This window comes from Channa argus, chromosome 17, assembly GCF_033026475.1.
Source record: "Channa argus isolate prfri chromosome 17, Channa argus male v1.0, whole genome shotgun sequence".
In the NCBI taxonomy this organism is placed as follows: domain Eukaryota; kingdom Metazoa; phylum Chordata; class Actinopteri; order Anabantiformes; family Channidae; genus Channa; species Channa argus.
The window spans coordinates 7,259,349-7,380,389 of record NC_090213.1 but is presented as its reverse complement, the minus strand read 5'-3'; the positions used below and the strand labels follow the sequence as shown (position 1 = coordinate 7,380,389).

The 121,041-nt window shown below is 40.6% G+C and overlaps 7 protein-coding genes across 21 annotated transcripts; 3 read left to right on the top strand and 4 right to left on the bottom strand.

The window, feature by feature from the left end:
- Positions 1-5,734: 5,734 nt before the first annotated feature.
- On the bottom strand, positions 5,735-35,743 carry slc24a4b (solute carrier family 24 member 4b). Of its 5 annotated transcripts, none has more exons than XM_067482419.1 (17): positions 34,700-35,743; positions 29,322-29,429; positions 20,204-20,280; positions 18,892-18,966; positions 18,725-18,809; positions 18,528-18,631; positions 18,117-18,191; positions 17,988-18,013; positions 16,999-17,052; positions 13,868-14,019; positions 10,926-11,095; positions 10,541-10,676; positions 9,478-9,644; positions 9,130-9,244; positions 8,328-8,440; positions 8,132-8,197; positions 5,735-7,649 (listed from the first exon to the last, which is right to left on the bottom strand). In XM_067482419.1, exons 1-17 carry the CDS (start codon positions 34,860-34,862, stop codon positions 7,500-7,502), a joined length of 1,836 nt encoding a protein of 611 aa, XP_067338520.1. In that variant the 5' UTR covers positions 34,863-35,743; the 3' UTR covers positions 5,735-7,499. The 5 variants fall into 5 exon arrangements, with proteins under 5 accessions (XP_067338520.1, XP_067338519.1, XP_067338521.1 ...); XM_067482418.1 differs by having other exon boundaries at positions 10,541-10,682; positions 34,700-35,739; XM_067482420.1 differs by having other exon boundaries at positions 10,541-10,682; positions 13,928-14,019; positions 34,700-35,735.
- Positions 35,744-47,813: 12,070 nt separating this feature from the next.
- On the bottom strand, positions 47,814-57,482 carry cpsf2 (cleavage and polyadenylation specific factor 2). Its single transcript, XM_067482202.1, has 15 exons — positions 57,335-57,482; positions 56,027-56,193; positions 54,319-54,478; positions 54,106-54,211; positions 53,882-54,011; positions 53,683-53,798; positions 53,226-53,413; positions 52,807-53,097; positions 52,563-52,663; positions 52,062-52,265; positions 51,813-51,965; positions 51,283-51,505; positions 50,801-51,115; positions 49,686-49,820; positions 47,814-48,284 (listed from the first exon to the last, which is right to left on the bottom strand). The coding sequence occupies exons 2-15, from the start codon at positions 56,173-56,175 to the stop codon at positions 48,192-48,194; spliced, it is 2,364 nt and encodes a 787-aa protein (XP_067338303.1). The 5' UTR covers positions 56,176-56,193; positions 57,335-57,482; the 3' UTR covers positions 47,814-48,191.
- A 167-nt stretch (positions 57,483-57,649) lies between these two features.
- LOC137102564 (NADH dehydrogenase [ubiquinone] 1 beta subcomplex subunit 1-like) lies at positions 57,650-59,314 on the top strand. Of its 2 annotated transcripts, none has more exons than XM_067482206.1 (3): positions 57,650-57,758; positions 58,741-58,885; positions 59,150-59,314. In XM_067482206.1, exons 2-3 carry the CDS (start codon positions 58,746-58,748, stop codon positions 59,184-59,186), a joined length of 177 nt encoding a protein of 58 aa, XP_067338307.1. In that variant the 5' UTR covers positions 57,650-57,758; positions 58,741-58,745; the 3' UTR covers positions 59,187-59,314. The 2 variants fall into 2 exon arrangements, with proteins under 2 accessions (XP_067338307.1, XP_067338308.1); XM_067482207.1 differs by lacking the exon at positions 57,650-57,758 and adding an exon at positions 58,397-58,509.
- A 46-nt stretch (positions 59,315-59,360) lies between these two features.
- Positions 59,361-64,688, bottom strand: riox1 (ribosomal oxygenase 1). Of its 2 annotated transcripts, none has more exons than XM_067482204.1 (15): positions 64,542-64,688; positions 64,160-64,312; positions 63,864-64,006; positions 63,537-63,636; positions 62,774-62,887; positions 62,328-62,434; positions 62,111-62,218; positions 61,848-61,882; positions 61,542-61,720; positions 60,640-60,744; positions 60,426-60,567; positions 60,157-60,277; positions 59,929-60,028; positions 59,750-59,836; positions 59,361-59,594 (listed from the first exon to the last, which is right to left on the bottom strand). In XM_067482204.1, exons 1-15 carry the CDS (start codon positions 64,644-64,646, stop codon positions 59,535-59,537), a joined length of 1,659 nt encoding a protein of 552 aa, XP_067338305.1. In that variant the 5' UTR covers positions 64,647-64,688; the 3' UTR covers positions 59,361-59,534. The 2 variants fall into 2 exon arrangements, with proteins under 2 accessions (XP_067338305.1, XP_067338306.1); XM_067482205.1 differs by having other exon boundaries at positions 63,864-64,003.
- Positions 64,689-65,697: 1,009 nt separating this feature from the next.
- Positions 65,698-92,489, top strand: extl3 (exostosin-like glycosyltransferase 3). Of its 2 annotated transcripts, none has more exons than XM_067481789.1 (6): positions 65,698-65,924; positions 81,146-83,754; positions 84,767-84,894; positions 86,897-87,041; positions 87,141-87,269; positions 88,327-88,882. In XM_067481789.1, exons 2-6 carry the CDS (start codon positions 81,616-81,618, stop codon positions 88,420-88,422), a joined length of 2,637 nt encoding a protein of 878 aa, XP_067337890.1. In that variant the 5' UTR covers positions 65,698-65,924; positions 81,146-81,615; the 3' UTR covers positions 88,423-88,882. The 2 variants fall into 2 exon arrangements, with proteins under 2 accessions (XP_067337890.1, XP_067337889.1); XM_067481788.1 differs by lacking the exon at positions 88,327-88,882 and adding an exon at positions 88,892-92,489 and having other exon boundaries at positions 65,699-65,924.
- A 56-nt stretch (positions 92,490-92,545) lies between these two features.
- Positions 92,546-108,047, bottom strand: syt14b (synaptotagmin XIVb). Of its 8 annotated transcripts, XM_067481791.1 has the most exons (10): positions 107,573-107,967; positions 106,071-106,118; positions 102,982-103,128; positions 100,915-101,900; positions 100,576-100,713; positions 99,781-100,043; positions 96,771-97,208; positions 96,232-96,412; positions 95,782-95,838; positions 92,546-94,577 (listed from the first exon to the last, which is right to left on the bottom strand). In XM_067481791.1, exons 4-10 carry the CDS (start codon positions 101,840-101,842, stop codon positions 94,261-94,263), a joined length of 2,322 nt encoding a protein of 773 aa, XP_067337892.1. In that variant the 5' UTR covers positions 101,843-101,900; positions 102,982-103,128; positions 106,071-106,118; positions 107,573-107,967; the 3' UTR covers positions 92,546-94,260. The 8 variants fall into 8 exon arrangements, with proteins under 8 accessions (XP_067337892.1, XP_067337899.1, XP_067337896.1 ...); XM_067481798.1 differs by lacking the exons at positions 100,915-101,900; positions 107,573-107,967 and adding an exon at positions 107,974-107,995; XM_067481795.1 differs by lacking the exons at positions 106,071-106,118; positions 107,573-107,967 and adding an exon at positions 104,734-105,464 and having other exon boundaries at positions 99,781-99,932.
- Positions 108,048-109,298: 1,251 nt separating this feature from the next.
- On the top strand, positions 109,299-114,643 carry nt5c1bb (5'-nucleotidase, cytosolic IB b). The gene is made up of 6 exons (XM_067482602.1): positions 109,299-109,523; positions 109,621-109,788; positions 110,954-111,083; positions 111,230-111,352; positions 111,817-112,001; positions 112,768-114,643. Exons 1-6 carry the CDS (start codon positions 109,410-109,412, stop codon positions 113,131-113,133), a joined length of 1,086 nt encoding a protein of 361 aa, XP_067338703.1. The 5' UTR covers positions 109,299-109,409; the 3' UTR covers positions 113,134-114,643.
- Positions 114,644-121,041: the final 6,398 nt, after the last annotated feature.

The window sequence follows — 121,041 nt, the reverse complement described above, 5'->3', positions numbered from 1 at the left end:
TGTTTCCCAAAGTCCAACAAAACATCATTCACTAATAAAGGACGGTGCATCTCATTCTAATTATGGGTGACATTATGCTGAAACATGACTGTGGCTGAGTCAGCTTTACTGTTCATTTAAAATAAGATTAGATTAAATCTGAGTGTTAAATATTTATTTCAGGCTACAATAAATGCAAACCTTGGATTCTTTCCAGCTCTAACGTCTTCTTGTAACAGATGTGTGTCTGAGGACTATCCTGACAATCAGTGTGGAACACTACACATCCTAACTCTAGTCCTGAATAAAGAGCTCAGGGCATGTCTCACCTTTAGTTGATTGTTCCAGAGAGTTTCATCAGAGGTATCAGTCTCCGGGAGCGACTATTTAACACTCATACATATATAAATAAGAAGCTACTGTGTTGCAGTCATGACCTGCCCGGTGTGTGCAGACGGATTAATCACTGCACCATTCACAAGGGAACCAACTGTTGGAGTTGTCATAAACAGATACACATAAATGAAATGTGAGCAGCCACACTGTGTTAGAGGCTGAATGTCCTCTGAGTTTATGGCTTTGGTTTTGATGTTATCTTTGCATTGTCTTCTCATCCACATCACTAAAAACCACCCAAGCAGCCTCGGGACCACAGGTTGCAGCTCTGATAATGTCACTGTCCTCGTTCACTTTATTTTTATTTTGTCTAGTTTTAAAGTTTGCGGAAGGTTTAAATACCAGAGAAAGGTCACTGAGTGTGTAGCATAGCGATATAGCTCTTTAGGATTGTGGACTGTTCGCTTAGAGACTTTAAAGGCACTCAACCAGTGAGCTTTTTGTTTTTTACTGTGAAAGACGCACAGGGGGAGACACAGATTTAAGAAGAGGGTGTGGGCGACCATAACAAGAAAACAAATACAAATGAACTGCAGCTTCTGGTTTCTCCTTCAAAAGTGAGACCATTGAATTCAAGATGACATAAATCAATCCTGGCAACATTCTGCAACCCAATTAATACTTCTTGAAAATCCAACCTGAAAGTTTTCACTCCCTTAAAAAAAGTGTCCTTCACATCTAAATCTATGGGCTTTTTGTCTGGATGCCTGAAATGGGGCCTGTGGTTAACACAAAGTCTAACAAGATTCATCAGTAAATATCTCACTTGGTATTAGTGCAAGATGGATGATGTGCTGCATGTGATGCACAGATGAGCAATGACAGTAATGATCATTGATAAAGTGATAAGCAGCTGTGCATTTCTGTCTAGAAGATACAGCTTCGTTTTTAAAGGGGCCCAAGCTAGAAACTGGCTTAACAAACGCAGTTTTTAGCAGAGAGTTGTTAAGTAGAAAGTATTTCCAGAAGAAAAAATAAATCACAGCACAGTCTGTGGAATAGTGAATAACTAGGCCGATGTTTCTGGAAAGAGAAGTTGCTGCTGAATTTTTAAATGTTTTTTTTTTTTTCCTTTCTGTGTGCACCACCACAACATTTCATTCCCCTCCATCCTACACTGGTGGAAGCAGAAATTTTAGAGATGGTATCTTCAAATCAAACCTCTCCACTTTGAAAACACAACTAGAGGTAAATGAGAAACTCCTCATTCATTGTGGGGGAACTAATGTGAGGAGGACAAAGCAAACAGAGGCGACACACAGCACCTTGTGTTCAGAAGCACAGGATGCCTTCGTGAGGGACTGCAGCAAGCAGCAGCAACCCAGTTTGCTCACCATCCATCACTGCAGCACAGCAATTTACCCAAACAGCAGAGTGGTGTCAAAAACACTGGCAAGGCACAAACAAGGAAAGAAAATGTCCCCAAACTGTAACTGCGGGGGCGGAGGGTGAACAGATAAACAACTTTTCAAAGCAAGATTATGGTGCAGTAGATGTCAAGGCCAGAATGCGTGGGCCTTGTCTCTAAATGTGGCACTACAAACAGTGGAGGGGAGCTAAGCCGCCGTTCATGGGAGACGTGAAGTAGCTGCCCAAACTGGCTTGTTAGGGGGCACAGAGGGAACTCATCAGCTTACAAGATCACGGCTGACGGAGAAGCTTGTTAACTGCGGCACAGTAGCCAAGAGGGTGGCTCATTAGAGAGAAGCGCTAGTAGCCTGCGCAGGCCATGCTGGTCTCACCAGATGGTTGCTTGTCTTGCTGGCGGAGGAAGGATACGGACATCCATCACTGACAAATTATGTGCTGTATGTGTTCAATACATGAGAACACGGAGCACACATGCATTCCAGTTTGACTTTGTCACAGTTTGACGTTTGAAACTTTGTCTCAGAAAGTGCCACAGTTTGATTCACTTTGGTGAGGGAGCTCAGTTTGAGTTCGTCTCTGACACCGAGACAAGAATCCTGCTCCAATATTGCCCCCTACTGGTGCTGCCACCTGAAGATGCTTATTGATGGGGCCAAGATGCTACCAGAACATGAATTTTCACATCCTTCACACCTCAGTGGACTCCTCACATGCTGCCAGGCATCACTATAAATACCAAACTGTTTGCAATCACCCTGTCTGGATAAGTACAGAGCTCTTCAGCTTGATTATCACGCAAGACAAGTCTCTAGTAAGGACCAATAAATCATTTTTCATCATATTCACGCAGGGAGACACCCATGCTGTTACAGCCAAATCGCAAGTGGGACTTCTTCATTTGGATTTTTTTTTCTTCAGGGCTTCAATAAAATAGGAGACGAAATATCTGCCTTCCAATCTCACACATATCCCAAAATTGAAAGTATTGTTGCATGGTATTACTTGGAGTGTTGATTGGGTGTGAATTTATCCACAGCGGATGCGATAAGACGACCCTGGAACTTCAATTAAAAGTCTGTGAATTTTGCAGTGAAGAATTGTACAGCTGGAAAGAATGAAACAAATCGATACAATCGAGACAGAGCGAAGTAGCCTGAATATATTAAAGAGTTTTTAAGAGGACTTTTCTTGAAAAGTGTATTAATCAGCAATGGTGGAACAGAGTGGCCATAAGGGGAAGATCAAAGTCATTAACTTTATCTGAAGGGTCATTTCAGCAACAAAAGATTTATTACACATCTTTAATTGCTCATATCTAAACCATGTAAGCTGCACTGCTTTGTCTTCTTGTTCAAGTTTAAAGAAACTTTGAATCGCGAGTCTAAAATTCTTCTCCAGTGTTGTCACATCGAATCTCCTATTAATAAATTGGAATGAATTACACACACACACACACAAAACAAATTCTGTAGATGTCATCACAATGATGTAAAAATATATATATTCAGTTGCAAGTTAAAGGGGCACTACACTAAAGAGAATTTACTTGCGTGTACTACAGCCTGTGAACGGTTTTCCAGCACGTGAAGCTGGAAAATTGCATTATGGGAAATGTTGGATTCAGTGGTTTGTGAGGGATTTAGAGTCTGGACATTAAGGCTTCTGTCAAACCTTTTAAGGAAGCGTAACACTAAGTAACTTGAGTACCGCTTTAAATAAAAGTAGGTAAGTATTATCGGCTGAATGTACTTCAAGTATGAAAAGGAAAAAAGGTACTTGTTCTGGAGAAAAATGCCCCCCGACGTATTTTAAGTGACATTTACAAGGCTTAATATTGTTCAAAATAAATCTTATGGGTTGGAAGTTGGTCATAGTGATGGAATTTAATTAAAAAAGAATAAGAGTTTTTGTTCACATTTTTAATTTTGGGGGTCTTTTGTGAATATTACATCATTTAAACTCTTTAAATATCGTCACAATCCAAAAAGCTTTGGAGTGAGAGACGAATGACTAGTAATTATGGGTAGGAATCTCACAAATATGTCAAAATGTACATTATTTGCTTCTGAAAAGTGGTGAACAAGGATCAAGCAGCATTGTAATATCCGGCTTTTCCCACTGCAGATTTAATTTATAATTCGGGTTAATAATGGTCAATGTGCCCCCTTTTTAAAATATCACCACTACACAGAGGAGAAAGAAGCATTGAGATCATCTTAAGTGAATGTAACTTCACAGAAAGTAGTGCCAAAAATATTCCAAAATATTCTTTATGATTAGCTTAAAATGGTTTAACACCAATTTGGCAATGGAGCCCATTTTACTTTTTACACAGTTTCGGATAAACCTTTGTTTTGTGTAATCTGAGTGACTTTACATGTTGCTGAGCAATTTGAGTTTCAAGTCATCAATTACATCTACGAATGTAATTTCTGTATTTCTTCTTATTAAACTGTAAAAATAAAGAGACTCAAGTAAATGCAATGGAATAAAAGTATTTGCCTCTAAAATGTACTGAGCATTTCCATTTTCTGCTACTTTATACTTCAAGTAAAAAAAATAAAAAATACCTCACAATTGTACTACAGTAATTGTAACGTTCCACTGTACATGCTGTGAAAAAACAAAACAGCACAACCAATTTATACATGTACAAATGGCTTCATTTAATTTATGCATTTCACAAACAGTCCAAGAACTTATCAGACAAATGTACAGGAATTATTTTGCCATTTTACTTTTTTTTCCTTCATGTTATTGCTTTACAGTAAAACGCATTGGTTGGATATGTCCAGTATAGCAAGACAATACATTCATATAATTTATACAGATGTCCTCAGTAATGTTTTATAGTAACTAACTTTACATTAAATATATTTTTTAATCATCTATTATTCTTGACAAACAACTCCCACATCACATTGAGCTCACAGTGCATCAGGTCGCATTCAATCATGAAATACTCACCAGTCCTCTTGTGTTCAGTTGCCATTACTAACGTCTGTGTTATAAAGTGTGTGCATTTATTTTGTACACAGGACTTCCACACAACCTGATTTTATGCAGAGCTACAATTAGTATGTCATCTAATGTACCTTCCCCCCCCCTCCTCATTCAAAAAAAGTCACTTAGTAAGAAAGTTGTGATTTGGACAACCAAAGGGTATGTCCAGTACTGTACCGTTGTGTGTTGAGATGAAGGACAAAAGGAGGAGTCATGTTTTTTCCCCTGCTGTTTTACCAAACAAATCTGGCAACCAGGATATGACCACACAGAGCCAAACACAGCACATTCTGAATCAAGTCAAGTGCAGTACAAATGTGCCTTCCCTGCAGAAAGCATAAGAAAATAGGTCCCTTATGTACAGAAGACCCGCTGAAAAGGTAGAAGAGGGAAAAAGGGAGGTGTACAGGGATCTCAGTGGGTGCGTGGCTGAGTCTGTCAGCCCTGTGTGGTCACCTCCATCCAGTAAACGCAGCTACTCAAACTCTGCTTGAGTAGTTCAAGTTTGCCCCTCCAAGGTTCATGGAGTCCCAAAGGCGGCAAAGGAAGGTCATCCATCCCCATCTGCACTCCCTGCTGTCCCTCTGCTCCTTCTGTTAGGCTTGGTGGAGAGTTAATGCCCTTTGTGCAAGAGGGGATGATGGGGAGAGAGAGAGAGAGAGAGCAGAAAAAGAAGTGTGTGTGTAGGAGGGGGAAATTAGACGTCCCACAAAGCCACTGTTCCAAAAACATCTGCCATTTTGGTTAATTCTCCAGCTGTCGAACACACACACACACCTGTGAGCTCACACAAATACTACTAGACAAACTTCACCATCTCCACGAGATCCCCCACCTTTATATGGCAATCTTGCAGGGGCTTTACATTGAAATTGCATATACAAGTGCCTGCTGCCAACAGTGTGGCAGAGGAATATTTTCAACACTTAAAACACTCCCCACACGCTCTAGTTTTTTTTTTTTTTTTTTTTTTTTTTTAAGTCTCTGCACCTCATGTGTGGACTGTCAGGCATTTTTGAATGATGTCAAAATGTCTGGATTGCAGTGTAGCTCGTAGCTGCCGATTTTTGTAAAGTGGGTCCGTCGGTTTCCATGGAGACACTGGGAAGCCCTCAGCCTTTTTTTCCTGTGCTGTGGAGGAGGTGCATTTAATGTCCCAGCATGCACTGCAGACAGAGCCACGTGTGCTCATGGTGTTAACAAGGTTCGAGCCTGTTTTCAGGGTTGAGAGCCCAGAGAGAAATGTAGCATGGACCCGTACTAAGCACATACTCTCACTCACACACACACACACACACACACAATGAGAAAACACACACACACGCACACACACAGGAGGAAGCACTGGTTGATTCAGAATGAGAGGGCGGCTGTTAAAGTGCAGTATCTACATGTAACTCAAAAATCAAGACTCCATCACCATTGCCTCCTCTTGGAGTAGTCCATTTCCTAGTTTCCCTGATAACAGACAGCTGTGGTTGGCACCACTGCCCTAAGTAGAAGGGCTGCAGTGCCCCCTACTGGCCAAAGAGTGTTGTAGCAGACAGTGTTGAGAATTTGTTGGTTTCTTTGCATTTTTTTTTTTTTTAAAAACAACCAACTCCATGCAGCCGCTGTTTCAGAATGAAAACAAGTCACATGGTGTTGAAAAAAGATGTATCCCACAGATTTGAAGCCTTTTTTTTTTAAAGTTGTGCAGAGGGAAAATGAAACGACCCATCACTGAATGAAAAGTGGAGTCGCTGCCACTTAGCGCGCCCCTCCGAGAGGTCAAATCTCACAGCACAAAAACAACAAAAAGCTTTTCCATGTGCAATTTCCTTGAGTGAAAAACAGGCAATGTCCTACATTTGCAAGAAGCTCTTTTCCATATTTTATATGAGTCCTGAAAAAAAACTGTTTAAAGTTCCGATTGTGCAGTGTTGCATATGCAGAACACCTTCACAGTCAAGTGATCTGGACTGTGACTTGAAAAAAATGTCTTGACAAAATGTCTGTTCTTTTAAGAAGATAAAGCAGATGGGCTGAGAAGAAGAGTTGCACACAGGGTGAGTGAAGTGAAGAACTAGCAGTATCTGCTCCCTGATGCCAAAACCCATGCCAGGGGGAGGCAGGTCCAGGCTGGAGGTGGGAAGCTGCCAAGGACAAGGGCCTCCTCCTTCAGGTCAGGAGGCAAAAAGGAAAAAAAACGGGGAAAAAAGTGCACTTTTTTCCTTGTGAGTGCTGGAGTAAATTTAAGAATTTATTCTAGGAGACTTTGTTCTAAATGGGGAATCAGGGCTTGTGATCGGAGACACAGGTTTGGTTTGACGAAAGGTGTTGAAAGTGTGTGGAAATCTACAATGTGAACAGCGAAAATACACACCATCAATCAACAGGGGCACTTATGATTCTGGAGGCCCCCAACATCTAAAGGCATGCTAGATGGGTAGAAAGCTAACAGGTGCACAGAGGAACTAAAGACTTTACTGCAGTAACAGGCGATGCCTGAAATAATGGGCACTAAGGACTGGCACTGTGTGACAAGAGGACAAATTAGAGACAAAGAATGGAGTCCACTCTTACAGTGCACTGCCTCTTGAGGAAATTAAGAGTCATTTTTGGAATCAAAAGGAAAATCAGAGAAAGCCCAAGGGAGGAAAAAATAAATATTCTGCAGATAGGTCCATTATTATTAATGAAAAAAAAAAAAATTCATTTGGGTTGCTATGAGTGCTGAGGTTTTGGTATCCGAGGCATGCTGCTGTGCTCTACTCCTCCATGCACATGGGCAGGTTGACAAAAGTGAAGACGTTGTACTCAATCATGATGGAGAAGCAGAGGAAGATGGCATAAAGGACCAGGACATAGATGCCGAGCTTCACATCCAGCCGCCACTTATTCAGGTGGATCCCCAAAATCTGCACACATATAAACACATAAGTAAGAAAAACAAAAAGCATTTTTAATACGTGGAGTAGTTTTAGTTAGAAAAACCCTGTAGCTGTGTAAATCTAAACTTCTAAGGCCTCATTTCCAGTCTAATAATTCATTCAGGTACTGCACTACATTTACACACTTCAAAGTGAGAACAAGAAAAAAAAAATACCTTTGAAAACAATTAAAAAATACTACTCAAACACATTTTCTGAAACTCTCACTTCACGGGGTTTTTCCAGAGTAAATGTTTATGAAGCAGTTACATTACCTGGTTCAGTGAGCACAAGAGTGCAGCAGCAGTCGGTGAGCAGTGACAGTAGCCAAACAGAGAGGTCATTTATTTACACTGTGGATTTTTACTTTAAACAAACACGCTGCACTACGGCGTGAAAGCAGGTCGGCTTCCTGGAAGCGCTCGACTTGTGGCAGTACTGTAAAGTCGACACCATTAATTATTGCTTACCGTGAGGGCCACAGAGCCCAGAAGAAGCACCACCGAGTACACCAGTCCCCGACTGTTAATCATCACCTGTAACAGACATGACGAAGAGCTGCAAGTTATCCGATACATTTAATTATCATCATTATCCACCATGAGATACAAGAATCGAGTGGATTCCCCACAGTCTGAGATGTTACAAAGCAAACCAGCCGCTTACCTCTGACCCGTAGCTGACGAACATGGTCTGTATTGCCCAGGGAACCCCCAGTCCCACTAGAATATCAAACACGTTACTGCCTATTGTGTTGGACACGGCCATGTCTCCAAGACCTGCAACAACACAGAGAGCAAATGAAGCTGGACTCTGCAGTCAAACTGAAAATTTACATGTTGTTCCTGTACACTGTTGCACGTTTTTTTTTTTCGACATCATGTTCCCGTGGAAAAGCCGACCTTTTCGTGCGCCTTGATTGATTGATTCACGTTTTAGCAGTCCCAGCTAAACTGCACACGCGCCTGCCAGCTCCGACGGCACGTGAACTCCCGACAGTAAATTATTTACATCCTAATACACATTTCGACAGAGTTCCTCCATCTATCCACTTGAAGAGAGGAAAACCAGGGAAAGTACTTTAACTTCAAACTATTAGAAGCCATACATAAAAGACACTGCTTCTACCGTGCAGTTACTTCAGAAACTATTCAGACTTTTTTGCACACTGCTTTAAATTGATTCTGAATACATATTGCACATTTTCCCATAAATCTACTCCAAGGCTCCCACAGCAAACATTTTTAGGTAACGCTTTTTAAATTTCAATCAAACTTTCCTTTTGGCTGTTCCACAAGTTTAATACATTTAGAATCTTTAATAAAAATGAGGGGGGGGGGGGGGGGGTCTCGGTGGACTATAGGGATACAAAATGCGTGACATGCAACATCTGTGCCTCTTCTCAAATGGACAATCGTCCGTGATAAAATAGCAACCGGAAGTGCTTCCGCGGGAAAGAATACAGTACCTTGTCGGGCCACGATGAGACTGGCTATGCAGTCAGGGACGCTGGTGCCCGCTGCAAGGAATGTGATGCCCATGATGACGTCAGGGATTCCCAGAGTGTAACCAATTACAGTGACCTGAGAGAATCCGTGTAAATACTTACAAACAGTATTATCTGTTTACAGTACGAGTGTATTTAAGAAACAGAACACAATGCTTAACAGTTTGTATATTTTATCATTATCATGAACATTAAATCGATCCAGTCACCACTGCTGGACTCAAGTAAAAGTGAACAAAGGGGTCTTGTTGAGAACGCCCTTATTTTTGCATTCCACACAAAAGAGCTCTCACACAGTATTATACTCACCATCCAGACCATAAAGTAGGAGAAGACTGCAATCCAGATAGTTGACAGGATGAAGGACAGCATGAAGTATTTCTCCCAGCGAGGCTTGGCGCAGTTTGGGATGGTGAAGAACAGCAGCAGGAGCAGAGGCCATGAGATCAGCCACTTCACTTTGCTGCCTGCACTTCCTGCGGCAGAAACATAACGTGATAAATGTGTTTTCTCATTACATTTCTTCCCTAAAACTTTACATTATTAAAATAGATTAGGATTATATATTATATATGGTTTTTCTACCTTAAAAATGTAATTTAGTGTTTTGCCTTGGATTCTTATATATACACACCTAGATTTAATTTTCTGTGTTGTTCGAACTGGCAAATTAATAAAGTTTTACTGAAAGGATTTCCTCTTCGTAACACACGGACGATACCCCTGCGTGTGTCCAATTGTCCAAATTGCTCCATTTGGCTTTAGTGAAAAGGATAAACATGTCCCTCCATCTGTCACATACCACAAGCACTGAACATTTTTTTCAAAAGCAGCACCCTCTTACCGTTTTGTGGCAAAAGACTTCGGCAGACAACCGCACACAGTCCCTCAAATACCACATATTAAAAATGCCTTCTAGCCTGATATAACACCACTTCCACCCACTTAGATGAATCGGGCTGTTTCATGCTAAATCTGATTAATCAGATCCATATTCTTTATACATCAGCAGCCACAGACTGATAAAAGGGCAGAGCTGTCAAACAGGATGATCATTAGTCAGAATATATTTAGTCACTGACTAATTTGAGCGAGGACGTCAATATCTACTCAAGCAGAGGGAAATACTCAAGCAGATCGAGCGGAGCTGTCCAACTAAAGACTCCTTTCAACACTAATAACACCTCAACTTTTCAAAACAAGCAAAACAGGAAGATATAATGGGCACATAAATATGTTTGAAACGTCAACGATGTGACCTTTTAAAAAAAAGTCATAGTATTCCTGTATCTTTTTGCTCCACGTGTATCCATGAGTATCCACCCACGTATGTCAAAATATATACATTTGAATAAGTATTTGAAATACATACTGGGAATGTGAAATGGGGAGATCGTGTCGTTTTCCTCCGCCTCAGTGGGTTTGTCCTCTGGCACATTTCCATTCTCGATCTCGACCTTGCCATCAGCCACTTGCGTCTCTACACCATTTGCAGCTTGAACCAACTTCTGGCGCTTTCAGAAAAAAGAAACTAAGTTAAAGAGCACACACACAGACGCACTGCAGCTTCGATTGCTGAAGTTTTTTACTCTAAAATGCATTTTGGAGTGATGGCTGCAAAATAAACAACTTAATACACATTGTGTTAGGGAGGTGAAAGGGCTGTTCATGTGCTTGTAAACATCTTTCAAACTAAATGCAGGCAAACAGCAGTAGGATATGAGTCTACACATCGGAGCAACAACGTCCAGCTGTACCTCTGTAATGATGAGGCGACTCGCCATGCGTAGACGCGTCTTGGGTCCAAAATGGCTCGTGACCATGACACGGAGACCAGCTTCTGGAAACCTGAACTTTGACGGGCTGGCGTTGATGATCTCGTCCACCATCACCACGGAGCCACGGCTGTAAGCTTTGGTGGGCTTGACTGAGGAGTTGAGGGATACATTGCAAAAACTTTGGATTTTGTGCATCAAATTATCAAATCAGTGCTTCATTCAAGTGCATTGACTCAATACGTCCAATGAAGTATGTTACACTGTTTTGTAAAAGTGATACTAAAAATTATTATTCAATTGCAGCTCATTTGATTATCTTAACACGTGAATTTAAACCTAAGACGATCAACTAGATATTGTTTTAAAAGGAGTAACGGATGTAATTTATTATAGACAGTAGTGTTATTTTCAACCTGTGGCACTTCAGCATCCTGGGCCAATTTACTGAGGAATAATAAAGGATGCTGAAGCAGAATTTTCTTTTTTAAACTATGAGTGAAAGCTACACCAGGCAGATTTTATTTGTAAAAACACACGTAACCCCAAATATCATGAAGAGTAGACAAAAGATTCAGTAGGATGTTTTCCAAAGCCCTCAAAAAACGGAAAGAAAGAACGACGAAGCTCTTTCTAATCCCTCATCGTCACCTTTGTGGACATTGATGTTGGTGCCTTCATGTTGATTATTGTCCCAACAGAGACTAAGAAAGTGATTCTTGGTAGTATTGTTTGAAAGAAGACAAAGAAGTGTTGTCTTTCCATGAAACGAACTGTAAGGGATCATCATATGTAGGTTTGCAGCATTTTAATCTAGTTCTTACAGTCAGTCAAATTTGCTGAGATCAGGCAAACAGTATGTAATGTGTTGACACTGGCCTGTACAAAACTTGCATCAAACTATGTATTACCAACTTCGAGGGAATTAGGAATAAGCTTGTGTAAATGCATGAGTGGTTGCAAAGATGTATCAGGGATATACACTGCTCACAAAAAGTTCAAACTTTCGTGTGAAATTTATGGAAAATGTAATAAGTTCATGCAACGGAGATATTATATCATGAAAATGGGACATTTAAGTAGAAGCATGCAATGGTAATTTCTTCATCTTAAACAATTTATTGGAAGAAAAGCTAATAGTGGTGCGTGTACCACAACCAAAAAAGTCAGAGTCTCAATTATTAATTGTGAGGCGTCGCCTTGCACCAGTGTGATGAAGAGGACTGTTTAAATACGAAGTGTCACTGAACCAGAACATTTACTGCTTGATTCATTGATCAGACATCATCCATGAATCGCGTTGTGATTTTTGCAGTTAACTTGCCTTGTTGAACAGCATGTTCTTCAATAAGTACTGAAACATTGAACAGTCTGACATGTGCATTCACAAGTTTAGAGAAGGTCAAATTAAGTTCACCTGTAAAGGTTCTAGTGCATTTTAGGTGCAATAAGAAACTTCGCCTGAAACTCGAATATCCCTAACTTTTTATGAGCACTGTATGCAGCTATGAATGTAACACTCATAGATCTGCACACAAGCCTCACTTGACTTAAGTCTCTAGAGTTAAAGCCTTTACCCGCCTCGTCCCTTTGGTGACCGGCTGTGTAGGCCACCATCAGGGTGTCGTGCAGAGTTCACTTGATTGGTGGGTGCTGCACTTCAAATAGCTTTCCCAAATTGCCTGGTGCAGCTTTGAAGTTTGAGAACAGTTGTGAATATTTATGGGCCAACCATGGTTGATTTCAAAATCTGAGAGACTTAGAGGATGCAACCTCTGGCAGCTTTGAGCTGACAATCTCAGACTGCAGTGCAAGTAGCTGGCACATCAGGGCACATGGCCAGTGAAATGCAGACATCATCTTATATTGTTTAACTGGAATTTTATAACTCCTCATATACTTTAGCTCACAATTAGCTTTACCATGCAGAGTATGGGGATTTAAAAAAGTTCTACAGTAGTCTTATTATTTTTACCCAGCCTTAATTTGTCTAATTATGCATGCAAGAAAGCACATAAATTACCAGTGTAAACAGAACCGGCATAAACATTTGCTCTTGTGAAATTCATTACCACTTCAGGAGTGAGTGGTCTACGCCCCAGAGACCGGCAGAGGAAAAGTAGTATGTAAGCAGAAAGAACTGGCACACAGCAGCACAATACTGTTGACAATAAGCAAGAATAAGTTTAGTAAGGCTAAACAGACAGGCATGTTAACGCTAATGCAGCCAAAGTGGGAAGGGTTAAAACCTCTCAGACGGGTTAAATGTCACTCATTAAAAGCTGATGGAAAAAAGAAGAAGAAAGGAAGAAGTGGAGAACTGTGGCTAATCTCACCCAACGATGATTACGTTGATCAGAAAGGTTGATTTTTCTGAAAGTGTTTAATAAGTTTAGGACCCTGGACAACAAAGTCCCCTGACACTGAGCTACAATAACTGAAGGAAGATTACAGAATCCTTTTTTTTTTTTTTTTAAACAGGAAGAGAATAATTAAACACTTTGTGCTCCTGTATGTTAAGATTAACGTCAGTTGCTTATCACCCAAAAAAGGACTTAGTGAGCAGGGGAAATTAATGGAAGCCCACGTGTACTTTTAAAGAGGGGCTTCTGCAGAATCATATTTAAAAAGGAGAAGTATGACATTTTGGGAATTTTTTTTATCTTTATACTAAATAGGGAATGTGAAGCCAAATACCAAAATGCAGTATATATGGTGGATCTATAGAGCTAAAGTGTTAGTTGAAGAAATTCATGTTAGTTAAGCAGGAAGGTGCAAAGTTTAAAGCCACAGAAAGGAATCACCCACAGTCTTCCATTTAATGGTCATTATTTTCTTTCCATAGCCCAGAAACCTTTATCTTATTTCAGCCTACAATATCTGACTTCCTGATGGAGAGTACCAGCCTGTCTGATTAACCTTACCTGCGGAGAGTAAAGGTGATGATGGGTCGTCATCCCAAACATATTCATAATTAGCATTACCATCCTCCATCTCACTGCTGGCTGCAGCGTTACCATTGGCCACGTTCTTGTTTGACTTCCCCATGAAGAATTTCTGAATGCTGAAGTTGAATCTAATAAAACAGATGGGACATAATCCCTAAATTAGAGATGCTGAAATACTTCAGCCCAGAGTCCAAAAAAAAAGGAGAAAAACAACAACACCACCACCACAAGTCACTCACAATCATAATTAGCATTTTCAAATATGGTTTATGAGCTTCACATAAAAGGCTCCAAACTGTTTGAAATACAGTGTGTTAAACTAATGTGTTTACGCTGCTGTAGAAGGAATTTACAGTGGTCTACTTACTGAAATGCAGCATCTGCACTATACTAAAAAAAAAAAAAAAAAAAAAAAAAAGGACTAAAAAGTGATGTTTTTAGGATGAAAAAGGAAAAGAAAGTCAGAAATGTTCCCAGAAGCCAATCACAAGGCTTTCATCAGCCACACAGGCCTGTAATAAGACCAACTGAGCGCCATTATATAAAATGGATCAAAATACTGAACAGCTCTCATGCCTTTGAACAGACATTGCAGATGCAACACTGGCAACATCCACCCAACATTAAAACGGAGAAGATTATTCTGTGCTCCCATTTTAACCCATCGTTTTACTTTTAAACTGGAAAACACTGTTTTTCCCTCAACCGATGTATAGTCTATGTAGGCCAAAGTGCACTTTTCATCACAGCGACATGCTCTTTATTGGTTGACATACACGACACTTTTCCCAACATCTTCTTCCCGCGTGACACAGCTGCACCTTCTCATCCTGGCTCGGCAAATGAACGACTAAGACAGGACACACGGAAACTAGATCAGGCCCACAGTTTTAGATTCCTGGGTTTCACCATTCATTGGCTGAGAAACACTGGCAGCTAAGTCTGTTAGATAACAGGTAAAATCTAAATTAAGAATCAATTAAAACAAAAAATAAGCTAGAACTTTTAAACCTAATTTAATACAAATACAACTTAATATTTAAATTGAGACATTTGTTTTATTTCAATCATCATTTTAAATGTGATGCAGTCTTAAAACATTTATCATTGTGTGGCATCACCACTTCATTAAACACCACACCAAGTGTTTGGGAACTGAAGACAAAAATGGATTTACCTTTTTTAAAAACTAGCACCTGGACTCTTACTATGGAGTCATGCTTTTGTAATGTGTGAAAATGTGGTTTGGCATCATCTTGCTGAAATAAGCACGGATTTGTCTGAAAAAGATGTGTGCGTGGCAGCGTATGTGGCTCCAAAAACTCATACACATGTGTCAGCATTAATGGTGCCTCCACAGATATGAAACCTACGTCTGTTTCTCCAGGAAATTGAAATTAATCTGTGTGTTGACAAAACAGCCTGAAGGTTGTGGGGTCCATAATTTACAACTTTTGACTCGTCAGACCACAGGACAGTTTTCTTTTCCACCTCAGTCCATTTTCAATTGAGTTCAGGATCAGAGAAAGTGATTTCACTGGGTTTTCTGAATGCAATATAATTCAGCATCGTTGATGATGTTTTACATTGAGGCAACTCTCTCCCCGTACTTACCTCTGAGAGACTCAGCTTGTCTTTTTATGCCGAAGCATGATACTGACTTTTTGCCAATTGATCTCATGAGACCCCAGTCCCACCAAAAGTTCTTACACAGCCTTTCTAGATGCATGTTACTGCTGTCCCATTACTTTGAAACAATTTGGATAATATGTTAGTTCCAACATTTGATGTGTTGCCTTTGTACGGTTTACAATTTGCAATTGGGGAAGTTTCACATTTCACTGTCAACCTCACATTATGTTAGAAAAAGAATATGGTACTGAGATTACCAAAAAGCACTGGTAGCTAAACACAGGGTGCAGCAGCACTTTGAGTTGAGCTGAATCCAACTCTTCATCCATAGCACAGTGCGTGTAAAATTGTTCAGCGTGTTCTGCTGCATCATATCACTTTATAATCTTTTGTAACAGCAATGACTTTATTCAGCTACCAAATGCTACTTGGACGTTTTTAGTTTGCTTTGACCTCAACCTCCTGACAAAGACAATAAATATGCACTTAAAAAGATGATGTTTCCAAATATAGTTGATCCAGTTGCCCTCGGTGCACATTTTGTGTTAGACCCGTGCAAACGGATCACTACTAATTTCATTTGAAATCTTCGTACCTTTTATGTGGTCACATTTCTCTCTGTACCGGGCTGTTATTTGTTTTTCAAGTGGCAGCACGTGTGCTATTCGAAGAGAAGCGGTGCCCTGCAAGGTCACCCCGCAGCACTAATTGTGCTAAATAAAACTCACTCTACCCCCATTTTGACTAGAGCTGCCCAGAATGGTCAGCGGATATTTTGAGAGAGGGGAGACATATGACAGCACATCCTACATTAAGCACTTCTTTCCTCCAAATGAGAAGGGAGAGGAGTGATCCCACTAAGCCTGTGCTCTTAGCCGCTGCAGAGGGAAAAAGATTAAACTCTTATGGCAGGGAGAGAGCAGGCTGCTACTGCTGAGTCTAACACAGATTACCAGCTGGACAGAGACAGCGACACAGGACGCTGCGGTTGGTTTTAAGCAGTTTGGGCTACGAAGACATAAACATGGTGTAACAAAGGAGTCTGTATATTCTCACACAAGCTGAATCCTTACTAAGCTACAAATATTTCAAGCAATTACCAATAAAGACACTTCTGAAGTTTAAAAGAAAATCTATAATATTTAAAGATGAAAGATTCACATGGACACTCACATGACGGGGTCAATTTTCTGTTGAGTTGACTAAAAAAAGTCAGAGGCATCAGAAAAAAAAAAAAAAAAAAAGATGTAGCTTAATTTAATAGCAACAAAATTCTCCTGAGCTAAATCTGCAGCTAACATCTGGGCAGGGGACATAAAAGAGACATTCCCCTCCAGCTGGAAACCCACTCTTCCCTGTGTGAAACCAGACCACGGTTTTATCCTCTGCACCTCACATGTATTAGTGTTTAACAGTGTGGCGCCTCGTTTTTAAGTGTTATTCAACCAAACAAGATACCGTTTACCAGAACTCACTTCATGATGAGGATGTATACGACGTACATGATCACCAGAACCAAACTTTCCCACCTGAGAGAAGGAAGATGAAGGTTAAAATAAACTCAGATTGCCACATACATTAATATCCAACTATCTTTTACATAACAGTCGTATCTGAAACTGGTCAAACTTATAGCAAAACTTGTTACTTCATTAAAATAAGAAATTGTTCGTTTCTTCAAGCCACTGGAAACATTTACAAATGTGAGTCTCAATAAGCTATATACATATGAAGTGTATTGCCATCTCAGAAATGAGCCAATCCAGTGTCCAGGGGCAGTTTGGATCCGGTCCCTGTCACAGATAGGGGCCCACTCTACCAACTGTGCCACTGCTGCCCCAAAGCAGATCTTTAAATAAATGTTTGTTTCCCTCATTGTCTCTAACCCGGTGACTGGCAGTGCCTGTACACAATACAAGGAGGACTTTTATTCAAGTAGTTTCTGTCCAGCTACACCACCATAAGGTCCTGACTGATGGAGAGCTGCTGGGACAGAGGTCCTTCCAGTTAGTTAATCGATCAGAGAGACTTCCTGGTTTTTGGACACCTCCCTCCTTGCCTGGTTAACCAGTTTTGCTGGATGCATCCTTGTGGTTCCCAATTTCCTTTCCACTATTATTGTGTCCATTGTGCTCCTAAGAAATAGTTTTATGCCCAATTCCCGCTTCACAATTGTCACTGTAAACGATTATTAAAAATTCACTTTTTGATGCAAAATGCAAAGACTGAAGGGCTCTGATCACCTAAACCTACTACGACCACGATTTGCTCTCAGTAACAGCTACACAAAGCAAATTAGAGAGTTAAATCCTTAACTTTCAGAAACTTTTTCAGAATTGGCCTGAAATAATTGGACGTGTCTTTGAGAGTTTAAAGCTGTGAAACCGCAGGGAAACAAACCCTTGATTAAAAATTCGGCTTCTCAACATGGAAAGAAAAATAAAAAACTGGATGAGTGACTTACCAAACGATCTTGTCATCGTAGATGAACTGAAAACAAGGCAAAGCATTTATTTTAAGTTACAAAGAAGACAATAACAGCTGGTGTTCATTTGCAAAGGTATGTGGTAAACTTGTAATACGTTGAACATACTGCAATCAAAGCCACGACAGACAGGATGTAGAAAGAGGAATCCCTGAAAACAGCCCACCAGGTCAACATCACCACCTAAAATTCACAGGTAAATCATATTTTAGAGTTTTCTGTAGTTTTGTGTTTATTACTTATCAACAGAAGAACTTAATCTATACAGTGTCCTGACTAAGTACTTGGAGAGAATTCATATTATTTAGGAACTGTTTATGCCTTCAGCATTTAGTTCTCAATATCCAATAAAACCAGTTCTGAGAAAACTAACTGAAGCAGATGGCTTTGTTTCCCCTCAGCGAAAAAAAAAAAAACAAACAAAAAAAAAAAACTTCTGCCACACATGTGTTGCTCTGCAGTCTATAAATAAACAAAATCATGCAGCGGCAGCAGTAAGTGACTCCCTCACACACGCACCTGTCCAGCGAAGATGCCGCACACACCAATGATGCAAAGGATGTTGAAGACAGCTGAGCCAACGATGGTTCCCACCCCCACATCACCGTGGGTGATGAAGACACCTGCACACAGGGAGTCAGCAAATCAGAATCAGCGGTGTCACTGACCATCTGGGAACGTTTAAATGCATCCACATAATGTAAGTGTATATGTACCAATAATAGATGCAAAAAGTTCTGGGGCAGAACTACCAGCTGCCATGAAAGTGGCTCCAGCAACATCTTCACTCAAATCTAGTTTCTGAAGAAATAAAGCAAAGAGTGATGCTTCATACAAACAAATCAATAACACTGAAGGATGTAAAACTAGAAGGTCCAAGTACCTCACAGATCTTTTCCAGCGAGGTTACAAAATACTCATCACATGTTACAGCAAGGGCCAGAAACATGTACAGAGCCTAAGGACAGAACCAACAGAGCTGAGTTTAGAAAGTGCGAGTGTGACAAGTCCAAGGTACAATTGAGAACATACACTTCTAGATGCATCCATCAGCAGAATTTAGCTGAGTTAATAGAGCCTTGGCAGTGCAAGATATTCTCCTACTAAAGGAAGGACGAAGGGGAATCTCGCAGCCCAGCACCCAATTAAAATTGAAGCGCCTTAAATTCAAATGTCAGTTTAGAGACAAGCACTTTTCCCTTACAATGAGACAAATCTACGAGTTCTGCATACACTCTGCTGTGTAGGAGAGGGAGGTGGTGGTGTGGGTCAGCCTATTTCAGTAGCTGAAGCAAAATCTATAAATTATAGATCAGGTGTGACATCATCGTGGCCCGGCAGCTGTGGCAGCTGTGCTCTGCTCTATGCTATCCACAGGGGGCAGTGCAGCACTGAAGTATGATCAGAAATTCCCCATTAAACTCCGTGTCACACACACACTCACACACAATAATAATAATAATAATATTTAAAGTAAAAACATATACTCTGGTCATAAAAGTTTCAATCTGGGAGGGAAAGTCTATAATCTCTATAAAAAGGGAAATCAAAAATTGGTAGACCACAAAACTCAGATTACATACAATAACAAGGTTGCTGAGATTCAGCTCAGATGACTTTTAGAAAATAAAACTGCTTAATCTAACAGCATATTTGAGATTAGACCCTTTCCTAATGCAGTCCCACTTCAGGGGTCAAAAACCATATTGTTCTGTGCGAAATACAGAGGCTGAGCCAGATTTACCAAGTGTCCATTTTCCTTTGGAATCATGTTTACATTTAAACTGCAGCTAAATATACCTTAGCCTCAGAGTAGTATTACCATCTTCAGAAAGCTATCGGCACACAGTCAGTCAATGAGTAAAACTTCTCCGTGGAGAGACAGCCATAAAATTAATGACTTCTAGTTTCTCCGTTACAATACATTCATAAGACCACAAGGTTGAGCTGCAGTGTAAACCATTTCACATTTCATCTTAGCTTCAGCAGTGCTGTTTAGCCTGTAAGCCTTCTTTGTTTATATTATATGTACTATTAAATGTTAATGTTTCTCAAAAACTATCATATTTTCTGCTCTCATATCACCACATGACTAACATATCTAGAGTGCCAAGGTTTTTCCCCATTTAACCAATTTCTTTCGCCAACAGAGGCGAATATTGATGTAGGTGTAACATACAGTAACATCCTCTTACCGCCACAATGTGCAGCATAATGGCTCCACTCTTTCGTTCATCGTTGGTGAAAAGGTCACTGGGGAACTCGTGTATGGCTGAGGAGAGAGGAAATGTCAGAGTCACCACATCAGCAGTATGACAGAAAGGTACATACACCCAGTTTCAACCTGAAAGGACTGGGACTTCAGGATGGGGGTCACTTTTCAAGATCAAGGACTGTGATGCTCTGTCAGTTCAGTGGCCTCACACTGAACTCAATTGGCTGTGGTGCTTATGTCAGGGTTACACTTTGTCTCCCATGTCTTACTAGATAAACTCATACAATAAAAATAAATAAATAAAACAAACATACAACACACACACCCCCGACACTCAAACCTCAAGTGCTGTGATTTTTCTAAAGCAACTGAAATTTATTTATTTATTTATTTATCTATCTTCAGTGTGTCACACTATAGAAAATCCAGTGACTTTGTACCTGTTCATGGATTTAAAAGCCTAAATGAATAAATACATTTAAAAAAAAAAAACCATTAAAAAACAAAAAAAAAAACAACAAACCACACGCAACAACCCAAGACCTACCAACCAACATATCCAACGATGATGTAAAAGCTTGGGCTATATTCAGAGGCTGAAGTCATAGAAAATAAAAGCATGCAGGCAGAAAAGCCTCACATGCTGAGGACTAGTCATCTAGATCTCATGCTAGAGCACAGTGTGATCATTGTACAACCATACTGCTCAGGTCTCTGGCTATACAGCCACTCCACAGTGCACCTGGCACGGGACAGAAGCTGAGCGTCTCCCAAATAGGACCCAGCATCTATTTGGGGGGTGGGGGGGGGGGAGCGGCCTCAGTCTGACCTGTCCCTGTCAGGCTCTGTCTGCAGGCTCACATCTTGTCTTGCTTGTAACAAGCCTGCAACAATACCAGCATATTGCTTACACAAGCTACAGGATAAACAAGACAATACAGACATGCTTGTGGTTCCACAATACTGTTTATCGGTACACAGCTGAGCAATCAGCATGTTACGGACAACGCTATGATGGCGTTTTAAGAAAAGCATCAAAGTGATTACAAATCATCACAGGTCATGAGTGTCTTTGCCAAATGTTCAAGCAATCCATGGGATAGTTGTCAAGATTCTTCAAAGACATGTGAAAGTATCTGTAAAATGTTGTGCCAAGACCTTTTGTAGATGTTGGGATAGATCACTGGATATGTTAAAACTTGAGTTTTTAATGACACAAGAAGTCATGGGATAACCAAAGTCATTACAATTTATACTAATGAGAGTTGAGCCCATTATATTTCAAAAAAAAAAAAAGACTGACTGACCAAACCTGCCATCACTAGAGCCACGAAACTAAAAGGGGGAAAAAAATAAAAAATAAATAACTTATACACTTTGACATTTTTAATTTCACAAATGCAGCTACAATTTACAACAAAATGCAGTAGTTCACATCAGTAAAACAATGCTTTTTACTATAGAAGAAAAGCAGGATCCTTGTCACATACGGACTCGTGAAGTGGAACAGAGCTCACCTGAGACTCCAGACTGCATCTGGCCCAAACGCAGAGTCTGCTGTAAGGACATTTAATCGTGCGCATATGACTGAATCAGCACAGCATTTGGAACAATTCAAAGGCAACTCAAACCCTCCGCAGGATGTAGTTTAGGCCTCATGGATTTAATTTGATTACAGGGGGCGGCTATAGCTCAGGGGGCGGCTATAGCTCAGGGGGCGGCTATAGCTCAGGGGGCGGCTATAGCTCAGGGGGCGGCTATAGCTCAGTTGGTAAAGGCAGTTGCTTACGGACCACAGGGTGAGTGGTTCGATCCCCGGCCCTGGCTATATGTCGAAGTGTCCCTGGGCAAGACCCTGAACCCCTAACAGCCCATTCCCCCTCCCCAGCGATGCAGTGCTGGTCCAAGCCCGGTAGAAATTGGGGAGGGTTGCGTCAGGAAGGGCATCCGGCGTAAAAACTGTGCCAAATCAATATGCGGACAATGATCCGCTGTGGCGACCCCGAACTCACGGGATAAGCCGAAAGGAGAGCGAGCGGATTTAATTTGATTACATCACATATATAGAAACGTGGGAAATTTTGTATCTTGACAGAATACAGAGCCTTGATTCAAAGAGAACACGCCATTTCTGGCAGTGGGAAACCAGTTTCAAGTTTTTAAGAGTTAATGAATTCAATTTAATTTGATTACTCAGAACCAGGTTTGGTCTCACAGTCAACACTGAAGCACGTGATTAGATTAGGGCACATAAGAAGCTGAATAAATGAATAATGTGAGAACCCAGAGAACACCTGGCTGACGTTGGAAACGTCCAGCAACATCGACTGTGGCAGGATTTAGCTCGTTTCATTCGAGAGGTCTAGGCCCTGAATGCAACGTGTGGGAAAGCCAACAGCCTCAAGCAAAGGCGCAATCAATTACAGGATTTGTCAGCTGTGCCCTCAGAGGTGAAAACATACGGATGCTAATACAGAGGGCTCAACTCTGACTGATACGTCACGGAAAAACAACCGCATGACCATACTTTCCTGCTGCAGAAGGTTGCCTGTTAATCTTCTAAAACACATCAAAAGCTAAATAACATGGAAAAAGTGTCATGTGAAATTCCTGATGTCTAAGCCTTTTCTAAGCCTCCTGTCTGAGTCTGAAAGAGGGTTGGAAAGAAGTGACCACACACACAAAAAAAAAAAAAAAAAAAAAAAATGTGTTAAAAGGGTGCAAGGACTGCCACAGCAGAGAGATCACAAACAGGCAGGGGTCAGTTCACAGTCTACGTCCCCTCAAAGTAGAGGTCAAACAGGACACGAGCAGCTTCCAGACTCATGTCCCACACAGGACGGGACATTTAATACATCCAGGAACACGACAGACAAAGTGATGCCTCACAAATGAGGTCCATTAATAGAGTAATAAATAATATGCAGAGGAGCGGAATGAAATGTCGTTACACAGAAAGTGAAGAAATCAATTTGGGGGGGAAATGTTATGATGTATTGAGGAAGAACAGTATACTGCAGAAATATTCAGCTGATGGTAAACCAAATCCAATATTTACTTTCAAATCATTTAATAATGTCTCAAAATTGACTAAAAGTGTGCAGATTACAGATTCATGAAGGCAAAGCTTTTAAGGCTAGAACATCAGTTTTCATTATTCATTTGACAAGTTCATTCTTAGTCTGGAAAATGTTGAACACAGAAAACGGTTTGTCACAATCTTCTAATTGCAGTCTTGAAATGCGTGTTTATTATTCGGTTTACTGCCACGTACCCCAACAGAGCCGCAAATGTTCACAAGGGACACACTGGTGGGGAATAAACAAAAATGAAATGCATATCAAATTAGTCAATTTGTCCACAATTTATTACTCCATTGTATTACTTACAAAACACTGGATTTTGACCATTTTAGAATTGTGAGGCGAACTTGTCATGTGATAGGTCAAATTAAATATGTATTGTATTTAAATATGTATGTATTTAAGTTTTCCTGCAAATATTTCAAGCATTATAAAACTACAGATATCTAATTATTTGGCATCTTGAGCCACATTTTGTGCTCTTGCTGCACCCGTGTTTTGTCTCTTGGAGAAAACTGGGAGGAAAAAAGGAACTGAGGAAGGTCTGGACTGGCATGGTGTGCAGGAGGCAACAAACAAAAAGAAAACCTAAACCTTCCACTAAACAGTTTTATTGTGCACAGTGGGTGATTAATGAAAAATGATCAGACATGTGCATAAGACTGCAATCCCATCTGTCTATCAGTTGTGGAGAAGGTGGGAAAAACCTGAATGTTTTCTAATGTACAATTACTAGCCGTGAGAAAATTTTTTTGTATGACCCTTTAAATCAAAACAGACTTTGGCATTTCTGTTTTTGTTTTTTTTTCCCACTCAAACAGAAGGTGTAATGGAATTAACTTTGGCAGGGACCCTGTGAGTTCTCACCTTCACAAACTAGGCAGCGTGGCATAAAGGCATACACAGAAGAGCCGACATTATCAAACTGTGTGGGCTGCTAAATCTGAATCGCTCATTTTGCTAAGGAAAAACAATGTCGTCAAGCATTAAAACCGCTGAATAAAAACACGATGACACGAGCAAGATCCTTTGGCAAAGTGCCTGGTGCTACCCTTCTGTCACAGCTCACGCACTGACCCACAAACCAGCCAGGTCATTAACAGATGACAATTGCAGAGTGATTCAAGAGACCCTTCAGAGGAGTACGATTCCTCTGGGCCATTATTAGCCCATTAGATAATTAGCTTGCTCCAGTGGACATCAGTGAGCAGCGTGACTCGACTGTGATGATCAGCCACTCTTGTAAACATGACTGCCACATCACAAGTCGCCTGACGGGGAAAAAAATAAAATAAATAAATCTCTGTCACGCAGAAATAATAGGATGTAAAAAGGTGCAGACACTAACCCAACACACGCCACCACTGCTTTCACATGTTTAAGCATCACGTACAGCTGCTCTCACATGGTCATGTGCACATTTTAACACGTGTACTTTGGCCCTGCACCAACCCTCACATACCATACTTTAGCATGAAAGCCAAGCAGCCCGGACATGACCCGAGTCAGGCTTTTGGTGGACCAGATGACTCCTGCTTCAATAACCTAAAGGGGACTCTGCTGTGAAACACATGCATTCAGCTGTGAACAGGAGAAATAAGTAAACAACTCCTGTAGGGTGATGCAGGGATCTGCAACAACAGAGGAAACAACAACCTTGTTGCTGTAAGTGCACACTTTGAACATGATGTCCTTTCCAGTCCCATTTTAAATAGAAGAGAACTCCTGAAGTTAACTAGCTGAAAGCAAGGAAGAATGAAAACTCATGAGTAAAAAAGAAAAAGAGGCAGCAAATCTGAAGCAGAACGGGATGTGAATGAATAAACACATAAAGAGGTCAGCTGCCTTTGAACTGCACAGCATAGAAACTGCTCTGCGCAGGTACTCGTACGCCCCTCTCTGCTGCATTGTTCCACCACTGGCATGCAAGCGAGAAGCAAAGCGAGGTCACTTTCCATTATGCACAGCAGCATAATCCCCGTTTTTTGTAATTCCCTTCTAAAAAGCCTCCTTCTGGTGTTTCCCTGGAGCTGATGAACCTGCATTCCAACGTGGACTGGCTGGTACCCACTGGCAGCTTTATTCCTCATGCCACTGCCAGTTTTCTTGCCTGCCTGCTGCCCCCCCCCCAAAAAAAACTCTGTAAACTGTATCGGCCCTCCGTCTTTTACACTCAAATCCTACCTTTTCTTTGAGACACTGGCTGAACTCACTCACACCCACCAACAGTAATTAACCAGTTACCCCCGACTTCCTCTTCCCCTATGCTGTCTCTCATGGCTAATGCACCATTTCTAAAACCACTATAATAAAATCCTGTTAGATTAATACAGCCAAGTCATACGGAAATCCTGGCTTCTTTGTTGCTCACGTCTGCTCTCTCCACCATCGTCTACTTCCACCGGGCCAATTACGCCACTCAAGTGGGAGTTTTTAATACGTGGCATTAGCATCTTTAAAAGCAAAACATTCCTCAGATCATCATCTATGGGGTTCAAAGGTAGTGGGAGGGGGCATACTGTTTAGTATAGTCTGCTATGGTGTGTATTCATATCAGACATGTCTGATGTGAATCACACAGCCTAGAAAAAGCTCAGAACAAAACAGCCATTACTTTTCTTCCAGAGATGCTGCAGCATGACATATTTAGGTGAAAGGGAAAGTGCAAGTGCATTTGTTTCATTCCTCGTGGGATTGTTAGATCTCAAGGGGTGACATGACTCACCGTCTGCATGTGATGGTTAAATAAAGAGTATTCAGAAATTGTGTCAGCCTCTTGTAGCGTGATTAGTAGATGATAAGCATGCGCTGCAAAGCACAGCAGTACGGACTGCACCATGTGTTTCCAGGAGTCATTACTTAATGGCCAATAAAAGAGGCATTTATTACGAATGGCTGCCTTAGCACCAGCACAGGACTCAAGACAAACAGCAGCAGCCTAATTAAACTGGTATCAAGACAAACAGAGGTTTGTGACCTAAACATGTGTCCTGCTTACTGCCCTGTGGTCTGTGAACAAACGGGTTAATCATCTCAGAACGATTGGGCTTTTACACCAAGACCATGAACAGCCATTCTGATTCATACGTCGTGTCTCTTATGAGATTTTCGAAAGATTCCCACAGACAAGAGCAACATGAATTACATAGTAACTGCAGTCAAAGCCTACCAGTTGTTAGCCACTTATTTTAATCATTATGGCGCATCCACCGTTAGAAAACAATACAACTTTATGGTTTGTTACAGATTGGAAGCCTGTTGTATGTTTTGCATCTTCTTGCTGACCAGTAAGCAGATGAATAACTAATCCAAGACAGACATTTAGTCAGATTTCAGGACAGGCTTTTTTTGTTGTTGTTGTTGTTGTTAATTCTTTTTGTAAGAGTTTTACATTTATATGAACAGTGCTGGGACACAAAATAGGTTTCAATTTTCCTGACCCAAAAGTTAACAAATGTTCTTTCAATAAAAGCCAAATAAAATACATTATATCAAATATTTTACTAAAGGATACCATTTCTTTCCTGAAGCCAGAAAAAAAAAGTGCAAAACGATTCCATTTAAACTAAAAGTAGACACGTTGCAAGTGTGCTATAAAAGAAAGCTGCATTTATAGCATTTGTACACTTGAATCACTGATTTGTGAGATTTTTTACATTATATAGAGCCATGTGATCCATTGTTGACATAAAAATATTAAGGAATTCGTTTTAACATCTAAGGTACTGGGATAAAGTAGGAGGCACGTTTCATGATAACTAACACTAGACTTAGAATGCTGCTCAGTATAAATTGTTAAAAGAAAAAAAGCTATATTAAAGTGATAAAACCTGTTTTGATACATGGTGTAAAAGTTTGGTCCTAAACAACTACGTTTAGAGCCACTCATGTCAAACTGGGCAAAACAGAGCAACCCGTCACCTGAGGCGCCTGAAGCCTATGATGAGGGGATTCACTAGATCCAAGAAAGGAGTCATATTGATTGAGTGGTGGTCCAATAAGAGGGAGGAGGAGTAGAGCTGATGACAAATGTGCGGAATGTCAAGTATGACGTGGTGGCTCTGGTCCAGAAAACATCTGAATGGGGAAAAAAAAAAAAAAAACAAAAAAGATAATCCTGGGGGGCTCGATGAAAGTACATTCTGGTGCCTCCAGCGGGGGGGGGGGGGGGGGGGGGCGTGAATGGAAAAAGTGTAATCCTGGAGGGATTAGGATGAAATTTTCCAGTGCATGATCATGTCACTTTGTGCCCATTTCAAAAAAATGGGCCTAAGGTTCATATTTAAATGGTCACAAGAATGAATCCATACATGTGAGTAATATAATAATGATTGTTTTGCTTGTTCGTGCACTTTACAAAATAGCAAATCGACTAGGTTCCCTGGGATCTTCTGCCTGCTGTGACCAGTACTGAGCCAGTTGGCACTCACTGAGTCACTTGTGATGGCAAAAAAACAAAACAAAAAAAAAACTGTAAATTTAACACTTCAAATTGCCTGTGCCCTGGTGTCAGCATCTCTGTGCTTTCCAAATATAAATAGTACTACAAATCACAATACTGAGTTGCCCTGTTTTTAGCCAAAATAAATATTGGTGGGATTTAAAAAATGTCCACAGTTTCATATCCAAAGTACGTGCAGCTAATCAGGGAATGGCCAAATGCTGCCACTACCATGTTCAGTCATTTCATGTAAAATGAAACAGTCCACGGCTACTAATTATACAGAAAGCTACTACCTTAAAGTGTGAGGTAACAGAGGTCTTTCAACTCTTGTCTATCACTTAACCTGCTGTTTAAAGAAAGCATGACTCACAACAACTGCTGGTGAACTTCTACAGGTCAGTCATCGAGTCTGTCATCACCTACCGCATCACAGTACGGTAATCTGGTTGTACCCTAGATAACAGGAGGTCTCTCCAGCAAATTATTAAGACTGCAGAGGGGATCACAGGCTCCCAGCTTCCCAGGTTAGAGGACATCTTCAGAGCATCATTGATCATTCATGCATGAGGAGGTGCCCCAACAGAATTTCATTGTACAAGTACAAAGACAATAAAGATCTTATCTTTTCTAAAAATGGTGTCCTTCCAGCTTCTGAGTCACTGAACATACCTGATCCAGTTAATCCGCAGTGCATGGGATAAGGATAGTTGGGAAAAACAAGCAGGGTAGGGGGTCCTTGAGGACCAGAATTGAGAATCCCTGCTGAGGTATAATCAATATTTCAACCTATATATAGACTTGTCTACTGCTTATTACAGCACAAGTGATGTAAACAGGCTCAGAACAACACACAGAACAACCAAAGCAGCACATCAGCTCTGAATTAATATTTATGTGTTACTGTGTTCTTAAAATCCAATCCTTTCCCCATTTACATTAAGTGGTGGATGATGAGCTACTGCATGAAGATCATTAACGGTCTTGAAAAATATAAATTTGTACATTTAGGAATAATTTATATAGATTTATGGGCCATGATAAAGGCCTAATACAATATTGATTTTACTTAATGTAAATTGCTTGAATATGCCATTAGCAGAAATTGTTTTCTTTTTGGGGGGGTGGACATACAGATACAACACACACACACACAGAGCAACATTAGGGTTCATTTGCAGGTGTGCACTTGTTCACCGGGCAAAGAAAAAGTCTAGGATTCGGTCTCCATTAACTCTGCTGTGGTGTCCACAAACTATTGAGACAAGTCTGTCTATTAAACTGTTAAAATGTTCCACTTAGATCAGCAGCTATTACCAAAGAGTCTTTGTGGTGCTGGATTTATAAAAAAATGTTTTCCACCTTCAGAAAGCAGACATCTGCTGCTGAAGGACAAAAAATTAAAAGCCTAAGTTGAAAGACTAGAAATTGCTAACTGCAGATGAAGAAAGGTGCAGTCAAGTGACAATTCTGTTTTAGAAAATTTGCATTATATTAAAAATGTGCATGTAGAGTCATTTAAACAAAGAAAAAATAAATCTTAGTGATTAGTGCAGATCAACTCAGAAGTGTACCTGGCGCTGAACAGTTCTTCGCTTCTGTTTCGTTGTCTGGTTCTGAAGCCATTAGCCGCCTTCCCCAGTGTTCAAGGTCTGGATGTCCCTCCACTATCATCCCATGACCTGAAACAGAATCCAAACAGATATGATTATTGAACAGTCACACAAATACAACTTGTAGGCAAAGTGGGCAGAAAATGTGGGCCGTCTCTAAAAACCCTTTACAAAATATAACTCAGAATATTTATAATATTACAGAATAACTTAGTTAAAACTAATGTTGCTGCTCTTGCAAAAAGTAAGTCTCATGTCCCAAAATGTCTATGATCATCAACCCAAATAAGGTCGCTTCTTTTAATCCTTTAAAAAGTTCTCATTTATGTTTATGACATTTTCATCTGGCAGCAGCAGCATCATTAAAACACATCTGCTCTGCCATTATGTTTTAGAGTAGGAGAGTGGGAGGACCAGCATACAAGTTTCATTTTTCATTAAACTGCTCTTAAGCCTCTGTAATGAGGACTTAAAAAAAAAGAAATAAGGAGCCTAAATCTATTATATGCAATTGTGCCAACGAGTAAAACAGTTTTAAGCTTGTTATTTTCATAAAATACCATGACAAAAACAAAACTTTGTAGTGAAGAAACAGTAACGTCCTGCAGGATAATTAAAGCGTACTGATGTACACAACTATGAGCAGATCACTCGGGAATGTCCATTGAAGAAAGGCACAGATTCATTCATATACAAGTCTGTGTTCGAGTTGTAGGTTACACAATGGTTATGAAAGGCTTTGCTGTGTAGCGGCTGAATCACATGACCTCAGGGTTTGTAAATGTCTCCAAGATCATGTGAATGTCTCCTTATGATCGCTCTGTCTTAGGAGGCCAAGTCAGAGTTTCTTTTTGTCACGTGACTTGCACTGAACCCTGGGAAAAAGAAAAAAAAAAAAAAAGGAAGAAGAAAAACCTCCACAGAACTGCAGAACCACCTGAATTTTCCATCTATTCTAGGCCACAAATATTCAGATCGGCTTCATGTATGAATCATTTTGTGGCTGCTTGATGGAAACTCGTTTGTCCGCAAGTAGCTGCCCAAACATTTAGCAGCACATTCAGTTTCTGTTCAGCCAACAAATCTCCATCCAGTATTTACTCTTCTTTACCTCTGCTTTGGTCGCCATCGTCTCCCTGACTACTACTCTTCTGCTGTGCCACTGTGTTTAGTTGCTAACTGTTGTACGGCAGCGGGGGGCTGGGTGGGTAGTGTCACAAACAAAACAGTGAAGTTGTTGGTCGAAAGATTCTCAAATATAAGCCGCAGCTTTCACATTGCACATTTGAGAGAATTATGTCAAATATCGATTAAGACAGGTATAAATAGGACACTACATGAGCCCCAGCCCTTATGGTTACACCTCAAGTATTTAAAAATGAGAAGCGCAATAGTTGTCCATTTATAAATCAACCTGCCATCCAAAAATATGCCATTGGCTTCACTGACATCCCACCAATAACAGTCTCCAAAATCAGGTCACAGTTTGAGAGGGGCCAGAGGATTCGACGTAATTCTTCTACCTGGGCCTGATGACATTTATAGCGTACACAAAAATGTCTTCACTAAAAAGGTGTTCAGTCCAGTAATGGACAGACTGAAGACCAGCAGGCACTGGACAAACAGATTGTACACAGGGCGGCCGCAGCTGCTTCCCACAGCTCTCCAAACCTAAAGTGCAGTCCCTCCAGTCATAGCTCCAACCTGTTCCTCCTCACCAACACGCTCAGTGCCACTCCTGCCATCTCTGGTCAGATCTGGGATTCATTTTACCATAGCAACGCTCACAGTAAAACACTGTCCAAATTGATGTCAGGGGGAAGGACATGGACGTCAGTTTGGACCACACACTGACCCTGTGCCAAGACAGCATTGATTTTGTCATACTTAACAACTATGGCTGATATTTCACATCTACACAACAAACTGTTGTGGACTTTAATTATATGGGACAATGCTTTAAATTGTAAGGACAACTGTGCTTGACAGTCCATTAAAATGCAATTTTTCCAGGAAGTTATATGTGGAATCACTTCACAACTATGAAACCTTATGCTTTTTAAAAACAGAATCTATGACATTTCCTGGAAGACTACACAAGGCATGACAACAGTGTGTGTGTGTGTGTGTGTGTGTGTGTGTGTGTGTGTGTGTGTGTGTGTGTGTGTGTGTGTGTTAACAGGGGACGTTCTGTGTACTGCGCTCTCGCTGCCAAGCCTCTGAAAAGGAAAAACAATGAAGATGAGAGTCTGCCAGTACTTTTAGGCAGGCTGGGGGTAAAATAAGGGCCCTAGTCTGTTGTGGTCATAGAGTTTCTGGCTCAGACTGTGTCCGCCTTCGTCTCCCGGCTGACTCGTTTTGATTAATCATTTTGATCTTTACGAACAGTTATGCTTGAAGCCTCGTTAGTCTGAAGTTTGACGTTTCCCGCTAAGAGTTTAGGTTTAATTTGGTAAACAGGAGACCTTGAGCCAACAAATTTGATTTTGTGGTTGAATTACCAACTGATTTGATGTTCGGTAGGATTGTAAACTCAGTATTTTTTGAGATGTTTCAGTTTTTGAAAGGCTCAATAATACATTAAAAATACAGATGACCTTACCGTTTCCTTTCCTTGTTTTCCGATATAAGTCGAGTAAGTTGGTCATGCAGAGGAGTTTCTACGTAAAACTTTGGGCTCTGCCAACTAATAACACACATTTTATTAGTCGGTTTGAAACATTGCAGATTAAATTAAACATTAGTTTTAGTGGCACCACCTGAGAAGGGGGCTGCAGCTACTATTCACTAACCTGTTATTCTCTTGATTCATTGCCTTTAAAATGTTAAAATACTTAGAGGCTATCACATGTTGCAGGAGCATCAGGTGATTTCTTCAAATAAATTCTGTAACAGTTAATCAATAAATGGAATAGGAGGAGAATTACCTCCACACATCTACAAGCTGTAACAAAGCTGGTTTACATTTGGTGTTTTTACTTGAAAAGTGACTGGAAAAACACTTATTAATTTTCTGTCGATCAATCGACACAGCTCTAGATTCCAATTTGGTCTATGCTATCACGAGGTCAAGAGGCCACAACTCATCTTTAGTGGCTGATGAGATGTAGCCACAGGGTTTTACCTTTGCTCAGCACTGGTGGGGTTTCATTTTCTGTGTGCCTTCAAGTTGCTTTATACACAGTAAACCCAGCTTTGTTCAGTCAGTTCAGGACATGGACTGACGACAGCCGTGCATCAACCTTACTGTGCTATGCTCCTTTTTTTGGTAACTATTTACCTCCCTGTTGGCACAAACCATCATCACCATGGTCTACCTCCCCTCCGCTTCATCCTCTACCTGCTGAACTTGTCCGAGCTCATTCCCGACCTGCTTATAAAAAGCACCTGTTCTGGTTTCCCAGTGTGGAGCGTACATCACACATGAAACACCCACACACGGCCGATCAGCATACCCGACATCATGTAGTGCCACACCCCTCTTTATGGAGATGTAACCCAGGACTGGTACTGTAAATCCCCTCCATATGGGCCAGACAGCACATGAACGCTCCAACACACTACCATCAATCATTCTGGTTGCAAACACAGAGCACAGGTTTGATTTTTATTTATTTTTTTTGACATGACAAATGAATGTTCCTGTTGTGATGACTGACAGATGGAAAGGCCTGCAGCTAACAATTAGATGTGTTTATAGTGAGCTCTGGGCCTCACAGGTTCAGAGGGGATTTCTGTTTCGCGTCAAAACACTTTGTGCACGTCACCTTACAATTCCACCATCACCACCACTGCTGCAGCTGCTGGTCAAACAGTCTGCTGAAAGTCACCAGAGAGGCGTTTTCTTGTCAAAAACCTCCACGTGACAGTGTGTTGGTCAGCCTACCTCCATTAAACGGGGAATAAAAAAAGCCAAGCCATTAGTGACAGGAGGGCTTACTTTGGCTCCCTTAGCCTGCCTTTGGAGGTAGGAGATTTGTATCATCTGTACCATATCATTCCAGAATAATCTTTTAAGCCTCTTGTTGTTTTTAATGTAATTAAGAAAAACTCCTAAAAAATGCCTTAGGTCCACAGCCAGGCAGAATTTGAGAAGAATCTACGACTGCTTTCAGCCCTGGGGCCTATAGACTGATGTGAAGGGGGCTGAAGGGTCAGAAGCACCTAAAACAGGAAACCAAACCCAATTCCTTTGATGCCTAACTTGTCAATTTAAATTCAGCAGTAGGCTTCCTAGTGTTGTGGCTCTGCTAAAATCTTAACATTCATCTCGACACCGAGCACAATCTTTTTCTTCCCTTTATGTGAACAGTGCTGTCCTTGGGGGTGTCTCACCAGTGACATGTCAAGATTGGTGCTTAGATCCCTCTGCGTTGCTGTGTGTGCACGTCCTGAGATAGGAGTCTTGACATGTATCCAGGAGATTGCATGTTGTGTGTAGCGTGCGTGCGTGCGTGTGTGTGTGTGTCCCGCACGTGGGAATCACGCGCATCACGCATGATTAGCTATCATTTGCTCAGCGCACACCTTGGACAGCTGCTATCCAGCCACAGAAAACAAATTACCGTCTACCCCTCTCCTAAATGATCCCGAGTGGCCTTTGCGTAAAGATCGGCATCTCTCGGTCGCCGTGCGGACCCTGGCAGCGTGACAATGCTCGAGTGTGATTGAGGTGATCCGGTGTGTGCAGTGATGTGTGAAACTCCGGGACAGACATGATGATGCCGGCATTAACCATGATCCTGAGCTCCAGTGTAGTGTGACTGATGCGCCCATAGCACCAAAAACATTTACTAAATAAAATAAAAAGACAGATTTTGGAGGAAAGGGCAACAAGCCAAACCTCACTGTGTTCGTTCTGTGGCCCCTGTGTGCATGTGTGCTGTGATTATGAGCCCGCTTTCCAAATTAAAAATGTGCAGCTGCCACGGCGCGCACACTGCGGCATATACGGACACACGGCCATACGTCTACTCCAGCAGTGAGATAAAAAATACATTGAAGAAAAAAAAAAAAACGCCAAACGCCTCCTATGCATTGTAATGCCAACAACACGCTTCACCTAAATGTCTGGAAAACCACAATCCGGTGCAATCCCAGACGCATTTTAATACGGACTGCTCCTGTTAGGAAAACCCAAACGAATGTGATGTTTGGATCCCGTGTCCTTGACACTAAAGCCCATCGGTTTGATTGTGTGATTAATACGAGACACGTCTATAATCAAAAATAAGTGATGGACATGTGGGTGCATAGTTACACTGCAGATTTCGGAGCCGATCCGCTCCGTCCTCAGCTCTCCGTGCCCCAGTGCATCTCAGCAGTCTGTCCTCACTCACCTGTCTTGGTCAACAGCGCCGACATGGTCCACGCCACGAAGAGGACACTGCAGATAAAGCACACCTGCACGAAAAGCATCTCCCTCCTCTTCCGAACTTTAAATATTTTCGCAATTATTGTCTTTTTGGACGCGCTCATGGCGTTGGTGTCGTCCCGCTCCATGCTCCGCAGCTCGGCCGGCGGCCACTTTTTTGCGTCCTTGAGGGCCGAAGAAACTGCCGTCCCGCTCGCCTCTTTACACGGAGCAGAGCCGGGATGTGGTCTTCATTTCAAGCTGCCCGGATGGAGAGTCGTAAAACGGACAGGTTTCTTCCCCTTTTCTTGTCTCCGACGGTGAGATGATGGTTTTCAGCTGCTGGGACTGGCAGACTGGGCAATGACACGGCGGTCAAATTCCGACACAGTGTTTCCAAATCAATTCAGCGGTGCTGTTAAATTCGCATTCTGCAGAAAGGCGCGTATCGGACGGGCTCTCATTGCACCGTGCATCCTGTCCCGTGAAGAAAAAAAATGTCAGTTTTGATGTCCGCTATGTCAGTAGTTTCTGTTTTCGGCATAAAATGCGTCAGTGTCCAGCCATCAACGCGGACTCGCTGGCGCTCGAAGCACCTGTGCCGGTTAAGTGAAACCAATCTGCGTTCATCAAGGTTAATTGTCAAAATCGGGCAGCGTCGTGCCGCTGGCCTCGTTCGGGCGCCTCCCCCTCCACATGAATTCCTCCTCAGTGCAGAAATGCCGTGCTGATGAGAGAGGACCATCGGCTCTCCGCGCCCCCGGCTGCCCTCCTACTCTGCGCCCTTCATCCTCTTCAATGAAACTGGGCTCTTTTAACTGTCCTGAAGACTGCAGGTGCAAACGCCCGGTCCTCTGTCTGTCGACTGTCCCACTTGAACTCTGCAGACAGCTGCCCATCGATCACTCGGGCGATCTGTAACGTTATTTGCGCGTAGTGGTGAGATCGCACTAAGGTGATATAGTAGCTTGGATTTCATACTACTCTTAAAAAATATATATCCACCGCTGATTTATTACGGAACCAAATCAACTATCTTTATGATTCCACAGCCCCAGATATCAAGCTGAATAATTGAGGGTCTACTGTAGATTTTGCAGCTCTGCTGCTCCTCAAAATGTACAACCATGAAATAATTTCTCAATGCCTAAAGGTTTTACTGCCCAGATTATAAGAACTTATGCATTTTACTCTTCAGAAAATTGATTGGGCCATTGAGACTGGAATAATGCACTGTGCACCTTGTCTAAATTAAATTGGGTAAAACAATTATAAGAAAACATGCTTCAAATCCAGGAATATTAGAAAACTAAAATATCTTATGTCCCTTTGAACGTCATATGAATCTTCCACCAATGCAGCTTCAAATGCACAGTTGAACTGGTATTATTCTCCACCACTGCACCGCTAATTAGTGCTTGAAAGTTGGCAGCCATGCAAGTGTGTCACCCATGCATTGACCACCGAGGACTGTAGAGACCTACAGGCACTATGTGAATGATTAACTGGACACTCACTGGACACCTATTATTTGGTTTTAGTTGTTACCTGACACATTGTGTTTTTAAAAATGCTTGAACAATTTTATCCCCTTGACTCCAGAATATGTTAATATAAATATGTGGAACATGGAGACCAATGCTCTGATGCAGGAATCTGTGTAATACAGCAAAATGCACCACAAATTACATTTACAATACATTTTACAGATATTTTTGTAATTTATTTTTGTTAACTCCTCAAACTTTCAACATTATTTGAAACTCTAACAGATCCCACTTTGCTGCAGTTCCACTGTTTACTCTAATGCAGCTCTATTTGTAGACTGGAATAATTGAGTCTCTTCTCATTGTTAAACTTTTAATAGTTTGGCCCCTTCAATTAAAACACGGTGGTGTTTCCACTTATGGAAACTTTTGAGGTCTGATTCCACCTTTTGGTATTTTCTTTGTTTCTGAGAGATGATAAAATGTGTGTTTTGTTCAGTTGGCTTGGCACAGCTACTGGCTATAGCCTGGCTCTAACGTTCACTCAAGTTATAGCGTCTATCTTCTTTGTTTAAAATGTACAAAATTTAAGCTGTAAAATTGACACAATGGAGTTTTGCGCAGGAATCCAGAACAATCTAGTGCACAACAAACATGATAAAACATGCCTGTTGGAGATTTGGGAAGATCCAGGCTAGCGGTTTACCCCCATATTAAGTCTTTGTGCTAAGATAACGAAAGCCGCTGATGGCAGCTTCAAATTTAATGTGTAAATATGACAGTCGTATTCATTTTCTCATCTAATTCACTGTGGGAAACCAAATTAGAGTATTTCCCCCAAAATATCCCTGTAACGCTTGAGTTCGACCCTGTCTTGCAATTACAAACAGCTCAAATGTGGTAGGGGGCTTCTGAGACTCCAGAGTGCAAATGCTCTTTCTACCTCTAGGCCTGCTGTGGGTCAACTAGCTGCCGAGATAAAAGACAGTAAAGCTCCTCTTACGTCGTAGCCATCTCCACAAATGGGTTGACGAGACTGAAACTGCATGTCAACTTTTACTGCCACCACTTTAGCAAAAACTGAGCAGCTTGTAAGGGTCAAAGGCCTCACACTGCGGTGCAATCTCCTGCAGAGTAAGATTATGTAAGATCAGGATAGTCCATGCTTGTGCAGCATGAGGCAGATTCAAAAGCATTTACCTTGTCGTCTCCAAGAAGCACTGGAGACGATGTGCGAGGATGGAGGTCATAGTTAAGCACCAAAAGCGTCGTATGTTATTGGTCAAGGCTTTCTGAATCTGTCACCGGGTCTCGTCTTTATCCCGCAGCTTGGGTCTTCTGCATGCACACACGAACACATCAACATGTGTGACCCCGTGCCCAAGGGATTAGTCCCCTCCAGGCCCCTGCCCACACAGCATGCAGGCAATTGGGGAGCGGTGCCAGGGCCTGCTTACAGAGGTTTAGCCACTGCTTTACACTCCCTGGCTGGGTTAAACATACACACATGGGTTTCTTTGCCTTCTGCAGGACCCATTAAATGGCTGCTGATTTGCAGCAGAGATAATGATGTGTGTGAACTGTGGTTTTAGCTGCAGGGAGACCGTTGTAGATTTACTTTGTAGGAGTGTTTTAATGTGGGCAGATGTCAAAAGGAGCAGTCAGTGTAATGTTTGTGTTGTTTGATATAAATGCCAAACATGTGTCATGTCCTTGCGCTGCTGATAACTAATAACTTAATGTGAAGGGTGTCAACAATGAACTTTGACTGCAGAAATGGCTGTTTGCCTCAGCGCTGTTCACTTCAGCTTGCAACTCCATCATTGGTGTTGCGATGATTCATTTGGCTTATTCACTGTAATCAAACGCCCGCTTTTAGAAATCTGTAAGAAAACTGCCACAGCTTACCTCATGTTTCTGTAACTCAGTAATTTATTAACTTTTTAATGTGAAATTTACAGCATTAAGCACAGATGATACGCCAAACCACTGCACTGTAAATATGCAGTCTTAGAGTCCATGTATATATGAATGGCATTAAATGTCCTGTAAAATACCCTGCTCAGGCATAACATTATGACCTCCTGTGCAATTTAATGCAATCCAATATAGTGGCTTTGTCATGAATTCTGCTTTTACAAGGTTACGAAAGAGGTGGCTCCAATGTTTTGGCCACCTCCATTCATTTGAAATAGGGTGACCAAAACACTGGAACCACCTCTTCTTGTAATGCACATCAGTACGACTCCACTACCCACATTGACTTCAATAATAAAAAGAGAGTAGAATTATCACCTTTCTGAACGCTGATCGGCATATAGCTCTAATTCTAGCTAAACAGCTACTCGTGATGAAGTCATCTGTTTCTCAGTTCAGATGATTTCATCTGAAGGAGTTCTGGAGGAGCAGATTGAATAAGACTACAACCTGCACAGTAGGAGTAACCAGTTAGTTGTGATCAGCATAAGCAGAGGGATATTTTGCACCACATATTGCACTGAATACTTTAAACCACACACCACCTTCTGATAAAACAGCTAAGCGAGTAACAACGGCTCGTGGCAGCAGAGATGTTAAATAAGGCTGTACACTGTGGCTCCACAGGTAGCAAGGACCCATGTGTGTGTGTGTGTGTGTGTCCACAAACATCAACTGCAGCAACGGGTTAAACTTAAGAGCTTATAAGCCCTTTGACACAATTAACGTTGGCATTAAAATGCATCCTGGTTTTTTCCTGCCACACAGGCTGAAGGTACAGTCACTCCTTATGTTATTATGTTAGTACTACTAGCATGTATGAAAATCCCGCTCTTCCCCTCAAAATATACCAGACACTGGATATACGCCAGATGTGCTACATTAATGCAGAAACTCACATTAGATTTTAGGCATTGTAACTAATATTCTACTAATTATCTGAAGCAAGTAAACAGATGGCGGGATAATATCCACTGCTCTGAAGCTTCTTTTTTTTCCCTTCAACCTGCCAACTACTGCCGAGCCCACTTTAGCCAACGGCTGGTACTAACATTACAGTACAAGCTTGGTAACACACAGCAAACGTCTCTCTCTGGAGACCTGCTGATTTTTACTCTGTGCAAAAGCTCCTCAGTCAGCTGCAGGAAAAATAAAATATTCATCATGAGTGTTAAGCATTCTGTGGCAGCACCGCAGGTTTATTTGTATGCCTGCTCAGGTGTGAAGAGTAAACAGGGCAGAGAGGAGCAGCAGAGGGTCTAATCTGTGTATTCTGGAGGCAGCAGTCATCTCCTGTACCGCTCTCTTCATCTCTCACGACATTAAAACTCACCCGTGCAGCTGTCAACAACATAGGGCAACTCAGCCGACCCAAAAGAGGCAACATCAGTTGGCAACAACGAGTCCCACAGTTTTATTGTATGAACTGTATGTTATACACGATGCCTGCTGACTATGACGTATTTCTTTATATCTCAAAAAGATACTTTTTTATTCCTGAGAGGGTCGCCACAACGGATTATCTGTCTGCACGTTGATTGGGAACAGGTTTTACGCCGGACGTAACCCTCCCCAATTTATACCGGGCTTGGGACCGGCACTGCGCAGCTCTTAATAAAAGTGGGAGTCGATAAATGTCAGTGCAAATTTAAACAGCCTTGAGGTGATGCCAGCAAGACAGCGGTTTCCCCTCGGCTCTTCTCACTGTATTCAAACAGCTCCACCTTCAATCACCGCCCTCTGCAGAGACACGGGAGATCAACCACCTGGTGACCCGCTGCAGCCAATACAACCTAAATCTCAATGTTTGTGAATTTCAGAGAGAAGTGGCATCACTGGCTCCACATCCTTGCCACCATAATCACGGGACTGCAGGGTATCATTTACTTGGCCGAGAGGGTGATAGATTTCGATCTGCTGTCACCTAAGGAGACACGTGGCTCCAAGAGCATGTGGGACAGATTATGTCTCACCCCTGACCCCTTCCAATCCAAGCTCCCATTCTAAATGCAGAAAACATGTTACTAGTTAGTGCTAGCAAAGCCCTAGCTTGCCATTAATGAGAAACACCAGTATCCTCTTCAAGTGTCTTTCATTAAAGTCAAAACCACATTTATTGTTGAGCACTTCAACGATTTATATTTAAGCCCAAGCTCAAAATAAAAATCTATGATGGCGAATCAATGTATTTGCCATCGTTGTTATGTCCATGGTGACCAACTGACCCGGAAGTCTATTTCTAATGAAAACATTCGTCCCAAAACCATGTCCCTTCCCGCGCCCCATAGACTAGAGCACCAGATGAAGTAAAAAACAACTTTTTCTTTATTGTGCTGCTGCTGTACTGGATCTAAACACCACATCAGAAACAGACGTTACCCCTGTTAAGCTTTGTACAGTCACTGAATAAAAAACAACTTCTAAATATTTAAACACTCTTTTCACATGACTGATTATTTTGGACCCGTCAACATTAAATAAGTTTTTCCTCCGATACCGTCTCACTTCAGTGTGAACTGTTCCCTAAGCTGTTACCTGTTTCTCATTACCAAGTGCTGAACTCAACCAAAGCTTCCTTGTTTTCATTTTTTCTATTCCCCCTCATATCAACTGCAGTTCACTTCGTCACCCACGCAGCAATCATCACCCTCCTCCTCTGATCAAAGACATCAATTCAACATTTTGGCACAGTTTATTCATTTGAGCATGAAGATCAGTACTGTGTGAAACTGGATAAAGGTTTCACAGTTTGGGGCACCCTACTCCTGTACAAGTGGACGGAGGCTAGAAGAAAAAAGGTTTATCTGAGAGATACTTGGCCTTTTGTAAAGAGCTGAACACGTATAAGTGTATTATTCCTTTGTCAGCAGAGCAGAAAGAAAAAGAAGGCAGGCAAAGACCAACCTTTCTACCCTTTCAAATAACAGTGGAGAGCCCCATTCACACCAACCACAGAGATTATGGCAGCAGAAACATGCAGCCCATTCATTCTAGGGAGATAGCATCAGAGTCAAGGAGACAGGCTACAGAGTCTATATTAATGCAGCCAGCAGTTACCCTGAACAGAGGACGACTAAGGGTGAGTTTTTTTTTTTTTACCTCATTCACATAGAGCCGAGGAGAGGAGAGGTGTGCAATAAAGTGTTTGAGCCAGTAGATTTCCCTGCTGGGTGATTTTATCACCCTGCACACCTCCATACTGGATGGAAAAGTTACACACACTGTGTAGTAGGAGGATGGAGTAGGAGTTGTTAATGTCACAGTCTTATTATTCATAAGCAGGCACAAGGACTGCAGTATGCTTTTATTGTCTAAAACTTCTCTAACAGGTTTTTCAATGGGGTACATAAGCAAATTCAAAGAGAACTTCAACTTGTCGCCACCTTTGTCGCCACCACATTCACAGTCTTATAGGAATGTCCTCAACTGTTTCCCCCAGACTCTTCACAAACAGCTGCACCTCCTGTCACCACCCTCTCTCACCTCTGATGCTGCATAGACTTGGGAGATTGAGCAACTTGGATCTCAACACTCAGAAAACAGAGATGCTTGTGGATTTCAGACATGGCCTAGAACCACCCATGGGACTGTCTGCACAGTATGGGGGGCCCTATGTCGGGCTTCCCAGGGCCTGGATTCAAGTTGAAGGTCTAGATGTCTGGGAATGGTCTTGGGCATTGACAGCATAGCTTTAGGTGCTTTAGGGATGTTATGTAACTCTAACCCTGGAGATGTGGAGGTCCATCTCAAAGGAGTACCAGAACCACGGGGTTCCCTCCCGACTGATTACTGTGTAGTTTCTTTCTGCTTTCTGGCCACCAGAATCACAAAGAACCTCTAACACATAAGCCACAGCAAAGGATGCACATGCTGCACCACCTGCAAAGCATCAACCTGCACAAAGACCAGTAATCACGTACTTTGGTGCGTTGGCTCCACTGCTAAAGACAAAGAGCCTGAGTTACTAAGCATGGACTACAAAGGCCGTGGGCATTGTCCGAGCAGGTAGGCTCTCAAGCAAGAGTTGGGCTTCAACTCAATGGAGACAGGTTATAGCGGCAGGCTTACTCGTGTCCAGTGGTCCAGCACTTACCCACTCCAGAGGTTGTTGTAAAACAAACACTGAACATTTATTGAATTTCACGTTCCACAGTTGAGCTGATAACAAAGCTATCCTGCAGAAAATGTTGAGATGATAACCAAAAAAGTCCACAAACCACATTTCCCAAAATGAATTCCACTGAGCACAGTAAGAAACAGTGTACATCCACAGCTACACACTTACCTTCCCCCACTGCCTTGTAGTCCACATCCATCCATTAGCTGCAATAGCTGTAAAATGAAACAAACTTTAAAGGCAGTTATGTGATGTAATTGACGACATCATCTGTATGCTTATACATGCACTTCTTAATTTACCTAACCTTTCAAGACACAGCGACTACAAAAAATCAATGCAGAACCAACACAGAGAAAACTCCCGTTGGCTCATACACAGGTCTTAAGTGAAGTCTCAAACAGTAAAGTCCACATCAAATCACAAATCTTTATAAGTGCTATTCAGTTGCAAATGTCTTCTATCCCTGAATAATTAAGATAATATTGCACTGAAACACAAATGGCAATATCAGCTCAAAGGTCAACATACTATTTTCTTTCCTGAGATCACAGTCTTTAACAGCAAACACAGCTGGTTCATGCAGGTGCCATCCCATCACATGAGAAAGAAACATTGACACTGCATGTTGTTGGAACAATGCCGCACATCACATTTTGATTCAAATGTCCTTTGCAGTGAGAAAAACATAGAAAAAGATATCTCTTATTTTAAACCAGGAGCTTATACAAATACTGTCTTTAAAAATGGTTGTTACACGTCAGAGATGAAATCCTTAAAAAACGACTAACAAGTTTTTACTGTATCAGATATTACTAAATATTCAAAGACTCTTATTATATCGCAAGGCTTAGATAGTCAAGTCTAACAGCAATGAAAACCAACTCAGCTCTCCAATCCCCATTTTTGTTACTTAACTCTGGCTCAAAGCTCAAATCTTCAGCTCAGAAACCTATTTATTCTGCATTTGGCAACAGATGATTAGAGTTTGTCTCAAAACAGCATGTGAGTGATAAAGTATTAGGCATTGTTTTCTGCGATTAGACACTATCTAGTTGTTTTTTTTTTAAGGCAGCAAAACCTCACGCTTTGCCACAAGTTAAAGCAAGCAAGAATAATTTGGACGTGCCGTTTGGCCGAGGTTTGCGGGCCACCACTCAGAGTGCTGGCACATAAACTGAGCTGCACAAAGATAAATTGTTGTAGTGCTGAATCACTTCTCTGGGTTCACTCCTCAGTCGGGCCTTTACTCCTTTTTGCATCAACATTATTCACTACAGATGATTCAGCCTTATTACACAGCCTAGTGTCATACCAGAGAGTCGCACGGAGTTTAGATTTCTTCAGGGGTAAACACAGAGAGCTAATCCTGATCACGTTTTCTGAGCTTGAATTAATCATCAGCAGGGTCTCCTCAAAGCTTTCAAGGTGGTGTCAGCCATGTCACATCAGATAGACCCGCTTCCCTCTGATTTGCTGAACAGAAAGAGCAGGCCAGCCAGCTTGTATTCTGCTGACTGGCTAGAACCACATGTCAGGCTGAATGCAGTTTGCTAAGAGGCTGCCCTCATCCAAGAGCGTGTTCTTTTTGCCTGCATCGCTTCAAGTTACAGACAACCAACTGGTCAGGTTTGTTTTGCTCCAGGAGGAGAAGAATGCGCTGTTTGTACCCAAGCCAAGCAAAACAATCTCATGTGATCTGTCCTAAATATCCAGTCACATACCCATGATCAGTAAGTCATCCTCATGTCTCTGCCAGAGAGGCAGCCGGGATCAGTCTCAGCCATGAATACATCCTAACAAAAGCACTGTTTCATCACACAGGCATCATGGCAGCCGCGCTATTGTGAATTGTAGATAATCTGGTACCAAGTGCCTTCATGGATTTGTGCTCATGAACATTTGCAGAAGGGTGTGATGAGCAGGTTGCATCCTTAGCGCTTAGATCCTTAGTGCTGGAGTAATTCAGAATTCCTGCTCAGTGCAGCTCATGTGTATCTTAAAGAGTGGGTGGGCATGAAGAATAATAACAACAACAAGAACAACAATAATGAGTGGTTCCTTTAATGGGACCATTCTCACTGGAAGATGCTGAAACACAGGAATTATCAACAGAGGCAAAATTCCAAGTCATGGCCTAGAGGGTTATTAAGAAGTGCAGAGTTTGGAAAATGAAAAGAAAGCAAAAAACGGGAAGAGAAATCCACAGAAACCAGTAATAACCAGACATTTAGAGCATATTCACTTTCCAGCTGAGATTTGTATTATTGTTAGAAGTTAATATCACAATATCCGGATGATAACTATAAAAACCAGAGTCAAAAGCTCAGCTAAACCCTGGAAACAGCTGGAAACCGCTGGTTCTCTGCTCACCAACCCCTCTGCAACTGATTGTGTCACATTTTGTGATTCAACAAAAACCTGGCAAGTTGTAGTTTTACTGTGTGTTACATGCTATAATTATTTTATCCTCATATGAATACGTTGTTGGGCAGGAGATGCTCTTTCTTTTAAGTCCCTCAGTTTATTTCCTTTCTCTCTCTGCAGGTTAATCCATAAAATCAGCTTCACTGCTGTCATCATTACGCTGAGCTATTGAAGCAAATTTCCATCTAATTGTGTCTTTTCCTTGACTTGTATGAAATGGTGCCACCTTGAAAATTTGCCTCCACATAGTGTCATTTGTCATCTTCACATCTGGGTGTGAATTAAATGAAGCACATGTTGGTAGGCACTTTTTAAAACTTCTTAAGCTGTTTTCCCATGCTTAAGGTCTTTATGCCAAGATGATAAAAAAAAAATGGCTGTAGTTATCATGCATCACTACTACTGCCAAATTTTCCAATCAATCAGAAGCTGGGAGATACTATCTTAGATTAGGGTGGGGAAGACAAAGCAAATTGGTATCCTCCAACTTTTAATTGACTGTACATACCTGAAGCAGGTAATCAGCAGTGGCTAGAGCACTAACTGGGTGGGGATTGTTGCAGAACAGGGGCAGGGGGCTCCCTGAGGACCAGCATTGGGAGCCACTACTTTACAGACCAGTTTGTTACCAAGTGAAACCAAACAATGCAGGCTTTCTTTTAATTAGTACTGTATTTTACTGAGATGTCAATGCTAACAACTGTGGCCTTTTTAAGCTTGCTGGGAGTGTTTGCTCTTAGATATTGTAAATTCTGCATTACAAATAAGAGGTTCCCATAAAGGCTTTTGAGATTTGTCTGCTTGTCTGCTCAAATTAATTTTTAAAACAAAATTCACATTCTTCCTTTTGACGTTTAAAATAAAATGTTAAAATTTATAATAAAACGTTTACAATTTAGTCTTATAAAAATGTTGTGTAAAAACAAAACAGCAATATTTAAGAAAGTGTATAGATGTGACTTCATTTTTCTAGCATTTTATCAAAGAACTGCTTTGTATTCATTTAGTAATACTGTTGTAAAACAACAGTAATAAAGCGCAGAATTTTTCAATGCAAGGTCCATTTGGGCACAGTGACAAGATCAAGTTCCATTTTTAGATCTGGGTATCATGGGATTTTTGTGCCTTATGCTATGTTTGAACATTGTGAGGTTTCATAGAAATTTGTCCTCTTTTCACATTATTACATTGATGTCATTGGCATTAAGTGGTCTGCTTAGTGAGGAGACTGGGAATGCAAAAGGGATTAAATTCATTCATCCTCCAATCCACACAGATGAATTGATATATATACCACCAAGAGTTTCCTTTCTGATTACAGCTTCGTGCCAATAAGCACAGTATGGAGGGCAGGGGGCTGGACACCCTGGAGTCAGGTATAGATTTATGATTTGACATATTCTGACAGATTGGCAGGGCACTTGTTAAGAGGAGGGCAGATTTCATGTTGGCCTCCAGAGGGCAGAGCTGCCTCTGTTCCTCAGGGCTCCTCTGCCCTATGCTCTAGGCTTAGCTGCTCGTTACATTAAAACAGGGGCTTCTGTGACAGAGTCAGCATTATGAAAGCTAAGAGGATTAGCTGATGGACATTTCTGGCGTTGCTGGTCAATTATCAAAATGAAAAGCAGTGACTGGGCATGGCTGGTATGCTGTGTGGCACAGCCGAGCTCCCCTCTCTCCCCTCCATCTCCACTCAAGCTCTCTATCTCTCACTCAGTTTCTGCCTGTCGCAGGTTACTGAGGTTCAGGGGAGGTGGGTGGGGGGGAGATATAAAGGCGGCATTGGTGCGCTTCTGAACGGAAAAGTTTTGTGTGTCTGTGAGCAAGGGATTAAAAAAGAGCATTTAAATTTTAATGTTTTTAAAGGCAAAACTGTATGTTATGCAAGTGTTTAAAAACAAGGCTGCACGCAAGGCAGCCATTCCTCCAACTCCTCCGACCATGTGCATGAGCAGCCCCTCTCCATCCACACACACACGACACTGCTCACTTTGACTGTTCTACGTGTTTTGCTATCAGTGTAGGAGGAGTCTCCAGCATGTAGTATGTCATCCCACTGTGGTCACATGTGAAGCTGGAAGTAGTGGGAGATGAGGGGGAGGAGGGATTGTTTTGATATGTCCTAAAAGTGGCATCCTGCAGCTGCCTGTGTTAAAAGATCTACCCCTGGGATTCACACAGCGATGCAAACGTAATGAGCCGAGTCAATGTGCCACCACGGCTGCAGTGGACACGACGCTCCGGCAATGACACCCTGCCTCCCATCCATCCCCAATGCCAGCACTGCCTCTTATCACCCAACTTTCTAATACACCGGCTACACCTCACTGGGCCACAGCGGAGGTGAGGCCCTATATCCATGTGTCTGAAAAAGATAAGAAAACACACTGCTGAAGCGTTTCATTATTTTTTACCCTGTCACAAACAGCGAGGGAGGTAAACGGTTTTCCTTTTGCTTCAGGAGACAGTTGCCTAAAACATAAAGATGTACAGTAATCCTAGCTCAGTACATAGCAGGCAGAATTATACTCAATCCCCAATTATCACTTCGGGGACAATGTCATCTCACCCCCTATATTACAGATGGGGCTGCAGCATGGGCAGATTTGATAGGGATATTCCAAAGACCAGTTAAATACAGCTGAAAAATGTCTCCATCTGGTGTTACTGTAGTAACTAGCTGACCTATTAAAGCTTGTGTGATGATATTACAAACAGCAGATGCAAAACCTTCCACTGAATATGGGAGGACTGGTTAGACTGGCTTTGGCACAGGGATATAGCGTCTGTGGCTTTGTAAATATACTATACACTTGGTCAGATACGTCCCATTCTCCATTAAACAAATTCCATGACATTTAAAGCAGATTTTCATTCACATGAATCCCAAGATTACTTTGCTTTTCATGATCAGTTTACTATTCAGCTAAAATATAAGTTTTTATGTTTAAAGCTCGTTCTGGTGAGAACATTTATCCGATTATCTTATTCTCCTTATCTCCATTTACTGCTTACTATGAATGATTTATTATTCCTGCTGAGGTTACATTATTCATTCTAAACTATTGATATCGAAGACAAACCTTTCATAGAAACAGATTTTTGGGAAAACAAGTGTTTAATAACAGAACAGTATCTGGTGCAGTAGGATGTTACTGTACAGTGAGGGGCGGGTGATTTAACACTATGTGAATCTCAGCATTGTTCACACAGGGAGGTCGGTCCAGTGAAAGCATCTGCCTCTCACATTGTGGAGGTAAACTAACAATTAAAAAAAAAACATTACCTGGAAAAACAAAAATATAAAAGGAAAAATGTACGACAATGATTGCAGTGGAGCAGCTGGGAATGGGGCACAGGTAACCCCAGTGTGGTACACTCTTGTCCCATGGGCAAAGTCCTCGTGAAGGATTGTCTCTGTATTGCCATGGTATGCTCTTCTGCTGCGTGACTTCCTCCTGCTGTTGTTGCTATACCACGGCGTACTGCTGATACAGCAGCTCTCGAATCTTATAGTAGTCGTCACACAGGCAGCCTTCCAGGCCGATGCGCCCGGCCTCCGTCTAGATAAAAAACACGCACAGGTCACCTAGGTCCTCACAAAACATCTATTTGCATTTTCATTTTATCTTTAGATATTGATGTACAACACACTAATGACCTCTGAAATGTTACATATTCCTTTTTTACAGACTTGGGATTAAAGTGTCTAATAAATCCACATTAAGATTTCCCTGTGAAACAGCACACACAGAAACACTCTTTTACTCTTTTAACTCTGCTCTCTTTGATTTCACTGTCTGGGTTACATCTATTTTAGGTTCTTGTCAATTATGCATTTTGTTGTTGGTATCCTGGCTCGCTCCCACTTCTCCTTGTACTGTAGTTAAGCCTGTGATTCTTTCTCTGTGGTGAAGCGTTTCTATATGCATTTGAGGATTTTTAGCCTACTTATGCAGACTGTATTTTTTATCTTTAATGTTATACTTTCAGTGCTAAACAACTTTTTATCCTAAAAGGTTAAAATAGTTAGTTAGTTGGTAAGCCTCTATTTATCACGGTCATCACAATAACAAGGTCAGTATATCCCATCATAACCACTACCACTTATCTACAATGCCAAAAATGTGATTTTAGTTTCTGGTAATGCACATAAAAACATTCACATACAGTATATACAGCTTTCTGCTTCTACACATTAAGCTGCTGTATTTCTCCTAACATCTAAAAACAACTTGCCCACTGCTTAGTAAAATGCTGCTTGCTCGACGTGCACAATCCATCATCAAACAAAGGGAGAAGCTCAATGTCTCATACTGCTTTACAGCAACATTAGTATGTCTTACTATTCTCAGTTGTGCATCACTACATCTAATAGCCCATAAAATCTAAACCAATAAAAACTTGTGTCAAAGGAAATGTATCTGTCCTGCAGTGACTAACAGGTACAGCAAGCAATCTATGCAAGTAGGGTAAATGTGGCTCAAGAGGTACAGTAGTCGTTCACCAATCCCAGAGTTGTTGGTCTGATTTTCCTACCTTCTATTGCAGCACCTTAATCAAGACACTGAACCCGAAACTAGTTACTCCCAGGCCAGCTATATAGCAGCTCCCCTATTAGTGTGTGAGTGTGATTGTGAGCACAAATGTGTGACTGAGCAGCAGCCTAAAGTGCTTTAGGTACAGATAAGCAGCCCACGAGTGTGATGAACCAAATTCCTTTAATATTTAAAATTCTTTGTTTTTGTCCATTTATTCCTCAAAACACTTTGTATATCAACTCTAACCCCTTTCTATATGGAAACAAATATGGAAAAGATTTTCATTGCATGGTTGTGGGGGAAAATAAATAAATAAAAACACAAGCTTGTGCCATGTGTCTTCTAGTCTGTCCAGTGTCCCTGCTGAGAGCTAGTAGTGCTGATGGATATCGTGTTCAGTGAGCCAGGGGGAAGGATACTCACCCTGCGGACGGCCACCATGTTGTTGCATACCAGCACTCCTCCCACAAACTCGGCCTGGATGCCCTCTCTCAGCAGGACCTGCTTGAAGTCAGACAAGCGGGGCTCGTTGATGAACACCGACTGATGCCCAGAAACCTGGAGGGTCAACGAAAGAGGGCGACCATTAGGCTGTTTCTCTAAGGGCTGTCCGAACTGCTTATACACCCTTTTGAACACACGCACAATTACATTATCATCCTCTTATCATCCATTAGTATCTTTTCCGGTATAAACCTCTCTTATACTCATCGTGGGTAACTTGAGCCTGTATAGTGAAACTTTAAAACTTAAATATGTTACATTTAATTTAAATGTTTATGCATTTAAGACAGCAGCCAGTTTCCGTCCTAGGTGGCTGTAGTACACAGAGGTGAGCACACCGCCTGATGCATTTCTTGGAATGACTGAAAAAACTACATTTAAATTGGGTTTTTAGTGCGTTTAAGTGTAGGTTCTAGTCATATGATAAATATGGCCCGGTTTCCCCACAGTCACACACTCTCTAACCACTAAATAACAGAATGTCAAACCAAACCTTTTAATATTTAAAGTTCTCTTCCACTCAAAAGCTTTTTTTCCCTCTTCACTTGGGTCTTTGAGCTTCACTGAGCTTCACATTATTATAGCACTAGAAGACAGTTTCCATATTTAGCTGCTGATTGGGGAATGTGTGGGCTCACCTTAAATCTTCATTTGTGTGTTTGCACAAACACGATTTTGCGAGATCACGACTAGTTGGGAACCCAATTGTGGTCCGACATGAACGTTACACAAGTGTGTTGTGGAAAGTTACCTCCTGCCACACTGAGACACTGATAATGGCCTAATAATACACGAGGGGACATCTTCTGTTCAGTAGTTTATTTCTTGTTGGTATAGTCACAGATTATTTGCATATCTGAACTTCCAGACTTTTAGAAGTTATAACAGTTTATAGGTTTTTCAGCAAAGAAACAAACAAACAAATATCAGGTACAAATATTCATTGTAAACATTTGAGGTCTTAGGCTTACTAGCTGTACATGTGGACATTTAATTTTGAGACTCGAATAAAAAGTCTGTATGCGTTGCCTCACCTCATGTGGAGGAAGTGGCTCCAGTGTGGGAATAACATCGCTCTCCTCAGACTGTTCCTTCTCGTCCTCCCCAAACAAGTTCTTCATGGCACGCTGGGCTGCTGCCGCCGTAGCACTGTGATCGATGACGGGATCGGGAGCGATGTCCATAGCTAGATCGCCATCCTCAACCTCCTCTTTCATACCCTCCTCAAGCATCACGCCGGTGTCCACTTTGACCACACGCATGTCCAGTACGCCATCGATCCATGCCAGCTCTGTGTCTTTGGCTTTGCAGAACTGCAGTGAGCTCACCAATGAGTCTTTTAACCGGACCTTTAGCACAATAAAAAAAAACCAAGAGCAATGAAGACACTGTTAGTTTTTGCAGTTAATGTCTCTGACTGTGAAATATTAAATAATTACCTATTAGATATTACACTCTGTGCAACACTTTTGTACACCCAGTCAAGCAAATTAAATCTAATGGAGCTGAGGCTGACCTGGTAGATTTGTGTCTCGCTGGTGGCGTCTACAGTCTCCTGCAGTTTGGGTGTGTAGACTTTGATGTCCTTGCTGAAAGCCTTGCAGGACTCAGCAAGGTCCAGGCTGGCTTCTGGTGGCCCATGGACAATCACCAGCTGTCTTGGCTTCATCTGATTAATAATTTTCTTTATAGAGTCGCCATCGGAGCGACCTTCATAGTCTATGTACGTTACCCTCGCTCTGTAGAGAAATAGAGGCAGAACAAAGGCTTTTCATAACCCTGATTGTCAAACATTGTTGCACAATGGCACGGATCAGATTTCGTCATAGACTTGCACTTTATATAGAGGTTTGCTGACTAGACATAACATTTTCAGCATCACGTAGCTTCCCATTCATATAGTTACACTTGTTCACTTCAGCAGGTCATCCAAGATACAACTCTGTACTGTACAGTTGGCCACTGACAGGCTGCAAGGGCAGTTTAAAAGAACATACAGGGAAGTTCTATTCCCCAACCCAATTTCAGTTAATTATGATCACTGACCTAATTTCCAGGTTTTCCACACTGGAGATGCATTTGGTGGGAACAACAGAGAGATCCTGGTCCATAGGCTCATCACCGTTGGTCAATCCAGATTCCAATTTACTTTTCTCCTCCTCTGTGGCTTGTAGTTCAGGTACCAGAAACTCTTCGAGTCTGTGAAAAAGCAATAAATATGTTACTGGCAGTGGTAAAAGGTGTATATATTTGGAGATTTTCTGTAATCACAAGTTTAAATGAAAAATATAGTACCTGATTATTTCCCCATACTCATCCCATTTGATTCTCTCCTCATGTGTGGGAAACATTGGGTAGGACTTTTTTGCTTGTTTGAAGAAACTGCCTTTGCGGCTCCCCTCTGCCTTCATCATCAAATCGTGGTGTTTGCTTTTTGCTACAACTGCTTGATCCAGATCATCGTCCATGTCACTCTCGTCACTGGAGTCAACATCCACCCTACATCAAGCGTATCAAATATACATTAACTGTGTACACATACTCTAGCTTGCATTTATCAGAGTCTTAACAGTGTTGTGACTAACATTTTACATTTAAATGTTTCCATTGAAACACTGTTTTACATTTGGAATCGTTTGCATTTTTGCTGGGGGTAACACAATACACTCTTTTAGTTTGTTTAGTCATCAGATTGTATAAGGATATGACGACAACAACAACAGGCAGAAAGCATCATCAACAAAAGTCATGTAACCTTTAACACACAGTGAAAGAGGCATCTCTAATGGGACTTACTCTTTTTCTTGTTCAAGTTTTTTAGCTGCTTCTTTCTTTATTTTCTCCCGTTCAAGGTATTCTTCTAGCTCCTTGCCTTCAAGCTTCACTCTTTTCCTCACCTGTCATAATGGGAAGAGCGCAAAATGGATATGGTACAAATGATAGACACCTTTTGTCATTTCCTCAGCTCAGGATGAACGTGAGACAGGAGCTTCCCGTGGGGCAAACGCTGCCTGTCATAGTAAATCAGCATCAGCCTCACCTCCAGATCCAGCATCTTCTCTCCAGGGTTGTCAATGAGGTAGCGGGCCAGGGTTCCAGGTGTAGTGCGGTAGGTCAGGATGATTGAATTTTTAGCATCCTGGCACCAATGGATGAAAAGTTCCCTGGAAAAGCCGGACTCGAGATCAGGCTGGCTGCAAAGCACAACCTTGGGGCTGGGCACCCGGGCCAGGTCTGCTAGACTGTGGCACAGGTTCAAGTGGCGAAACTGAAAGGGGTTGTTTCTCTTGTCCTCAAAACACCTCATGAGCTTATCACTCATCCACTCCACCTATAGACAAACAGAAGATTATTGATTCTGGCTTTGAACATACAGTGTAATATGTATCATAAATCATGCTAAACAACCAATAAAAAATAAACAACATAATCTCAAATCTAAAAAGCAGGGACTGATACCTGGGACTTTGAGAACTCCACCACATTGTAGCTGACATTGTTTAGCAGAGCTAGTGGGTAAGCTCCCAGCCCAGCATCCTTTGTCCTCCATATCTGGTCCAGGAGCTGAGCTAGCTCCAACACACGGCCAGCCGTATCAACAGCAATAAGGACATTACCATCACCACGAAGAGTCTCCATTACATTGGCTGTGGAGTATGGAAAAATATTCATGAGGATAAAGGATTTTTCAAGCAAAAAAGTCACCAACAACACTACAAACTATATTTGTTTTTCAAACAATATCAATAGTGTCCAAAGACATGTATGTAATGTCAATTTGGACAACTCCAGCAGGAATCAAAACAGGAGCAACAATGACATTAGTCACTATAAATGTTTTTGAAGTAATATAAATTTATTTAATATGCTGTTTCAATACAGCACTACTCTGACAAGACCTGCGAAGTTTACTTACTAAGGAGCTGCTCGTCTCTTTGTTTGCGACGAGGCTGTACATATGTAGCATTGAAGGAGTCTGTGATAAGTAAGGAAGGACGACTGATGCTCTCCAATGTGCAGCCGTTCAAGTGGCTAGAGGAGAAAAACATGGATTTAACGAGCAGGCGCACTCAAAACCAAAGTCAATTTTATATTGATGTTTTGTTTGTGCTCACATCTCTCTTTTGTGATTGAAATCCACAGCGTAAACAATCTCCTCCTCACCGTCCTTCACGATTTTCCAAATAGTCCCTCCAATCATATGACCAGCTGGAAGCGGCATGATGGAGAGGCCATGTCCCTTCCCTGTTGAGTAAAGCGAAGATATAAAAACACTTGAGCATTTTTGATACACAAACCAGTGTGACTCCTGTCTTATTAGAATCTTCAACTAACTCACCTTTCAGGTTTACAATTTGAGAGTACTTCAACTGCTGGATTTTATCAAAAGCAGAGTCCACGTCATCCAAAGTGAAAAGTGTAAAATCTTCACTGTTGTTTCGAGACTAAATTGAAAGAAGGAAATAATTGAGAAAGCAACAGTGGTCATTTGTTGAAGCTCTGTTAACCCTTTGAGTTTACATGCGTGTAATTTCTCATTTCCCCTTTTTACCTGATAAAGATCATACATAAACATCTGACCCATCTTATAGACAGGAATTGTCGCATAGATAGTACAGTTCAGACCCAGTTTGCCCACAGCATATGGCAGGGCTCCCAGGTGTATGGGGTCAGGGTGGGATAGGAGCACGGCATCGACCTGGTGAACATATCTAAGGACGACAAAGGAAATTTGTATTTATACATTTTACAGAACAATTCAGAACAAATAAGGTACAGGCACAACAGATTAAAGAAAAGACTTTGACACAAGTGACTGAAGGACACAAAATTGGTCTTCAAAAGAGATTGACGCATTATAGTGAAGCCCAGAAGACAGTTTTCGAGCTTGTACTATACAAAGTCATAATATGGGGGGCCTGGTGGCTCAATGGGTAGAGCATTGGGTTGGGATACAGAAGGCCGCGGGACCCCATTCCACTCCACCAGGTGTGGTACCACGCCTGGATAAAAATGGGAAGGTTGTGGCAGGAAGGGCATCTGGTGTAAAAATACATGCCAAATCAACGTGTGGAACGGTAACACTGAACCTTCACTACACCAATAATGCACATTCTTATTTAATGTGAGTATCACTAACATTTAATGAAGCGAAACTGAACTAAAGTAATAAAGATTTACTATTAACATGCAGGCTCCATGGACACAGACACACACAACAAAAGCAATCACTGACTGATAATCACTGACGTGTCATAGTGCCTCAACCCCTACTGTTAATTTTACATACCACCAGATGTCTCTGCACTTGTTTTGTTGAATCCCCAAAGCTTCAAATTATTTTTCACAGTGAAAACAAAGCCTTTAAGCTTCACTAGGCTTCGTCAGCCCATCAGTAGCCTTCAAGCAATTCCAAAAGTCCATCTACTTCTGAGGTGACACAAAAGAGACAAGCCTGGATTGTGGGTTCTGCCTTGCAGTTATAGTAGGACTAGCAGGCTCATAAAAAAGAAAGAGGTAGTTCAGCTTTTGAATTTTTAAAGGGCAGCACCACAAAAGGTGTAGTGACAATGGCTGTTGAACCCAGAAGTGCTACTGCATCTTGAACCATTTGCACAAGTTTTACTGTACATGCATATGGGCAAGTTGTCAAAGTGAGTATCAGTGCTTGTAAAAAGCAGCACACTTGGTCAGATAGGACCTGATTTTGTGGTAATAGTAGTGACAGATGCAACATTCCCAGTAAAAGCCAGCTGGCCACCAGTTTCATCCAGCTGAATGTTACACACTTGATAACTGCTAAAATCAATCAAATCAATTCAAACTGCAGGACACAGCTCAAAAATGGAATCCACAGAACACACACACAAGCAGAGAGAGTACATCACCAACAGTTCCACACTTACACAACAACCTGGTTTGATTTAGCATATGTTTGATGTCGGATGCCCTTCCTGACACAACTCTCTGGATTTATCCAGACTAGGGACTGGCACAAGAAGACGCTGGATTTTGCCCCCTTGTGGCTGCATTTAGCTTTGCAACAAAGATGGGATGGACTTTATATACTTAGAGACAAACTTGGAAAATTGTGAACCCAGCTTTTAGTAAGCTAAAATAATTCTGTTTGCAGATACGGACAACCTGCAAAGACATCCAGCTATATTCAGGGTGTAATGTGACAGTTGAGCAAGGGGGAGCCTTTTCTGAAGCAAAGCCACAGTATGTGAGAGGCTATAAGGAATGGATACTATAATTACCTTTTCATCGCATCAATGATGTCCAATGAGAAGTTCTCATCCCAGCCACAATCCAAGAGGAAGCGGAATTCATCCACCTGCAGCAGGTAACAAAGGGCAGACTCCTCCTGAACCCCTGAAACCGCTGTCAGCTTGATAATGGATGTCATTTTCTTTCAGTTGTTGTGCTGAAATTACAAGTAGATTTAGATTAGATTGAGCTGATTATAACTAAAAAATAAAGTGAAGTTACTTAAAGCATCAATAAGACCTGTGTAAAGTGTTGAGGCTCAAACTTATTCGTTACTCAATTCAGTCATATGAATCTTATGGAGCCCCAACAGTGACATCCGGGAGAAAATTCCATCAGATTTCAGTGCTTTATCTCTGAATACAATGGGAAGGGATAGGAGCAATTTGTTGTACATCCCTAAGTTGTATTGATACAGTCTTATATGACTTTCATAAAAGACAAACTCTTGATAAAAATGGGCCATATCCCATTTTGCACATCCACAAGACACCCAGGCAGAACCTAACTCAGTCTTCTTACATGACACTGTCGTACACTGTAGTTTTCATACACTGCCTCACTCTGATCGTACAAATATATGGTGGACTGTACCTACTAGGAAGTTTTTGATATACTCTCTCTCTTTAATACTGCCATGTCAATTTGATTATTACTGCGAAATATTACTTTTGCTGCATGAATGCAATGATGAAGAGAGTGAACATAAGAGTGTGGGTGAGATATCCTTTAAGTGTTTTTAATTGTCATTAATAACACTGCAGTGGATGATGAATGGTAGGCTGCTGTACTGAACAACGGATTGCTTGTTGGAAATTGCTGGTCTAAGTTCAAAACCATCAGTTACTGAACACAGGGGAAAAAAGAACAAGGAATATTAGCTGTGAACAAAAAAAACAAGCACAAAAATACATGAATGGTATAACCCTTCCAATGATCATTATTGTCAGAAGACAGGTGATCCCACTCCAACTTCATCGCAGCAAAACCACAACCATCCAGTCTTAAAAAAAACATGAATTATCAAATTCACGCGCGTTTTGAAGCCGTGGCCACATTATATTATCTCGATCGAACCTGTGAATAACTTCAAGTCGTAGCAACTACATGGTTGTTGATCAGATGAACAACCTGAATGTGGCCGATCTGTCGAACGGTACGATAACAGTGAATGGTTTGATTGCTAGCCACAGCTAGCTCACGCAAATTACCCTGTAAAGTAATCTAATTAGCATGCTAGCAATATTTTAGCTTGTGGCTGCAAGCGACTTAATTCGACAAAGAAATGTGCAACATACCATCAAATTTGAGATCATATAAATCTTCGCAGGTAGGAATGGATGTATGATATTAGTTATATAATTAATTGTACTTCCTATATTCCCAAAAGTAAGACATTTTGGCTAGCGTTTTTGAATACACACTTGTCTGGCCGACATGTTTGCCGCTGCATCATGTGTGAAAGGGCAAAAGCGCGTACCAACTATGTGTCAATACAAAAACAAAACTAAATACTAATCTTATCACGCTACAACAGAAACCATCGGCTTTAATATTTTGATTAATATAACATTTAATAACATCAACTATATTCAAATACTAGAGATATTGTTTTTTTTTTTGTTATTGAAGGGACCTCAACGTAGATAAGAGTTGGTAGAGTCCAATGTCCTCTGCCCGGTGAGTGAGGAGCTGAAGGCCGTGACTTGTTGTAAACAGAAGGTAATGGTTTGACATGTCAATGTCTTGTCGCTTTATTGTTTGATTCATTGTACTGTAAACGATTTACTGTACTACAGGCAACGGAACTATTTTATCTGAGAAACTATTCTCAACGAAAACCGGACATCTTTTGCCAACACTAGCCGATTAGCTAACGTTAACTAGCCGAGCGCGGACTGATGGCTTTGGTCAGGCTGTGGCTGGCGATCGTTTGGTGCTTAAAAAGTATTTTAGGTCGCCACGTGTCAAGCATTTAAGTTGCTATAAAATAATGCACAAGGTTACAAATGATAGCTACCGTATATATTGCTAAAACAGGTTGTCGAAATGCCTTCCTTCGGTGAAAATAGTAACGTGTAAAAATAATAATAATAATAATAATAATAATAATAAGTTAAGATTCCTGCTTTCCAAATAAAAGTATGTATTCGCAGACAGACATACTCGTAATGCAGAGTGGCCCATTTGGGTGTTAAATTATAGGAGTTTTATGTTATAGTGTACTGTGATGTTGTTGCCCAATTTACTTCATATGTTGGGCATCACGTAGCTAATATTGCTTCCTGTTTTACAAAAGATTTACATTGTAATAAGTCGTTTTGTTCATATCATACAATAACGCGCGTTACAATTATCTTTCATAGAGCAAGGTGACGTCATAAGCTGCGCTGTTTGGTTTGACCAAAAATCCAGAGGTTCTCGGTTTACTGTCACGTGTGTCGAAGACAACCACCAAATAATCATATTACCGGTACAAACTTAATGTTTTCGCTTTAAAATGTACTATTTGTTTATCAAAATAGTCGCTGATTTAGAGTATTGACCTTCAGTATCAGTAGATATTTCCTTACAGTGAAAATCTCTATTGATGTCATGCGCTTACATAAACATAAGCGTGTGTGTGTGTGAGAGTGAGGGTAATGTTTCAGGCACTCAAGTGTATTTGATAAGAGTAAAATGTTGATACATCTTCTGCTTATAGGAACAATGGTCAACTTTATAGCAGTTGCTCGTGAGCACTGGGCGAACATATTGGTGCCCATGGGGTTTGTGATTGGATGGTACCTCGACAAACAACAGGACCAGAAGTTGACAGCATTCAGGAACAAAAGTGCTTTATTCAGCAGGTGAGAAAATATCATTGTTCACCTAGTCTGGAAAGCAAAACAGGCCACTAACATAAGGATCTGGAGCTATTAAAATCTGTTATGTGCTCATCTCAGTTATAAGGCAAAATCCATTCAGTGTTTGGACCTAAAACTTTGCTCTGTTTTGATATGACCAACATGCTCTCAGTAATTTGGAGTTTTTAAAGTCAAAGCATAAGCATTTATTCTTAAATCACCTGCCTGGCTGATTGTTAAGCCACTTTTTGACTTTCTCTTATGTAGGGAGCTAAAGCCAGGTGAGGAGGTGACCTGGAAGTAAAGTACACCTGCCTGGAATGTGTCCTGTGAATGACTGATGGATGCCTCTAATCAGAATATTTAATGAGTCCCAATATGTCTGCTTTGAGTTGTATAAGTCAATAATAAACATGCCCTTTATAAAAATCATTTATTACTCAGTGGTTATTTTGGTTGCATAACACACACATCAATGTCAGTTTGTCAAAAATCGGGTTTATTTGATGCTGAACAGGAAACAAATTCACCTCTATCCAAGCAAAGCTAATGAAGTCTACCTAGGACAATACCTCTTTGGTATTGGAGAGTTTATTTTGTATAAAGGCAATTTTAATCTGCTCATGCATTCAGCGTGGGTGAAGACCGGTCACTATAGAGGCTCTGCAGTGTGAATAATCCCCTTCTCAAAAAGCAGCTCAGCTAGAGCAACCTGGACGGGAAAAGAAACATTACCAGCATGTGACCAACTCAAACTTCAGGAAAACACATGTTCATACATGGACGTCTTAAAAAGGTGTTTACAGCTAGAGGTTTTCTCCAAACTGCTAACACAAATGGCCACTAAACGACAACAAAAAAACCTACCCTGTCCTCTGCAGCATCACACGGTAAACTTTCTACAGTCACAAATTTGGGATATGAATGGATCAGAAACTCAATTGCATCTGTGTGCTGGAATAACAACAACAAAAAAAACATTAGGTGCTGACAACATTAGTACACTACACCAAAAATGAAATTTACACAGGTCTTTTGGTCTTTACCTCTGGTTTTATTTCAACACTCTTAAGCTCCTCTTTGTGGTAAACTCTGGAGTTGTCTATTGTGTAGTATAGATGAACAGCTTCTCCATCACTGCATAACCTGGCAAGAGATATCAGCTTAGTCTACCATCAAGGCAGGTGGTGTTCTCCAATTCCACACTTTGCATCATTCATTCCAATTCTGCCTGGGATCAACAACATACTTTGAAATGTAATAAGTTGTATTACCTTGCGCATCCAGCACGTAGGACTCTGACTTGTGTTTTGCTGTTAATCTGTGCACCCACATCCATTACTTGCCCATGCTCCCACCTAGTGGGTGCTCCTTGAACACTGCTGGCCATTTCCTCTGTAGAAGATGGAATAAATATATTAAATCTATCATAATTTGTATATATTCACACTTTTATGCCCTAGAAATTTCCAAGTCAAGCTGCACTTTTGAAATGAGTGAACTAAAAATGAAGTAGTCACAGACGGATTCATTCATCACATACCTGGAGTTAACATGGGAGGCAGGCAGTCATGAAGGAAGTCCCTGGCTTTCTGATCCACAGCAGCATCAACTGGGGCATAATTTGGTAGTTTCTTCATCAGGCTCTCAATTCGTGATAAGAATTTAGTCCTGCGTGGGTCATCCTACATGAGAACTTGTGTTGTCAGTGGGTAACTGGAGACATGGACTTAAAAATAACGAACTCAGCAAATTACCTTATCAGAATTCTGTACTCCCATGTATGTGAGGTAGTCCAGAGGTAATCCCTGTCTGAACTCCACATCCTCCTCCATTGCTACTTCTAATGCTGCTGGAACAAGCTGCAAAAAGGAAAACAAATCGTCTAAGACTTTTGGGTGATCCATTGCATTAGTTTTAGTACTTATTGCTGTGCTGGTCAGAATTACACAGTCTGGAGACAACTAAACAGTAACACAATGTGAGTACAACTCACATTTTGTCTTTAGATAATCATTTTGCAAAGTTTCAATAAACTTCTGCATTCCCAAAAAAAACTGCTGCTTTTGCAAATGCAAAGGTATGATTTATTTGTGCAGCTATCTATTTTCCCCTAAGAGCAAACTGTGCAAAGATCAGCAAATGTAAAACATTCATAAAGTGGCTGCAGGTTACAGAACATATAAAGTACGGGAACGGCGGATAAAAGAAAAAGGCTTTAACACAATTGACTGAAGGACACAACGTTGGTCTTCAATAGAGATGGACGGATGATAGCGAAACTGAAAAGACTGTTTTTGAGCTTGTACTGTACAAAATCATATGGGGGGGCAGTGGTCGAGCATTGGGTTGAGATGCAGAAGGCCGTGGGTTCGAATCCCACCCTGGGCCCCGGCCCAGATAAAAATGTGAGGGTTGCGGCAGGAAACTGATGTCAAAATCATGCCAAATGAATGTGTGGAACACGTTCTGCCATGGCGACCCCTGAAGGGACAAGCCGAAAGCAGCTGATCTTTTGAACGTGGCTGTAGGTGAAATAACTTTTACTTCATCCAAATCAAACCTCAAGTATCAAATGGAAAGTGCTGTGGGTTAATTCACAACCACAGCCTCTGTTTTCATCTTTAAAGCTATCACTTTACAGATCATACAATTTTACCTTCTGTAGCAGATCCCCCCAGCTGTTTTTCTGGTAAGATGAGATGGTGATGTGCAGGGAGTGAGCATCTGGCAGGCAATCGCCCTGATGGATGAATCCTCTGGGAAAGTAGAGAAGGTCTCCAGCTTCTAGCACCACTTCCATGATTGGATCACCAATGTCTGCTTGATCATAGTTAGCTAGAGAAGAAAAACAAGGGAAATAACAATTATCTGTTTAAAGCCAATAGCATCAATACAAGTGATTTCTCTACAAGACGCTAAGTATACATTATAAAGTATAAGTATTTTTTTTTATTTTACTCACGGCTTGATAACACAGGCAAGACCTCATCCATTGTCCTAAAAAGTTAGAACAACTTCAATTTGTTTACCAGTATGAATCACTCACATATTAAATAAAAGTACTTGTGCACAAAAAGTCCACCAAATGCTGAAATATCAACTAATTTAACACCAAACTAGTAGAATATGTCACAGATGTGACATACTTCTATAAATCCACAAGTTTAAAAACTACACATAAAAGATACTTCTCTGGACATATTAACTTTCCTGACTGTCTTTTACCTTGGGTTGTATACTCTCCAGTGTTTCTTCCCCTCCAGCTGAACCACAAATGCCTCAATGTCATCATAATGTGGAGCAAAACCTTGTGTTCCAGGGGGTGTCAGGTATCTGGTGGAGGAAACCACACATTGAACACCCACACAAAACTGAAATAGTATACCTAAACAATGCTAACAGCAGGTTTCTGTCTAAAAAAAAATAAAAAATAAAAACCTACACGTTGGCTCCTGCCATGCTGCCAAACTGCTCTTGAAGGATGGACAGCACATTCCACACTGTGGAGGAGAAAGCCTGGGGATTCAGCAATCGTATGGAGCAGCCACTCTGGAAAAGGAAGAGACAATGATGTTTGTGGCTAATCTGCAATGAGAGTGCTTTGCAGATGGTGCACGGATGTGGATAGTGCACTGAGTGCAAAATTATTTTTAGCTCGCAGCTCAGAAATTATGAAACGGCTTGATAATGAAGGTGGGCCTGGTAATTCTGGAAGAAAGAAGAAGCCCTAATGACTGTCTAAGAGAAAGCTAGTGCAGCTAGCTTGCTGATTATTAGCAATGTTTTCAGAAGCAAATAAAAACCTTTAATTACTGGTGTCTTGAATTAGAAATAATTAAATATAGTGTGTATACAAATCAAATGCATCCATGACTCTTTCCTGTTTACCTCATAGAAGTCCCACACAGTGAACGGCAGAGCTCTCCCGGGAGGATTGTGCGTCTGCCTCTTGCCATTAGTGTAGCTCGTGACATCTAGGTTTACTCCATACTGCACATCCTCCTTAAAATATACATTTAAAACATGTAGTTCAGTACAAACCTTTTTCTGGTTTCATCGCAGTTTCCAATTTCCAATACAAAATTTTAACAGATTGTTGGAACAACAACAAACAACAAAATGGACCTAATAGTAGCTATGATAACTAAAATAAAACAAAATCAATCCAAACAGAAAAGCTCAAATAAAATACTACATCGAAAAATAAAGGGCAGCAAATTTCCTACAATAAAAACAGTTCATGTACTTATAGATATAAAACAGGCAGTATATGTAATCATTGTAAAGCGAAATTTTGAAGCTTCTAATGACGAGAATGATCCCTGAAGTGCCAATAAAGATTGTAAAAGTAAGTCTAATTCCATTTTATGAAATACTCTACCCTTAAAAAGGAGAGAGCACTTTCCTAATAAACCACAAGTAGGAAATTATGTTTATGTAACCTTTTACCACTTGTTTTGATTACTCATTTTCAAAGAGAAATTAATTCCCATATAACCTGCTTCAGAAATATTAATCTGTGAAACCGTTTTGAAAACAAATTCAATGGGAATAATATAATATGTTTTACTGCGTTATGAAACAACGCACAGGTAGAAAAGCTGCTGATAAATGCAGAATGGTAACGTGTTGAAATGTTTTTGATTTTTACCTCTCGTAACATGCGGTCAAACTCTGCTGTGGAGAACAGACCCTTGTAGTAATCTGGACTATTACGTTGGACAACTATGGGCTTCTTTTCCCATGTGTCCCTACAGTAGGAAAGAAAAACATATTATTCACTAAAAGACAAAATGTCCGAAGGATGTAAATTTGAAAATGTAGGGAGAATGAAAGAGGAGGACGGTAAAAAATAAAAAAATAAATTGTGCCACAAATTAGAGGTTTTTTTAAACATGAAATTTCTCAGTGTGGTAATTTATCTTCACCAATGTTGAATCTTATATACCCGAAAAGAAGAAGTATATATATTATTTACCGGAAGAAGGATTTGGCAGGAATGGGGCTGATGAGCCACTGGAACAGTTTGCTTGCTCTCTCTCTGCTGTTGTTGACTTTTGCCAGATCAGACAGCAAAGTATCTAGAGCTTCACCATCTCCATTGACACATTCCTCCTTCTGCTTTTGAAACATAAAGACTCCATGAACTTTTGCACAAGAGTACAAGTATCTCATGGACACAAAGAATAACAAAACCACTGACACCGTCATTACTCTTAAACTCCACATGCGTGTGATCATGACCATATAGCTCTGCAGCAGGTTCAATCCTACCTCTGTAATTCCCTGCAAGCTCTCTTCTCCTTGTGCAAGCTTCAGAGCCTTCTTACGCATCTTCTTCTTCACAGACTTAATTTGAGATTTAGCCGTGTTAACCTTACTGTCTGCAACTCCATTCTGCTTTTTCTTTTTCTTCTTAGTTGGCACCTAGAAAATCATACAAAATGGCATAAAACAAACCGTGAAGGTACATCGATTGTTTTGTTTTTTTTAAATGCATCCGTTGACAACACGATTTAATAACGTTAACACAACTGCTGGCATGGGGACTGTGCTGGTCTCAGCACTGCTTCTCCTGGACTGACAAACAATAAGACAATGAGCAAAAGCAAAATACGTCGGTTATGAGTACTGTATTATTTTTAATGCGGTCTACCTGCAGTGAAGGCTTTTTAGCAGGAGTAGGCAAGTCTGTTGACAACGTTTGATACAAAGCAAAAGCTGACATGTGTTTCCTCTCCATTTTTAGCACGTACGTCATCACTCCGCGACTGCTGGACGCTCTTTCTCAACGAATATCTGTATACGTTCATTCCACAGGGGGTCGCTCTACGTTCCACTGGAAAGGTCGGAGGACCTCCTAAACATCTGCTTTTAAACAGATGTATTTATTTATTTAAAAGATTTGGCAGCTCACAACAAAAGACTAAAAAAGAACGTATAAGACAAAGCGCATACACCAGCAAATAAATGAAAAAGAATATTCCAAACCCGATTTGCAATGCAGAGCTGATATTTTGTAACACACCACTCATCATAAAACAGAAGAAGGTAAAGTTGAAAGAAATTTTAAAAACCTGTCATTTACATAAACACATTTACATATTTACTTAAACACAAACATGTATAAATAAAATAACAGCAACACAATTACCGCTACTAGTACTGTATAATACTACTAACATAATGACAAAATAACCCATTCTTGCTAGAGGATGATGTTTAGCTTTATCCCTAAAATAGAAAATGAAAATTGAATCAAGCTAGCAGTAAAAATTTTGAAATTACAGCACATCGGAATGACCTAGCTGTCAAAGAGAAATAAATGATCCTAAGTGGTCAGAAGGGTGAGTGTGTGTCCCAAAAAAGGGAAACCGGTGATTTTCTATGTAGTCGTAGGAAATACAAATAAACTTGCATCTGCTTACCCTATATTAAAATAACCACCTGCTTGTAGATGAAAAATCATTCTATATCAGATTATGTCACCTGAAGGGAACTGATGAGTAAACCAAGACTGCACCCACTGAAATATGAACAAATAGATTAGATTATCTGAACTGAACAATTCCTCCAGTTGATGTCATCCAGAGCAGATTTTTAGATAGAAGCTATGTTTTATTGTAAGGAGTTCAGAAGAAAAATAGCAAAAAAAGTTCACCATCTGTTTTTCTGTTAGAAAAACAACATACAGTGTTGTAATATAGTTTGAATGGTTGACGTGATAAACACACCGACCAGCAGATGGAGCACTTTCTCCATTTTCTCACTTTTTCTCCATTTCATTTTGTTGGACTTCACGCTGAATTAACACTGTTTCCCACAATGCTTTGCTGCGAGCTGTCGGGTGCTGTTTGTGCAGCCGCCGCTCCAACAATGCAGCTTTTAATGTCTCCGTGAGGAGAAAACGCAGCAGCACTGCAGGCTGGTCCGGACCATGTCTCCGTTTGAATCCAGCACAGCGACAAGTCTGCGACTTGACAAACCTGCAGGACGCCCGTGACTCGGATTTTAGGACACCCTCGACTCTTCTGCTCGGGTGAGTAGCAACTGCGGCTAACATTGGTCTGCCAGAGTGGGGGGAGCGAATGCAGTTTGTTGTGACCGCTGCTGGCTAGCAGGCTAGCTAATGGACCAGATGAGGCATGGCCCCCTCTTAATACCCCCCGTCCCGTCCCTTATCTTCATGTGGCCTTATGTCATGTTCTCTCGTTCTTCGATGCAGTTGTTACAGCTGGTATATTTATCAGTTGTAGGCTTTAGAGACACTTTGTGGTAGCTGAGTCGCTGCAAGTCGTGAGTCTGCTTCGCTTTGAGCCACACGTCAACCAGCCGGTGTAACGTTAGCCGCTGTAGCCGGTGCTTGATGCAAGATAGACTGTTAGGACTGATGATAAAATGTTCCTGCTGTTAACACTTTTAAATGTTTGACCTCCCTCCTTCGTGTGAGGGTCCAGCACACAGCGCTCGTAAGGCGTGAAACGTTATGAGTACAGCGCCAAATCTCATTTAAAAAAGTGGCAATTTAACGACGACCTGCTAGTTGCGGGCAAGAAAAATTGATGGTAATTATTAAAGATAAATAAAAACACTTTCAATCTTCTCGTTAATACCCAAACGACCGTTTCGTTGTCGCACTAAAACACGTTGCTGCAAATATTATTGATTATGCAAACAAACGATTTGTTAATGTGATGTTAGGAGCGTCAGAAAAATGGCTCTGAGAATAAGAATGCGATTAAAATCTTGCTTTGTTAGTTTTCTTTTTTGTAGTGTACTATTAAGTTGTGATGTCTTTGTGTAAATAGCCAACGAATTACTAGCCATATGTTCCAAAAATCGGACTATTACCACATATCTATATTACGCTATATTAGACTGCATTAGTAACCTGGCAGTTGTGTAATTTGCAGTACATCTCAGCTGAGATGAGCCTTCTTGAATTGAAGGAATCCTCAGCACTGAATATAAATTGAAGAAGGTGAAGCATCCTCTTACAGACTGGAAATATTCCTCGCTTAGCATGTTTATGTTCCTCCCAGCTGTATTGCTTTAAAAAATGTTTCCCTAACCAGTAAACCTATTTTAACAGTTTTGATTTCGGTGCCAAGAGTTAATCACTTAACGCAGCCTCTTGCAGAACTATGTGCTTTATTTGTTGTCTGTAATGCATATAATGCACCATAAAGGAAGCTGTGTGGATTTAAACAACGAGAAAAATGGTTTTGTCCAATAGTTATTAAGCTGAAGATAGGAGTCAGATTTCATAGTTTGGTTACATGTTGTATTTATATTTATTAAAGTCTTGAACTTTGTGGGAACACAAAGTTGCTGAGCAAATGCAATGTCCTGAATCTGATGATGCAGAGAGAAAAAGGGACTGTAGGGGTTTGGTTGCATGAAATAACAAATATTCCCCTGCTGTATACAGGCAGCTTGGGGTGCAAATGTTACAGAGTTTAGATTTAGGTTTGCTGTCTCATTTTTATGTTCTTTCTTCACTTTCAAACCAATAATTGTTTTGAACTTGTACTACCTTGTAATTACTTGTATAGTATTGGTCATTACTTATTAAATTCCAAAGTCTGTATGTGAGCTTTCACATGCTGCTGTTTTTGTAGGTCACTTGGGTGAGACACCACCCAGTCAGTGCCCTTCTCTTTGAAAGTATCACAGCAAATTGGCGTCTGTATTTGGAGACATTCTACGACCATTTTATTGATGGATTCACAGATACTACATATCTTGTACTGTAAAACACGTGCACTGCTTATTTCTTCATTTTTGAGCAATAAATGTGTTGTCGCGTTTTGGATCATCTTCAGGTTGAATGCCTGTAAAACGTGCACAGTGGTTAGGGATCTTTGGCTGTCAGGATGTAGACCAGCAGTTCAGGGACATCAAGACACTTTTCTATTCCCAGCTGTGTTTGTAGCAAAACTAAGCCGACTCGGAGTGTGTTTTTTATCGTAGAGGTCCCTGCTCCTTCCTGGTCAAATGAAAGACACTTTATTCTGATTCTTTCACCAAATGCTGGTTTTGGTCAGGATGTGGTTTGGCAGTGCAGCATACGACTGATCCTGCAGCAATGTCAGTGTCTATTCATTCAGTTTATTGAATAAATTGAAAAAATATCCGAGAAGAGGAAAAAAATGCATATGACTACTTCTTGAAGCCCAAGGTGAAGCTTTCAGCTGTTTCTTAATCAGTGGTGCAGAACCCAAAGATGTCTGATTTACTTTCATAGAAGACAAATAAAATTAGAAAGAGATTCATCATATAGAAGCTGAAACAACAGAATTTCAGGAACTTTTGCTTAAAGAATAACTAATTATACGTTTAAATGCATCATATAAACAATTGTTAATTAATTTGCTGTTAATCTCAATTGAATAATCCTTCCATTTCCACATGTCACAACTTTAAGGAATAATATACTCATAGGGGTTAAGTATGCTTTTTGAGTACAGTCCAGATTTGTCATTTTAGTCTGATTTCAAAAAAGTCACAGTGGGACATTTGGCTGTGTTGTTGGGCATTAATTGTTGTGTCTTTGTAACAAGGGTATGGATAACTCACCAAATGGACTTGGTTCTTCTCACATTGCATTGTGTCAATCTGTCCTGCTCTTATCAGAGAGAGTGCAGAGGTTTATCTCTATTTGAGCAGCTGAGTGTTATTGGTATTGAGGAGTAAGCTCCTACCCTGCTCTGAACAGCTGCTTTCTGGAAAAGTAAGGCTACATTAACCTAGGACAGCTTGTTCTGTATGTTTATTGAACAACAGCAGGATGTTAATATTTTTTTTTTTTGCACTAGGCAAGCGAGAAATACATAAAATGAATAAAAGTCCTGACAGGAACAGATGCAGCAGCTTGTAGCCATGTGAGAAAGAAAATGCTGGGGAAAGAGAGATGGCAGGACTAGTTTTACTTTAGGCAGAGTTAGCAAACATCAGCTCTCTGTGCCATGCCTGCTAGTCAAGCAGTAGGGTTTTTTTCCCCCAGCCAATTCATTTTAACCGACTGGCAAGCTTTCTCTAAATAGAAGCACCACTTTCCTACCTGCAGCGGGCCTTAGTTAGTGTATGCCCCTGTCAAACTCATACACGACCGCAGCAGTTAAAAATAAATGCTTTGTTGCGAGGCAAGAGTGTAAATTTGATTGTTAGTCCTTCTTTTTAATCTAAAATCTAATCTTATTAAAAATCATAAAATCTTGTCCTGCAAAAAGAGCATTATCACTTTTCCTGCTTTAGTTTTCCCCTACATAGCTTCAGGCTTGATTAAAGCCTTTACATGGCTCTGCCACTTGTTTTTTATTGACACAATGAGTTTACACCCAGGGCATTTATAGGACAGAACAGGCACTAACAACATGACTTAATGCCGAGTGAGTGCCACACGTTGAAACTCAGGTTTTTTTGGGTGGTAGACTGCAATAATTCTTATGTGTCAGGGGCTAATCACCCTGGCTCCCCTCCCACAATCCATCAGTGTCTAGAGGACGAGGCTTGCAGGGTTCTGGCAGCTGTTGTCAGCCTGAGTCAATCTGTTACGGTCTATTCCAGCCTGCATAGAAGAGGGAGAGCTCTCATGAGGACACAGCAACTGGGTCTGCACCACTGCTGTGGCAAGATAACTGGATTTATTTGTTAGGAGGGCAGGGTTTCAGGGCTTGTGTGTTAATTTTGACGTGTTGCCCCCGAACGGATTTCTATGTGAAACGATTGCTGGAACAGCCAGGTTTAACTATGGATGAGTAGATGGGGGTATAAAAACAGTTGGGCTGCAACATTTTGTCAATAGGCATAGTGTACATTTAGACTATCCTTAATAATTCTTTGATAAATCATTGATTAAATAAAGAATTCTCAAATATGAGCATTAGGTGCTGTTTTGTATCATTTATGAGCTGCTGCATACATGAGTATTTTTAGTTAGTAGGATACAATGCTTTACTGTTGCAGACGTAGTTTAAAATGCATTTAAACTTTTTTTGTAATTTTTGTAAAGAGGTACTGCTGTGACCCAGGCTCAGTGAACACCAGTGGCAGCTTTGTGGTGTTAGCAAGTCTCTTTTTTTCCTAACCAATCAGAAAAGTGTTTTTTTTTTTTGTTTGTTTATGATTCTTAACTTTTTCACTATTACATTTATTGTTCTTACAAGTTACACCTGAACAAGTAAGAAGAGTGTTGCAGAGCAGAATGGCTTGATTTACAGTCTCATGCTATCACTTGCTTTATGCCAAGAAATGCATATTGTAATTTTAATGCTAAACAAAATAGAAGCATATGACACACAGTATTTCTCACATAACGGTGTTTCCCATTAATTATCGAGGCAGTGATGGCCAGTCATAGTCCAGTTAATACATAATATTCTCAAAATCAAACCAAAAATATGTTTTCACTACTCATAATGAATTTAAAAATCTCTAATGTGGTGTTTCACATTCTCTAAGAAAAACATCTCTGCTAATCATCGGCCTGTTTGTACACTTCACATATCTCCAAAGAGCAATAATGACTGGTTGCACTTGTGGCTATGACCATTGTCAGCATTGACATTGGAGAGTAACCACACTTTTGAATGTTTAGTTCTCTCCGTGCTGCAGCATGTGAGAGAAAGAGGGCTGCTTCCACCCCTCACGCAGTCTTAGAGATCTCCTTTGGACTGAAAAAAGCAAAAATGCATCATGGAAAATTATGTTGGTCAGAAAAAATGTGCAAGATAGTGGAGTAGAAATAATAAATAGGAAATCTCTAATCTTCATTTCTCTAGGACCTATAACAGAACCGACGACACCAAAGCCTGTTAATCCTACAGTCATAACTTAGCTCCAAGGCTTGTTTATTACCGGAATTTAGTGCCCATGAACCATGTGGCGTAGTGCATATCCCTCTATCTTACATGTTGCTTCTGTGAGAGAATAAAAAATGTTTCTTTTGACACTTGAAAGTCACTACAGCAGCAAACTCAAAATCTATTCCATAAGTGAATTTGCGTCACTCTGGAATGTAAAGCTCTCATTTTTTTATTTTTTTATTTTTTCTGCTGTCATTTGTCTTAACTGTTGTAACACTGAGCTGTGTAAGGTCTTGTAGTTGTAATGGGCGGATTCTCTTTGCTACAAGTAAATTATGATTATATCCCAGCTGACCTTCAGAATTGTGACAAATCCACACAATTCTAGATTAATGTTAAGACGTTAAAGTAACTCTGCAAAGATGTCGTGAGACTTGTTGGAAAAATCCTGACAACCTTTTTTATTTGGTCTGAGATCAGAGATTAAGTACGAAGAATTAATTGCTGGACTGGAGTCCACAATGCAAAGAGCTTGTGATCTATGAGAAAGGTGGGATATGTTGCCCTATTTGTACAAACTGAAACACACCTGAAACCCTAAAAATGAGTATCGCGTTCAGATTTTATTTAAATTCAAGAGGTGGAACTAAATACCGTTTTAGTAAAGGCAAAACACTAAAAATAAAAAAATATAAATTTAGGCAATATCATACTGATGTGACCATGGACTAGCAGAAACAGGGTTTAATTTCCATTTTAGTTAATAATTTTCGTACTTGTGCCAGGTTGGATGGGCCTGTTTGTTGCGTGTTGTCTCCTTTCATGTGAGCCTAAAGCAATTATATGGTTAAATGCGAAACATGTGGTAGTCTATAATTAGATTTTTGGTAATGAATGAGTCAATGCCAGTTGCAGGCACAGAAATTCCCTGAAGATGGGGCTTAACATAATAGATGCTGGGTCACATGACACCGGGGCTTGTTGTGCTACAGGACATGGAAGCAAAGCTGCTTTAAACTTTGGTTTCAAAAAATGTGTTGTCCGTGTTCCAAATGTAAATTACCTTCATTTAATAATGTTGAATGTTAATAATCATTTGTCAGTGACTGCTACTCAATAAAGCGATTTAATCCCTTTCTGTCTTGACCGTACTGTAACCCTAAGCTGAATATCTTTGGACTTCAAGCTGTTAGTTTAACTGTGAAAGGATTATAATATGCATTTTAGATACGGTGACATTGATTGGCTAATTAAACCATAATCAGCAGTTTAATTGATATTGAAAATTGTTACTTGCAGCCCTACTGTTGACTGCTTTAGTGTCGAAGCAACACTGAGCAAGTGTAGCCGATCTCTTCTGTAATTGGGACTTTTGGGTCCGCAGATGCTCTTGGGCTTCAGTTAATTTAACTCCCTTCCTCCAAAAGTTACAATTCCTGAACTTTTTCTGAACAACTTTGATATAATTTGTGACTACACAGTTGTGTAATTCCATCCCTGATCAGACAGTAATAGCAGCCCCAACATCACTGATTAATGCTGGAAGCTCATCAGCTCTAATCAAGCTCCAGAAAGCAAACACAAGACGCAAGAACAATATGTGCTCTCATGAAATCACAGAAGCTTACATTTAGATTACTGACACCAAATTATGTTACCTTCTCATTTCCCTTCTCCTCCTCCTCAAGTTTTAGTGCCACAGTAGCTATTTTCAGAAATCTGTAAAACCTACTCTTCACGTTGACACTTTACAAAGGCATTAAACTCTGCGTTGATTTAAAGCGTCGGCCATGCACGTCATCAGAAACTAATGCCCGGTGTACGTGACATGCAATGCATGCATGTTGGGACAGTATCAAGGGATCATTAGCTCACAGTGATAACAGTGCAAAGTTTTGGGGCAAAACTTCCTCAGCATGTCCACAACTACCCACATCTTCATGCCTGCCGTTTATGTTGCTTTCCCTGGTTCTCTGCCATGATCTCAAAATTAATCTGTTCATGTGTTGCCACAGCTTTTGATTATGTTGTGGAAAAGCGGGCATTCGTTCGGGAATGGATTCTATTTCCGGTCAGGGATGAATAGGCCAGAGTCTGCCCCTTATGGATAAACGTTTAAATTCTCCAGACACACAAACTAGGCAAGAAAGTTTGTGATAAACAACAAGTGTATCTCGACCCTAATAACAAGTAATTGGCATCTCACCTGAAGTCTGCTCACCAGATCATACATCTGTATTTTAACATTGCTTAAACACTACAACTTATCTTTCCTGTAGGTCAGTGTTTAATCATTTTGAACAATAAAATAGTGCAAAAAGATTAAGACTAATACAAGTGAAACCATAATTGATAAAAAGAGGAAAACCCAGCTGCAAATCTTCAGCTAACTGTCCTTTGTTTATAGGAAGGAACAAAGTAACCAAACTGAAGCATGAATCATCTTTGACCCACTGTGAAAGCTTCTGGCAAAGGAATGTTAGGTAAAAATTAAAAACGTCAGAGTATCTCTAGAGGATTTTTGAAGTAGAAGCTCATTAGAAGAATGTGTGAGCTCTTGTGTGCCATGAAATGGGGGAGTCCTCTGTGTCTGACCCTTAACTGGCTATCACACTCTCATTTCTCACCAACGGGGTCTCTCTGCCCACCCCACCCTGGGCTTCTTTTACAGCCAAGGGTTAGGTGACACTTGCTACAAAGCCAGCATGAGGCATTTTTGTTTATCATGTTCCCAGCATTTATTAACAGAATCTCATCACTCAAAATGTCCACTATTGTTAAGTTATAAACAGAAATATTTGCTTACATTTGATATATATCTCTTAAAAGACAAATGTGCAACATTGGCTCCTCCTTTTGAGTTGATCTCCTGTGTAATCTGTCATATTTCACAAGTTTGGAAGGCACCCAGGTTTATGTCATTATCAGGTAATTTTTCTTTTCTTTCTGTCTCTTTCAGTATATTTACACACCCCTTTCTGTCTCCACGTGTACAAAACATAATACGGTTAAATTTGGAAATGCATGTCGCCAAGCAAGTTATGTGTGACGTTTCCAAACGGGGGGGCTTCCATCTGCATTCAATTGTCTTTGTCTCTCTAACTTTTTAATCCTCACACTGTGAGATAAAGGTCAACACACTCATATTTTGTACTGAGCGGGAAGAAATCGACATGGAGGATGATCCTAACTGCTCACGCGCCTGGTCATTACTACACTGATCCTCTTGATGATTATAAGGGCCTCATTGTCATTTCTTCAGTGGCATAAAGGAATAGAAGGAAGCTTCTTGAGAACCCCGAGATCACTTTGTTTAGTATTGGTTTTTGGTCTCACATTGACATATGATGTTTACATTTAGGGAACGTGGGAAAACGTGTTGGTATAATCAGAAACCTGGTTATGCATATACATGGCAAAGAAATCTGCGTTCTCCATTAATGCATTTGGATGGACTTAAGTAACCAGGTTGTTGCTTTTTCGGTAGAGCTGGTTTCTGAAATGAGGGAAATTTCCAGAAGTAGATTTCTTCCAGAGAACGTTTATTTCTCTGCCATGTATATGAATAACCAGGTCTAAACAGCTTTTTTCCAACAGCGCAAGTGCCTAACGAAAGGCTGCAGACACACTTGAACTGCTAAATGAAAGGGAAGATCGGTAACTAGGTCACCTAGTGACTAACACAAAGTGCCTCCTAGAAGTCTCAATAAGTTGCTTTTTCACGCTAATATGCATTTTTAATTCATTCATCTTTCCTCTCTTTCTCCCCGTGTGACTGTGCAACGACATAAACGGCAAAAATATTTTAGTCTTCAGCAGACAATATTTTCTGTCACAATACAGATACAATGTGTGATACAAACCAAGTCTAAGGTGGATGAGAAATCAAATCTTTTTACTTCTCTGCTGCATGTATATTCAAATTTCCCATAATCTGGTTACTTAAATGGCGACTTCTCCAGTTTTCTTTCTATGGCTTTTAGGTTAGGGTGTAAATATACATCAATGACCCCACGATGGTAGAACGAGATTCCAAACTTTTCACACTCAGAAAAGTCACTCCCACTATTCAAAAAGCTGCTAAAAACAGAACTCTTCCGCACCTTCCTATGCACTTAAATCTATTAAACAACAACAACAAAAAAAAAACTTCCCTCTTTTGTTGCACTTGCATCTCATGAAATGTAAACACTTTTCTGATAGGACTTTGCTTTGATGTTTTCTCCTTGACTTAGATTTTTGCTTCCTTAACTTCCCTATATTAAAATATTTCTCTGCTTCTGGCTGAAACATTCCTCCAGATGACAGAGTTTTTCATCATTAGCAGTTCAGATAATGTCATCTGGGGGAGATATTTTGATATAGGAAAATCAGAGGGACGTTTAGTGTTATTCAGTTACATGCACTATCCAAACTAGAACCCTATAAGAAGTTCAAAATCTGTAAAGACGCCGCGTCCTTTAAGTGCATGTAAACACGGCCCATGTGGAAATCTACGTAAAGGGAAATAGGTTTTGCTAATCCCCTTCCTGGTTACAGAAAAACCAGCTTTCCTGTTTACATGGCAATTAAAAAAATCAGCTTTCCCGTGAGAGCTGACTGTAACTTGGTTACTTAAGTGCATGTAAACACACTGATTGTGCATACAATTATGACTGATTTTTAGTTGCCTGCATATTGCAAACATGACTCCACATCCAGCCCATCTATCATTTCTGCAGTAATGTAGTATCTCAGCTGTGGAGGATCTGTACAGACGGACAAGCCCTCCACACAGAAATGTACTTTATTGTATTTAATGTATCGAATTTGATGTTTATATTATAAGGTCAAGTCCAGATTTGCAAACTCTCAAAATGAAAATTACATGCAAGACATTTTTTGTGCAAGTAAGATTAAATGGAAATACTTCAGTAAAGTACAAGTCTTGCAAAATAACACTAGTAACCATGTATATTAAAAAGCTGTAAAGAAACACCAGTAAGAGCATTAATAAGTGAACTAAATTATCCATTCAATTAAAGCTAATCAAATTTAGCTTAAAACATTTTCTGCTGATCAATATAAATGAATCAACTCTGTTTCAGCTCTAAATCATATTACAGCAGCTGTGTCCTTATAAAACGCTGAAGATGAGGAAAATTTCAAAATGTGACTCCTTACAATTCTTACATTTTTCTTACCAGTGGAAAAGGTCCTTGAGATGGTTCAGTCAGCCGTTTGCAGATGGGCCATGATCCATGACTGCAACAGCTGTTCCCCTGCAGCTGCCTCCATCTTTTTTCCCTCCATCACCTCCATGGGGAATGCCTTCTGCGATCTCCTTCATGAAATCACAAATAATTATAGGAAGGGTAGTCTACAAGCACAATGAGCCAAATCCCCGTAAGGAGAGAATAGATCGGGGTAAGTCCCAGCCCACATTAAGTGTAGCAGCATCCCCTCCAGAGGCCTGTGCTGCAGTAATTTCAGATTGTGTGTTTTTGGATTTACACCACTCATAGGCCTAATTTCATAGTTATACAGTAATTCTTCTTATTTTCTATTTTTTTTATGAAACTGGGACTATAACAAACTTATTAATACATTATTTTACATAATTGATTATTCTGCTGATTATTTTCTCAGTTGGGCATTAAGTCTGTAAAATGTCTGGAATACTAAATACCTTTTTTTTGTTGTTTGTTTAGTTGAACCAGCAGTGTATAATGCTGAGATCCTGTAGTTTTTCCAATTCTAAGCAGATTAGGTTCACAAAGCAGAAGCAAAAATAGCTATTTGGGTGGCCAAAGGTTTGGTACAAAGTTTCCCTCACAGTGAGTGTAATAAATAGAAACTCTTACTTTGGTTTATGACCAAATGTCTGCAGGCTTTCCCATCAGACACATTTAGTGCGAGTCACAGAGCTACCAACATGGCTGAACACTTTTAGACTTGTTACCTTTTTAAAAATGTACAAGTTGAACTTGGGACCATGAGTCTGGCTGACAAATTACAGATGATGTTATTATAGTTTTTATCAGTTTACTTACTCCACGTTTTCTAGCAGTGAATCATACATAGAAGAGTAGGAGAGAGCATTTGCAATAATGTGGAAAATCACTTTTATGGTCAGCATTATTATCCTCAGAGGGGTGGAGACATTGAAGGAAAAGTCAGAGATTCATCTTTTTAATAATACAAGCCGTGTGATCTTTCTGTCGCGCCCCAAATCCCTCACCTTGTCTTGCTATCTGTCAAAACCTCAGTCATATGGGCTGAAAAACGCCCTCATGCTCAACTTTGCAGGATGTGCCAACCTAATGCTGCCTTTGCCTGTCTCGCCTACATGTGATGGTACCCCTGAGTTACCTTAAATGTGGTCAAGTAAAACCCTGCTATAAAGGAATTTCAGGACTGTCTTGGAAAGCATTTCCAGTGTGCAGACAGACTGTTCAAACATTTATACAAGTTCTTGCCCTCGAATGTCTGCAAACCAGAAAGCAGCGTCCTTACTCGTTCATTCTGGCTCTGAGCTGTGCATCTGCTGCAGTTCTTTTTTTGACTCCAGATAAAGATATTTTGCCCAGACCTGCTTGGTATTAATCACCACATTATGCATCTGTGCGTGCCTGCAGACACAACCGTACATTCTTTCTTTTTTTTATTTGGCTTGAACAAAAAATTTGGTCTTGATTGGCAAACACACTGCAGGACTAATGGAGTCTATGTTACACATAGGGAGAGAAACCAATCTCATCCCTATCTCCCTAGATGGAGAAAAAACAATTTTTATTTTAAATTCTGGGTCATTAGAGAGGCGGGCCACTTCCTTTTAGAGGTAATAACGTATTTTGTCATAGAAATGTTTTGGATCTTACATTAATTTATTAACAAAAAGGTAACTGTAGCCCAGTGGCTTCATGCGATATTGTAACTGGGGGCTGTGTTTATGAGGTCAGGGCAAGGACAGGCGTGTCAGTATCTCTTTGCAAGTGCATATAATGTAGCTCCACTCTTACACTCCACTCCACAAGTGCAAATGGCTTAAGCTGTAGCCGTTTAGGTGCTTAACATCAAACCACCTCACGGCTCAGTGGTAGGTAATGGTGGCATTATCATTGATCCTCACAAAGTAAGTTCAGACCGATCAATGCTTGCCTGTGCATTTTCCATGCAGACCGCAGCCAGATTAAGTCGACCATTCCCAGAGAGAACCCATTCTGTAGATTAGAAAGCTACAACTGAAGAGATTGAAATTTAGTTTGTGTTTCTGTGGGTCTGTGTGCTGCTGTTTCCCAGTCACAGGCTGAGCTTTACAATGTTTTTGGCTTCAGATTAGTCCTAGCAACAACGTTTGCCAACATCTGTCTGCCATTACCCCTCTGACACTGGCAATCATGCAGAAATTAATCAGACGGTTTTGATAGTTGCCTCTGGGTCACTCTGCTCCTCCGGCACACCACTGAGCAGCAGGATGGTGGTCAGCCTTCATAGGGCCATATGGCCTGGGAGTTTTTAATGTACATGTATCCTCCTAAGTACAGCAGAATACACTGGCCTGTAGTTAGTTTCTGGGACTAAAAATAATCTAGTCTCAGAATCCAAACATTTATTGATTTTTAGCTTCTTAAATATGCTACTTGATTGTAAAAAAGTGTCTGTGTCCTGCCGTTTGCTGGTCAGACAAGACACTTCACCAATTTTCAACTTGCTTTCTATAGTTTTCTTTAGTTTTGTTTTTTTGTGTAAATGTACATTTAAATGTACATTTAAACTTCCCTCTAACATCCCTATATCAAAATATTACCTCCTCCAGATGACATCGCCCGGAGGAGTTTTTCATCATTAGGAGTTCACGTCATCTGGAGGAGACAACGCAGCTTGACCAAAAATTGCAATTTCCAAAGTGTGAGCATCAATGACATAATCTAAAGTTCCTCCAAGTGATCTTGAGGCATTTTTCAGCTAAGCATAGAGAGATAGTTTAATATAAGGACGTCAAAGGGAAATTTAATGGCATTTATTTACATTTACTACCTAAACCAGAACCAAAAAAAGCAAATTCAAAATCAGGCGCCCTTTAAAGACTAAGCATAGCTGGGAGGAATGTAACAATTTGCATTCATTTGACATTTTTAGATTGAGCAAAGAAATTATTAGCAGGATTACTTACAGCCCAGTACATTAGATCTGAAATTTTATCAAAACAACTAAATGAGTGACCCAATTCAGAAATTTAATCATAACTACTCCCCATTCTAAGAATTTGTCATATTTGTCATTTCTACTATTATATATATATATATAATACATATACTACTTTCTGTGTCATATAAATGTGACTCAAACATCTTTGATTTGCATGTTGTTAGAAACCTCAATGATGAAATGGTGGGAACGTGAGTCAAATTATTTGTTCCACCACCTCAAGCATAATTGGCACCAACATGAGAATACCCGTTGTTAGATCATCAACAGTAAAAAAAAATAAAAATAAAAACTTATAATAATCCAAAGAGATGCATTTGCCAGTGGTTCCTCCTATGATAAAAGAAGTAAACGCTGGAACAAACTGACAGAGGCAGTGGCACTGAGACAAATACATGAAGCCAGTCCAAACTGCTGACAAGCAGGGATTCAGGCTAACCATAAAAAAAGACACTTGAAGACTCTGGAAGAAATATGTTGTTCATAATCTATTTTTAGCTACTTAATTTATTAGCTTTTGGAGCACAGTTTGTTTGCACAAAAGACTCTGAGCTGGTGTGACTTGAAAGCTTTTATTGCATTTCACCATCCTGTCACTGTGTGATTTTCTGAAATACATAGTGTACTGTATGCCTTTGGGTGTGGGACTGTTGTCTAAAACCAGAAACTGCTACCTTTTAGCTCTGAGAAATATTTATTAGATAAAACAATATTGAAAAGATTATCATGTAGGCATATTTTACTATCTGCATGCAGCATGATAGTATGTAGGTTTCTGGGTGCATTCTGGCATGACGCGATAAAGAGACAAGCAGCAGCAGGATGTCAGTCAGATCAGGGATCGCGTGTCTTTCATGTGATCGGTTAGTACCTTTCCTCATTTCTGTCCTTGACAGGTGTACACACAAACACCAGCTGTGTAGCAAGATGCAATTTTTCAGGAGCGCTAGGGATCTCTGGTCTCATGGAGGGTGCATTGACATGATTAGTTGAAATAAATGATTTTTGTGTTTGTTTAAGATGATATCTGTATGTGCTATGATCTAGCAAGGCTGTAATGATGTTACTAGCACAGTGATTTGAATTCACTGGTAGTGCAAAGAGAAATACTGTTATCAAGAGGAATTATGTCTGTAAAAGGTAAACTCTGAACTCCACTGCTTTATCAAGGCTCGCTCTCAGTACTATGGGTTCAGTAATATCTTTGATAAGGGCTGTTTGGCACGCGCCATATCGGCTGACACCCTCAGGGCTTGTGCTGTGACATGAACTCAGAAGGCAGACTGCCTGCTGCTCCTGGACAGAAACAATCTGTGCTGAAATTTTCATAATGCTCATGATGTAGTAATCTTTCAGAGATGTTCACGTCTGTTCAAAGTGAGCAACTGTGACTTCAAGTGTTGTTGTATTTAGCGTAGAGCTATCATTTCAAAACAGCTGCACAGTAAAAATGCAGCTATTTTTTTATCCATTGTTCAGTTCCCTACATTAGATTAACTCAAGAGAAAGATGAAGATGAAACATAATATCATTCAGGTGCATCTTGCCAACTTGAAATAAAACTGTTAAGAATCTACACCAGAAGATGTAGCTGATTTCCTTTTGTTTTTCCTTTTCTTATTTGAGTCAGTGATGAAGCCGGGATGCAGGAGGAGGCCTTAATGAGATTTACTAGAGGTGTTGCTGATCTTGGCTCGTATATTGTGTATGGATTACTAGTGATGGCTCTCCTTTGTTTTGTGCTAATGTGGGTCATTTGGAAAGCGTAGAAATTGTAAAGGGAACAAATCCCACTGAGTTTTTCTCCCTGCACTAGACAGAGTAAAGTGCCAAAAGGATGAAGAAAAGTGTAAAGTGACATGTTCTTGAAAGCCAGAATATAAATTCTACAGATACAGTTATGTGTTCCCTACTGTAGGGCCCTGCATTCCCTTCATCTGTCATCTCTGTGATGACGGATTAGGCTGCCATTACTATTGCAAAAGATAGTGGCCAACACTCAGGCAAATTTAATGTGCGTGTTTTGCTAAATGCCAATCAGCTTAATATAAGGAATTTAATTTCTCTGACTTATAATTCTAGACTTACTCATATGTCTTTAGACATTAAGAAAATTAATATTTTACTGCATGAATTAAAGACAATTTTTTTATGATATCCCAATTGAAATGGCAAATTAAATGCAGATTATGTTTTCTAATTCTGTTGATTATGTAACATATCATATTCAGTCATTGCTAATTTCTACTGTTCTGTCTTTCAGGGTCTAGTGTTAGGAAGAAGGTTTGGGAGAACATCAACATCTAGAGGACTTACTGAAAAGGTTTCATAAAATAAGCACATCCCAGATGGAAATAACTAGCCCACCCAGCTATCTCATTGCCCTGTGAGGAGCCATGCTCTCTCTGAATCCTCCACTGAGGGGCACCCTTTCCCAGATGCGGCACTGTTTTAAAATCGGATAATTCGACTTCACAACAGAAATGGCACTAGGTTGTGTACGCTATGATCCATCAGAATACATATTAGAGTACAGGTGAGGCTGAATCTCAAGACAAAAGACACAGGACCTTTAAGACTGCCCCAGATGACCTTTAGAGAAGAACAGAGCCACACCCAGCTAGATGATTTAGTTTCCATCTCACTGCCTTGCAGACAAGGTCGACCATGGCTGCTGATGAACCCCATAACAACAGTTCCTTGATGAAGCAAGGAGCAGACTGAGCGTCAACAATGCAGCGTAACGGTGTTGGGGGGGGTGCTGGAGGCCAGCCATGGGTGTTGCGGCGAGTGCGCCTCACATGGCTCAGTTTCATGCTCTTCTTCATCCTGGTGTTCTTCCCCCTCATCGCCCACTACTACCTCACTACAATTGATGAAGCTGGAGGCCCCGATAAGCGCATCTTTGGGCCTCGGCCTGGTGGAGAACTTTGTGAGGCCAAACACGTGCAGGATCTTTGTCGCATTCGTGAGTCAGTCAGCGAGGAGCTGCTGCAGCTGGAGGCAAAGAGGCAGGAGCTCAATGGGGAGATCGCTCGACTCAACCTGCGTATCGAGGCCTGCAAGCGCAGCATTGACAGCGCCAAGCAGGATCTGCTGCAGCTCAAGAATGTTATCAGCCAGACAGAGCATTCCTATAAAGAACTAATGGCCCAAAACCAGCCCAAGCTGTCACTGCCTGTAAGGCTACTGCCAGACAAGGAGGACCCAGGGCTGCCTCCACCTAAGTCAGTGCGTTCTTGCCGGCTACGCTCCTGCTTTGACTATGCGCGCTGCCCTCTTACATCAGGGTTTCCTGTATATGTCTATGACACCGGCTCCTACCCATGGGGGGAATATCTTGACCCACTGGTAAAGCAGGCTTTTGCTGCATCAGTTAAGAGCAATGTTTACGTAACAGACAACCCAAGCATTGCCTGCCTGTATTTGGTGCTGGTAGGGGAGGTGCAGGAGTCTCCCTCTTCTCCAGTGCCATCTCCGTCAGAGCTGGAGAAACAACTGAAAGCTTTGCCGTACTGGAGATCTGATGGACACAACCATGTAGTTGTACATCTCTCTAGAAAGTCCATGACACAGAACTTCTTGTATAATGTGAGCACAGGACGAGCGGCAGTTGCTCAGTCCACCTTCTTGGAGCAGCAGTACCGTGAGGGCTTTGACTTGGTTGTGTCCCCACTGGTTCATGCTCTTTCAGAACCAAACTTTTTGGAAGTCCCCCCTCAAGTTCCTGTGAAGAGGAAATACCTCTTCACCTTTCAGGGAGAGAGGGTGGAGTCACTGAGGAGCAGCCTGCAAGAAGTACCTCCTCAGTCTTTTGAGGAGGAAATGGAAGGTGACCCACCAGCTGACTATGATGATCGCATTATTGGCACCTTAAAGGCAGTGCAGGACAGCCACTTGGATCAGGTGCTGGTGGAGTTCACCTGTAAGAACCCACGCCTGAGTTTGGCAACTGAGTGGGCTCTTTGCGGTGAGAGAGAGGACAGGCTGGAGGTGCTCAAGGTTTCTACTTTTGCTCTGGTTATTGCTCCAGGAGATGGACAACTGGTGGCCTCAGCAGGCTGTGGAATGAGGCTCTTTGAAGCCCTAGAGGTAGGGGCCATCCCAGTTGTGCTGGGGGACCACTCCAGACTGCCTTACCACCAGTTTATTCGCTGGAGTGAAGCTGCTATTATTGTCCCTAAGCCTCGTGTAACAGAGCTACACTTCCTGCTGCGCAGCCTGTCTGACAGCGACATGCTGGCTATGAGGCGGCAGGGCCGCTTTCTTTGGGAAACCTACTTTTCCACCTCAGAGAATGTTCTTAACACTATCTTGGCCAGCATCAGAACCAGCATCCAGGTACCTGCTGCACCCATCAAAGAGGAGCCCGCCCAAGAGATTCCTCACAAAGCTGGGAAACTGGCAGGAACTGATGCCAACCTAGCTGACAATGGTGATCTGGATTTAGGTCCTGTTGAGACAGAACCCCCTTATGCTTCTCCGCGCTTTCTACGCAACTTCACATACACAGCTGCAGACACCTATAAAACATGGAACCGGGCCCCAGGGCCCTTCCATCTGTTTCCTCATACTCCTCTTGACCCTGTGCTGCCCTCTGAAGCCAAATTTCTTGGCTCAGGTACTGGCTTCAGGCCTATAGGTGGAGGTACAGGTGGTTCAGGGAAAGAGTTTCAGGCAGCCTTAGGAGGAAATGTTCCCAGAGAACAATTCACTGTAGTTATGCTGACATATGAGAGGGAGGAGGTCTTGATGAACTCTCTAGAGAGGTTGAATGGACTGCCATACCTCAACAAAGTAGTGGTGGTGTGGAACTCCCCCAAACCTCCTTCAGATGACCTCCTGTGGCCTGACATCGGCCTACCTATTGTGGTGAGTGAAAAAGTTGTTAATTCACTAGATTTACATATGTTTAACAAAGTAACTTTGATTTATTTTTGTTTTTTAGCTAAGTAATAGAGCTGCCACTTATGCTCTCTCTTGGAAATGCAAAAAAACCATAACCCCTAACATTTTTATTGTCACAAATACTAGTTGTGCAAAGTTTGCTAAGTCGAGCTACATCGAGCTGTTTGGATCAGTGCCTCTGTGAAACTCTGCAGGAGTCCATACAAATTACCAGCAGCTTACTAAAAGCGTGTGAAGGTGACTGACGTCCATGAATAATAAAATGTATGCTTTAGAATTAAGCTCACATTCAAAACATTGGTTTGAGGCAGTGACTGTGGGCAAGTGGAAAACTACGAGAGAGGAACTCTGAACTTATCAGAGCTCGTAGTCTTTTGTGTTGCATGGCACCTTTTTATATGAACTTTATTCTGACTGCCATCACTTCAGTATGCTAAAACAATTATGTAATTTACTCATGTTGATTGTACGAGGTATTTAGCAGCTATTTGATAAATGCTTAACGGCCATTTAAGTGAAAATGCAAAGTATTTTATGGTTTCAGCTTTTCTGATGTCAGGGTTTGCAGGGTTTTTTTTTCTGTGTTTGTTATAAACTGAATATCTTTGACTTTTGTAACTGTTTGTTGGACTAAACAGCAAGTATGCATATGGATATTTTTGTGTATTTTTGACTTGATTAATTACCAAGGAAAATAACTGCTTGTTGCAGTCCTACTTCAGTTATGTATTACTAAAGTTCTTATAGTGTAAGAAATAATGGATAAAATACTGCTGAACTTTGCATAGTTTAAACAACAGTCTCTTGCGGTCAGCCACCATCACACAGCCAAGGAACAAATGTAGCTGTTAGATGGCAGAAAGAATTCCTCATTGTGTAGTGTTACATAAATGTTTTCAACATTAGAGTAGCACCAACTCTTACAGGTGCCATCTGTAAATGCTTTGCCAAACAATGTCTTGTCTTGTGCCCGTAGGTTGTCCGCACAGAGAAAAACAGCCTCAACAACCGCTTCCTTCCCTGGGATGCAGTGGAAACTGAGGCCATTCTGTCGATTGATGACGATGCTCATCTTCGCCATGACGAGATCATGTTCGGATTCCGGTCAGTGATGCTGACAGGAAGTATGAGCCTCTGGGGTTCCATATGTACAAAAGAAGCACCCACTGGAATATATAATTTTCCATTACATAAAAATTTTCCATTAGGCCCCGGTAAAATGTGTGATGGCATTTGTCCTTTTTTTCCAAAATGTTCCTAGTTATGGATTATGCACTAATACCACATGAACTACTACAAAAAAGAAACACAATCCATGAATTAATGCTAAAGCTGAGGTAGTTAAATCATCCTGACATAATCAGTTATTAATTAATTCTTCATCATAGTAAGGTGGCAGTGATGGGGATGAGCTAGAAGAACTGACTAGTGACTGCAGTTTATTGGGTTGCATTTCTAAAAGTTGTGATCTTAACAAAGCATTTGTTAATTATCATTTGCTATTAACAAAGCATTACTTGATGATGTTTGTGGCCCTTCTTATAAAGTGGTGATAACTTCTTCCTCTGACACAAGTAACTAAAGCACAGATTTATGTGTGCCACCGTATGATCTATAGTGGCACACTTATGGAATCACATTTATAAGCCGTTTGTATCAACCATGTTTACAAAATGGGAACTTGGGCAATACCGTACGTAAGTAGCTTGTTTGTATGTGTGAATAAAGCCGTACGCGTGGTATACAACCCACTCAATGATCAAGGGCTTTCGGCTTGATCCGCAGCGGTCCGTGTTCCACACATTGAGTTTTTATGCCAGATGCAACCCTCCCATTTTTTTTATACAGGCTTGGGACCGACACCAAGGTGGCTCTTGGTGGCTGGGCGAGGCGCCATAGTATAGAACCCACTTAATACTGGATATATTCAATGTTATACCATGATGATACAGGTTATTGTGTGTGTGTGTGTCAAGAACCAAGTAATGCCTAGTTTAAAATGCATACAACTCTTGGATCATAGCAGAAGGCACATGCTGGGCACCCTGTGACGGCTCGGTCCTATAAATTGTTACTTTACTATGAAGAAAACAAACATTGTTAATAAGTCAAACTCAGGAGATTCAAATACCTTGGCTAAATTTTTGATTAATGTATTGTTCTCGCATTAACCCGTGCATAAGATACTGTTAATTCATGGAGCATTACATCCAATCATTCATGGCTTTTCATGCATGAATTCATGATTACTTACCGTAAAATGTTACTACATTTTCACAAGACAGAAAGAAAAGATGACCTCAAAAATGCAATAAAATAGAAGGAAGAGGTTTGTCTTCTGTCAAAATTTAAAATAACGGGGAGAAATGCTGAAGCCCAGCATTCCTGAAAACGGTTGATGAGACAGAAACTTAAGCAGAGGAAAGAAAAGTGAGACATGCTGTCAGCAGCTTGTCTCACTGATTTGTCGTATGATTCGTTTGCTAATACTGTGGCTTAAATATAAAGACCAAGTTTAAACCAATAAAAAGATCAAGTACACTGCAAAGTTATTTTTGTGCTCCCATTGCTTCCCTCCCCCAGATATGTCTACAAGTTGGCAGTGCAGGAGCTTGTCCAGGCAGGCATAAAATTGGCTCTGTGACTCTGTGTGTATGGGGTCATTTGCCATGAATTATCTCAAACTCCCCTCAGAATTACCCGGGAATGTTTCTTCACCTCCACTCTCACCAGGAAAAATTACACAGCATCTGCCTGCTTCAAAGTGGTCTCACATGAACACATTTGAGACATTTGATTGTGCTTTGAGAACTAGAACCCTTTTTTGTTGTTGTTGTTCTCCAAGACTTTCTTGGATACTTTGTGTGTCAGTATGCGCCTAGAGTGATGTGGTTTTAAATAATATCTAAAACTGTTACTTAATTGGTCCCAAGAGAATAATAGTTGTCACGTTCCTTTTATACGATATGTTAAAACAGCTAGATGCAAAATAGTAGCGTAGGCAGAGACACCTGAAATCCAAACAGTTAGCTCTAAAAAGCTAGAGGAAAATTTCTCGGCTCATCAGTAGATATGTTACTGACACTCTCTGTTTTTTGTCCCACAGAGTGTGGCGTGAAGCGAGAGATCGCATCGTGGGTTTCCCTGGGAGGTATCACGCATGGGACATCAATCATCAGTCCTGGCTCTACAACTCCAACTACTCCTGTGAGCTGTCCATGGTCCTGACAGGAGCCGCTTTCTTCCACAAGGTTAATACCCCCCACCCCCACCCCCACATTCATAGGTTGGCTGTGCTGTGTCATAACTATGTTGTTCACACATACCCCTGTGTCTTTGTCTTCTTGTAGTATTACGCCTACCTGTACTCCTACGTGATGCCCCAGGCCATCAGGGACATGGTGGATGAGTATATAAACTGCGAAGACATTGCCATGAACTTTCTGGTTTCTCACATCACCCGCAAACCACCCATCAAGGTCAGAGCCTGAACATGTAGTTCTGCTGTGCTCTAAGCATCAGCACGCTTAGCATCTGCCTCAGGCCACATGTATTTATATTTTTGCTTGCTTCGGCTTTACATTACTCAAACTGACATATCCAATATTCCACAAAACTAGAAAAATCAAAAAACGCAAGATCAAATTGGCATGTAATGCCTGATTTGTCTCCTGGATTTTATTGGAAGGACATTTATTACCAGGGAGCATATTTATGGCAAGGCAAATAATTATAGCAATCAAGCCAGAGAGGCTGCAGAAACAGAAATGTCATTGCAGCCCTCAGTTTAAGTTCTTTTTGATTTAGTGGGGTGTTAATATTCAGGGGTGTTGCACAAGGGAATTAAGGACTACTTTGATGTAGTGTGTTGCATGACAGCAATTCGCTGCTAGAAATAAGCCTTGTGAATAATGAATTTAGGGCAAGTTTGAATATGGAGTCTTAAAAAATGAGCAACTATATTACTTTTAGGCCAAAGAAGACAAATAAAGCAGAAAATAAATTCCTTCTGCTGTGAGTTTTATTAATGCACCACTATCGCTGAATTGACAACAATCAAATGCAGGCTTACGGATGTTTTCATGTTCTTTAACTTTTCCTCTAAGTTCTCGAGTTGAACCTTTTGGTAAACTGTGTTGTTTTTGTGTGACATTCAGTTTACAATTTTGAATCAGTGGATTATTGAGAAAAAAGCAGAGCAGCTTTTATGTTCTCGGGCTAAAATAGCAATGTTTACTGGTGGATTTGACTAGCGTGTTATCCATTAATAACAATACATTAGCTACATAAGTTGATTAAAAGCCTGTTCGCGTTAAAATGTTATTTTAAATAGCGTGTATGTCAAAGCCAAAGCTCCATGTTTAAGGAAGATATGCACCCTCACCAGGTGATTATCCATATCAATAATGCAAAAAAACAGCATGCATCTTGTTTTGATTATGTAAAAAAAGAAAAACAGTTGATGTGTCTAATTCACTGCTTACCTGCACACCTGCTCAAGTTTTGTGAAAAATCAGGACAAAAATCTATTAGCAGACATTGCAGAAGACAAGGACCTGCGGTGTAACTGTCAGCCATAGACAGCAGTTTGACATAGGCCTGTGTCACTTGGTGGTGCCTGCTACTGTTTAACGAGATGGAGTCACACGTGTTTGCTGACTGCCCATCAGCGCCTCACAGATCATCGCACTGACAAACGTCCAGTCCTGTCAGGGAAGGAAAACTTTTTGGGGGGGTTTATGAATGCTCTGTAAGGAGACCTGGAAGTCGTGCAGCATTGTTTTCCGCTTTTAATACTTTGAATTGTTGAATAGCAACAGAGGAGAGAGTTTTAAATGAAGTTGCTATTTTTGTACTTATTGTCTAATGAATCTGCTCTGTGAAATCTTAATTTGCAGCAAACCTGGGTCACAATAAATGTAATGGAAAAGGAGCCCTGCTTTTTATAAATGAATAATTAACAAAGTAACTTTCGATTAAGGAAATTGCTCTTCACCACTAGTTTAGACAGTTGCTGTTTGAGAGAGGTCCTGATGCAAACTGCTATGATACCTTCATATATTTAAAACTCTCCATTTAACACACTCTCTCTCTATTTTAGGTAACATCTCGTTGGACTTTCCGCTGTCCTGGCTGCCCTCAGGCCCTTTCTCATGACGACTCACATTTCCACGAGCGCCACAAGTGCATAAACTTCTTCGTCAAGGTGTACGGCTACATGCCGCTGCTGTACACGCAGTTTCGCGTGGACTCTGTGCTGTTTAAGACTCGTTTACCCCATGATAAGACCAAGTGCTTCAAATTCATCTAGCACTGGGCTGTGCTGCACAGCGTTGAGCCAAAAGCAGAGTAGAAGAAAGGACTCTGGGTATTTAAAGAGAGGAAAAGTTGCAAGCCGTGATGGAGACTGGTGGATTGCCAGAAACATGTACAGAAGGAATGTTTTGGGTTGGGGTTTTAACTAGGTCAGTGTATACAAGATAACTTTAAAAGCTGTTGGCAGGTCTAATCCACAGCTCTACTGAAAATCTGAAAGGTCAAAGCTGAAAAGGACCACTGCCAATGAAATACGCCTTTTCAATGGATGTTACTGCTCCTTTTCCATGTTCTTCAATCATGCTCAATCATCAACCACTACAGATGTAATTTGCACCTCTTAACAGCCTGCTGAGGGATGAAGGCAATCGCACAGTGTACAGAAACTCTCCCAGGACAAAGCTGACAATAGAACTGACAAGGTGACAGAACTGCTGTGAGGCTGTGCAGCGTGGTGACAGCTTCACCTGGGGGAGCAGAGATGGCAACACGTGGCTGCCAATGTGTCCTGTTTGTTTTCCATTTTACAGTTACAAACTGTACTTCCTGTACATATACTTGAGAAAAGCACTGATGTTCGGAAGTATTTTATTGGAACAGCTTTTTTTTGTTTGTTTTTTTGTTTTTTAAATAATGTTGTTTAAATGTGTAAATGTCTATGAAAGGAACATTAACCTGAACCTCTGTCTCTGGGAGATAAGACATAGATTCATTGGTCTGAGAACGAGACAGCACCTCGACTGACAACTAAAACCTGTTGGGCTGATTATGTTTAAGTAGTATAACAAGCTCAAGAAGGAATTCACTTTAGTGGTCACCACAATGCCTCAGATTTATCATAAAAACCAGCCACCGTTTTGTCATTTTGTTACGCTCTTAGGCACTTCACTTGTCTTTGAGTGTTCAAATGACCTGTTTTTGTGTTGTTGTTGTTTTTTTATTCTATAGGGTGTTTGCTAATCTTTGTAAAATTGGTTCGAGGTGAAAGTAATCATGCAAATGTAATAATACAAACCAATCACTGGTTACAGTTTCCTGTGCTAAGCTGCAACAAAAAATATAAATAAAAAAAAATCATGGCTGCCAAAATCGACCAAAAAATAGGTCTGACATCTAAATAATGTGATTATTATACAGAAAGTCTCCAGTGAGGTTAAATGTAGTTTTAGGAGTATAATTAAAAAAACATTAGGTTATGGAGTAATTTGATATTTTTGGAAAATATGGTAATTTGTTACAGTACAGTGATTTAAGATTCCTATATTTGTCCTTAGAATGTGAGCCTGTAACCAGCAGCTGGCCTGTGACTAAAGACAACAAAATCCATCTCCTAGCGCCTCCCTAAAGCTCACTAATCAACATGTTTTTCCTTCTTTTGTTTAGTCCACACAAAAAAAAAAAAAAAAAACTGTAAAAATGACGATTGGCATACAGGGACTTTTGTTCCGGAGTATTACTTGGCTCTTAAGCTGTTGTCAAGCAACTAGCAGATGAATTTAATGGTCTCGGTTAAGTCCAGCACTTAACCCTCATAAAACCATCACTATTTCCTTTTATTGTTCGCTCTCTGTATGCATTAAACAATATAATGTGTTGATATGTGAGTTAAGAGGTGTTGATAAGTGGATTTTGAGTCCTCATGCTAAACTAAGCCTATTGGCTGTGTAGTCACATGTACACAGATCAGCCACCGTATTCATTATACTTGTACAATCTAATGGAATTAGCAGCTCGGCTATTTCTACATTAATGAGCTTATAATTTAAAATTTTTTAAGTTGAAACTGCCAGAAAGGTGAAAATTTTACTGTGTTGATAATTGAGTTCATAGTAAGTAGCGGAGTCGTGCTGGAGTGCATTTTGTTAAGAGATGGCCCTAATGGTTTGGCCACCCATTTTAAATTAATGAGGGGGCCAAAACTTTAGAACCACCTTTTAGTATAATGCACTTCAGTTAACGCTGGTAAATTAGAATTTATGACGGGGCTACTTTAATGGATTGCATTAAATTGTACAAGTGTACCTGATCTGTGTATGTAATGAACAGTGGTGTCAGTCTGCTGGTTTAACTCTCTGGCAGAAAGCATATTTCCCAAAATGTCTAACTATTCTTTATAATATACTGCATAACTGTTCTGGCTTTGCATCGGAAGCACCATTTTCATGTTTTCTTCAGTGTAAAATTTCCCAGCTCAGATAGAAATGTTGCTTTACTGTGTCGCCATATTGGTTTCAGTTTTATTTTTTATTTTTTATTTTTTAAACCATATCTGAATGAATGTTTTCTTTGCCAAATAGGTACGATGTCTGCTGCCTTACAGCACTGTTTGCAGGGCACAAAGTGTAAATGCTTGCTAAAGGGATGCAGTCTGGTACACCCATATCCACTCTGCATGGTACTTTACCAAGGCTCAGTCCATCGGAGCCCAGTATTATAAATCCTTTTCGTTCAGGCAAACTCAATTACTTTAACTTGGTAAAAAGGGTCACTTTAAAACTATGTTCAGATTAAGTGTCATGTTTTCCCCACATATGTTCTTTGGGAATACTTTAACGGACCTCTCCTAAATAAATTGCTTTTCATATTAATTAAACAGCATAAATTATTTCTATTATTATATTAAATTATTATTATTTTATAAAATATTTTAAACATGCAACAAATGGCAAGACTCTAGTTTTGGGGTCTTTTCCAAACTGCAGAGATACTACCCAGATAGAGCCATCAGCTCATTTCTTTGCTCAAACTAGTTTGTGTGACGAAATGCTAAGGGGGGTCATTTAATGCCAAGATGACATTGTTAGAGGGGTCGTTCTGTAATTAGATTGTAAATGGAGATTTTGAAGGAGCCAGTGGATACTGATATTAATGCTTCCCAAATCTAAATCACTGCCTGCTCCGAGTGACCACTGTTGCACTTCCCCTCCTGAGAAATAAACATAGTTAAATTCCCATATTTACCAAAGAGGGTCAGTTTAGAGCCAGATTTCTAATTATTCTAGTGTAAAGTGGCAATTTGGTTAAAACAAATTTGCACAAAGTTGTTGCACAAGACCCCCAAAAAAACAGCTTGGCTCCTCACCACTCATGACATCTCTACAATTGTATTGAAGCCCCAGGGGCTTCATAATTACCTGGCTGATTCTTGAACCTGTCCTCAGGGCACATTTCGGGTCAGCTGTGAGACTGGAATTAAGAGCCTCTACATTCCTCCACAAAGTGTTTCCCCCCCAGGATCTGTGGTAGAACTGGTTTTCCTAAAGCAGGGAGTGTTGCTACTGCTACTGTAGAGTCCAGTTTTTATTGTACGTCTAATGACATCAAACATACCACAAAAGGCCATGATGGATTGAAATAAAAACTCAATATTGTTAAAAATATGACCCAACTTATGTCTTTATTCTTTCATCTATTACCTTTTCATATATAAGGTTTGTCCATGTTTTAAATATACTAAAATTAAGAAGGTAGATGTCTTTAAAAGGGGATTTTCAGATTTCAGGAAAAAGTTACTGTTTGCTAACTTTAGATGAAAACTTTGATTGATGATTGATGCACTGACCATGGATGACTTCAATGGTTAAACACTACTTCCAGTTAGTTTACCATAAAGACTGAAAACAAGCTGGACCATAATCTGTAAAACATACAGACAAAATGCATACTTTGTTACCATTTCATATATATAAAAAGATCGATGGAAAGGGTACGCTTAGTCTAGCTAACATGCTACTGGCTCCAGTTGCACATACCTGAGTGCTATCAGCCTTTTCCTACAACTCAGCACAAAAAAAGCAAAGAAGCTTATTTTCAAAATGTCAAATTACTTTATTCGTCGTAAATGCTAGTTATGCAAAAACTGTGCTTAGAAAATGCATGCCACACTTGTCACATTAGCACTTAAGTGGTTGATGTTCCCTTTTCTGTAATCAAAAGCCAAATGTTTACTGTATCTGGCAGAAATGCAGAAACTTTGACCCCTCAGAAGGAGGGGGGAGGGGGGTTGGGGGATAGTCTAGGAGAAGTAAAAGAAAAATGTGTCCCACACCCCCTCAACTTAAGTTAGCAGAGAGGGAGATGGCTTCATACTTTTATTGGAACTGTGAAATTGTAGCTGTGAATTCTTCAGTAGCTCTTTTGGAATACTTTATGACTACTAGCTTTTCTGGTGAGCTTCTGTATTCCCACGCAATGCTCTACCACTGAGCCACCAGGCCCCCATCTTTCGTTTATTTATAATGAGACAAAATGATTTACCTTTGTCGTGTTATGTTGTTTTTCAAGTCTACGGCAAAGACGGCCGAGGGTGTTTTACAAATGAAGCTGCTCTGTGATACCAATTACATGCAGAGCTGTGTTCACTTCTGAAATGTATTCCTCTCCGTTTAAGTGGCGTCAGAGGCATAGTGGTCTGAGTTAAGCAAGAACCAAATAAAAACAAAGCTATATATCTGTGAAACACATCCCGCATGGGGACACACAAAAAACAAAAAATGCTTTGAAAATCTAAAAACAAAAGGGGAAAAAAAAATCAATAAATGGATTTACATTATGTTGTGCATGTAGACAAAGTGTACAAAGCATAGCTGGTAAGCATTGTTGCAGCATGTTGTAGGCCCTTAATAACAGTCTTTTTTTGTTGCATTCTCTTGTGTCAATGGCTATGACTGATAGAGAAATGTCTGGTATGCTGGTGGCAGCTGAAGTCCAGAGAAGCCCAGGAAAAAGAAGGAGGAGTCTGCTTGTCCTGGACCGAGCTCTTTGGTCCAAGATTCAGAGACAGAAAATGTCTGGTCGAGTCTCAACATTGTCCTGTAAACAGTTAGAGCACATGCAGATTTTGCTGAAAACAAAGTTTCCTTGTGTTCTCGGTTAGCAGAGTCATTACGTCATTCATTTTCAGAATATAGTTTCCTTTTTTGTCAGTCAAAAAAAAAAAAAAAAAACTGGAGCTAGAGTTTACATCTCCACCAATAAAGTCAGTATGTCTGCCTCAGAGAAAAGTGGCAGATTAAAGGGTATTCGTGCAGTCTCTGGCAGTGAAGACTGAGAACCCATGTCCATCCCCACACCTGTATGCAGTGTACACGCAGGCTGCTTCCTACTCTGCCAAAAACTCTGAATGAAATATGAGTTCACTTTTTATAAATCATTCTATGTGTTGGTGAGCGTGTGCCAGTGACAAATCTGCTGTCCCTCTGCCTCTTTCATCTCTGTCCAGTGGGCCTGCTGCTCCTCGGTGGTGCTGTTGAGACCCAGGGAGACCCAGCCCAGCCTCTCCCTGGGCCTCACGCTGCTCCTACGGCAGAACACCGACACTACCAGCGACACCTCAGACAGCTGGAAGAGGGCCACGTGGAACACAAACGTCTCCTTGTAGGTGGGGTTGAGCTGCCCGCGGCATACAGCTGTCTTACACTTGGACATCTCTTTCCCCTTGGAGTCCAGCATGGTCAACTTGACATAGGTGTCTAAGAGAAGACGTGCGAGAGTGGTGAGAGAGTGCCACCAAGTGGTGGGAACTCAGTAGTGCAGTAAATGTTACATACTGCAGCAGTGGTTTTCAACAGGATTCTGGTCATTTTCATGAATGTGAGCAAATACTGTATGTAACTACATCAAGTTTTCAGTTAAACTGGTCAGAATGTTTATGCAGTAATTAAATGTGATATTTCAAAGGGGTTGCTTGTTAAAGGAATAGTTTGACATTAGAGCTACAATATGCAACATTTCCTAATCCAGCATAGCACGCAAAACATCAAAAACTGACACTGTATCAAAGCTTGTGGAATCCATAGATATGTATCCTGTATTAGGTCGGCCAATGGGTAGAGCAGCAGGATGTGCTGCAGAAGTCTGCAGGGTCAAATCCCAGCCTTCCCCCAGGTGTGTTTTCCTCAGTGCTAGCTGCCCACTGCATCCCACAGGGGGATGGGTTAAATGCAGAGACAGCATTTCATTGTAACATGTATGTGCTCAATGACTACAAAGATTCTTCTTCTATAAGGTAGCTGTATGATTTGGCCTTCTCTGATTGGTCGGAAGGGTGAGCCTCTCTTACACACCGTTAGAAGTGAATATCTCTGCACTGCTGTGTCATGAGTCTGTGTCACGGGAGGCTTTGACAGCACCTCCCCGTGTTCGGATAAGTGCTCCAAAATTATCTGAAAAATGAAGCCTTCCACAAAATTGACTTTAGAAGTGTCTGCAGACACATGTTGTTACTGGTACCGACCAACTTAAGCCAGCTATTTCCTCCTGTTTCAAGTCAATGCTAAGCTAACTTTATATTTACTGTGCAGACAACACGCATCAATCATCTCTTCTACCCAACCAACAAGTCTATTTCCCTAAATGTCAAACTATTACTTACATTTAGATTCAAACATCGAGTGTCAGCACCACAAACGGGGCAAACACACCAAAACTTTCTGAGTGATGCCACAAGAAAATATTGTTCTGACATCGAGGTAAACCAGTCCTCTAATGCAATGTTTTGTGAACAGGAAACAACATTTTGGGGGAATACATGCTATTATTGTTTTTTTTACACAATGATGGAACAAATGTGTGGCATTTTGAGCTAGAAGCATAAAATATACCGTACACGTGGTTAATTCAAATATTGGTACCAATGACTACCCTTAGATTACGAGTAATTCACTGCTGACTTACCTCTCATGATATAAAGCTGTCCCCCTACGAAGTGTTTTATACAACAAAACAGACCATCTGTGACAGATGCACAGATGCACACACAGCACACGAAAGGTTGGAAAGAAGAAAGAGAGGACGCAGTCAGATTTAAAATTTGAAAGACTGTGATACACACGTGAAGGCCAGCTTTTACTGAGAACTCTGATAAACAGCAACCGCTTTGTGGCTTTAATCACTTGTTACCAAAAAAGCCAGGGAGTATTTAAATGTAATGATGCTTCATTTGTTTTTTGTTACATACTGCTGTGAGTCTTGCTTCTGCATTGCTTAATCAATTGTCTGGCGTGTCAGCACCATTCGAGGAAGGAAGTTTACGAGGGGAGATTTTTTACCAAACAGAAATTTACACTCAGTACCTCATTCCAAGCTGGCACAACCCCCAAGAATGTGGGCAGCTTTTGTACTCACTGACGGGTTTATCAGACGCCGTGGTTTTGAAGTGGCTCCCCTGGATGACCTCGGCCGATAACTGCCCAGTGGCAGAGTTGTAGATGAGACCCAGGAGAATCTCCGGCAAAGACGAGTCCTCGGTAGAGCGGTAAGACAGGGCGCCTGCACTGCGAGAAACACTCACCAGAGAGCCGCAACCCTGCAAGATGAAACACTAAGAGCGTCACTCGAAGGAGTGGGAATTTACACAATGTACAACTTTGGTTTTGACATTCCACAGCCGTGTAGCCTTCATTTACAGTAGGAAAATCAGCCCGCAAAATTACTTAAACAACTTTAGCACCAAATTAGCAGCACAATGTGGGGTATGGAGAACATTTGTCAACCACTTACACCATACACGAGGTGTAATGTCATGAAGGTGTGTGCAGATTTCTCTGGTGTCAGCTTTGCTGTTCATTTGATCAAACGATAGATTTGAAGATATCACACAATATCCCAGTGCTTTAGACAAAGGTTTGTACAGTGTAAGACATAAATTCACAAAGTGTTCTTACTGTAAGTTCGGAGCCAGGCTCCAGGGTGACGGGTAGAGCCATCTTGCCCTGCAGGTTGAGCCTGGTCAGATAAAACACCTTTTCTCCAAGGACCTTCTCTTTTTTCATCCTCCTGATACTGTACAGGCGGAATCGAACAGCGTAGTCCCCCAAGGCCTCCTGTTCCACCCTGGAAAACTTGAATGTTTCTGTAAAGACAGGACACGGGCCTTTCTGCACACCAGTCTTGGCCCGTTGCTTCTTCGTGGGCAGCAGGACCAGGTGGACCTGCCACGCGATGTTGCCCGTCTGTTTGAGAGCAGGGATGTCTGTGGCCGCGGTGACTGTGACAGCCAACCACTGTTCACTGGAATCATACTCAAAGGCAACGTCCAGGGTGCCATATTTGGCAAGGGGCTCTGGTTCATAGGCTGTGGGGAGCTGGAGACCTGAACCACCCTGAATAAAAAAAAAAAAAAACGGAATTAAATTAAACCAATCTTTACACAGACCTTAGGGCAATATACTCTACATTTAAAAGCTGTTTACTGTTTGACAAAGATGCTGTTCACTGCCGGTTACAGTGAACAAAGTGACTGTGTAAGAAAAAAATTAAATCAACACTTGAATATCACTCATACTGTATTAACTGACCTTATCTAATCAGGGTGTGGAGTCGCATGCTGCAAATTGTACGTTTGGATCAAACTTTCACATTGATTTTTTTTTCATAATGTACTATAATGTTTATAATAATAATAATAATAATAATAATAATAATAATAACACCAACGGGATTCTGCCCCAGTCTCTGTGAGCGTCTTATAGCTGGGAGACTTCAAATCTGTTCCTCTCTGTGCTGCTGCCAGCTGTCAGTTTAGTGTCTGATCGCTGACACCCTCTTCCTCCATCCAGTGTTCCACGGGTCCTTCAACCCCATCCACCTCCCATTAGTGCATTTTCCTGCACTGCTCATGGCCTATCATCCCCTAATTAAAACGATAACTCATAATAAGTGGTCTGCTTTGGGTCTTGATGGGGTTTTAAATTGATGGAGTTTAATCAGGAAAGACCCCTCTTGTGAACGCTATGCCACTGAATGGCTTTTAAGCACTTTCTGAACTTCTCTTTCCATTGGGCTTTTTAAGATTGTATTGTATTGCTGTGCCAAACCTTTACTAATTTTTAAAAACATTTAAATATTAATATAGGTGAAGAATTAAGAAAATGACATACATTTACACACTTATTATTGAAAAAATAATAAAGACGTTGTGAAGATGTAAAAACAAAAGTAAAAACAGAATGCAAAAATATTATTTTTATTCACAAAAGTACATAAAAATATCAGATATTGAAAATGAAAACGTTTAACATTTCATGGAAAATATTAGATCATTTTGAATTTGATGGCAGAAACACATCTCAAAAAAAATTCGGAACAAGGGCAACAAAAAGCTGGAAAAGCAATTGCTGCAAATCAAATGGACGAGCATTGGACAACTAATTAGGTTAATTGGCAACAGGTCAGTAACATGACTGGGTATAAAAGGAGCATTTCAGAGAGGCAGAGCCTCACAAATGTAACAATGAGCAGATGTTCACCAATCGGCATCTAAAAATTGTGGAACAATTTCATATAATATAGTATATAATATCATTCAGAGAATCAGGAGGAATCTCTGTGTGCAAGGGACAAGGCCAAAGGTCAAAACTGGATGCGTGTGATCTTCAGGCCCTCAGGCAGCACTGCATTAAACACAGGCATGATTCTCTACTGGACATCACAGCATGGGCTCAGGAACACTTCCAGAAATCACTGTCTGTGAACACAGGTCACTGAGCAAATCCACAAATGTGAGTTAAAGCTTTATCATGCAAAGAAGAAGCCATATGTGAACACGATCCAGAAACACCGCTGTGTTTTCTGGGTCAAAGCTCATTTCAAATGGTCTCAGGCGAAATGGAAAGCTGTGGTCAGATTAATCAACATTTGAAATTCTTTTTGAAAAAACATGGACACTGTGTACTGTGGACTAAAGAAGAGTGGCACCATCCAACTTGTTTTCAGGAGACAGTTCAAAAGCCTGCATCTCTGATGGTATTGGGGGGCATTACTGCCTATTTAGGGCGTGGGCAGCTTACACATCTGGAAATGAACCATCAATGCTGAAAAGTACATAGAGGTTAACACATGCTCCAGTCCAGTCAATGTCTCTATCGGGGAAGGTCTTGCATATTTCAGCGAGACAATGCTAAACCACATACTGCATCCATCACAATACAGTTCGGATGCTGAACTTCCCGGCCTGCAGTCCGACTTTCACCAACAGAAAACATTTGGTGCATCATAAAATTAAAAAAATACAGCAACCAAGGCCCAGGAGTGTTGAGAAGCTAGAATCCTGCATCAGACGAGAACGGGACAACATTCCTTTCCTAAAACTCCAGCAACTAATCTCCTCACTTCTCCTCTTCACTTAGAGACAGTTGTTGAAAGAGGGAATGCTACACATTAATAAACATCACTCTCTTCCATCTTTTTTGAGACGTGTTGCTGCCATCAAATTCAAAATGAGCTAATATTTTCCATGAAATGGTAAAATGTTTTGATTAGATTTGCAAACCATTGCATTCTGTTTTTATTCATGTTTTACACATCATCCCAACTTGTTTTTGGGAATTGGGGTTGCAGAAGAATTTAATGAAATGTATGTGTTAATTCCGGCAGTGCTAAATTGGCTTTCTAATGAAATCTGTAGGCAGCTTCGTTGTCCTCTTAAAGTACTACCTCCCTATCACCCAGCTTTTTTTCATTAGAGCAGAGTGACCTTAAACTGGAACTGGAAAGTTTTTAGAGTGAGTTATATAATTACAGAAATGACCTGATATAAATGTATAATAGATTTGAGAAATATTGCAAAAGACTGTAATGCACATAAGTGTTCGTGTTGTCCATCATGACCTTGTGTTCTGAAAAGTAGAACTCGAACAACCCTCTCAAGAATGTGCAGATTTTGTTTAGTCTCACCTCTGGTCCCAGAACAGCGGTGCTGTCACTGGGTATGTCCTCCTCACAACCTTTGTTGAGGTAGCTCTCTGTGTCCTGGTCCTCACTGGCCTCACTGGAGCAGCGGGGACTTTCGCATTGGTGCGGGCACGATCCTCTGCTAATCCCTCGCTCTGAGCGGGAACGAGACGTGACGCAGTTAGTCGAGCTGTCGTCTCGGTACGGAGGAGGCTGGAGCTCATTGAGAGATGAATCAGTCTTTATTCTCTGGATGCTGTTGGCTGCTTTCATGAGGTTTCAAGAGAAATTAAGTATGTAATTCAATATAACTATACAACCACAAAATGTGAGCACTTAGATTTCATTATTTTACTCCCTTTAATCAACAAGACAATTATACTGTAATTGTAGTAGTAGTGAAATATAGTGAGTGTGTTTGTGTGTCCCCCCCCACCCCAAAAAATAGAGGAACGGTTACACAATTGGAAAATATGTTTTGTCTTGTTTACAGTTATAGGATATTGTATTTGTTCATTATATACTGTAAGAAACCAAAGTGATACCCTGATTAGCATCAGGGCTTTAAGTTTAGGAATATTAGAATGTTAGAGATTTTAAATTTGTCATATTTCTATTAAGAGTTTATGCTTGTACATACAGAGAGACTTGTCTTGTGTGTTTGTTAACCTCGACGATTACATCTTCTACAGCATATGTGCTGCGGCTGTCTTGGTTCCTGTAATTTCTCCTGTTTTTTTTGTTTTTTTTTTTAAATCTAGGACATGAGTAGACGTTCTGTACTGTCTGCTCCCTTACCTCGTTCACTTGAGGCCTCACTGCTGTATCCTCCCTGCTCAGTGGACTGTTTGCGTTTGCTGCTCCACACAGAAGTTGTGTTCTGCTGGGGCACAGCCTCTAGGCCTCTGTCCTCTTCACTCTCTGACAAAACTCCCTCTGGACACAACATATGGACATTTTAGTTTAAATATGACATTCATCTCACAGTATGTATGTCAGTGTTGTACTTTGTTCAAAGAGGAAAGTAAAACAAAAGCTGCATATGCTTATATTTCTATAGGGTAAGAATGTCTTTTTTGAAAGAAGACAGGAAGAGAAGACCTAAACTGGTGACAGAGAAGCAGCACACCCTCTAACCTTGGTTGCTCTTCTTTTTCCAGCTTTTCTTATCTTTCCCCTTTTTCTTCTCCACATCTGAGGCTTTTTCTGCTTTCTTTGAATCCTCATTTGTGCCTTTCCCCTTCTTTTTGTCTGACTTTTTCTTTTTTACTGATGAAGATGTGGAAAAATCAGCCTCTTCCTCATCATCTTCTTTCTCCAGGGTGTCCTTCATCTCTTCTTCCCCTTCCCCTTTATCTTTTGATAACCTTTTAGTTTCAGAACCATTTGAATGAGGACTTTCAACATAATCCTCACTTTTTTGTTGAGCGTCATACAGGCGTCCACTGTCACTTCCCCTTCTGGCTTCTCTACTACTTTCTTCTGTTTTTTCTGCAGCATCAGCTTCGTCCTCTTGTTCTCCTTGTTGGGATCCTTCTTTGTTTCTCTTTAGCTGTGCTTCTTTTTCCAGCTGCTTCTCCCTCCTTTCTCTTCTCCTCCGCTCTCTGTTTTGCCGCAGCTCCTCTTCCTCTTTCTTTTTCTTCTCTTCCTCTGCTAACTCAGCTTCTGTCTTTTTAACTCTCCAGCAGCCGTCCCTCCATTCCCACTCCAGCTGGCCCGCACTGTACTCTGCCTCTGTTGAAGCACTGGTTTGGTTGTTCTTTGAAACTGAGTGACTTTTTTCTGAGTCCCTAGACATTTGCCATATGCTTTTATTGCAGGCCTTGGCTTCCTGTGCTGTGGAAGTCTGACCAGACTCCTGCCCCCTGCTGTTGTTTTCTCCCTCTTCCTCCTCTTGCACCTTGTTGATTATAGTGGTGACCTGCTCGGTCAGCTGATCACTAACAGCATAAGTTGCATCGCTGACAGCATTGGCCAGGTCATCCACACGACTGGAGACCGAGTCGAAGATTGTGGAAATGTTGACAGATGGGAGGTTCTGCTGGAAGCTCTTGAAGAAGGCCATCTCTCAGCTGGGACTCTATCATCACCGCGCTGACAACTAGATTATCTCATGGGAGGCACTGACATGGACATGTGGTTGTTAGCAGGGTGTGGTGGTAGCATCACAGTGTGTGCTCAGACCAACTACTTTATTAACAATATGGCTATGATAAAAATTATACTGCATGTTTTGTAACAGAATGTCAACAGTATTTTCCATTTAGGTATTTATATTATATTGTGTTAGAAGGTGCAGAAAGCCTTCATTTGCATTAAAGGACAAATATTCTTTTTGCCAACTAGATGAAAATAGGCCTGCATATGAAAGTAAATCATACCATGAATCATAAAACGTTTTCGGCCATCGTTATCTTGTGACATTGTGGAGAGATGTGTGAAACTACTTTAATACTTAAGTATTTTAATAAATCCACTTTTAGTATAATGACTTCTACTTATAGCTACAATATCCAACTTAACTAGCATTAGCATTAGACTGCCCAGCCCCTTCTCTTCCTGCTCGTCTTTGCTCTTCTGCTGTTTGCTAGGCTCTGTGCTCTGCACAGCCCTTCTGACATTAGTCATTATAAAATTACACGAAATAAAAATGCTAACATTCCTTTCCTAACACTCCACTGGTCTCCTGACTTCCCAGACATTTACAGACAGCTGTTAAAAGAAGAATAGATGCTACACAATGGTAAACATCACCATCACCCTCTTCCAACTTTTTGGAGATAAGTTGTTGCCATCAAATACAAAATGAGCTATTATTTTCTATGAAATGGTAAAATGTCTCAGTTTCAACATCTGATATGTTGTTTATGTTCTATTCTGAATAAAAAATGGGTTGAAATCGTTGCATTCTGTTTTTATTTAGGTTTTACACATCGTCCCAACTTCTTTGGAACTGGGGTTGTATGTATCAAATCAAATGATGTAAAATTGCTGCAGTGACCACAGGCATCAACCATGAGCTCCACCATTCATCACTGGCCATCCCATCATTTATTATGTCTGTACTGTGAACTACGATAAAAGCATAGTCAACAGCTGAATCATTTGGTATCTTGTTATCCTATACTGTAAACCACAACAAAGCCATTCATTATCCTTATTTGTGTAAATGCCGCCACTTGGTAAATAAAGTGTGCTGAGTACCTGGCTGGGTGCTCGTATATCCACTGAGATGTGACAGATTGTCAGGGCTCTCCACTGAAAGCTTGTTGCTGAGGTAAAGAAAAAACAGAGCCATCAACGCCATAAAAGCCGCAATGGAAGACAGGACACCCAGAAGTTCAGGAGAAACTGAGGAGAAAAAGACCAAAGGAAAAGAGCGGAGATGGGGAAGGAAAATGAAAGACAGACAGAAGAAGAGAAAACGATATATTATGCACATATGAACATAAGTAATGCTAATTAAGTAAACATGTTCCTGTTTACTGTTAAAAACACAAATGGCTGGAAGCTACACAATGTTATATAGAACAATGCGCTTTTTTTGTCCGTTCAGCTTATCCTGTGAGTTCAGGTTCGCCACAGTGGATAATTTGTCCGCATGTTGATTTGGCTCAGTTTTACACCGGATGCCCATCCTTATTCAACCTTCCCCAATTTCTACTGGGCTTGGGACCGGCACTGCACGGCTGGAGATGAGGATGCGCTGTTGGGGGTTCAGCGTCTTGCCCAGGGACACTTCTACATGGTCGCATGGAAGGAGTGGGGCATGAACCGCCGGCCCTATGGTCAATCGGCAGCCACTGCAATGCACTTATAAAAGCTATGAATACTTAAATTCAGAGACCTCAATTGAATCTGTTTGGCGATGGGTATATTAGTTTGGATCCAAGCACCTCAAATGTTGCTTTGTCAGGGGAACATAGCTATTGTACTGTATTTCAAATCAGTCAGTGGATTTTCCAAAGGCAAAGCAGATACAATCTACAGCACTGTATGTAGGCCAACCATACTTCATGTACCCATGCAGCTCTGCGCTGCTGCTATTTTTATGAGTGCCTCAAAGGGACTCTATCTAACTGAAAACCCTACAAAACCGCACTGGGCCTGCACTTAATAGGCTACAACACAGACAGACCATAATGAAACAGCTGAAGAAAAGGGTAAGTTAGGGATAATGAAGCATAAAAAGGTATTTTTAAAGACCAAGTCCATTTTTCTATTTAAAGGTCAACTCCTAACGTGAAGTACAGTATAGAAAAGTCTCAGTGAAATGAGGTATCTGGAATTTTTTTAAGTACTTTTGACACATATTACCATTTTGATCCCTATATCCTAGTATTTTATTAGAGACTTTGCACATCCACACAGGTGTTTTTCGTTTCACCATTCCCTCACCTGAGAACTATCTGATAGCTTACTAGGCAAGGCAACCCTGTCAAACTTTGGTTTTGTGTGATATTTGCTTTTCCAAAACCAAAAAATACATATGCAAAAGCATAAGAAATGGCCTAAACAAACAGTCAATTGTACTGTACGTAGACTGAAAGTTAGCTGCAGCCCTATATAACACAAATATGATGGTGGTGCATTTCAGGCCAATGCATCCGGTGAAGCAGACACAGCCCAAATGTTGCAGCATGTGGTTGGTAGCAGGTGCTCACATCCAAAGCACTCATCACCGGTCACTGATTACATAAGTCAGCAGTGGAAGAAATTGTGTCTCCTAGAGCCCAAATAAGAGCGAGGAAGAGAGAAAAATAGGGGCATTCTTCCCTCTCCTGACTAGAGACGGAACTTACTATGGACAGACATTTTTCACCATGGCAACAGACGGAGACCACTGCAGTCTGACAACTATTGCTGCAGACTACCAAATGATCAAAGCTAAATTCCCAAAGAATGGTAAGAGATACAGGGTAGAGAGAAGAGAGCAATTTGGTAGCAGAGGCTTACCTTCTCCAAATATATATCGTCTTTACAGCCAGCTGTTCCCCGAACAACCACTTTTGCAGCTATAGATAGTAAATGATCTACATGTAGGTGGGAAAACAAAACCATCCTGCTCCGCAGTAACCCAACATGTAATACATCCCTTATGCTTAGACTGGTTCAGCGCTTGCAAGACTTACGTATCAACTCTCACTGCTGACAGTGGTGTTGACTGAGCCAGAATGACCCCTGCAGCCATGGGACAACAGCCATCTGTTGAAAATGAACAGCTTATGGTCCCCGCAGAGTGATGATGCTTCATATGGGCCTACTCTGTAAATGTCAATGACAGCTGAATAATTTATACACACCTGAGGTAACCTGACCCCTTGTCAATATACACTGGAAAGTGGAGCAGTAGAGAGCTCACCAACCCTGCTATCAGTTGGTTTTCACATAATACCAAAGTCTTATAATTAAATTAACAACAGAGCAAGTTTCCTTTAAGTCTCCTTCCCTGCATTTTAACTTCCATCTGTGAATGTTCGCATATACAATGTGTCTGTCTGAACCAAGTAAACAAAAAAATATAACCACATAAAACTGTTTTTACAGTGTGTGAACTCAAGCTGAACTCAAGACTGAACTGAGCTGAACTGAGCCTCAGGATTCAATCTGTTCTTTTCTTTTTCATATAATGGCTTCGGCAAGCACACAAATAAGCATGAAAACTCGGCCAATGAACCATTTAATTTGAGAACAGCAAATGAATAATACCCTCAGCAAAATGTGAGCTTATCTCATCAAAATGTTTTTGTCAAATAGACACGAGTGGAAAAAAAAGGTTCCATCATGTTTCTAAATCATTGGGACATAGATATAAATTACATCAATGTTCCTCACCACAAAATTTTACATTCTTAACATCCCACTTCATGCTTTATACCAGTGCAAACTTAACTCTGCTGTTGTTTGTAGGGCATACTTGTTTAAGCCCAGGTAAGTAATCTAGAAATGTTGCTTACACATGGGCCTATGATAGGAAACAAAACCTCCAATGTAAATAAATCATGAACACAGCTGCCTTCTTTTGCTGACGTAAACTAAAACTTGATATTCGGTGCATAATTTATACATAGATATTATTGTTTCTGAAGTTATACAAAGAAACTTTCTACACTACAAGCTGTAGCGAAAATTAATGGGTAAGAGCGATACGGAGAGCTTAGGGTATATACCTGGCTTTCTGTTCTGCTTTTACATTCAAATAAGTTGTCTTGCAGCCCAAGAACACACACCCAAAAATTTGCAATTAACGCCAACACAGACACATAGCTGAAGGGGTCATGCTATGGTCTTACCTCGTCTGGCACAGATGAGCTCATGAACACCACAGTTCCTCCCCCCTCCTGGGAGTAAAAAAAGAGATAAAAAAGTTGTGAGTTGAAAAATATGATGAGCTGCCATCACATCAGTAAACTAAATATTCATAGTGTGTACTGCTTAAAATCTATGAGGTAAAATCATGAAAACGATTAGATTCCTTTATCAAAATAACAGAGACCATGACCTGAAGTACACAGTAGATCTTTACAATTACAGTACAGTTGAATTATTATCAATCAATAATCTTTCTACATTATTTGGCTAAGTTTAGGGTTTTTCATGTTGAATCACTTTTTATTCAAGTTGTTAAATATCCTGGATCTTTTCATTTCAAATTTCATTTATCATCCCTCTGAGGAATAACTTAATGAAGAATATATGACACCCTCTTGCACATGCACACAACCACAGGCGTGTGCACTTTAACACGTACATATACACATTGGTCTGTACTAAAGTGTTCCTGGTTATTACACTGATACAAATCTGCCCCGGACGTGCTTTCGCTATAGACATCTGAATCATTAAATACTGACGTGTTGAGCCAAGACAGATAAAAATGGTGGAAATGTCTATGTTTACATACTTCCTAACCCGAGGCACACTTGTCTCGAAGAATTTGATCCCATAGCACAGCTAAAATGTAAAGCAAATGAACGACTTCCTTCGCATTAGGGACTGGACGCTGGATGTGGTCTGAGGTACTGACTTGCTGTTTAAGGAAAACTTGTCTCCAAACGCTGAGAGACACTCTGTGGACCAATTCACTTAATGGGAACTAACCTCTGTGCTGTCTACTCCTGCAGCATGGCCTCGCCAATATTGAATGCACTATGGCTGCATTCCTAAAAATCACAAGTGGCCTTAAGTGAGAGCTTTTCACAGTAATGGCAGATCTTTCTTTAGGCCCAGTCGTCTGAAACATTTTAATGCAAAAACAGCTTATGTTGGTTTAACAAACCCCCAGCTGATAAATGCTCAGTACTAGTTGAGCTCGAAAGCTCACTCCTGATTGTCATCCCATTCATCAGAACACCTGAATATTAAAATGCATTACTATAATTTTAAGAAGGAATAATTTCAGCGATAAATAAATATGGCATAAGACGTCTCATTTGTTTGAATGGCCGTAAAGCGTTTACGGGAAAATCACAGTTTGTAAACAAAAATGCGCTGCACGCGCCACTGCAGCGCACGTGACACAGTGATAAGAACAGTGACGGGACGAAACGGGCGCGCGTCTACTCCACAGTGGCTGCCTGTTCTTATCGGTACCGGTCACTTTCACTAAAACCGCGGAGAGACACATGTCCAGCGGCGTGTAGGCTGTAATTACACACGTTAGACACAGTACACGTGGAGGCATTTCAACAGCACGTGCACGTATGAATTGACGGTTAAACAGCGTAGAGTGTCGTTATGTTTTGATGGATAATGTTACAGCATATTCATCCCCCAAGTTATTCTTTAACTGTACCAAAGCACAGGAGTTGTCGGCCACTGTTGCTGTGTCCACTGGTTTTCGGATGAAGCTAAACAAACAAAAATGAAAATAAATCAAAATACCCAAAACGATTAAACGAGTCGTCTTTAAACGTGACTCGGTCAACCACTTCACACGCGTCCCTGTATCAGTGCGGGTGTCCGCACTTCGAGCATCATCATCATCATCATCAGCCCCGCGAAGCTAGTGAGCTGCTGTCCCAGCTCCGGAGCACTGCGGTACAGCCAGCGTCATTTAAAGAGATTAAAAACAACAGCACCTTTGGTGAATAGAAAATGCTATTTAGAATAAAAAGAAAAAAGAATTCTCATTCTGTCCTGCGCAAAGTTTCACGTGTGTCCCGCACATAGATACACCTGAGGCCAAGTACTTACCGTCTATCGCCATGATGCTAGGTCCCGGACTCTACCAACTACAGGGGGAGGGGGGAGGGGGGGCAGTCATTAACGTGCCAATGGACTGTGTGTGTGTGTGTGTGTGTGTGTGTGTGTGTGTGTGTGATCGAGAAAGAGCTTGTGTTTGTGTTGATATTTCAATAACAACAATGACAACATAAGATTAAATAGAAATACAAATTTGAATATAAGGTAGCATTTATCATATGCTGTAAAAATGAATGACTTTACACTATAAGCTCCTGATGCTTGTCTTTTAGCTTAATTCCTTGATTGCAGGGTATCTGGAGTAAAATCCATTTACAAAGTGCTTCATAACATTTACAGTTGTAGCCAAACCCAGTTTAGCATAGACGTTTAAATAGCCTTCTCAAAGTAGCGGCTAAACTAATGTTTCCTAAATTTAAGGGATTATTTAAAGACACAGAGGTAACTGAACAACAGCAGTATATCACACACGAAGGCAAACAATTACAGAGCAATTTTTTAAAAAGTGCTTTCATTATTCCTCGCCTGTCTACAGTATGTCTTTGGAAGTTAGGTTGTGCTTTTAATCCCAGACAAACAATGCTGGTGTTACAGACAGATCCCCATTCTGTAGCTTCTATTACATCAATGTATTTATACCTGCCTATTTTGTTTTCTTACACAAAGATGTAGTAATTGCATTTTGTCTTATAACAAACTTTGGGTTTATATGAGTAAAAAAACATTTACAGTTATAGCAGTTATCATTTCTATTTACATCCTACCGCAGAATCAGATAATTGTAATGTCGCATAAATTGTATGTCGGGGAAGATTATTAGTCATCCAGGTTTGGTTATCCAAAGATTGAATCATATCAACTGGATTCTTTCTTCTTGTTTAGAAACATTTCGCTACTCATCCTAAACAGCTTCATCAGCTGCTACATTTGCTTCTCTCTTTCCATATGTAAAATAAATCATGCTTTTTCTAAACTTTTAATGTCAAGTGTTTATGCCATTTTATTTGCTTTGCAGCCAGTTTGAGTCGTCCTTGTGTCTTAATGTAGCTACTTAATGTCTCTTTGCACTTGTTTGATTGACTTTCCAACGAGAAACATCTGTGCAGTTAAGTTCTTCCAAGCCAAAGTAGCAAAACGGGTTCATGGCGTCCTGCATGAGGACACTGCCATGTTAAATGTTAGTTAGTTGTCTAAAATCTCATCCACAAATCAAACCAAGCCTGAGAGTTTGATGCTTTAGTGGTGTCCACATACTTCTGTCCATAAACGTCTTCTCTCGCTAACTCAAGTGATGCCCAGACCTTCGTGCGTCACTGCGACACGCCCCCCGGGCTTTGCCTTGCTAAACTTCCGCTACATTTGCGTCCACCGCTGCCCCACTTCCTCAGGTCTAGTTCATGCTATAGGACAAGCAGAAGATTATTAAAATGAGTGAAATCAAGTCAAAAAGTTCAGCTTCCACCGAGGAAAAGAGAGCGGAAAAAGACTGGCACGCGGCCAAAACTGCCTTTGAAAACCTCAAATCAAACAAACCGAGACCTGTAAGTATGTTGCTGAAACCTTTGAGCGCTACAAGATCTGGTACCACTGAGGGTGAGTGCTAAACACTGAGCTGTGCGTTCATCCCCCCCACAACAGCCCAAACCCCAGCATGCTGTCACCATCGCCGTGTCCTCTCGCACCCTCTTCAACATGGTGGACGAGCGAAAGATCTACGAGGACGACGGGTTGGAGAAGTATGTGGCTTATCAGCTGGAGCACGAAAGCGAGCCGCTGAAACCTGGAGCAGCGTTCCCGTTCGTGAAGGTACCGTAGGCCTGGGTGTCAGCCTGCTGCCACCTTATACTGGGCGTGGTGGGCTAAAAGGGTTAGGGGGGTGTTAGTCCTGATTGCAAAGGTCACGATCAGTACAATCACATATTTGTCTTGCTGTCAATGAGCCAGCAAGTCTTCAGGATGAAAACCCCAACAGTATGTCGATGAGAAGCAGGTCGAAAGCTTGTGCACAGTGTCTCAGGCAGGTTGATTGAAGTTCACAAGTTGTGACTGTACATGAATTAAAAGCTCCTTGAGCATTTATTACATTGCTGGTATCGAAAGTAAATTTCCTCTACTAGTTTGCACTTTGTGCACATTAGTTTAAGTAGTAAACAAAAATGCTTTCTAGTTTACTAGTGAAGGCCATAAAATGTAGTTAAACAATTCTTAAATGTGTAAAAGCTACACGATGATGGGAATTACCATCCTTGAGTAAAGCAACATTACAGAAAAAGAGCTACTGTACTAGCACAGCTGGCAACACACGGTGCGTTTAATGCTGCCTTCAGTTGTAAAACTCACTGGATGTAGGGTTTGAAATGATCAGTGACTCACTGGAGCTTGTTAATGATTCCCATTTGGTCTCCACCAGCATTTCTTTCAGTGACAGAAATGCCATAATTACAGCTTTTACGTCCAAAACCATTTAAAATGTGGTTATCTCGGTCTTTGCTATTTTGAAGATTTCATGTATGCTTGCATTAATAATATGTTTTACTTAAATAAGCAGGTGTGGAAGTAATTTCTATAAATTTATATATGTATATGTTTTTTAATTATATGGCTTTTGTTTTCTGCTTACACCAGCACACATTTGTATGAAATGCCCTTCAAATGTATTCTTTCAAAAATAATCACTTCCTTAGTGGAACAATGTAAAGTCATGGCGCAACCATTTCTACCTCAAACAAATCAGTTTAGTTCTGCAACGCCCTGTCCCCTACTGGCTGACACACACCAGTTTGTTGTCAGTCCGGCTGTGAATGTCTGTCTTGTTTACAGAGCACATTCTGCTGTTTCAGTGTTGCTCTAACGCCTTGGTGTTGAAAGTGTGACATAAAAAAATAAAGTGTGGCCCACATGTTGTAACGTATGTGGTGTAACCTGGGAAAAACTGTTAACACAATATCCTGGGTCTGTCCTCTCTTTGCAGGCACTGATGAACATTAATGTTCGACTGAGGGAGCTCTACCCAGACAGCGAGGAGCTGTTTGACATTGTCCTAATGACTAACAACCACGCCCAAGTCGGAGTGCGCCTCATAAACAGCATTAATCACTACGGTGCGCTGTGCCCTAAATGCAACAAAACACTGCTGTTTGTTTAGCACTAGTTCCACCAGCAGCACTAGTACAGTAACAACACACTACAAGTTCAGTTGAATATGTGATCTCTTTCTTCACGTCTCTCCATTTCTTTATTCTGCCAGATCTGACCATAGAGAGGTTCTGCATGACGGGAGGAAAAAGCCCCATAGGCTACCTGAAGGCCTACATGACAAATCTTTACCTCTCCAAAGACTCGGAGAAAGTCGGAGAGGCCATAGAGGAAGGTAAGTGAAGCTGCTGTTAGACTAGGATCCCAATTCCCGTCACGCATCATATATTTCAAAAGTCTGCGTAATAAGTAGGTCAGTGCTTTCATCTCCTTTCAGCATCTTCAAGATACTTCACTAATAATAACTACACATGCATGGTGACTTTGTCTGTGTCTTACTCACACTGTTTAGAGAATCATTGACTTCACAGCTCCCAACATCTTACATGTGAGGGGCAGCTGGGTTTTTATATGTGCTTATAAAGTGAATATGTCATGTTCTACATTAGACTGAACTGTTTTTAGACTAAATTCCAAATGTGTTCTTTGGGATATGTGATAAAATATACAATGAATTCATTAGAAAATGTATAAAGGCTTAATTAAATAATATTGTAAACAATCTCCACATCATGATACAGTATAGGCCCTGTCCAAATGTCTAGTTGTAACCCAGTGTGACCTCCCCTCCGCCATCAGGAATCGCTGCAGCCACAATGTTCATGCCGGACACAGAGACTCAGCTGAGCAGCACTCAGCTCAGAGTGGCGTTTGATGGCGATGCCGTCCTGTTCTCAGACGAGTCAGAGGTCATCGTGAAGGAAAAGGGCCTGGACTCGTTCTTTGAGCACGAGAAGCAGTTTGAGAATAAACCTCTCGCTCAGGTAACAGGCGGTTGTTTTGTTTGTACTCATACGTGACCTAATGAGACAAAGGCCTGTGAATCATGACTGAACTAATAATTCTGTCGTTGAATTCTTGGCAAGAAGATGGTCACAATTGTAGACATTATGTAACCCAACAGGTGCCTCAGAGGAAATCACAGACTATAAATCTGCAAATGATTGTTTTCTCTCCATAGTTCAAGTTGTTATTTTTAACAGGGATTAGTTTAGTTTTTATTGACTCAAAAGCATTAAACTACAATTTTAACAGAAGTAGAACAGACATCAAGAGGCGACAGGCTTCTATCTTTACCTTAAGAAAAAAAAACTAAAAAGTTAAGCAAAATTTAGCACTATGCCAAGAAATTGATTGCCAAGAAACACACAAACGGAACAGGAAAGTTGAACAGTTGTTCAGTCTTTACTGATTCAATTAAACCAGTTAGTTTAAATTTTTCTAAATTAATCATATTGTCCCCATATTGTCACTCCACTGGGTGACATGTTGCTTCATTCCCAAAACCTTGCTGTTCCACTGTGTGCCCCGATTCGGGATTTCCTTGTGTGCCGGTATATAAAGTAAAATTACAAAGACTGCGAAAAGTGTAGATAATCTTGACCATCGTCTTGTGAAAAAAAAAAAACACTTGTGAAGTGATGTGATTTGTGCAGTTGATGGGTTTTTCATAGTTTTTGGACAACAATGGTGGTCTATGGCTTCCTTTAAACATACAGATGTTTTAATGTAATTTTATTAATCGTTCAGGGTCCCTTGAAGTGTTTCCTGGAGGCTCTGGGGAAGCTCCAGAGAAAATTCTACGCCAAGAACGAGCGTTTGAACTGTCCCATCCGTACCTACCTGGTCACTGCTCGGAGCGCGGCCAGTTCAGGAGCTCGTGTACTGAAGACACTCCGCAGCTGGGGTCTGGAGATCGATGAGGCCCTCTTCCTGGCTGGGGCTCCCAAAGGGCCACTGCTGCAAAAAATTAGACCACACATCTTTTTTGATGACCAGATGTTCCACATTGAGGGAGCCAAAGAGCTTGGGACCATTTCCGCACACGTCCCCTATGGCATTGGACAAAAGTACAACAAGGGGAAGCTCATCGAACAGCCTGCAAAAAAGGAATAATCTGACCATGGTAAAAATATTAAATACGTGGTAGTCTGCATATCAGAAGATGTGCTCCAGAAAAAAAATATCTGTAAGCCAGGTTTCCTACTGTTTGGGGTTTTATAATGTGTTTGTTAATGTTTACTATACGACAGGATAACGATGAGTGGAGGGAATGTACTGTATATTCATGCTGCGGAATAGAAACACCACACCTATTACCTGTTAGTGCCTTGATCTGTTTCCCTTTTTACAAGTGTTACTGTCAGAGGGTTTTCCTCTTCTTTTTTTTTTTACTTCCAAGTTTGTGTATTTGTTTTTTTTGTTTTTCACTTTAATAACCACAAGACTTTTATTTTTTATTTATTGTTTTTTTAGAATAGGCCATACACATCTGCTTTAGAAAGTATTCAGACAGCTTCACTTTTTGCACACTTTATTTAAGTTTTAATGGCAAATCTTACAGTAGTTCCATGCAGGAATGAGAGGACTCTCAGCACTACATGTGGATGATGCCAGGCACCGCTCGCCACCTGCTGGTGGTGCATATTACCATGCAGCTTTTTCAGGGTCGGGGAGATTGGTCAGAGTTGAAACAAGTGGGAGACCTGAAAAATGAGGCAATGGTCCACATTTGGCACATTTATTTTTATTATTGATTGTAGACCGATGAGCTGTATTATTAATATCACAACATAATGTGTGCAAAAAGGATGGGGCTCAATTGTTGCTGAAATCACTGGGAAACTTTGACAGACATGCTCTGTCTGTTTTTCCATTAAACCATGATGGAAGATGTAGCACAGCAATCTAAGACACTGAATTACCAGTTTATTACAACACCTGACTGGAAGATGGTGATGTCATTTATTTTTACTTTTTGTCAACAAATTTTTAACCGATTTTTAATCAATTTGCAGAAATAGACATTATAGGTTATTAAAAATACAAAAATAGTGATTTTCTCAATGCTATTCACATAAGAAATGGCAGTTTACACATTTTTGGTGTTTGGGGGGAATCTTTCATATATATGTGGTTATATTAATGTTTGGGCTTCATGTTTAAACGAGGGACAGTATTTAACAGGGTAGAATGATTGTGGCTTCTAGGAAACTGATGTCCTCAAACTGTCACACTCACGTTCTGTGAGGTTTTTACACATTTAAACTGTATCTCTCCAACAGGCTGCACACTGTTATATATATATATATTTATATAGAAGTGATCATATAGAAATATATATTTGAACACTGCATTTTTTGTATTTGATATTGCAATACATATAAGTATAGGTATAACACCTCTCAAAGAGTTACATGCACTTGTTTTTAAATGTTTATCTATTTTTTTTAATATTTTGCATTTGACTGTGGTCATGCTTTAGCAACACAGTAACACGATTTGTGCATGAAATGTCTATGCTTTGATTTCTGTCCAGGTGTATCTGATTTTTGTCAGTTGTGTTGATCAAAATCAAACATACAGGATGTAACTGAATTAATAAAAGAATTAAGGAGGAACCCAAGTAGGAGTTGTTGTGTTTTGTTTTGTTTTTTTTATAAAGAAGTGAAGAAAGAAATACACATTTGTTTAATAACCACTATACAATTATGAAATACAATGTACTGCTAAAATTAAGCAGGTTGTTCCCAAACTTTATGATGCCTCAACTGATCACATAGAAAAAACAAGGTTCAGTTAAGGACGTCTATTTTTAGTAGTTCCTTCTAATTATCATTCCCCCTCTAAACATCTCAGATGGTTACAATTAAATGATTAAATAAAATTATCTAACATTTCACAAATGACAGACAATGTGAAAATAAGGTAAATATACCGTATGTAGCAAAAACTTTTTTTCTTTGTTTTTTTAAATTTCCCAATAATTATCTCATAATCCCTCATTTTTTATCTTATGATCATTTCAGGGTCCTGAACTGTAACGGTATACTGTGCCGTGAATAAAATTGTGCACGACAATGTCAGACTTTCTTTAAAATATATTTATGTAATATATTTTTATTGATCTCTTGATGCACTGTGTTAATAATACCTCTTTTTTTAAATTAATTAGATTTCTGATACAGTTTTTACTTAGAATAATTATGACCTTTCCCATAATGGGTATTTTTACACCCAGCAGTAGATGGTGCTGTTGTCCTGGATGCTTAAAACTGTGCAGTTTTTTTTTTTCTTCTTCTTCAGCCCCTTCTTCTAATGAAAAGTCACCTTCTTGTGAAATAAACTGGCTGCGCTGAGAAGGTCAGCAGCTTATGAATTCATCCTGATCCGTGATTTAGCCTCGTTGCCTCATCCCACTTGATGGAGAGCACATCCCGTCTTACGTGTACATGATGAACTAAACCACAGGGGGGCGCTGTTGCCCTTCACCTCTTTAGTCTACAGTAAATGTTTTCCAAAATAACATCAAGGTAAAAAAATCATTCAGATTTGAAAATGAAAACTCAATGAAATAAGAAAAGCCCAAAAAGGCTAAAAACATTTTATCTTATGCTTTGACATCTATTTACCTGTTTGTCAATATTGAGCGACCACTCTGCCCATTTTGCACACACCAAACTATCACTGCAAAGCGCACCAACAACAGCAAAATGCAAATGACTCTATTCTCAGTGAACCAGCATTAGGCCTAATTGGAAGTTAATGAGACATCCTGCAGCTCCAGATATATTAAAATATCTGAGGTTTATTCTTCTTTGACTAAAATAACCCCTAATATGAGGCACAGAGATCAGGAAATACCAATGTAACAAAAAACTGTGGCGTTAAATGTATGATTCTGCTTTTGTGGTTGGCTGAGTTTATTGAAAAATAAAATAAAAAACAAAACTCCAGATTATAACATAAAAAAAATCTGAAAGGAAAATAGAAAAAATAGAAATGAATAAGAGAAGATAGAAAATTACCAGTTGTCCCATTCGACTAATTTCTACAGTCTGCTCTCCAAATATAGCGTTCTAAATAACTATAATAATTACAGCAACTGTGATTATAATGATTTAATCCTCACTAAAACTTAAATGATAATAAAATTCTGATTAACATACTGGTTTCTGCACATAATTTGTTTTTTGTGAATTATTATTAAAATAACTAGTAACTAAAGCTGAGAAAGTATTTTAGTCTGAAGTTTAGTAGATTAGGAACCATGTCTATGATGAGTGTATGTAAACTTCTGATTAAAACTTTAACTACCTTTATTAAGATAACTGTGATTATTCAAGAAAGTAAAACCTGTTTAGAGATTGTACAGTACTGTAAATACAGTGTTGAAGTGAAAATTGTTTTTGTGTTGTTTTTAAACTTGTACTTGTTAATTAAATTTGATTTCTTTTGCACATGCATTAATATAATTAGTTTGCTGTTACTGGTGTAATGGCATCACTCTAGGTGGTGGTAAATTAAAAAAAAGCAATTTTAAACAATTTAAAAGTTATACATAGCATAGAATGCTAATACTTATAATAAGTAAAGTACAATAACTTTACTCAAGTGAATGATTTTTAGTGACAGTTTTGCTTCCCTGGTCCTTCCCTGGTTTTAATTTAGCAACAGGCATCGTCACCAGTTTGGTCACTGTGGCAATGGCCACCAGCTTTGTTTCCTCTCTAACAGCTATGTGGAGATGAATCCAGCGCTACAGTCGGGGTGGGGGGTGGGGGTCCAAATTTACTTTAATTTTAGAATATTTTGCTACAGTTGAGTTGTTCATCTTGTCAGTGGAGCATCTTTGCAGCGAGGCATGGTTTTGTCAGGCAACAGAGTGTGTGTGCATCCCTGAGAGCTGGGACCAACTGGCTGTTGCCATGGATACCTGGTGCTGACACCACAAGAACTGTGTAGGCTCGTTGAAGATATAATTAATAACAAAGGATTAGAGGCAAAGGTAGCATGGGGCTCAGTATGAGAAACCTCATCACACAGTTGCTATAATTGGCACCAGTTCTTTGTGTGTATGTGTGTGTGTGTGTGTGTGTGTGTGTGTGTGTACATGCGTGAGGATGCCTCAAGAAAAGTTACAGAAAAATAATAGTTGGAACTGTGTTCTCATATCCTGCTGCTGCATTTTTCTTCTTGACAAGCAATTTGCTCTAAATATGTTTTCTTGGGTAGTGGCCAGAAACTTGCAGGTAGATGTTTTCTGAAAGCAATTTATTTGGACCAGCATTACCTTGGTGGGTGCCTTGATGCATATGCCTTGCATAATAAGAAAAAATAATGTTCATGTAATAAACACTACCTTTAACATGAAAGCACAGAAGCTTATAGTTTAGACTACAGGCCTGAATCAAATTGTTTTATCCACATGGGCAAAACAGCTCTATGGTCGTCAGTCTCAGTGGATATGGTTGGTGTCCAGAGGGTGGTGCCTATGGCTTGGAGTAAAATATACTGTCTCATATTTTAGATGGATGTAATTTGGTCCATACATTACCGGGATTAATTGCATTAACTCTGTTCACCCCTTAACTTTCAGCCTAGTGCCGCAGATTTAATTTGTTGGGTATCATGAATTACTAATGGCATACACACTAGCTGCAGCTGTTCTTGTGTCATGTGCTAATTAGGAACTTTTAGCGTGCTAAAATGATTAAACTGATCTATTTTGATAAAAACAAGGTAAGCATTGCTGCCAAAAAGCATTGTTTTTGTTGACACTGGCAATGTGAGCACATTAATAAAGCACTGTGGATTGTCACTGCCACAGGGCCGTTGATACTGTCAAACCAATGCAAATTATGGACTAAAAGTAAGTAATACATATTATTAGACTGCTATTATGGTTGTGGAGGCAGAGGTATCTACACAGTCTGGAATAACCTAATAGTTGTTAAAAGTTCAACTTAATCATGATATTAATAGATCTAATAGTGTAGCTCCATAATGACAACAACAGAACAACTATTAACCATGAGATCCCAAGCAAAACCCTTCAGCTCAGTAGTCCCCTGATGGTGGAACCGACCACCAAACTCTACACGCTCAGTATTCTCTCCCACAATATTCTGAAAAGCTGTTCAGAACAGAACTCTTCCACATCTTCCCATGCACTTAAATAAAAAAATGAAAAAAAAACAACAACCACTGAACAACAACTTTTCTTTTGTTCCATGTACACTTATCCTGAGTAAGACCAAAAACAGGATAAGACTCGAAACTACTAATGTAAACGCACTTCTGCTGATGAAGGTCGGGTTTCTGGAGGTCTTTGTTCAGCCGCGATATCTGTCAGCACGTGAGAAAACAACTCTGTGCATCCGCCACACGATGCTAAAGCCAGCATTCGCTGTGTGACTGAGTTGGTGGAACACATTCAGTGATATGACAGGCTCTGTTGACAGAAAACTGATAATGACATGTATTGAGGTCAGCTGGTCCCCGTCCTCACATCCATATAGAGACATCATCCACGGTACAGTGTATCTACAAGACTGAGATACTGTAAATCTTTAGTATTCATACAAGGAGCGGCTGTTTACACTTTGAATCAGTGCAGAGCCGTTGGTGGATGTAAAACGCTTGTTTTTCCGGCGTTAACACCTCCCTTATTGCAAATGCTCATCGCCCTTGTGGTGTGCATAGTGTTCTTCTGTGATCTCGGGCTGATGTCACTGCAGACTTAACTGTGTGTTCTGCAGGGATCCCAGAAAATCTCTACACCTCCAGAAAAGAGCTGGCGCTTATTCAATTTAGCCCATTCTCATTTGATTGCACAGTGTGGTTCTCTGAAAAGCGACCCCACAGGTCCGGGACGCAATGACAAGCGTCTCTGCATGAGATGGATTACTGATGCCACATCGAACACGCTGTTTCCTCATTTTGGCTTTTCACAAGAGCACCTGTTCACCATTACTGACAGGCTCGGCTAAGATACAAGCCACAGTTAGTTGGCTATGAGGATCCATTATGCAGACCTATAAATGACGACGGCTTAAGTGATTCTCGTTTGCTCGCTTCTTTGAAGAACTACATCAGGAGAGTACCACAGTGATCTAGCTGATTGATTTTGGTTTCAGTTTGGGCTTTGTGTTGTTTTCATGTGAGCTATTAATATACTGACACATTTTATCATCTTGTTGAGTAAAAACATGAAGTAGTAAATTATTGTTTTCAACTTTCAACATTTTCGATTTATCTGCTCTGTGTGAAAGGGCATCACCCTGCTCTTTGTCACTGCTTTATCTAGTATATGCTCCATGTTGTTTTGTAGCAATTCAGCCACAATTTAAATTGGCTTTTGTCTTTTTGAGAAGCACGGCAGTGACCTCCTCTACAGCGAGAGTTTAGCATGAGGCTGTGCTGACAGATGGAGGAGCAGCCTCTGATCTGACAAGAAGTGTAGGCAGAGAGGGAAAAAACCACTACCATAGTAACAGCTGAGCAGCTCAAGGCCACACTTCTTCACGGCCAGAGCTGATCAGCTGTGGCATTTAGTCTGCTCTGCAGGGCTTAGCATGGGACACAGAGTGTGGCCCCGGCAGAGGCTGAGCCCAGGCCGTGAAAGAGAAAGCAGGGTGCAACCACTGAGCAAGAAGGCATCACCAATTATCTCCACCTCTGCACTTGTAGCAGGAATCCATTTCAGCACCATTACCTCTGGGCAGCCATGAGCTGAAAGTCTCTCCCATCCGGGCGATAGTCCTAAATTGGCTCCCACCCCTCCCCTCCTCCTGAGATTGAAAAGAGATTATTAAAGACATTCATCATAGGAGAAGCCAGGGTCTGTCTGGAAAGTCTGGAAATGGTGAGAAATGGTACCACAGTGGAGAGGGCCTGAGGTAAAAAAGAAAAAAGTATGGAACGGACAGAAAATGATATAGAGATGTGTCTGTGTGCTCCTCCATGCACCAGACAGGGTGGTCCCCTGAGCCGGCTGGAATCCAGCAGCTGGCAGGGTGTCGGGGCCCAAGTTTGGAGGATGCATGTGCAGAACAGGCCATCCAGTCATAGCTGAAACCCTCCATATCTGACATGGCACTAATGATACCCCTGGAGAGCGAAACAGTCTGGCACCAGCACGACAAGATGCACCGTACAGTACGATGTCTGATCCAAGTAGTTTTCCCGGGTGAAGACTGCACAGGTAGGAGAAGTTGAGGGTTTGCTCTGTGGTCTTACACACAGACATCAAATTAGATCGTAACGGCTTAGAATATTAAAAGGGAAGTCTGCTCCACATTGTTACACACAGCAAATGCCTAAAGAAAAAAAGAGATGAAACACTGGATGCTGCACTGGATTGTTTCTGCTTTTGTAAAAAACTATTAAACCAGCACTGTCAGTCCCAGATTTTCTACAATTTATAACTTAGCTTTCGGTTCACTACACTTGGCTCTTTTTGCTACATGGCATTTAATTTCTGTCAAACTGCTGCCATTCACTTGCCAGTCCCCATCTCTTACTGTCTTCCTATGCATAGACTAACAGAGGTTTTATCAATGCAGTTATGTAACCACTTGAATATTAATGAACATTGGAGCTATACTATGCCCATACAAATTCAAGCTGTGTTCATCAGACTGCAGGCATATCAGTATTCAGAGTTAGGATAAGATACGCTACAATTACTATATCCGAAACTATGTATTTAAAAGCAGTTGTGGCAAATTAGGTTGGAAAACTACAAAGTTTTGAGTCTGAGAAAACTAGAGGCTGACATTGTGATTTTGTAATAAAGGCTAAAATTTAATTGGACAGAAGAAATATTAAATGAAAATAAAATTATAAAAAGACTGATATTTATTCTTATTACGATACAGCTCCTATTAGCAACAAACAAATTGGTTGAAGCAGACTTTAGCATTCTCTTGACTCCATATGTCACTTAGAGGAATGGTTTGACATTTTGGAAAATAAATGAGAGTCAGATCTGTAGCAGGGAGGCAGTTAGCTTAGGGGTCT

Bases quoted from the DNA above. Each gene is read 5' to 3' on its own strand.
- slc24a4b (XM_067482418.1), bottom strand. From the start codon at position 34,862: ATGGAGCGGGACGACACCAACGCCATGAGCGCGTCCAAAAAGACAATA. The intron at 20,281-29,321 runs GTACACTTCTGA...CTCTCTCCTCAG, and splicing joins GAAGAACTGTTCAGCGCCAG to CCATACACGAGTTCCCCAGT. The intron at 18,967-20,203 runs GTAAGAGGATGT...TTCTGTCCTTAG, and splicing joins TTATGCTGCACATTGTGGCG to GCTCTGTACATGTTTCTGGC.
- cpsf2 (XM_067482202.1), bottom strand. From the start codon at position 56,175: ATGACATCCATTATCAAGCTGACAGCGGTTTCAGGGGTTCAGGAGGAG. The intron at 54,012-54,105 runs GTGAGTTAGTTG...TTTACTCAACAG, and splicing joins TCAAATTGTAAACCTGAAAG to GGAAGGGACATGGCCTCTCC. The intron at 48,285-49,685 runs GTGAGTATCCTT...TTTTTTATCTAG, and splicing joins ACATGGTGGCCGTCCGCAGG to ACGGAGGCCGGGCGCATCGG.
- LOC137102564 (XM_067482206.1), top strand. From the start codon at position 58,746: ATGGTCAACTTTATAGCAGTTGCTCGTGAGCACTGGGCGAACATATTG. The intron at 58,886-59,149 runs GTGAGAAAATAT...TCTCTTATGTAG, and splicing joins AAAAGTGCTTTATTCAGCAG to GGAGCTAAAGCCAGGTGAGG.
- riox1 (XM_067482204.1), bottom strand. From the start codon at position 64,646: ATGACGTACGTGCTAAAAATGGAGAGGAAACACATGTCAGCTTTTGCT. The intron at 62,219-62,327 runs GTAGGTTTTTAT...TTCCTCCACCAG, and splicing joins AGCATGGCAGGAGCCAACGT to ATACCTGACACCCCCTGGAA. The intron at 60,745-61,541 runs GTAAAATTGTAT...TCCTTTTTGCAG, and splicing joins GGGGGGATCTGCTACAGAAG to CTTGTTCCAGCAGCATTAGA.
- extl3 (XM_067481788.1), top strand. From the start codon at position 81,616: ATGCAGCGTAACGGTGTTGGGGGGGGTGCTGGAGGCCAGCCATGGGTG. The intron at 83,755-84,766 runs GTGAGTGAAAAA...TTGTGCCCGTAG, and splicing joins ACATCGGCCTACCTATTGTG to GTTGTCCGCACAGAGAAAAA. The intron at 84,895-86,896 runs GTCAGTGATGCT...TTTGTCCCACAG, and splicing joins GAGATCATGTTCGGATTCCG to AGTGTGGCGTGAAGCGAGAG.
- syt14b (XM_067481791.1), bottom strand. From the start codon at position 101,842: ATGGCCTTCTTCAAGAGCTTCCAGCAGAACCTCCCATCTGTCAACATT. The intron at 100,714-100,914 runs GTTAGAGGGTGT...TGTTGTGTCCAG, and splicing joins GAAAAAGAAGAGCAACCAAG to AGGGAGTTTTGTCAGAGAGT. The intron at 96,413-96,770 runs GTAAGAACACTT...TTCATCTTGCAG, and splicing joins AGCCTGGCTCCGAACTTACA to GGTTGCGGCTCTCTGGTGAG.
- nt5c1bb (XM_067482602.1), top strand. From the start codon at position 109,410: ATGAGTGAAATCAAGTCAAAAAGTTCAGCTTCCACCGAGGAAAAGAGA. The intron at 111,084-111,229 runs GTGCGCTGTGCC...TTATTCTGCCAG, and splicing joins AAACAGCATTAATCACTACG to ATCTGACCATAGAGAGGTTC. The intron at 111,353-111,816 runs GTAAGTGAAGCT...CTCCGCCATCAG, and splicing joins CGGAGAGGCCATAGAGGAAG to GAATCGCTGCAGCCACAATG.